The 126,989-nt window shown below is 39.2% G+C and overlaps 6 protein-coding genes across 7 annotated transcripts; 3 read left to right on the top strand and 3 right to left on the bottom strand.

The window, feature by feature from the left end:
- Window positions 1-14,238: 14,238 nt before the first annotated feature.
- Window positions 14,239-26,260, bottom strand: LOC134824893 (collagen alpha-2(IV) chain-like). Of its 2 annotated transcripts, XM_063836895.1 has the most exons (25): window positions 26,112-26,260; window positions 25,790-25,879; window positions 25,225-25,287; window positions 24,493-25,077; window positions 24,255-24,351; window positions 23,962-24,107; window positions 23,617-23,725; window positions 23,278-23,463; window positions 22,928-23,076; window positions 22,591-22,798; window positions 22,191-22,393; window positions 21,941-22,067; window positions 21,644-21,801; window positions 21,058-21,513; window positions 20,643-20,930; window positions 20,244-20,534; window positions 19,588-20,103; window positions 19,311-19,461; window positions 18,977-19,114; window positions 16,801-16,930; window positions 16,448-16,506; window positions 16,071-16,200; window positions 15,643-15,761; window positions 15,143-15,261; window positions 14,239-14,974 (listed from the first exon to the last, which is right to left on the bottom strand). In XM_063836895.1, exons 1-25 carry the CDS (start codon window positions 26,229-26,231, stop codon window positions 14,846-14,848), a joined length of 4,767 nt encoding a protein of 1,588 aa, XP_063692965.1. In that variant the 5' UTR covers window positions 26,232-26,260; the 3' UTR covers window positions 14,239-14,845. The 2 variants fall into 2 exon arrangements, with proteins under 2 accessions (XP_063692965.1, XP_063692966.1); XM_063836896.1 differs by lacking the exons at window positions 14,239-14,974; window positions 15,143-15,261; window positions 15,643-15,761; ... (1 more) ...; window positions 16,448-16,506; window positions 16,801-16,930 and adding exons at window positions 17,425-18,049; window positions 18,333-18,564.
- Window positions 26,261-28,038: 1,778 nt separating this feature from the next.
- On the bottom strand, window positions 28,039-29,385 carry LOC134824895 (uncharacterized). The gene is made up of 4 exons (XM_063836897.1): window positions 29,214-29,385; window positions 28,853-29,000; window positions 28,500-28,636; window positions 28,039-28,208 (listed from the first exon to the last, which is right to left on the bottom strand). The coding sequence occupies exons 1-4, from the start codon at window positions 29,364-29,366 to the stop codon at window positions 28,071-28,073; spliced, it is 576 nt and encodes a 191-aa protein (XP_063692967.1). The 5' UTR covers window positions 29,367-29,385; the 3' UTR covers window positions 28,039-28,070.
- Window positions 29,386-30,826: 1,441 nt separating this feature from the next.
- On the bottom strand, window positions 30,827-38,198 carry LOC134824796 (collagen alpha-1(III) chain-like). The gene is made up of 18 exons (XM_063836771.1): window positions 38,064-38,198; window positions 37,668-37,820; window positions 36,810-37,404; window positions 36,589-36,669; window positions 36,338-36,483; window positions 35,987-36,200; window positions 35,654-35,883; window positions 35,095-35,505; window positions 34,692-34,976; window positions 34,095-34,550; window positions 33,688-33,975; window positions 33,278-33,568; window positions 32,854-33,166; window positions 32,531-32,733; window positions 32,279-32,411; window positions 32,021-32,176; window positions 31,403-31,622; window positions 30,827-31,271 (listed from the first exon to the last, which is right to left on the bottom strand). Exons 1-18 carry the CDS (start codon window positions 38,196-38,198, stop codon window positions 30,827-30,829), a joined length of 4,755 nt encoding a protein of 1,584 aa, XP_063692841.1.
- A 1,378-nt stretch (window positions 38,199-39,576) lies between these two features.
- Window positions 39,577-58,862, top strand: LOC134824797 (collagen alpha-1(IV) chain-like). Its single transcript, XM_063836773.1, has 30 exons — window positions 39,577-39,701; window positions 39,985-40,189; window positions 40,466-40,565; window positions 41,140-41,264; window positions 50,299-50,407; window positions 50,512-50,636; window positions 50,745-50,861; window positions 50,992-51,144; window positions 51,271-51,360; window positions 51,507-51,686; window positions 51,884-51,989; window positions 52,157-52,218; window positions 52,472-52,598; window positions 52,793-52,896; window positions 53,180-53,273; window positions 53,413-53,535; window positions 54,364-54,467; window positions 54,619-54,813; window positions 55,104-55,274; window positions 55,397-55,630; window positions 55,766-56,047; window positions 56,227-56,413; window positions 56,528-56,640; window positions 56,817-56,904; window positions 57,012-57,190; window positions 57,332-57,574; window positions 57,763-57,862; window positions 57,996-58,148; window positions 58,307-58,488; window positions 58,749-58,862. The coding sequence occupies exons 1-30, from the start codon at window positions 39,577-39,579 to the stop codon at window positions 58,860-58,862; spliced, it is 4,290 nt and encodes a 1,429-aa protein (XP_063692843.1).
- An 8,219-nt stretch (window positions 58,863-67,081) lies between these two features.
- LOC134824713 (26S proteasome non-ATPase regulatory subunit 1-like) lies at window positions 67,082-112,163 on the top strand. The gene is made up of 23 exons (XM_063836690.1): window positions 67,082-67,085; window positions 98,970-99,137; window positions 99,364-99,533; window positions 104,162-104,298; window positions 104,581-104,721; window positions 105,064-105,198; window positions 105,354-105,492; window positions 106,509-106,681; window positions 107,277-107,365; window positions 107,472-107,598; window positions 107,850-107,975; window positions 108,265-108,415; window positions 108,641-108,727; window positions 108,852-109,018; window positions 109,240-109,405; window positions 109,625-109,842; window positions 110,005-110,095; window positions 110,305-110,399; window positions 110,526-110,618; window positions 110,892-111,003; window positions 111,299-111,430; window positions 111,605-111,745; window positions 111,912-112,163. The coding sequence occupies exons 2-23, from the start codon at window positions 98,974-98,976 to the stop codon at window positions 111,980-111,982; spliced, it is 2,925 nt and encodes a 974-aa protein (XP_063692760.1). The 5' UTR covers window positions 67,082-67,085; window positions 98,970-98,973; the 3' UTR covers window positions 111,983-112,163.
- LOC134824712 (collagen alpha-2(IV) chain-like) lies at window positions 68,675-83,511 on the top strand. Its single transcript, XM_063836689.1, has 39 exons — window positions 68,675-68,718; window positions 68,997-69,072; window positions 69,227-69,487; window positions 69,688-69,832; window positions 70,035-70,159; window positions 70,312-70,492; window positions 70,689-70,813; window positions 70,917-71,033; window positions 71,190-71,342; window positions 71,525-71,614; window positions 71,776-71,839; window positions 72,007-72,122; window positions 72,303-72,408; window positions 74,356-74,433; window positions 74,627-74,706; window positions 74,821-74,983; window positions 75,216-75,368; window positions 75,485-75,580; window positions 75,907-76,046; window positions 76,201-76,327; window positions 76,518-76,625; window positions 76,829-76,959; window positions 77,110-77,199; window positions 77,346-77,489; window positions 77,629-77,769; window positions 77,886-78,026; window positions 78,150-78,449; window positions 78,637-78,796; window positions 79,045-79,151; window positions 79,329-79,491; window positions 79,623-79,705; window positions 79,877-79,990; window positions 80,291-80,459; window positions 80,603-80,781; window positions 80,957-81,076; window positions 81,290-81,442; window positions 82,483-82,541; window positions 82,882-83,017; window positions 83,216-83,511. Coding segments are annotated over exons 1-39 (4,974 nt in total). The 5' UTR covers window positions 68,675-68,716; the 3' UTR covers window positions 83,294-83,511.
- Window positions 112,164-126,989: the final 14,826 nt, after the last annotated feature.

A 126,989-nucleotide genomic window follows, 5' to 3' on the forward strand; every position in this document is an offset into this window, starting at 1 on the left:
ATGCATTAACGTTAACAGTTAACACGACTAATAAAATCAAACAACAAACTTTAAAACCAACAAAACGCCTCACTAAATGGTTAACAAACAGCACATTAACCTTTTTTTGTTAAAAATTTTGAATCTCGAACATTTTATTGTTATACAGAGGACTGATTTGTCATACGTTGTATACCCCTGTATCGTCCTGTATCGTCCTGAAACGACCGTGGGTGTCACAACGTGATACAAGGACTAATGGTATGGGGTTCCCATTGCTACTAAAATATGTAGCAGCACAAACAATGTTAGCATTTAAAATGTTTCGAGTAAACAATTTACGCGTTTTTTAATTATCTGGGGGAACGGGAGACTATAAGTAATTTTAGGTTTTGAGACACTCCTCACTATTTGAAATGATACTCTACAGTATACTGCAAAGTTAAATCTGGAAACATCTACCCGAAAGTGAGTATGACAGTGGTTCGAGATGACTTTGACGGATGTTACTCGTCTAAATTTCTTCGAAGTAGCGCGCGCCGCTTTCTTCTCGAAATGTTAAATGGCCCGATGGCAAGTGCTACGAAGCAGCGCGCGCCGGGCCAGACCATTAACAATGGTCAAAAGATGATTGTATCTTTTAAGTAGTATAGTGTCATGGTTTGGACCTGCATTCGAGCTCTATCCGAGACACATTTTACTAAAATGTCATTTTAGCACAGTTGACTAATCTACCACAACTTTAGTCGGAGGTTTCAAGTTCGAATCCCAGCCGGAGCCATTCTTTTATTTGACGAAAATGTTGACACAGTTGACTAATCTGCCACATTTTAGCTGAAGGTTACAAGTTTGAATCACAGCCGTAGCCATTCTTTTTATTTGACAAAAATGTCAACACAGTTGACTAATCTGACACATTTTAACCGGCCGGGGCCACAAGTTCGAATCCCAGTCGGAGTCGTTCTCCAATGTGATTACATTATTATGGTACAAATTTTAACCTAGTTTAACCCATCAATCAATTTAACCCTATATCATATATACGTAATATAACGATACAGATGTATCAACTTAACATGACGTTCGTCACACAACAAAGGCCGTTAACAGTATATAGTAATTGTATACATGTTCACGTAATAACAATACTGTTGAAATGATATGGTAGCGTAATGAGAAAGCACTTTTCAGGACGGTTACTCAATAGTACCAAGATTGTACCGTCATTGTATAGTATAGTTACGGTAACAGCTGTGTTTTTACTTGACAGATATTTGCTTAATTTAAGAACCAAATACAACTAAAGTGAATTGATAAAAATATGGCTTTCTTAAAAGAAATACGTGTCAACAGAATGTAGAAGCTGATAAATATATAGTGTACTCGGTCACGTATTATACTGACTGTTTGATATGAAATGTAATTTTTAGAGAGTACTTACAGGACGGTTACTTTACAGCCTCAAGAATAATACGTCATTGTATAATAACCATAGACCTAGTACAGAATAGTCACGGTAGCAGCTGTGCAATGTATTTGACTCAAATTGAATCTCTTTTCAGGACTGGTCTAGCTATTTTATATTTTCTACAATTATATCAGAAGATCTCAACAAATTGAACAGTGTGCGAGGAATTTTTAAATATAATAACCAATGAAAGATAAAGCTAATTCTTACCTCAAAATAATGACCGTCCCTCAACATTACAGCTCAGTGTTTGTCTTTGTTAAATATCTTGATAAGGTATAATTGCGAGCAGGTGCGTGTTTTACTGGACAGTCTCTCTGCGCTCCTGAAACGTTGTTTACACTATCATTCAGCGTTCAGTTGTGTGTTGTGTAAATTTTGACTCTGCTTCAGCTTTAATTGTTTTTATCTTTAACTTTATGCTTAAGTTTTTAATTCCTTTACCGTAGTCGGTCACGTAACATTGACTGTTTGATATGAAATCTAAATTATAAATAGTACTTACAGGCCGATGCTGATGGTTACTCTACAGCAGCTCAAGAATAATACGTCATTGTATAGCCGTAAACCTAGTACAGCATAGATACAGTAACATCTGTGCAATATATTTGACACAAATCTCTTTGCCAAGAACTGGTCTAGATATTTTCTACTTTCTAAAATTTTAATTATATCAGATCTCCATCAGGTAGTATGACGTGATGAATAAATATACAACTGCCAGTGCACCATGTTAATTACTGTTCCCAATTCTTTAATCATACCCGTAAATATTTGCTCGGTATCTGGCAGCAGTTCATCGATTGATGTTCCGTGTTCTGTTTCCTGGTATTTTGTGAGCGGAATATTTTCTTGAGTAGGATAAGGTGAAATCCGTCACATTATCCTACACAATACTGAATCCTAAATGAATACTGAATACTGAATGAATACTGAATGAATACTGAATGAATACTGAATACTGAATGAATACTGAATGAATACTGAATGAATACTGAATGAATACTGAATGAATACTTAATACTGAATACTGAATGAATACTGAATGAATACTGAATGAATACTGAATGAATACTGAATGAATACTGAATACTGAATGAATACTGAATGAATACTGAATACTGAATGAATACTGAATGAATACTGAATGAATACTGAATACTGAATGAATACTGAATACTGAATGAATACTGAATACTGAATACTGAATGAATACTGAATGAATACTGAATGAATACTGAATACTGAATGAATACTGAATGAATACTGAATGAATACTGAATGAATATTGAATGAATACTGGATAAATAATGGATAAATACTGAATGAATACTGAATGAATACTGAATACTGAATGAATACTGAATGAATACTGAATGAATGCTGAATGAATGTTGAATAATGAATACTGAATAATACTGAATAATATACTGAATACTGAATGATAATTATGATGTATTATTTTTAAAAGTTATAATGTAGACAAGGAAACGCATGTTTAGATTTTTGAAGATAACTTTAACTAAACTATATTCAATAACTCTATATATCCAAATACTTATCTCAATAATTATCAACGTTTTGGTTATAAAGTTCAAGAATCTTCCTGACGATATATTTGTGAAAGTTTAAGAAGCTTGATGATAATATTTTTGTTCTCGTTCATTAGTTTGTTGACATCAGATAGACTAGTAGTCGTGATAACTGCAGTCAACAGAGCTTGTTCTTCCATACTTAAAATTTTGGCGATGTCTTGTCCACAGTCAATGAGATGCTGCTCAAATTTCTCAAACATTTCCGTTTTCATTATGTAAGAGAATAAAAAGTCCATACATTTGTTTTCCTCCTTACACAATTTACTTTGTAACAGGACATCTAGAGATTTGAGTAATTTCGACATATCATTTACCTTTTTATTTATTAGCTTGATTGCTACGCCTTTCCGCTTGCCTTTGTGTTGCTGAACTGAGTCAGATTCTAACTCATCACTACTTGACACACTTCTACTATCACTATATTGTGTTTTTGACTCATCATCACCACTTGTTTCCTCAGAGTTAGAACCGTCTTGTTGAGATTCTTCAGATATTATCGTATCAGCATCTGAATATGTGGAAGCAGGATAATCCAGTTTTACATCAGTCGCATCCGAGTTAGCTTTTGATAGTGGATGAATGTTAGAGCTTGTTTCTGACTCTCCGGTCTCTCGATGATACCGACTTTTGTGAGAGGACAGGCTATATTTATTGACAAAAGATTATCTCTGATAATATCTGAAGAATCTCAACAAGACGGTTCTAACTCTGAGGAAACAAGTGGTGATGATGAGTCAAAAACACAATATAGTGATAGTAGAAGTGTGTCAAGTAGTGATGAGTTAGAATCTGACTCAGTTCAGCAACACAAAGGCAAGCGGAAAGGCGTAGCAATCAAGCTAATAAATAAAAAGGTAAATGATATGTCGAAATTACTCAAATCTCTAGATGTCCTGTTACAAAGTAAATTGTGTAAGGAGGAAAACAAATGTATGGACTTTTTATTCTCTTACATAATGAAAACGGAAATGTTTGAGAAATTTGAGCAGCATCTCATTGACTGTGGACAAGACATCGCCAAAATTTTAAGTATGGAAGAACAAGCTCTGTTGACTGCAGTTATCACGACTACTAGTCTATCTGATGTCAACAAACTAATGAACGAGAACAAAAATATTATCATCAAGCTTCTTAAACTTTCACAAATATATCGTCAGGAAGATTCTTGAACTTTATAACCAAAACGTTGATAATTGTTGAGATAAGTATTTGGATATATAGAGTTATTGAATATAGTTTAGTTAAAGTTATCTTCAAAAATCTAAACATGCGTTTCCTTGTCTACATTATAACTTTTAAAAATAATACATCATAATTATCATTCAGTATTCAGTATATTATTCAGTATTATTCAGTATTCATTATTCAACATTCATTCAGCATTCATTCAGTATTCATTCAGTATTCATTCAGTATTCAGTATTCATTCAGTATTCATTCAGTATTTATCCATTATTTATCCAGTATTCATTCAATATTCATTCAGTATTCATTCAGTATTCATTCAGTATTCATTCAGTATTCAGTATTCATTCAGTATTCATTCAGTATTCATTCAGTATTCAGTATTCAGTATTCATTCAGTATTCAGTATTCATTCAGTATTCAGTATTCATTCAGTATTCATTCAGTATTCAGTATTCATTCAGTATTCATTCAGTATTCAGTATTCATTCAGTATTCATTCAGTATTCATTCAGTATTCATTCAGTATTCAGTATTAAGTATTCATTCAGTATTCATTCAGTATTCATTCAGTATTCATTCAGTATTCATTCAGTATTCATTCAGTATTCAGTATTCATTCAGTATTCATTCAGTATTCATTCAGTATTCAGTATTCATTTAGGATTCAGTATTGTGTAGGATAATGTGACGGATTTCACCTTATCCTACTCAAGAAAATATTCCGCTCACAAAATACCAGGAAACAGAACACGGAACATCAATCGATGAACTGCTGCCAGATACCGAGCAAATATTTACGGGTATGATTAAAGAATTGGGAACAGTAATTAACATGGTGCACTGGCAGTTGTATATTTATTCATCACGTCATACTACCTGATGGAGATCTGATATAATTAAAATTTTAGAAAGTAGAAAATATCTAGACCAGTTCTTGGCAAAGAGATTTGTGTCAAATATATTGCACAGATGTTACTGTATCTATGCTGTACTAGGTTTACGGCTATACAATGACGTATTATTCTTGAGCTGCTGTAGAGTAACCATCAGCATCGGCCTGTAAGTACTATTTATAATTTAGATTTCATATCAAACAGTCAATGTTACGTGACCGACTACGGTAAAGGAATTAAAAACTTAAGCATAAAGTTAAAGATAAAAACAATTAAAGCTGAAGCAGAGTCAAAATTTACACAACACACAACTGAACGCTGAATGATAGTGTAAACAACGTTTCAGGAGCGCAGAGAGACTGTCCAGTAAAACACGCACCTGCTCGCAATTATACCTTATCAAGATATTTAACAAAGACAAACACTGAGCTGTAATGTTGAGGGACGGTCATTATTTTGAGGTAAGAATTAGCTTTATCTTTCATTGGTTATTATATTTAAAAATTCCTCGCACACTGTTCAATTTGTTGAGATCTTCTGATATAATTGTAGAAAATATAAAATAGCTAGACCAGTCCTGAAAAGAGATTCAATTTGAGTCAAATACATTGCACAGCTGCTACCGTGACTATTCTGTACTAGGTCTATGGTTATTATACAATGACGTATTATTCTTGAGGCTGTAAAGTAACCGTCCTGTAAGTACTCTCTAAAAATTACATTTCATATCAAACAGTCAGTATAATACGTGACCGAGTACACTATATATTTATCAGCTTCTACATTCTGTTGACACGTATTTCTTTTAAGAAAGCCATATTTTTATCAATTCACTTTAGTTGTATTTGGTTCTTAAATTAAGCAAATATCTGTCAAGTAAAAACACAGCTGTTACCGTAACTATACTATACAATGACGGTACAATCTTGGTACTATTGAGTAACCGTCCTGAAAAGTGCTTTCTCATTACGCTACCATATCATTTCAACAGTATTGTTATTACGTGAACATGTATACAATTACTATATACTGTTAACGGCCTTTGTTGTGTGACGAACGTCATGTTAAGTTGATACATCTGTATCGTTATATTACGTATATAGGGTTAAATTGATTGATGGGTTAAACTAGGTTAAAATTTGTACCATAATAATGTAATCACATTGGAGAACGACTCCGACTGGGATTCGAACTTGTGGCCCCGGCCGGTTAAAATGTGTCAGATTAGTCAACTGTGTTGACATTTTTGTCAAATAAAAAGAATGGCTACGGCTGTGATTCAAACTTGTAACCTTCAGCTAAAATGTGGCAGATTAGTCAACTGTGTCAACATTTTCGTCAAATAAAAGAATGGCTCCGGCTGGGATTCGAACTTGAAACCTCCGACTAAAGTTGTGGTAGATTAGTCAACTGTGCTAAAATGACATTTTAGTAAAATGTGTCTCGGATAGAGCTCGAATGCAGGTCCAAACCATGACACTATACTACTCTTTTATACTTTTGAATATACTGACACTTGAACATTGAATGTAGGCTGCAATTGACTGCCAAAGCGTCTATACATATATACGCTTATATATACATATATAAGTACATCCATAGACACAGTGTTTCGTCCTAGCTATAAGCAATTTGTAGCAGTTAGTAGCAGTTGCGCGCGGCGTGCGTTGCGCAGTATATAAAGACACGCATAAAACTGCTGCAAACTGCTACTAACTGCTACTAACTGCTACTAACTGCTACTAACTGCTTCTAACTGCTACTAACTGCAACTAACTGCTACTAACTGCTTTGTAGGTTTATAACCTACCAGGACGCGCGCCGAGTTGGACTCGTCGACGGTCCTAAATATGGAACAGATATTTCACGAGTATCACCGAAACTGCTACTTTGTACTTAGTAGCAGTAAGTAGCAGTTTCTTTGCACTTTGTTCCTCGGCCTGTGGCCAGTGTCTATCTTTCCCAAGCATGAGCAAATGGAAATGATATTAATTTGAATGACCGTCCGCAAATGCAAATGATACCGAAAATGAAATCGGTCGCTCAAAACATTTAGACCATTGTCAATGATTTGGCCCGGCGCGCGCTACTTCGTAGCACGTGCCATCGGGCCATTTAACATTTCGAGAAGAAAGTGGCGCGCGCTACTTCGAAGAAATTTAGACGAGTAACATCCGCCAAAAAACATTTTAAATGCTAACATTGTTGGGAAAGAGAGACACTGGCCACAAGAGGAGTTAAGTGCAAATTAAAGGTAGTGCGCCATCGACAGTGAGCCACGCGTGCCGACTGTAAGATGGTTTTTAAGCGCTAATTTCGGCGAGCACAAAATTCTTGAAACAAATGCGTATTGATTAACTTTCCCTTGATCCAATTTTAACAAAAATTGGTAAACTTACTCATAAACTTACAAGGAAAGTGTCCAAATAATTTAAAGCATATCCAACCATTAAAAATTATGTTACAGCTAAAAGTAAAAGCAGCGTATTTTGCCCCATTTTCATCATTATGTCAACTTCGATATCCACCAAATTTTTCGGACAGTTGTGAAAGCCCTATTTTCAGAATGATCTCATTCAAGGAACCGAAGATATATCAGAATAATACAACAAAAATCAACGAATTTGGTCAAATTACGCGACTTTAAAATTGACCATTGTTAATGATCGATCTGGCCCGGCACTTGCCATCAGGCCATTTCGAGAAGAAAGCGGCGCGCGCTACTTCGAAGAAATTTAGTCGAGTAACATCCGTCAACTTTAAAAAAGAAAACAATGGTACACAAATTTTTAAGATCCGAGCAAGTTTATTTTTATTGTGCACCCCCTACAGTAACATTGTTCGTGCTGCTAGGCTACATTTAGTAGCAATGGGAACCCCATACCATCAGACCTTTGTATAACAATAAAATGTTCGAGATTCAATATTTTTAACAAAAAAAAGTTGATGTTGAATGTGCTGTTTGTTAACCATTTATTCAGTATCAAAAAAGCTAAAATTTGACGGTGCTTGTGCTATCTGGATATTATAGCATAAATATAATGTAGTATGAGTTTGCTGGATAGGGCTAATAGCAATGGGAACCCCATTATATTAGACCTCTGTTAGTGTATAACAATGAAATGTTCGAGATTCAATATTTTGAACAAAAAAGGTTAATGTGCTGTTTGTTAACCATTTAGTGAGGCGTTTTTTTTTGTTTTAAAGTTTTTTGTTTGATTTTATTAGTCGTGTTAAATTTGTGTTTATACAAAGAGGTTTTTTAAAAGGTTACTCGTATGTCATTCATGCCTCTAGTATCATTTTCACATATGCAGTTATTTGTCTGGGTCAAGAATTCATATTTGCGCTTATATTCAGGATATAACGAGCAACCGATTTCATTCTCGGTATCATCTTGCATTTGCGGACGGTTATTCAAATTAATCTAAAAAAACTTTGCCAACAAAACAAATTTTTCCGTTGAGCTTTTATTTAACTTTAACGTGAATTATAAAATAGTTGTAAGATAAAGGCTTTATTCTCTTACGCAGATCAAAGATCCATTTCAAACCCCAGTATTTTATCGCATTGAAGGATGAATTAAGGAGACATGTTTTCTCTGATGATTTTATTGACCACTGGGATCACATTATAAAGAGTTGCAATTCACGTGACTTATCTTGGTCAAGCGACTGAAGAACTTTTCTGATGAACTTGTCGTGGGTTGTTTTGAGAATATAGGTACAGCAGACAGCTGGAACACGTTTAATTCTAGTTCCACACGTAGCCATTTTCGACACGCAGCCATTTTCGACAGGTTGCGATTTCAACAGGGGTTATTTCCAGCAAACTTTAGCTGTCTAACTAGAGTGCGTCCCAAAGTAGAGCCCAGAACTACAGTTGCAGAATATAAAGCCGTGATTTTTAAGTGGATTTAATAAATTCATCATGCCCGCGAATCACGATGGTCTTTCATTTATTGAATTAGTGATCGAGCGTATCAAAAATTGGAGTCTTTAGAAATTATCAATTATATTGTATTTTTCCTTTATCTTTAGCCACCAAAAAGCACAGTGCTGGCAAGCACGACCACCGCCCTTCTACTCACCATACTATTTACCCCCTATCTGAGGGAACGGGAGACTATAAACACTTTTAGGTTTTGAGACACTCCTCACTATTTGAAATCTACAGCATAGTTAAATCTGGAAACATGTTGCTGCTAATAGTTATACTGATACGATCTTTACATACTCTACCCGAAAGTGAGTATGTACGCTAGTTGTTTAGTGGGTATTCTTTCCAACGATTTCAGAATATGTTGTGGATTGTTGACAAGATTATTCTTAACTGACACAAAACCGTTGCTTTTAGAGTTTAAAACTCTGTCTTGACAGATTTAATTAGTTACATCAACTTCAAGGCATATCAGATATGAAGGTTTACGTGTCTAAGTGGCTGAAATCTCAACCTAATTTACCAGCAAGCAATTAATTTCTCACAAAATAATTTAAACAGGTAACGCAAAGTTTTACCTGCTCAACGGTGAGGGTGCACAAGCAACGAATGGATTTGGTGTCTTGTTCGTCCAGAAGGGCCAACTCTCGGGCCATGTTTTATTTGAAGGAAACAAAGGATTCGATCAAGAGTGTCTGCCGAACCACATATGCCAAATGATGGGGTACCAGTTTACAATAAGTTGGTTCTTAGATATAAAAACCGTTCTTGACACCAAGCGGAAATCTATGCATGCGTTTACATTCGACGATATTTTCTGTCCAGTGGATAACAACGGCACTGTTAATGCGACGTTTAAAATAAAAAAGATAAAAGAAACAAATGTTTTTTCAACTATACCATATTCAGCTGTAGTCCTCTTCTGCGGTCCTTTTAAAAGCACTTGTCCAATCGTGGAGCGATATAATTTCCTTAAGAGAGTTTGTATTGAGGAATTTGGCAGCTTAGTATTTCAATGTCACTACTCTGACAAGCTTTACATGGCCATACCCGGGTACCACCACTCTATATTTAACACCGTCTGCGACAACGACCCTCATTTCTATCAAAGCTGTGGTATCAGAAATTCACTGACCTCATCAAACTCTGCTGCAATTTGTGACGAGTACGTCTGTGAAGTGAAAAAAAATGACGTCCTCCCGACGATAGGTGTTATGTCTACCGTCACAGTTTCTTCAGCGATGTTGTGCCAATTGCAATTAGCTGACCCAGCATTTGAAAATCTGCCCTATTCACAAAGCTGCTCCAATTTACCAGACAACATTTGTTTAGCAGAAAATGAAGAGGAAGATAAAGTTCATACAACTTTAACTTTAAGAAGCGGACTAACAGCGGGGAAGTCCTCAGTTTGCAATGGACGCTGTGATGGACGTCATTGTGAGGACGAGGCTCTCTGTGGTGGCTATCTGTACGGTTTGTACTGCATTGGCTGGCAACAAAGACTCAATTACATCAAACCAAGTGAAGTGTGCGATGGGTCCTCGACGTACCTGTGTCTAAATGGTGAGGACGAAAGGAACTGTTCTGAACACGACTCCTTACCAAGGCACGAAAAATGTAGAAGGTCCACCCTTAATATATTCACAGGAAGACAAACTTCTTCGGTGATCCCAATTATGAATATTACAAGGTGTGGCGCTCCATTCAGCTCTGCAGTATTAGTTGACCCTGTATCAATCTGTGATAACTTTCTAGATCAAACCAACTGTACAGACCAGAGCCGTTCAACACTAACCTGTTATATCAACGGCTATCTTTCAACCATATCCAAATTTGTTGTGTGTCATGGTCAAGAGGAGATTCCAACATTATGTGACAACGGAATAGACCAGGTCTGTGTCAGGGTATCACTCACCTGTGAGGTACATAAACACCAACTGTGTGACGAAATTGAAGATTGTCTGAGCGGGGCTGATGAAAACATAGCAATCTGTCGCTCCATGACAAAGAGGGTTTGTCACAGAGCTTACAAGCCCGACCAGGCATTACAAATTCCCATTGCATGGCTAAGGGATGGGGTTGAGGACTGTTTAGATGCAATCGACGAGGAGGACGTGTGGCAAACTTGTGGCATTGGTTCAACAAAACGATTCGTAGTGTCAATAGATGAAACGTGCGAGGAGGTGTTTCTTTGTAAACATGATCAAGCAGCCTTCGTAGAATTTAAAAATATATGTGATGGGATTGATACGTCATGTGGTATTGAAACAAATATATGTGCGAAGTCGCATAAGACCAATCCTACGTTTGACATTGTACTGACTGTGCAGAAATCAGGTGGAGAATTGAAAACTTTGATGTATTGCTTGCCTGGTCTCGAGAGTCTGCAGCAAATAGCAAATCGTTGCGTTATCAATGAAGTCAATCTTTCGGGACTTGATGTCTTTGGAGTTCAATCCATTTTGACAATTATCCGCCCTAACACAATAATTAACTGCGATCATACCTTTGGAGAAATTTACGTGACACTGAGTTGTGCAGGGTATTGTGAAGACTCGATCTGCCCTTTGCAAAAAAGGGTCCAATACAATTCTTGTCCTCAGCAACACCCAAAAAGGATATACACAGTTGCTGATAATAGATTCCTTTCGTTCGTGACAAAAATAGGTAATAAGTCGTACAGAAATGACTATTTTCGATGCGACAACGGTGTTTGCTTAAACTATGAACAAGTTTGCAACGTGGTCGATGACTGTGGGGATGGTTCTGACGAAATACTCTGTACTAATGTGTTTTTGTGTGATTCCAAAGACCAACTGGTCCCGATCACTGAAAAGTGTAATGGAAATATTGACTGCATGGATTTCTCAGACGAGTGTAACTTACACTGTGGCAAACAGATATTACAAAGCATTTTTCTAAAGATTTTGAGCTGGAATCTAGCTGTGCTAGCCATATTCCTTAACTTGATTTCACTCTATCGAACTCTAACCGATTTCAACAAAGAAATGTCAAAAGTGGCTATGAACAATAAGATGCTGATACTTCTCATAAATCTCGGTGATCTGCTGATCGGAGTGTATTTGATCTATATAGCAATAATGGACACGGTAGTTTATAAGAGTGGATACTGCTCCGAGCATATAAATTGGCTGTCTAGCGCTCATTGTAACATAATAGGCGTCATCAGTACGATTGGTTATGAAATGTCTCTTGTTTCCATGACAATTCTTGCCGTAACTAGGTTGGGGGTGATAAAAGATAAGACTCGGATCAGCGAACGATTTACAAGAAGAGTCCTTTTCAAAATTAGTCTAGGTGCACTAATTATCGTCATGATGTGTATTACTATTGCAGTAATTCCTCTGGTGCCTCAATTTGAAGACTTCTTTGTCAATGGCATGACATACAGACCCTCAGTAAGACTCTTTATCGGAGCTCCCGATAAACAAATCCACCTCAGCATCCTACAGGAGTACTATGGCAAAATTAAGGGCAAAAATCTTAAATGGAGAGTGATAAATGATCTTGTTGATGGTATGTTTTCTAATGATTATGGAGGTGATGTACTTGGTCGAAAGAAGATTGACTTTTACGGGAATGAAGGAGTTTGTCTATTCAAGTTTTTTGTTAAAGCAGACGATCCTCAACGAATTTATGCTTGGGGCATCCTATCATTAAACATGGTTTGCTTTTTAGTAATTTCAGTCTGCTACATTTTCATCAATAATAGAACCAGAACCACGTCAAAAGTGCTTACCAAGGGTAAAACACATACAGGTCATGAAGTAAGGAAAAGGAACAGAAGATTGCAGCGAAAAATATCGCTGATCATAGCAACGGATTTTCTTTGTTGGTTACCAGTTACCATAGCTTCCTGTCTCCACTCGGGAGCAGTCATCGACGCTACACCATACTACTCTCTTATATCCATAGTATTTTTACCTATCAACTCTGTAATCAACCCTATCTTGTACAACGATTTCGTTACAACCTTATTAGAAAAAGTCAAAGAAAAATCGAAACCAGTTTTTGCTAAGAAGTGGAGAAATAAAAAAGTTTCTCCTGAACAATTTAACACTACCTGTATCAATAAAAATGATTGTTGCCATGATCAAGTTCAAATGACTGTGATGAAAGTTTTAAAAGCAAAGGATCGAAAATGATTTAACGAAGATCAGTATCGCGAAGTGAAACAAAACGTTCTATTATATTATTTCTCATTTGGGAAACTGGTACATACATTTTTAAATATTTTACGTTTACACAGTACAAACTATGAACTAATATAATTTAATTTCAACTCAATTGTACAAAGATGATTTAATTAAAATCCTATAATTATATATAAATACCACCAATTAAAATTTAAGAAACACTTGTAATTGTTGTAGGCATAGTTCAACATTCAATGATAAATTTATTTTTATCGAAAATCTTTTCATTGAAATCTAGTTAATGGAATCAGTGTTAATATTATAATGCCATAAGTTGGCACATAATCTTTTGTCTCCAATTTGGGTACATTTAGTTAAAGTTAAGTTGCTTTAAAATGTGATCAATGAACCGTAATTGTAATCAACTTTTTTTTGGTTTTGCAGCCGTACAAAACGGTTTTACATAAACCCTAATCCCAACCCTAACCCTAACTATAACCCCGAAGCTAACCATAACCCTTTCCACAACTATAACCCTAACCCGAGCCCTAAACAATCGAATTCATGTTTTACTAGCCTGTCACGTGACCAAAACGGTTTTTTCCCATAACTCTCCGTGGAAGCATTTTTACCCTACGTCATGTGGGGTGATTCGGAATCAGCGTCTAAAAATACACCGATACAGATCAAAATACACCGATACAGGGCCTTTTCACAAGAATTTTCTTAAAATTTGGGCGAGTGATTTAGTAGGAGCGAGACTGCTAAGTGCTAACGTAACTGCTGCTAGCTGCTGCTAGAACTACTGCTAACTATAGTGTAAAGAAACTGCTGCTAATGGTTTTTTAGCGCTAATTTCGGCCAGCACAAAATTCTTGAAACAAATGCGTATTGAGTAACCTTCTCTTGATCCAATTTTAACAAAAATTGGTTAGCGTTAGCTTACTTGTAGACTTACATTACTAGGAGACTTTTTCGGACAGTTGTGAAAGCCCTATTGAAAGGTCGTCACAAATTTTCAGAATGATCTCATTCAACTTTCAAGGAACCGAAGATATGACAGAATAGTACGACAAAAATCAACGAATTCGTCATATTACGCCAAATTACGCACCATTTACACCTACTTTTGCTCCAAAAGCCTAGCCGCGCACCATTAAATATGGCACCTATGCGAAACTTATTGATCAAATTTGGTACTGTAAAAAAGGTACTGTGAAAATTCTGATCTCACAGTCTCTAGAAAACAATGGTACAAAAATTTTGAAAATCCGAGCAAGTTTATTTTCATCGTGCACCCCCTACTAATAGTAATAAAGTCCCATTTATATTTCTAAACATATTCTTGATCCTTACACATCATACTATTGTGTGTTGTATCAAATTAATGGTTAAGTCTCCAAACTCATACATCATAGCAGAAAACACGTATTTTTGCTCGTAAGGCCTTAAGGCATTCTACTAATAGTAGTAGTACTATACTTATAGTACTAGTAGTACATACTACATTATTATTATGGTGTGATAATGATATGAATACTCCAATTTGGATTTGACGATAAAAAGCGTTTAAAACAAGACAATAAAATCGGAAAATTTCACTATTAAAATGGTGTCCCTTATAAATCACTCATCAAATTGCAAGTCCTTAAAAACGATTTTGGTTGCTTCGGGTCGGTGACAGACCCTGCATCGGGACACGTAACTTCTTGCTTCTGTGAACGGTACCCTGGTTTCCTCCTCCGTGTATGGATCCTGAAGAGAGCAGGGTCAAAATAAAAGAAAAATTGAATCAACTTAACTTTAACGAAATGTGACCATTTTGATTTCATAAATGGGCTTGCAGATTAAACGTTTGAAAAGCTAACACTCGGCTCAAAACATATAAATATGTTATAGTCCATCTATACATCTTATATCTACCTTTTTCGAATCCATCTGCCATGACGTTTTCTGGTCGGAAGATTTAAACTTGCAGCCCTCGACATCACACTCGGCTACAGCAGTGGGACTGTAGTACAATAGACACGAGGCTGGTTCGTCTGAAGTTGTTCAATAGTTACTTACGTATTGTATATATTATATGTAGTGGCCTTTTAATTTCATAGATTTTAAAATCATTTTGGACCAGAAAATATTTATTTTTAACAGCAGCACGTTAAAAGCTTTTCCTAAATAAAACAGCACAGATTTGATTAAAAGACTGAAAATCGGAGAAACGACAATCTGCACAATGTCATATTATAACTATATTATATTATAGACTGTTGTTACTTTAAACTTTTTAAAAACTATTATCCTGAAAATGAGTCATATAATGTATAATAGCACAGCTCTCGGCAAGCTATAAACCCTCTCGGCTCTCATTGGCTGAATAATCATCCAATAAAGCGATAAGAAGGCGGCATGTTATAATCACTGACCTGTTAGCACTCCTATTGCATAGTTATCCAAGGACACTTCCCAGAAGCTGTAACCGATCCAGTCCTGTGATTGTGTTGCGGAGGGGATGAATCTGTTAGGAGAGGCTGCGGACACGTAGCTGAGAGAATATTTATCTTTAGAGAGAGATTTATTTACCATTGATATTGCTAGATTGTGCCGTAACACAAAACACAATTGTTTTGTTAAATAATTGTTTTATTAATAAACAATAAAGAAAATCCGGATAATATCACAGTGTCATCGCAAGGAGCTTAGGATTTCAAAACTTTAAGTTAACGTGCGTGCATACAGTTTTTTAAAGTAATTCTGTGGTACACTGTAAATGGTTATGAGCCGTTCGGCGGGCACGCGCTACTGCAAGCACGAGGGCTCTGGTTAGAGCAAGGTTATGAGCTTTCTCTCTTACCCATCAGGACAGTCAGGTACCGTGTTGGTCATACTGTGCACCACCACCATCTTAAAAATAGTGTCACACACCACACATCTAGATATCAGATTCAGCAGTTCTTCTCGTCTCGATCCCATCTTCAGCTTACCTGGCAAACAATAATGTTAAGTTGTTGAATCATGGTTATTAAAAAGGTTGTGTGTCTGTCATTCATGATACCAATTTACTCCCCATCTACAAACCAGAATTCAACCTCAACTTTGTACGGAAATAAGCAATTACATAATACAATATTATAGTTAATGTTATGATATTAATATTATAATATTAATATTACAATATTAATATTACAATAAATAGTTAATATTATAATTATCTGTATATTTTGAATGAACCTCTGGGTAGTCGGCTGGAGCTGTCATCAGTTAGGAACTCCGGAGCAGTGGCCAGCCAGCTGAAATAAATTGTAAAATTAAGTTTTCAAAATAAAATAAAAACGTGTTTAAGGTTCAACAACATAACAATCTTAATTTCATTTATTTATACGAATTTATTTAGCACTAGTTTGATGAATTTTTATTAGTTGTAGTTGTGGTACGATGGTGATCAGATATGACTTATCTTGTATACCTTTATAACAGTAGCCAGTCAAAAGAAACAACAGTTACAAGGGCCGAGGCATTTGTAAATTTTTAATAATTTATTCTTTTAAAAAAAATTAATAAACGTTTAAAAAAAAGATGCTTACGTAGTCTTGTGACCCTCGTTGGCGGAAGAACAGCTGTCAATGGTGCACTGAGTATAAAAGCCAGGGTAAAACTCAGGTAGGCATGACCCAGGCTTTCCCAAGTCCTGACTCCATTTCGACTTTGAATCAGCTGAATTTCATTTAGAGTCAGTGATATATAATGAATTTTAACAAACAATAATAAATCGTTAGAGAAAATCGAAAACGTTACCAGATCGATAATTTAAGAAAACTTACATTGCGAACCAGGCATACCCCTTTCAGACAGTCCATTGTATTAGAAGCTTGTGGAATGTGAACTGTTTCTTTTAGAAGTAGATATTTCACAATTTACCCTACGTGACCGTGTTTATTTGTAAATTAAAGCAAAGATCCATTATTTGAAGAAATTGTTGCGCGATTAACATACTGAATTGACCCAGTATGCTATTTTAAGGTACACTGTATGTTACCTTTTTCCTAATGCAAAAGATGGAGACAAAACAGAGACAAATGTGCCAGTAAAAGCGGCAGCGTGGTTCGCTTGAAGCCCAGCCATCCGACCAGTAAGCGGCAACGTGTTGTCATGGAAACACGCGGGGTTGTCGTCATGGAAACCCGCGGTAAAAGAATGAGGCCAACTTTCGGAAAAATATCAATCGATCAGCGAGTTTTGTTTCCCCTTCATACACCTCTTAATTCTCTGACGAATCCAAGTTTGTAAACAAAATAGTCAAACAGTTGGCAATAAAATAAATCGGTTTGCAAAATATAAAAATGTTAGAATCTCGGTTAAAAGCCATAAAAAGTGTTCGTCAATCTTTATACGCGGTCGTTAGGAGAGAAGTAAACAATTTCTCGTTTTGTAGAGGTTCTCCTCATTACCACACATCTTCCCAGTTCGTTATCTCTGAATCTAGATCGAGCTACTCCGGACATCACGTCATTTATAATTTCACCATCGTCTAGGTCGTAGTTCCTCAGCTTTTCATAGTCGACGATCCAAAGTGAGGTTGGAGAGTTGGAAATCCATCTCACTTCTCGGCCATTTGTTTGCACAATAGAAACAGGCGAGAAGTATTCCAAACAGGAGCCGTGAGCCCCGAGTTCAGTTCCTGACCCTTCTCTCGCTCCACTTTGGTAAATGTAGCTGTATCCGGAGTATAATTCCGACCATCCGGCTGACACAAGTTTGTTCAGATTAGGCTTCTTGTTTCGGAAGCTGTGCACTGCCATGAGCTTGTAGTCACTTACACAAACAACACATCGGCTGAAAGAAAGTACAGTTCGTTACTAAGCGCTTACAAATCATGGAGATCCAAGAAACTATCGTATTTATTTCTAATTCTCAAATAGATGATGGTTATCATGGAGGTCGGACGGGTGACAGTTTTCATCAAGTATCACTATCAGTTTAGTTGATTGGCTTCTATTATGAAACTACTGTCACCGCATCTTGTCCATCTCGTGTAAAATAACCACACTTTCAGAAAAGAACGCAATGAAAAATCAGTAAAATATTACTACAAATAAATAATCGCACTATATGATACCTGATATATTTCTTGATTTTTTCCGCATTATCCGCATTATAAGTCATGGAATCAGGATACCAATCATCAACGGTCGCATCGTCAGGTATATCTGCAGTGGCCATCCAGAAGATATACTCGTTCTTAGACTCAATACAGGCAGCACTGTCACACAACTGTAGAGGGTTCATGTAGAACTCCCTCCAGCAAGACCCCGGCCGGGACAGACTTTGGGCTGACACTGATTTTGTAACTGGGAGAGGGTGGTGAGTTAGATCGTGGTGTGTATGGGGATAAGTTGACATGTTGGGACATAGCTTTAGTTGGAACGGGGAATCGTCAGATCATTGTCAGAATGGTGTGGGGCATCAACTCCAGGTGTTGTTGATAAAGGAGTAACTTGGTGTTTGAGCTTAGCAGGAAACGCTAACAAAACAATCGAGTAAACAAGCAAAGAAAGAATCAAAACTGCTGATCAATCGAGAGGCAATCAAAATTTGATGGTCTCGCGCACAGAGGACTGTCTCCTTAAAAACACGCTGCCGCTTTTGGACGAACTTTTGGAATCGGAAAATGAGAACGTTTCCTCTTATCAAGTTATCTAATTGATTAAATTAATACATTTTAATAGTATCATCATCAGGATTGGTTGGTTTTATACTTACCATCGACAAACATGAACGAGTACCCCGTCCAAAGCTCAGTCATTCCATCGAAGCACTTTGGAGCGACGTTCTTTTGAGAGTGGAACGCCACGATGTAAGGATTCAGCTGGATGCTCTGGGCTGCTTCACCAGGTGCACCTTAGTTATAAAAGATATTGGATTAAGTTCTAAGTAGATATGCTCCCTTGAACACAAATTCGTCATCCATTTTATTCCAGTTATATAACTTAACTATGACAACGATAGAAACATTCATCAATATCTTAACCCTCAAAAATGCAAACCAGGATTCACGATTATCGGTTATTTCAATTTGAACGTCATTTTTACATACCAGCTCTGCCAGGTGCCCCCTTTTGTCCCCTTGCTCCTTTGACTCCAGCACCAGCGATACCCTTGGGCCCTGCGATACCTTTGATTCCAGGGATACCTTTGCCTCCTGTATCTCCTCTTTGCCCCATGACACCCTTTTCTCCTGTGGTTCCCTTGAACAAAATATATTGATTATTTTCTAGCAGTTACTTTTTTTGTGGTTTAAACGTTTTAAAACAATAAAATCTTAAATTTTAATAGAGAAAGACGTTTAAATACTTTAATAGAACTAAACTAACCTTTGTTCCAGGTGGTCCTGTGATTGTTTGACCATCACTGCCTCTGTCTCCTTGTCTACCTGGCATGCCTGAACTACCGGGATTACCATCCCTCCCTGGAGTTCCTGCTCTTCCTAAATCTCCCTTAGCTCCAGGTAAACCGTTTGTTCCTGGATTACCATTTGTTCCTGGAGGTCCAGGGTTTCCTCTTTGTCCAGTTGGTCCTGGTGGTCCAGCTGCACCGTTTGGACCAGCGGGACCTAAATCTCCAGGGGAACCAGGAGCTCCACTGAGACCCCTGTCTCCCTTCATTCCTTGCTGTCCAGCCCTGCCAGCCATTCCCTGAAGACCATTTTCCCCGGGTGGTCCAGCTATTCCTGGGTTACCGGATCTACCAGGGTCACCTTTTTGTCCTGCTGCTCCGGGCATACCAGGTCTGCCTAGTTCCCCGGGAGTTCCAACACCCGGTGTTCCAGGGACTCCAGAATCACCCTTAACTCCGAGAGCTCCAGCATTTCCGGGATTTCCTGGGTTTCCCTGCAAAACATTTAATTGGAATTGGCTAGTGGACTGAAATAAATATCCTGCGCCATACATAGAATGAGTTAAAACGTAGCAATTAAGTCTTGCACTGATACAGTGTCCTAGAACAGGTGTTAATGTGAAATATAGCTTACGTTTCTTCCAGGAGTTGCGTCTCGTCCCCTATCTCCCTTAGCTCCAGGTAGCCCGTCTCTTCCAGGAGTAGCTCTTCCAGGTGTACCCTTTCCTCCAGCCTTGCCAGGCGTTCCCCCATTTCCGGGTGACCCAGGAGGTCCTCGTGCTCCTGGGGAGCCCATCCTTCCTGCAGTTCCGGGATCACCGTTCTGTCCATTTAGTCCTGACTCACCTTTAGATCCTGGAGTTCCGGAGGTTCCAGGATTTCCTGGAATGCCTGCTTCTCCTTTTATACCAGCGGTTGAACCTCCCTAGAATAGAAAGAGAGTTGTGACAATGATTTTCAGAAATGATTTTGGAATGTGATACAAGCATAGTTAATTTTACAACTCGAAGAAACAATATCATGACCAACTTACCGGTCGTCCGGGTAGACCAGATTCACCCTTGAGTCCGTTATTTCCAGGTGTTCCCGAGAAACCAGTCTCTCCTTTTGCACCGGGCAGTCCGTTAACACCATTGTTACCGATCCCTGCATCTCCCTTTTGTCCTGGGGAACCAGGCATTCCATTAGCTCCACGATCTCCCTTCCCTCCGAGAATACCATCATTTCCTGGTCGTCCTGGCTCTCCTCTTTGACCATAGTTGTTGATTGTCTCTCCCTTGTCTCCCTTCATTCCATTCATACCAGGATTTCCAGCTTCTCCCTGAAATTTGAAATACCTGTTACCGAAGAAACAAATTAAAAAAATTGTTATTTAAACCGTTTGACTTGAACGGTTAACTTCCCCATCATTATCCAGATCTATAAGCAATCTCTAAATATGACCTCACCTTCTTGCCATTTGTTCCAGTGATACTTTCTCCAGGTTCTCCCCTGGGTCCAACAGGTCCGGTTACAACAGGAGAGTCTCCTTTAGTTCCTGGAAGACCGGACGAACCATCCTTACCAGGTGTGCCAGATAACCCTGCATCTCCCTTCATACCGGGGAGTCCAGGATTTCCAGGATTTCCGTCCTTACCAGAGTTGCCTCTTCCACCGGGCCGTCCAGCGGCTCCGAGCAGACCTTGTAATCCCATGTCTCCTTTCTCTCCTCTTTGGCTCATTCCTGGAGCTCCTGGGTTACCCTTGGCGCCGGGGAGGCCGTTGTTACCAGGACGTCCATCTAAACCGGACAGACCGTTATTTCCTCGATCTCCTTTTTCGCCGGGTCTTCCAGGGATCCCAGCTGCACCAGGAGTTGCAGAAGGTCCTCTGTCTCCTTTAGCTCCTGCCAGTCCATTCCTTCCCTAAGTGTTTATAGAATTACAAGAGTGATAGTTTAATTATGTTTATTTATTGTTTAACTATTTTGTAAATAAATTCGTGTAAGATACTGAAAAACCTTTGATATCGATAAAAATTGTATCATAAACTTACATCATTTCCAGGTCGCCCAGGGAGACCGTCTTTACCAGGGTTACCAGGGTTACCGTTAAGCCCACCATCTCCCTTACTACCTGGCATACCAGGTAGACCGTCCTTACCAGCTAATCCTGGTTCTGCATCCCGTCCTGGTATACTTCTCCCAGCTTCACCTAAAATAAGGGTATACTAAGGTCCTTAAACTGAGAGAGCTGATATTACTTATTGGTGACATCAGACATGTCAGACGTGTAGGTTTGCAAAGTAGTTGGTAGGGTTTATTGTTGGTTTAAATAGTAGATTCTGACTGACCCTTAGCACCAGGGCGTCCATTTGTTCCAGGCAGGCCCCTGGAGCCCTTGTCTCCATTAAGACCGGAGGCTCCATCTGAGCCACGGTCTCCGTTTACTCCTGGTCTTCCAGGTAGCCCTCCATTTCCCTAAAAACAGATTTGATTATCATATGCTGACTTCTGTAATACATTTTATAGATCCGGATTCCGGACTCTGAAGTAAAAACAGTGAAACGCTGATCTAGTGTGTTACAGATTTGTTCAACCCACCTTTCCTCCATTGAGTCCCGGTCTGCCTGCGTCACCCTTTGCTCCAGGGATACTTGTAGCATCTCGCCCGTTAGTACCAGCCTCTCCTTTACCTCCGTTCAAACCAGGGTTACCAGGGCTACCATTATCTCCCCTAGCTCCAGGGTTACCAGGCCGACCTGCCAGGCCACCTGCTCCTTTCATTCCAGGAGCTCCAGACATACCTGGATGTTGTTCAGATTGTCAGATATTTGGCTACTGCAAGTAGCCATGTGACCTCAAACTAGTCAACAGGAATCTCTTACGATGTAATGAAATAGCTAATAATAATAATATCAACTATCAAAACTATGCTCCATCTTAAAAATATCCTGAAGTATACGGAAGTGATTATGATTAATTAATTAACTAATTAACTAACCTCTCTCTCCGGGAGTTCCCATAGCTCCAGATAGACCAGGTTCTCCCTTTCCTCCTCTCAGTCCAGGAGTACCAGGGGTTCCAGCAGTACCTGGCTCTCCTCTGTTTCCTGGTAAACCATCACTTCCAGATCGACCAAAGTTACCCTTCGCACCGGGAAGTCCGGGGGATCCTGAGGTACCGCTGTCTCCTTTCGATCCAGGCAGGCCCTGAAATAACGAATTATCAAGTCGTTATTATGAAAAGTTGGAAAACTTGTATATTTATGGTAAGGATTTATAGTAAGAAGGCGAAATTTTTAATTCAAATGACTTAAGAGTTTGTGCTAAATGACTTACAGCAGAACCAGGCCGTCCGACGAGTCCACTTTCTCCCTTTCTTCCGGGAACACCAGGTCGCCCTGGCTCACCGTTAGCTCCTGGGGTTGCTACTCCAGGACTACCTGCTTTTCCTGAGAAACCACGATCTCCCTTCATCCCCATCAGACCTGAAATGTTACAGAGATAAGTGATACACACTAAATATCTTGAAAGAATTGCAGTATTTGACTCAGAATGAGCCATAACGATTTGAATTTTGAAGTGTTCCAAGTAGATCGACAGTGACTATCATTTTGATCTTTAACAAATCTTCACAATTGTTTTATTCCTCTGAAGTCTCATCTAAAAGTAAAAACGCCCAGACCCACCAGGAGTGCCATCTCTGCCACCAGTCCCCGTATCTCCCTTCTCTCCATCTCTTCCAGGGGTTCCAAGCATTCCCGAGGACCCCTTTACACCAGGAGCTCCTACCACTGTGGCTCCTTTAGCTCCAGGCAGACCAGGACTGCCACGTTCTCCAGGGGATCCACCAAATCCTGGTGTTCCTCTGTCACCTGTGATAATAACGTTAGCACCAAAGCTGCTATAATTAACGATAAATTGTAATACAGTGTTCGGGGTTAGTCAAGTTAAAACTCGCTAAACCAGTATCTACAAATCATAATTCAGGACGTAGACTTAGTTAAGTAAATAAATATAATTGGTACCTTTCGTGCCAGGGAAACCGGGTTCTCCTTTACCTCCATCTCGACCATTTCCTCCTGGTAAACCATCGTTACCATTCCGTCCTAACATACCATCTTTTCCTCTATCTCCCTGGATAAGATATTTCCGATCTTCAAATTAAGAAATATTATTCACAAGTTTTATTTACTACTGCAGTTCTACATCATTGTTTACAATTAAATAACACAGTTAACAATTTAGATTTTTAGTAATGATTAAGAAATAAAATGTAAAAAAATTAAAATCATATCAATGCTTAAAATTAAAAAAAGAAAACACATCGACAAACCTTGAAAAAAGAAATAAAAAATGAAAATAAAACAAACCTTGTCTCCAGGTCTACCATCAGTTCCCCGGCCTCCTTTGTCTCCAGATTGACCAGGCAGTCCATTCCTTCCTGGGGTACCACGAGCTCCCTTGGACCCCGGGAGCCCAGCCAGACTGACTGCAACTCCTGGCTCCCCACGATCACCTAGCGGTTATTAATTAATAATTAAGGGGTGTTGACTGTTGATTCAACTAAAGTGGGACTGTTAAAGGTATGGTACTGATATCTTAACAATCTGTAATCTTATTTATACGTCAACTTATTGGAGCCTCTGAGGAGGGTGAAACGTACCTTTTTCTCCGATTCCAGGTGCTCCAGGTCTTCCTTGGTCTCCTGGTAAACCAGGTGCTCCACTCTCTCCTTTAGATCCTGCGAAGCCTGGAGTTCCCTGAAATTATCGAAATATTATTGGATAACATTGACTGTTCCAGTAGTGCTCAATTAATAATACAGCTAGATCAAACGTTTTTTAATTGAAATGTAATGGGCATAAAGTATTAGCATTCTTTCTGTATGGTCATTAACTTACATCTTTTCCAGGTAAACCATTAGCACCAGCTCTTCCACCATCACCCTTCAACCCATTCAACCCATCCTTACCAGGCATACCAGGCAGCCCCCTAGTTCCAGGGGTACCCCTGTCTCCTTTACCTCCTGGTAGACCTGCAGTTCCGTCATTACCAGAACGACCCGGCTCTCCTTGGTTGCCCTTCATTCCTGGGGCTCCGTTTCGGCCGTTAGTTCCTGGACTACCTTTCCCGCCATTAGATCCGTCCCTGCCAGGTTCCCCACGCTCTCCGCCTAAACCTCTCTCTCCAGGGCGTCCCTGCTCTCCCTTAGCTCCATCTATAGCAGCTCTACCAGGGTTACCATCTCTCCCAGAGGAGCCCTTACCTCCGGAAAGCCCCGGCTCTCCCACACCACCAGGAGTTCCAGGCTCTCCTGTGTCTCCTTTTAGTCCTGGAGCTCCAGCTAGTCCATCGTTACCAGGGTAACCTAGCTCTCCCTTTGTTCCGTTACACCCGTCAACACCAGGAGTACCGGGGATACCGTCAACTCCATCCCGGCCAGGGTAACCACCTTGTCCAGCATCTCCAGATTCTCCAGAGGATCCCTGGGTTGGTTAAAAGGGAGGATTTTAATCAGCGCACTTCAAGTATGTAAGTTATCTAAAGGGAAACTTATTGAAACATTGCATTCACACGTACGAAGCAAGAAAGCAGAAATGTTAGAAAGAAAACAGGAATTATTTTGCACTTACTGCGGGCCCTCTGAGTCCTCTATCTCCAGGCAGACCGATTGGTCCTGGCTGACCTGCTTCACCCTGAATCAGTACTTTTTATCAAGCGGGTAAAAAGATGGGTCTGAGGAGAGTGTTGTTTTTGATAGGACTTTTGTTTGATTTTAGCTTTAATTTAAAAATAAAATTTGTATAATTAGTTTGCATTGTACTTAAAGTTGTGATTTCTGTTTATACAATTTATCATGCTCTTTGTTTATTTATATAAAAGTGAGATTTTCTATAAATAGTGTTAACTTTGCAAGTATTTGTGAGATGTAAATATTTAAAATTAGGTATGTTTTCTTTTAATGAAGATGAGATGTTTGTTTTTAATGAACATGAGATTTGAAACGTTGCCAATACTAACAAATAATAATTGTGACTCCACTATTCTATAGTTTTAGAGAGTAGAAAAATTGCCATCCACGACGCTTGTTCATTCATCATGTCTATCGTACTAACTTACTAAAAAACCTGTCTATGCGTCTCATCAATCTTATTTTCAAGAATACAAAAACTTTTCAAAAATGAAATATCAACTAACCCTGTCTCCCTTGATACCAGGAGAACCAGGAACACCGCGCTGACCGATCGTACCCTCAGAACCTGGGGGTCCGGGACTTCCTGGTCGACCCTGCGGGAGGTATTATTATTAACTATCAAGTTAAGGGATATGAAATATATCGATTTTAAGTTGTAAAGTAATCTGTTTCAAATTCCTAAGTGGTGCCCCATCGTGTAAGCAAATACACGATTTATAAATCAGGTTTTTGGTTGAAATTATAAAATTGCTTAAAAAAGGTACTCCTTCCGTAAAAGAAATAAATTTTCCAACGAATACTTATTATTTATTGAAAACTACTTACTCGTGCACCCTTAATGTAAGGGGGTCTCTGCCCACAGTTATTACAAGCGGGATCAGCCTCTGCCTCAGCTTCAGCGCTGACTAATCCAGCAAAACACACCAACAGTAACAGTGACCTCATTTTAAGTGGTGTGGTACAGCATGTACCTCCTTACTATGCCACAGTGGGGTGTTAATTGGACGGACGTTAATTGTACGACCGTTAATTGTACAAACGTTAATTGGACGGACGTTAATTGTACAGATGCAAAGAAATCTGCTGATTCTCCCTTTCAACAGAGACATTATCATTATCTATACGGTAGAAAGTTGCATATGCCAAAGTCATAGCGGAAACGATGTTGATCGACTGCATTACGATCCTTAATAACAAAGGAGTTAAGTGGCAAGGACGTGATGTGGAATGTTTTTTATTCATGACGGTCATGCTGCGACTGGACTTTGGAAGTCTGACATGTACCAGATACTTTTTATAAAGTTATGAGATCTTTTCTCTAAAAATATTTAAAAAAAGTTGTATAAATCAAAGTATCGTGATTACGAATAGAAGCTAAAACATTCTACTACTAAGACCAAGTTACCTCATTACTAGAAAAGTATTCAAACTTGCCAAACATTAATCACACTCCTGCGGAGTCTGTGAGTTAGGTTTACTAACTTGAGGAGGAAACAGAAGCTGACTCAGGGACCAACTACTGGCCTGCAGTCTTAGTAAAGTATTAAGTAAGTTCACTGAAGCCCTATAACTTGTACCCCAGCGAGTAAAAGCTTGGTTAACATGACTTCTTTCCACGGCTATTAAACTCTGCTGTTACAATTACTTATGTGAATGTTATGTTCTCAATTTCCTTGCTAGAATGAGATTAAAAAATAGGTTCCTCTCATGAAAAGCCACTCCTACGTTATTATTCAGTCAGATAGCAGTAGTGGACGAGGTCGAGAGAGAAAAACAAGAAATACCCAAAGCCTCGACGGTCATAAGATGGTGAATGCGTGATGATAAATAAAGCCTGACGAGTAGAGCCAATCAGCGTCCACCAGTCTGGGTTTTTCAGCCAATCAGCAACCAGTAAACATTGCATGTTTGCTGGCACCCTTTTTCCGGCACGAGTCGTATTGTTATTATTGGCTGGCGAGGTGAGAAAATCACAAAGCGAGAGAGACGCACGTCCCGCCCGGGCATTTTCGTCTTTATTATTTTCAAATTTACCGTTTGTTTTACTTTAAACTAATCGGGTTAGGAATGTGCCCCAGGACCGCTGGTCGGTATCCCTGTCATTAGATTAGCTGTAACCTACCGGCGGCTCCTACTTCCGTTCTGTTAACCTATCTCCTCTGGAGACTGCACTCCGGGGAGAGTGCGGTGTTAAACTAGACTGGAGATTAAGTTCCCAGGTGTTCTCCTATTGCTTGCGGAGGTCTCCCGCTGCTTGCTGTGTTCTTACTGGACAGATGTTTTGTCTCAAGGAAACGTGCCTTTCAGCCAGCATATTTGTCTTTTAATTTGTACTCACAAGTTTACATGCTGCCTCTTCGCCTGGTTGCTTTTCTAAGTTTTTATATCACATGGACGGGTCATTTTAAAAGCTTCCCATCTAGCAACTAGATCAGCAGTCAATGTACAAATAGAGTTACTATTTGGTAAATGACGTCACCATTTATGAACATATACTTTCTGGGCTGTTGCTTCTTGGAACCTCAATATTTTTCTCAGAGTTGCTCAATTATTTTTAAATTGCATTTTTCCAGTCTACTGTTTGTTTAGAAATGAATTTCATATATTTATTATGCAGTGTAGTTTATGTGCATATGGTAAGTTGAACAAAATCATCATTCATAGATTAACTTGAATCAGCATAAAAATAAATGAATTTTTACAAATAATCAATCATTCAACAGATTTTTGATAATCGTTTCCAATATTCCAGTCCCAAAAACAACCATTATAGCCGTTTATATCTTAAACTCTTTTCTTCGATTCAAAAGACCAGCTGCTTCCTTGAAGGACCAATTTCTTAGCTTCAGGTCTTCTGCAGACAGCACATCTCTTGAAGAATCTTTCGGAATCGTAAAATTCTATGTTGTTAATCTCTGATTCCTGAGAGATATTTTAAGTGTTAAAATCTGCACGCGACAATAAAATGTTAACGTTAAATCCAGACACCAATAAAATTGTACACGTGATCACTGTTAAATCTGTTTGCCAACCTCTCATTAATGAATTAAAATATTCAGCTGTTTTGTTACCTTATGACTTTATGAGTAGGCCAACAGTTACCACATAACCATCAGAGGTTCAAAAATTAAGAGGTCCCACATTAAGTTGAAACAGTTTCTCTAATCGTTCGTTCAACACAATTTAAACACTACTTTAAAACCAATATCTCACCTCTCCCTCCTTCATCTGCCAGTAAGACTTAACAGTGCTGTCTTTAGAGATAGTGCACATTTCCCGCCCAGGAGCCATCTCTTTGCACTTAACAATGGGCAACATTGAGAACTTGGTGAGACATGCCGCAGCAGACTCTGCAGGAGAAGGGGTTCATGTTAGGATAAAAATAGCTGCTTACTCAGCTATATGATAATATGTAGCTTAGAAAGTCCTGATAATCTATGGCAGGACCGTCCTGACAGGAAGTCAATCATTGGGTGATAACTGGCACTTGCTATTGAGCAATAAATTTGTCCAGAGGAGCTGCTAGACCAATATTATAATCTTAAAATCATAACAAGATAACACACCTGATGTAACGCCCAAACCGAAGTTTCCGTCAGATATCTGCCAGAAGCTGTACCCATACCAAGGTGTATCTGCATCTTGACAGTCTTGACCGTATGGAGCAGCTTTGCTGGGGACTCGTCTGTTTTCATCACCGGGGTGACAAGCAACCTAAAATAATTGGTGAATTTATTTGATTGAGCAGTATTCAAGCCTGATGGGTGCTATAATCTAAAATACTTTGTCTTAAAGTTCAGTTGTAAAATTGAAATGCCTGTCGGATGCAATTCCAACGTCTCAAATCACGAAAGGCATACAGTCTACAGAAGTTAACAGCGAACATAATGCCAAACAAATTGAACAGGATGATAAGACGCTAGAAACCTCATATTCCAAATACTCCTCTTTCCCCTCGGGAGTTACAACAATCTGATCCTCAGGACAGGAAGGCTGATCATCATCACTGTGAACAATCACCAAACTGTAGATGCTCTCACACACTATACACCTGGAGATGTAGTTGTCTACCTCACTCATTTCCACCCAGGTGGAGAGGTTATCCATGTAGTCCCTGTCTCCTGCCACGGCTAACCAGCTGGGGGTGTGGTTTAGTTTAACATTTCATTGGATTTATCTGGGGTACCGTTAAGATTAACATTTTATTAGGGTCCCTGTTTGAATCACAAGTTTTACTTCAGATCATTGCTATTCAACACTTTTTTGGGAAATATTTCATTCATTTTCATTCAGAAATAGTGAAACAACCAAATGCAGAACTGAATTTATCGGATTAAATCAACATAGCATTACACTCAAAACAACACTTCTTAATTTGTAAAACACTTACGCAGACTGATGTCTCTGAGAGTTCTTGCCGCAAGTAGTGGCGGTACACTCGGAGAAGAACGAGACTTTGAACTCTCTCATGCAACTACCAGGGTCTCCAAGGTTCTGCGCCCATTTTCCTGCTCCACTGCCACCTGATCGGAGAATTAGTTCAGTGAATTAACTTAAAATATTGTTGTCTCAATCAATAACTCGTTATGCAAGTTCGTTTATTTTAAATGGTATTAAAGTATAATAAAGTATAGGGTATAGAACTAACAGTCGACTCCCCGAATAAGCATTAAACCACGTACCTTTTGAAAGTTTGATAAATTTTAAGAAATCAGGTCCCTTATTGAGTTACTAAGGGTCGATTTGTTTTTACTCTTCTGAAATCTTGAGTTAGGACTATCGTATATTCAAATTTCAGAATAAGTATTCAAGTCGACCGAAAAAGCGTATAGGTATGACATAAGCAGTATAAGCACCCAAAGGGCCACGACCAGGAGATCAGCTATAAGCCATCAGCTTCAGATTGAGTCAATTATTGACTAACTAATCCAATTATTGAGTATAAAGGTACGCCACGAGCAGGAAGTTGGTTGGCGGCAGCGTGGTTTGCATGACGGGGGCGACGCGTCCTATAACCTGAAGCGGCAGCGGGAGATTTCCGTGAGGTCGCACCACACTCAGTCACATGATCACTAGTCCAACTTGGTCCCTAGTTTACCTAAACATACTTCTCTACTGAGTTAAATACTTTACTTAGTTAAATACTCCTACTTTACTTAGTAATTAGTTTAAGTTCTTAGTTTATATTCTATTTAGTTATTCTGTCTGTTCAGTTTTTTTGGAAAATACCTCTGTCCTAATGAAGTAATGATGAGCGCTGCCTATCATGCTCATTGTATGCTTAACTATTCAAATGTTTCTTTGTTCACTGTGATACCATTATTGAAAGTTAGATTTAAGAAGGGACCAAGTTAGACTGAGTCATGTGACCTGGTGGTGGAAGGGCAGAGCAAACGTTTTTGAAGAAGAACCGCTGGGTCAGAGATGCAGCTTCCAATAAAGAGAGAGAGGGAGCTTGAGAAAGTCAGACACAACACATTGAGAAAAATTTGCAATTTCAAAGGTACATGTTCACATTATAACAAAATAATAAAAGTCCTTTATTCTTCATCGTAGTTGTCAGGTGTATCACTGTAGTAGTACATCCTCCTCTCTACAGACCTTCTCAGGACAACACACTTGCCCAGGTAGTTCTGGATAAAGTTGGCCCTGTCTGCGGCAGAGTCTACCTTGATGTTCTTATCCACTTGAGCACTGTTGTCAATCAGCCACATGCTCTTAAAGTTAGAGCTAATGAACCTCACGTCTTTCTTGTAAGTTTGAGCAATCATTGTGGGAGTAAACTCTCTTCTGCAAGATTCATGGTCGAAGACAGCGTTTCCGAAGGCTCTTCCAGGGCCAACTTGCATGATGTAGCTGTAACCAGAGTAAACCTCTTCCCAGCCTTTTTGTGCGATTCTTGCCATTTCGGGGGCGGTTGGTGGGCTGGCCGTGAAGGAATGGTATGAGACCAATTTGTAATCACTCACGCACACCACACATCGGCTGAAAACAGCAGTGTAAAGTAATTTGGTTAGTAGCAAGACGTTCTTATTACTAATTTTATTCACCATGATTAATGCTCTGCTTATGGACATAATTAAAGTATCAGTACTGTTACAAATTTTTGTTAAAACCTTATGTATTTATCACGTGCTTCTGCCACTCCAATATCGCCATCAGGGTAGAAAGCACTGCAAGACTGCTGTTTAGGCACACGGGTCGTCATCCAATAGGAATAATCCTGGTCACTGTTCAGACAGTTCTCTCTTTGGCACTTCATCACACTCATGGGGTAGAAATCTCTCCAGCAGGACCCCGGTTTGGAGAGATGCTGGCCAATAACCATCTTGTCAACTGAACAAAGATAAATTAGATGGAGCAGTTACTTTATAAGCGGCACACAGAAGATCAGCAAATGAAACCTTCTCAAGCACCCTCTCTCTCTATCAGATGAAGCGTTCTTTCTCTTGGAGACCTGGTGTCGAGGTTACTGAAGGAGCCCCACCCTCGTGAAACTCACGCTGCCGCTTGAAACAGGTTGAACTTGGCAGACTCAGCAGCCCCACTACCCAAGATCATGCATATCGTGCTGTCAATGACATGTCTCATCTCTCTTAATACGAGAGAGGTCAGATCTCTTGCAGAGGATGAGAAATGTTCAGGAAATATGAAAAGTAGCAGATCATATGAGGGTAACAAGTTGGGTAGCCTTATGCCAAGGACAACGCTGGAAATCAGTAAATTTTACTTACCGTCCATGAACATGAACGAATACCCGGTCCAGAGCTCAGTCATACCGTCCAGACACTTTGGCGGGGTGGTGGTTTGAGAGTGGAATGCCATGATGTAGGGGTTCAGTTGGATGTTGCTTCCAGGGGGTCCAGGAAGACCAGTTTGCCCTCGGGGTCCTGGAATAACACATGATGGTAGGTTAAAACTATCTCATTTTCATCTTTTAGCATGCTTAGGATTGAGGAATCCACTTGAAAAAAGACTTCGACAAAAATTACCTGGTGCACCAGATGGACAGTCAGATGTATCGAAGGATTGTCCAGGAGGTCCCTTTATTCCCTTGATTCCGTCAATACCTGAGGGGCCTGGTGGTCCTCGGGGGCCACCAGATCCATCAGCTCCGTCAAATCCCTGTTGTGTAGCAAAGTTACGGCTGGTATAAAGTTTAAAACATTCCGTGATGATTTGAAAGCAAAAAGATCCATGTCAGAGTAGACTCATCGACAAAATTATCATCAAAGATTACTTACAGGAGGTCCAGGGGGTCCTTGGCCAGAAGCACCATCTTCACCAGCAGCACCAGGGGATCCAGGGTTTCCTCTGGGACCCGAAGTTCCGTCTCTTCCGGCGTTACCATCATATCCACGGTCTCCTTTAACTCCTGGGCCTCCATCTTTACCGGGGCTACCGTTACCTCCAGGTGAGCCATTATTTCCTCGAGCTCCAGGTGATCCTGTAGTGAAACAAATTCAGTGAAGTTTTTGCTATCAAAATTCAAATGCTGAATTTTAAGCGAGTTTAATAAATTTTTATATTTGAAGCTCTGACTAGTTTCACAAAACAACTAAATTACCTGCAGTTCCCATAAGACCATCATTTCCAGGCAGGCCTGAACCTCCAGGGCTACCAGGATTACCAGAGTTACCCCTGTCTCCTTTTTGTCCATTTCTTCCAGGTGTTCCAGCACCTCCTTGTAGGCCAGGAGATCCTGCAGATCCGGGGCTTCCAGGGCTACCAGGTGTACCACTGTCTCCTTTCAGTCCCATGGCACCGGGAGAACCAGGTCGTCCATCATTGCCGTTTCTGCCATTGCCGTCTAAACCAGCTCTACCAGGTTCTCCTTTAGCTCCAGCTCCTCCTGGGGTTCCGGCAGATCCTGGGCTTCCCTGTGAGAAAAATGTTTTAAATTTTAAGTTTCTTTGAGGTTTGCTTTGCCGATAAGTATAAAAAATGTAGCTTAAGGACGACATTTACAATTAAAGATAAAGCAGACTTACAGGGTTTCCTGGATTTCCATTGCGGCCAGCGAGTCCCTTCATTCCAGCAGCTCCATCTCTTCCAGGAATTGATCGCCCAGGGTCTCCCTTAGCTCCAGCCCCTCCAGGAGTCCCGGAAGATCCGGGGTTACCAGGACTTCCGCGAGCTCCTGGGTTGCCGCCCCTTCCGGGGCTTCCTTTGCCTCCGTCTCTGCCGGCGGTTCCAGGGTCGCCCCGTCCTCCAGGTGACCCGTTTAAACCATCTTTACCGTTAAGACCGGGTTCACCTTTAGCTCCACCTTGTGAACTTCCCTGAAAACAGATGTGTTATTTCATATTTAAGGTAATGATTCAATTAGGAAACAATAAAGCTTACAAAACGTTATGAACAGATTAAAATGTATTAGTATTTAGAAAAGTCTTCAACTTACGGGGAGTCCTGCTCGTCCAGCGTCTCCCTTGAGTCCAGCACCACCATCTCTTCCATTCATTCCAGGTTCTCCCTTAGCACCTGAAGCACCAGGGGTACCTGGAGTACCAATTCCATCAGCTCCCTTCATTCCAGGGCCTCCCGGGTTACCAGCTCTACCTTGACTTCCCTTTGCACCAGCTGCTCCCATAGCACCAGGGGTTCCAGGGTTACCTGGAGATCCGAAGTTGCTGACAGTTGCTCCTTTAGCTCCATCACGTCCGGGACGTCCAGCGGTACCAGGCTCACCCTGAATGTTTTATCGTAAACTAATAAATACTTTTGCTTTTGAAAAACCAACCAATATTCCCAGTGCACGGTTTTACGATAAAATTGAAAAAGACTTAAAAAAATATAAAATCTATTTACCTTAGCTCCGGGGGTTCCAGGAACGGAAGGTCCAGGTGACCCAGGGGGTCCAGGAGGAGCATTAATAGTTCCAGAATCTCCTTTTATTCCAGCTCTTCCTGGTGCACCATCTCGACCAGGTGTTCCTGCTAATCCAGCATCACCCTTAGATCCAGGGAGACCATTTGACCCTGGGAGGCCGTCCTTTCCTGGGGAACCAAGTCCTCCAGATCGGCCAGGCATACCAGCATTTCCTGGGGTACCCATATCTCCTTTTGTACCGGGGGTTCCAACTCCAGGGGCTCCAGCGTTACCTTTGGAGCCCAATGCCCCGGGGTTTCCTGGTCGACCATCACTACCAGGAAGTCCTGCAAGTCCAGAATCTCCCTTTGTTCCAGCGGTTCCAGGGGTTCCGGGTGATCCGGGGGTTCCAGGGTTTCCTCTATCTCCTTTAGTCCCTAATCCGCCATTTCGTCCCTAAAGACTTATGTATTAAAATATCAAAATAACTCCTGATGAGAAAAGAGATTTGACCAAATGGCTTTGTGAAAAAATGTTTGTTTGGTGAATTCAAACAGCTATCTGATATCTGACTAAAATCTTTCAAAATGTGCTTACATCATTTCCAGGCCGCCCTGGTAGTCCATCTTTACCAGGATTTCCAGAAGAACCACCCAAACCCATATCTCCCTTCATTCCAGGCTGACCAGGAACGCCGTCTTTGCCAGGAGAACCATCATTACCGGAACGACCAGCAATTGCTCTTCCAGGTTCACCTTTAGCTCCATCTTTAGCAGCTCGACCAGGTAAACCAGCGTCTCCCTTAGATCCACCCATACCAGCAGATCCAGGACTTCCTCTTTCTCCAGGGTTTCCATCTCGGCCAGGCAGACCTGGATTACCCTAAAGAAGTATGATATTTTAGTATATTCATATTTCTGTGGTGCTTTCATCAATAGGGCAAGTTATCTAATTGTGATAAATGATATCAAGAAAAGAATTGATGATAAGTTTAACAAACCTTTCCTCCTTCTCTTCCGGGCATTCCTGGTGTACCTTTAGCTCCTGGTAATCCTACAGCATCTTGACCATCTTTACCTCGGTCTCCCTTAGCACCTCCCATTCCGGGTCGTCCAGGAGAACCTGGTTCAGCCCGAGTTCCTGGCTGACCACCTCGACCAGGTAGTCCATTATTACCTTTCTCTCCGGGAGAACCATCAGTTCCTCTAACTCCTGGGGTTCCAGGGGTACCGTTAATTCCACCGTCTCCCTTGTCTCCTCGCTGTCCTGGTGTTCCAGAACTACCAGGGGTTCCTGGTTCTCCTCTCCTGCCAGGTTCTCCCCTTGCACCGAATCGACCAGCATCTCCTTTACCTCCTGGCAAACCAGGTTGTCCCGATGATCCTCTACCTCCCTTTCCACCGTTAATACCCTGCAATGGAAATTATTGAGTTGACCTAGAAATCACTCGAAGTCGTTAAAACAAATATATTGTGAGCGATGTAAGAATACTTAGAATCTTAAATTAATTCTGCCTTTCCCTAATAAATGACTATATGATATCATGTCTATGTACATACTGGAGTTCCAGGTCTCCCGAGAAGTCCGGCCTCTCCCTTTCTACCGGGTACACCAGGTCGTCCTGAATCTCCCTTGGTACCAGGTGTTCCTGTTCCAGGACGTCCGGAGGATCCAGGAGTACCTCTGTCTCCTTTCATTCCTAGACCTCCTGGTGCACCACCATTTCCGGGTTCTCCTCGTTCTCCCTTCATTCCCGGTAATCCGGAGGATCCGGGCCTTCCTGAGCTTCCTGGTGGATTTAAAGTTTTAGTAGTTACCTCAACACTCATTCGGCTATGTTCGGTATCGACTTATTTTAAATGCCATGGTCGTTACGATGAGAAATTAAATACCTTTATCTCCGTCTTTTCCGTTTACAGTGCGACCTTTTTCTCCAGGAGTACCAGGAGTTCCTCTATCTCCAGGCTGTCCAGGAAGTCCTGGTGTTCCTCGGTCTCCTTTACCTCCATCTCTACCTGGACTCCCCTTACCTCCGTCTCGTCCGTTCGTCCCTGGACTACCATCTAAACCAGGCCTTCCTGGTTCACCATTTCGTCCGCCTTCCCCCTGAAAGTACATTTTATTTAAGTATTTAGTATTCTTCATTTCCCATAAACAAATGAAAATGATAGCACTGTTCATGATTTTTCAAAATTTAAGGCAAGCGTTCGACAAGCTGTTTTACATTTTCATCGTAAACCTACCTTTTGACCGTTTCGTCCAGAAGTACCACGATCTCCTTTGGCACCAGAACTTCCGGGTAGACCATTTCGACCTGACTTCCCTGGCTCTCCTTTGTCTCCAGCGAGTCCGGGTAACCTCTCTAGTACACCTGGTCTGCCAGGTTCTCCTGAAAATTTCATTTAGTTTCACCACTATTTTTTTTGTAAAAGTTCATCTGAATATGGAAATAAAACATTGCTGTTGGAAATTCTCCGTTTTAACAGAATCTTACCCCTTTCTCCTTGTCCTGGAAGACCGGGTCGACCTCGTTCTCCGGGTAGACCTGGAGTACCAGCATCTCCTTTAGATCCACCTTGTCCGTCGGTTCCCTGAGGTTGTAAGATTACATTTACAGATTGAGAACGCGAACGTGTCAGCAAAATATAGAAACGCGATCTAATATTAAACAAACGCATAAAATGCTGTAAAGTAGTTAAAATAAAAAATAAAAACAATAACTTACGTCCCTTCCTGGGTTTCCAGAAGTACCAGGAGATCCTTTTTCTCCAGCTCGGCCAGGCAATCCGTCTTTGCCGGGGGTTCCTCCTAGACCTCTAGTACCGGGGGTACCATCACGACCTTTAGCACCTGATAGTCCAGCAGCTCCGTCATTTCCACTCCTTCCAGGGAGTCCTCTGACCCCCTTTAACCCTGGGGCACCAGGACGACCGTCCATACCACCTCTGCCGGGCTCTCCTTTACCTCCATCACGACCAGGTTCTCCACGACCACCAGACTCTCCAGGACCGCCTGCTCTTCCTGGATTTCCTTTACCACCCGAGATTCCAGGTCGACCAGGTTCTCCATTGCGTCCTCCTTCTCCTTTTCCTCCGTCCATACCGGGTCTTCCAGGCTCTCCTGCAGATCCAGGCAGACCACCAGCTCCCTTCTGACCGGGAGTACCTTGTGATCCGTCCTTACCGGGGTGACCCATGTCTCCCTTTGTTCCATTACACCCGTCAACGCCAGGAGTACCGGGAATACCGTCAACTCCATCACGGCCAGGATATCCGGATTGGCCGGCATCACCAGGTTCTCCAACTGGTCCCTGTGGTAGAAAATAATAAATCATTGTTTTTTTGTTTCGATCCCCAATTTAATCATTATGGTGATACTCGGTCTGGCCGTCTGGGAAGCCCATAGAATTCCAGTTCAGAAACCGAGTAAGGAGGTGCGGCTACTGATGAGAAGCCTCCTTAAAGTTTATTTGGGTTAGAAACGACATCTGGGTCCCTACCCTCGCACAAGATTATTCTCAATTTTCTTGTTGTGTTCCACAATCCACAATTACTAACTGTTTTAATTACTTACACCCAGTCCTTGAAGTCCAGAATCACCAGTAGGTCCAGGGGGACCGGTCTCTCCAGACATACCTCGGTCTCCCTTCACTCCAGGGGAACCGACAGATCCTCTCATACCTGGGCTACCAGGAGAGCCTGGAGGTCCAGACGCGCCGGGTCGACCCTGAGGGGTAGTTGTGATCAGAAAGATCATTATTGAATAGTATCATTCATCATGATAAGACATTGATAAATAAAAAAAGGCACAAAACAGTGTCCCTATCAAAAGCAGCCACAATTAACCAATGTCATAATCTTCATAGTAGTACCCTAACATTTCCAAGTTAGAATATCTGCGGTCGTATAGGGTATAATTCTCACGTTAGAACATCTTAGGTCCTTATAATGTTAAAGATATAATTCTCACCCTAGCACCCTTAATGTAAGGGGGTCGTTGCCCGCAGTTATTACAAGCGGGATCAGCCTCTGCGTCGGGGAGAGCCTCCCCAAACGCACCAGCGACAAGCACAATGCTCAGTATACATCCTATTAGCCGAGACATCTTGAGAACGTTGATGAAGCAACCATCAACTAAGACTGGGAAGATGGGTAAGTAATTAATTGGGACTTGGACAAATTTTAAGTTCTAACTGTCTCAGAACTTCAAAAGAAGAGTCAGCTAGGACATGAAATTTAAAGTGTAATAAATAGTTGAGTATGTAGTTATACTATATAATTATTAATCAAAAGAACTCTAAGCTGGTTGTGATGTGACCCCTTACGGTTTTGACACGTAACAATGATTTTAGGTATTGATTAGTCAGTATGCTAATGAGTTAATCACTGTCAGGTTATTCACCTCATCAACAGTATCTATACCTATAACTTATGTCTTATAAGGTCAAGGTTGCTTGTTAGCATTGAAAAAACGAGGTGTGTGTCTAAAACAGATGAGCCTGATTTCAAAAGTCTTACGCTTGGAATATAACAAATTTATTACATAATATAATAAACTTATTTAGTTTTATACAAATAATTTTGCGTTGGTTCATGTCAAATGAAGAACCAATCGCCAAATTTTTGTTAAGTGCTTGCCTGCACCATGATAGTTACTCTCGTGCCTAAATACTGTACCGAGTAGAGCCTTATCACATAGGTGTAAAAATTGTAGACGCAAATAATCACAACAAAACTTGTAACAGTTAGGTGCAAATGGAGATTGCAGTACATAATCGTACGGTAATTCGCCAAATACAATACTGTTTGTAGCGATCAAAGCATCCTAACAATGTTTATATTGCAATTTTATTTACGGTAAGGCGAGCCACTTGAACGCTCATTGGGCCGGACAAATAAGTCACGTGGGCAGGTACTTCTGCACGTGTGATAAATCAATCACGTGATAAATTACAGTTTGTCACGTGGTAAATAGATTCACGTTTTATACGATAACGGTGCGTAATGTTTGTTTTACTTTGTCAAGGAAATTGAGGGATGGTAATATTACGGTGCGGTTCATATGACGGTTACCTAAAACTAACAATAACAATGAATACTTTTGCCGACAGGATTTTGATTTTGTGCCTATTATTACTGCCATGAGATAAAAATACACTAAATTAGTACATTAGGCGGATTTAAAAAATAAAAAATCGGGAGTTTTAAAAGACACGATCCGCTCACGTAAAAATTGAATTATCAAAGATACCAACAAGAAATAGCATGACATGTTCCACAAAGATATTCGGATAAAAAGGATAAATTGAAAATACTCAAGTCAGACCGGGAACCACTGTCATAATATAAAGAATTATAATTCTGACTGCACTCATAGTCATATGTTTGTACTTTTTGACCAAGACACAAAAGTTTCCTTGTGTTTGAATAACAATAAAATGAGATGCTAACACCCTGTCTTTACTAGCTGCACATGGTTTGGGATGCAGTGGTCAGTAGGACTAGTTTTATTGCTCTTAGTGAGTATTAGGGCCCAGAAGGAAAAGATCAAGGGAGAAAAGACAATAATAGCAGACGCTGATCCTTACAACTTCGACCCGTACTACGGGTGAGTTTCACTATCATTTAATCCAGATCTCTTTATATATATATGTTGCTCCTTTATAAAAATGTGTATTGTTTTTTAAATCAGGACAATATTTTTGAAACACCCTGTATTACGTTATATATTCACAAAAATAATTCTTGTGTTTGCACAGGGACCTCACATCTAACTGCTCCCAATATAATCGAACGAGCTTATAATTATTTATATAGAGGAAAACCATAGATTAACTCATTTCCCACAGAAATTAACTCATTTCCCGCATAAATTAACTCATTTCCCACAGAAATGGAGGAGGAGGAGGTGGATACAACCCGTACGACAGAGTGCCAGGTACCCGACCAAAAGACCCAGAATGTAAGAACTGTGAACAGAGGCCCTACATCGTAAAGGGTGACACCGGGACCACTGGTAAACCAGGATTTGAGGGCCCTAGAGGAGGTAGTGGTGAGCCGGGACCTCCTGGTAATCCTGGAGCTATGGGCAGCAGGGTGAGTGTGAAACCTTGTTCTTCTCTTTTTTTATAATTTTCTTTTTTGAAAACCTACTTGGTGAAGTTTTAGTTGAGTGAAGAGGAATATGCATTGGAAAACACAGCTATATGTAATGGTGTTGTAAATAACACTGATATAATTCAGCTTGGATTGGTGAAATACGGGTAGACCACATGACATGACAATTATAGTACTATAGTAGCTTCCCGTTTATTGCAGTTATAGTGGGATCTTTTACTTATTAACTCCACCATAACCCTCTCTACTCTCCAGGGTCCAGCAGGAGCAGCAGGACCAAGAGGGCTAGCCGGAGAAGTGGGTGAGGAAGGACCAGCGGGTAGCAAGGGATTTGAAGGAGCCAGAGGACGACCAGGTGTGTATTCAAGCTTTTCATTTAAAATTAAAACAAGTCCTTTATATTGTGGAGCCAGGGTTTGTACTGGATACACCTAGTTATTGAGTTAAAACGCCTCCATCCCATTACGTAATACTCAATAAATGTAATAGATTTGTATCTGTATGGCGAAGAATTAAAATGATAAATTAAGCAGCACTATATTTCATATAGGTTATCTAACATATTGTAATTACCTTATCGACCTTTATTTGAACGGAGATTAATTTGACGCTTATGTCCGTTCACGCAATGTCCGTTCAAATAACGTCCGATCATGTATCCGTATAACAATTATTTAAACTGTGTAATCATCGTTATATTTGTTATTTTTATAATATCTGAATGGTAAAAATTTAAAACTAGAGATTCAACAGCACTATTTCTCACTACAAACCGTCAAGTAAAAATAAGTTCAACAATAGAGATTGGAGCTGGTATAAAAGTCATAAATTGGCAGTTGAAACAACAACAAAAGACTCTTTTAAAAACCCTAAAAAGTATGATATGCATCCTCCTAACAGTAACAACATTCTAAAAATATCTCCAATAGGCAGACCAGGTAGACACGGCGTAGACGGTAACCCCGGACAAGCTGGTATAGATGGGTGTAACGGTACCAGGGGAGATGATGGTACTCCTGGTACCCCCGGAGTTATAGGTCTCCCTGCATCTGCTGTGAGTTTTTAGAGTTTTAGAATGGAAATATAACAATGATCGGTGACGTAATATCAAATTAAAATAATTTATTATACAACTGGCCAGTCGATGCTATTAAACATAGTATTTATACTTGATGGTATAACGGGAATCGGTCACGAGGGCGAACTCACTGAGTTCGCCCTCGTTGAGTGAATCAGCCTTTTGATCAATGGTTTTCCAAAAAGTAATAAAACAAATTGTGGGAATTTTTGTGATAATTTGAATAAGTTATTACTTGGGATAATCATCACTCATTATAAGTAAGTGTCTGTAAAGATACGTAATCGAATCAAGATCATAATAACATAATATCAGCGTCAAAAATACTTTATGGACACGTTCATTTGAGTTTGAGGATATTGGTAAACAAAAATGATAGCGTTTTCGACGATAGTGGCTTAATTTTGACATCTATTAACCTAGCACGTTCAGAAGTTCTGAACATTAGCCACGTAACCCATACTCCCATATGCACTGCTCAGAAAGAAAATCTATTGTTGTTAGGCACTATAATGGTTCAAATGTCACATTTTGTGTGACTTAGTTAACTGCAGTTGTCTAATTATCATTCCTTGGTCTGAAATATAGTAGATTAGGTCAATCTAACAATTATGATACAACATTGGTTAAAGGGCACGGATCGAACGGTTACAAGGCAATATTTGGGTAACTTTGTCACACTCAGAATACCATACCTCTATTCTACTATGAGATGTCCTCAAAAACCTTTTAACTCATTATTTGATGGTTGATCTACCAATCAAAGCCCTAAAATATGTTGTTTCGAATAGTTAGCTAAAAAGGCACTTGGTTATTGGGAAATGAGGTAAATTCCGTCACAATATTTGGAATTTTAAATTTTGGGCGAATTATTTATATCTGATTTTGGTTTGAAAGGCGGGAAAACTTTGATGACAATGTAGTTGATGCAAGTTAAGATCAGTGTTTACATTGTCACAAAAAATGATACGAAATCGTAAATAGGTTAAAAATAATGATTATAGAATGAAATAGTCTCTTATAATAACTCTTATAATAACTGATGTGACAAAGTAAACATGTCTTGCCCCTATTTGAAGATCTGTATATTCTATGACTCTATTAGCATTCAACATTCTTTGCTATAAATGGCTACAGCTAACACTATTAATGCTAAGTACCAAACAACAAGTGGGAGGTGGATCGTTGGTATACCGTTAAATCGATTTAACACCGCAATTCCAGTCGCAAGCCTGGGACCACTACTAGCATTGTCACAACATCTACAAAGCTGCCATATAGCCTGACTGACAATTTTCTCGACTGACTGACAATGTTTCTTCTTTTCCCCATTTAGAATACAAAGATTAGTACATTTTAGCTTATGATTAATATTATATTTTTACCTATAGTTTACCTAGATTTCAGACAAAAATCGGTAGAATATTGTCCAGAACATCAGAGCTCAAGTTTAACAATTTTAGGTTAAATTTGTCAAAATCACTAAAAATGTGACAAAATTGACTTTTCCTGCCCCAACAATTTCAAGATAGTGTGTAAAAATTAGCATAGGCTGCTTTATTACCTATATAAATCAATCCAAACTACGAAAAAGATCTGTTAATCTGATGACGATTACCTAACTCTAATAGTAACTGATGTGACAAAGTAAACATGTCTTGCCCCTATTTTGAAGATCTATAACTCTATTAGAATTCAGCATTCTTTCAGAAACGATTGGTAGAATATTGTCTAGAACATCAGGGCTCAAGTTTAACAATTTTAGATTAATTTGTCAAAGACGCTGAAAATGTGACAAAATTAACTTTCCCTGCCCCAAAAATATCAAGATAGTGTGTTAAAATTGGCATAGGATGCTTTATTGCCTATACTATATTAATCGATTCAAACTACGAAAAAGATCTGTTAATCTGATGACGATTACCTAACTCTTATAATAACTGATGTGACAAAGTAAACATGTCTTGCCCCTATTTTGAAGAGCTATACTTCTATTAGAATACTATGTAACTTTATCATCAATGAACTAGTTATTTTGCCAGCAAGGAGCTAACAGAGTTATAATAATTTTGTTGTGACGAAATTACCCTATTTTTGACCATGTTGCGGTAGTTTAATTGTGACACTGTTAACATATTGCCACCCGATAATGATTTATGTGACTGATGCGTGGTACTAGCAGTGTTGTTTGATCCATAGTATGTAATATAAGGGGTTTAAGCTGGTATATCATTATTTGTTTAATTTCACACATGTTCAGATATCATCAAGATTATGTGACAAAGTAAACTTGTTTGTGCCTTCTGTGTTTTAATTCCTTACGACTATATGATATAATAACAATTCCTAGCACTTCCAGGCCATCAAATAAACCTACACTACTCAGCATTGCTTATCAGGGTGCCCTAAACATTCTTCACATGTTTTCTTAAATGTGTGACAGAGTAAACCTGAGTGCACCATCTAACGAAAAAAAGTCGTCAAATATGTAGGTAATGGTCATATGTACCCATCCAATCAACTGGACACCCAAAAATTTGGTCAAAAACGGCAGCAAGGGGTCCATATTTACTCCGTCACATGTTTATAGTGTGACAATGTAACCATTTCCGTGCCGGCCGTATTTAAGCGATATCTTATCACCTGATTAAAATATCGTTAAGTGACAAAGTTAGCCTAGAGGATGAAACGGTTATCCTAACCATCAAGGGTTTGTGTAATTTCATAGTGTGACAAAGTCAACTACACTGTGCCTTTTAATAGGGTCACTTATATTTACCAATATCCTCAAACTCAAATGAACGTGTCCTTATACGCATGAAAAGAACCCCAATTCATTCGACCTTTTGTCTATATTATCATGAATTGATTATAAAATACCTTTCTAAGTACTCTATTTTATATTTACAGTGCTGATCGTGGCTTTTTAAGGTATAAGCACGCTCAAATCACATTATAAGTTTGGATGGGCTTTAAAATCAATCCACTCTTCCATTCAATTTACATATGATAATCATCACTTTGAAAACGTAGTCCTGTTTAATTGACTCCCCTTAATAATTTTGTCTGCTTCTTCTTCAACTCCCATCTGCTTATGCAGCATATTAGATTAAAGTCGATGATTTCTGATTTTACGAGATAAATCATCTAACTTAGTCATTGTTATGCAGCTTGGTCTCTCTCGTCATAGCTCCCTTGTTCGTCTCAGAGTTGGGTTATCATTTCTTTGTTGTCTCGTACTCCAGTCATCTCTGCTGTGCCTGGAACTCCTCCGTCTTGCACTGCTACATAATTTAGCTCAATGGTGTTAGCTGTTGATAATCGTTGAAATCTTAGACTTAACTCTCGGTAAATTCTTGAACCATTGATTAGGGTTCCGAGTCTTTGGATAGGTACGCTAATAAGGTTTGTTACAGTGTCATCATAGATTAGTGGGTTTATGACTGAGTTGATGGGTAGAATAATCATGGAAAACAGGCCATACCATGGTGTTGCATCTACCACATCAAGGGAATGTAGGACACAGATCACTATGAAGGGCACCCAGCAAAGGAAATCTGTAGTGATGATGATGGTAATTCTTAAGTTCATTTTTCTATTGCGTTGAGTTATCTGTCGGTTCCCTCCTGACTGAGTCAAACTTTTAGAAGATTTGCGAGATATGATGGCAATGATTAAGTATGAAGCTGTAATGAAAAAGAAGCAAACAAAGTTCAGGGCAAGAATTGCCCATACCAAGTGCCTCTGTGGATCATTTTCTTTGACAAAATATTTGAAGAGGCAGACTCCATCGTTTCCATAGAATTCTACCTTTTGTATGTTTTTTGTGTAATCTTCATACCTATTATCGTGAGAATACATCTCGGACATCATTTTGTTGATCAAATGCCAACTGAGTGTTTTTTCTTTCATTCTACCAAAGTATCCTTGAAAGACGGCAAATAGCGCCTGCTTGTTCATTGTTCCAATAAATATTTTTAGCTCTTCTGCATATTTTACTCCATTGACGAATAAATCCTCAAATTTGGAGATAATTGGGATAACAGCAATGATAATGGACGCCAACGTCATCATAAAAACACCTCCGGCAACTTGGAGTGATTTTATTAAGGTAACTTCTCCCGGAATTCTCATAGAATGTTTTATTCCAAAAATTCGGGTGAGGCTCAGTGCACACATAGCAAAAAGCGAGACTTGAGATCCTATGGTGCTAAGAACACCAATAATTGAACAGTGGATGCTGGTAATCCAACCAATCTGCTGAGTACAATATTGTTCCTTGAAGATTACACCATCATAAACTGATATGACGAATAAGTAGATACGAACTAAAAGGTCTCCAAAAGATATCATCATGATGAGGGACTTATTGAACAGAGCTACTGTGGTTTTACAGTTCTTTAAAGTTCCAGTATTTTTGGACAGGATGATAAGATTTGCCAGGACGGCTAGAAATCCTATAACCCACGATGAACATTTGAGAGCATATCCTTCTAGAATCTGTCTTGAACACTGGTTATTACATTCGTCTGTTAAATCCAGGCAGTCAAATGATCCGTCACATTTCTTTGTCACCGGTATGTAGCTACCGTCACACTTGAAATTATTTCTGCAGCTGTCCTCATCCGAGCCATCCCCGCAATTATCGATGAGATTGCATACTTGGGAATAATCAATGCAAGTGATATTGTTGTCACAGACAAAACACTTGTTCGTATAAATATCTTCATTTGATTTTGTGACAAATGTTAGGTATTCGTCATTGGCTATCGTCCCTATTCTATTTTGATATTGTCCTGGACAAGCCTCATATCTAGGGGTACTTCTCAGTGGACAAGAGGAACTGAAACACTTGTCTGCACAACTAGTGTACAAATATTGTTCTCCAAACATGTGGTCACAATTTTGAAGAATGTTTGGCAGGATAACCGTTGTATTGGTTCCTCCGTAAACGTTTTCATTAGAAAATCTAAACGTGCTGATAGTGAAGCAATGATTTTCGAAGTTTTTAGTGTTTTTTATCCCCTTTATGCAGTATGATAAATGCTTTGTCATGCTTTTGTCCGTTGATAAAACAGTTGCGGACAGTTGCAGTTGTTTGCGGGACTCAGAGCAGATCTTATTTTCATTTCCACATGTTTCAACTCCATCACATAGTTTACTAAATTCCACATATCCAGGTTCTCCCCATGGACAAAGGTACACATTTTTACACGTCTTGTTGTTGGTGGTAACAAATCGTAATGATTTGTTGCTCCCACAAGTGGGCCAAGTGCCATCTTCATCGATTCCATTCAAACAGTCCTTAAACCCATCTCTTAACCAAGCTAGAGGTATTGGGAGTTCCCTTTTCTGGCCGATGCGTCTTTCACACTTTTTCAGTGTCATGGTGTTGCATATAAGACCATTTTCATCACTTTTATCATTGCAGTCTGGTCGAGCATCACACATGAAGTGCCTGTGAACAGTACACTGGCTTGAGGTTTGTAAGCACTGGTTCTCAAAGTTGTCGTCACAAATTGCCTTTTTACCCGAGCAGATCATATGTTTTGATACAGAGGACAAGTATCCGTTAACAAGACACCTTACCCCTACTCTGGCGGGATCTGAACAGTTTGTTTGATATGGAGCATAATCACTGCAGTAGCTGTTGTAATAATATTCTAACACTGTACATCTTGTAAAGTTGTGTACTGGTACTGTAAGTTTACTTCTGGAATGTTCACAAGTGTACTGTGTTTCATTAGTAACGGTACAGTTAGCTTCGTCCACTCCGTTAACACAGCTCTTATATCCATCACATATATAGCGTGGTATTATGTATTTTAATATTCTTGCTATAGATGGAATGTCATTGTCACAATACATACCGTAACTGTATCCGTTACATGTAGCCTCGTCCTCACAGAAGTCATCATCACACTCATCATTACAGATTTTGTTGGACGCTATCTTTTTTCCACTCGGCATAGTTATCATTTCGCTGCATCCCTCTTTATCTAGTTCTGTATTGACACAGTCAGATTGTCCATTGCAAATTAAATAATCATGTACTAATGTGTTCCTGATTTTACCCAATCTAGTCTGACACATAAATCCTCCACAAAGATTGTTGCTATTCGTTATCTCCATATTATCTGCTGTAGTGAGGTGACCAGTGCAGGCCTGATAATAGTGCGGATCATTTGAACATAAAACTGACACTACTTGCCAGTAGTTCTTCCAATAATACTCCTCTGTGTTGTGACACTTATAGAGCCTGTTATACCTCGCCCTCAAACATACCTGTTTCAAAAACCCTGTTTCTTCTTGAAAACTGCACGATTCTGCAAAGTGTTTTCAAGAGTGACACTCAATAAGCTAACGTAATTCCATTAATTATCCATTACAAAATTTAATTTCTTTAAACTGATGTAGTAGTCGATTTTAATTTGTATACGTAATAATATAAGTGATATAATTACCTTGGATAATTGAAGTTGGAACTTCGGACCAAGCTCTTGTGGTGAATAGTGGTGTCGTAGTACTCTGTGGTGATGATGGAAAACCGAGTTTCAACAGAATCAGTAATGTCGTAAGTTTCATAGCTCCATAATCTAAAAAATATTTTAGCTAAGATGATATTGAAAAGTGATTGGAAATCAAAAGACACTCCAAACCCACCTCCGTCTAATATAAAATCAAGCTCACGGGTGAAACGTAGACAAATATTAAAACACATCCCCGCAAATGGCATTTAAATTAAAATTCCTATTACTTGCCGGTTATAGTTTTCGCCAGGTCCTGAACAGCTTAGTCAAAGATGCAAAATATAGAGCAACCTTCTGCAACGATTCTTCTTCATTCAAAGTGAATTTCAACTAACTGTTATAATGTTATAAATCTACATTGAAAACGTCAAAAGACCAACGGTAGCGGTTTACCAGAAAATCTAAACATCTAAAACTAAGGCTTGGAATCTCAGTAAGAGCAGATGCTTGTGAAAAATTTTAGACGATTGAATAGCACATCATCGTTCTGTAAGACTAAATTGAGATCCATGACGTACTTCCCGCCTGTTGAAATGTAATTTTTTTAGGTCCTATAAAAGTATAAAGGAGGAGCTACAACTCAACAAGCGCCCTGTTTAGTCCTGAAGGGACTGTTGTATATTTGTATAATCGATAGTGATAAATAATAATAATAATTAACTTAATAATAATTGATGAATTATTAATTTAATAATAAACACCGTCTAACTGCATGCAAGAAGCATCAGAACCCATGTGCTGAGCTACTTTATAAATTTATCGTCTCTGCCGGCCAACAGAATATGATAGCGAAATAAAAATAATTAACTCATGCTAGGAATCTCAGTAAGAGCCCCTGTGCACGTGACGATTAAATGGCACAGTCCACGTGCCGGGCATTATTTTGTGGTAAAAATAGTCCTTTCCTTGCGTTAATATTATCAGCTGGCGAAGTAATTTGCCCTCGTAGTGGTCGTTAGGATAGATCCAAAGGATGGTTGTGATATTTGTAAACCATTATCTCACTGCTGCACTGTGCAAGAAGAATTTGAATCAGGACAGATGGTGTTGGTCTCCTTCTGAAAATTACAATTTTACAATATTTTCCGCGATCCTTCGTCACCCTCGAGCAACGCTACTGGAGAAATTATCACCCCAGCAGACATGGAATAAAGATCATTGCATTTAATCATAAAAAGATTTGTTCTTTATAGTGGGAGTCTCTTACAGATCTTTATAAAACTTTATGAAAGGTCCAAGATAGTCGTTAGGATAGTTCTAATAACATAAATCGTATCCATATAATATAGTTGTACAGGAGCCTTTATAAGCTTCAGTTTTAAAATTAAAAATTTTAAAACTGAAGTATTTAAGCCTTTTACATAGTGTGAGTTTTAGTATGTGACTGTTATTCTAGAAAAGTGATGTCAGAGACAGAGACAATAAGAATGAGCAATGTGTATTATAACGTTACCACAAGTTGACATGCATCAGATTGTAGCTTTAAAAGAAATAATTATCTTTGCTGAACATGACGTATTCTTGCAATTAATACAACAAACTTGTTGCCACGTTCAACCTTATGACTCAAAATAGTTAAATACAAAATTTATCCACAAATCCTCCACAAAGAGTATTTCCATTTGTTATCACCATATTATCTGCTGTAGTGAGGTGACCAGTGCAGGCCTGATAATAGTGCGGATCATCTGAACATAAAGCTGACATTCCTCGCCATTTGTTCGTCCAATAATAATAATACTCCTCTGTGTTGTGACACTTATAGAGCGTGTAGTAACTCCTTCGTCTCGAACATTACATACCTGTTTCAAAAATCCCATTTCTTCTTGAAAACTGCACGATTCTGCAAAGTGTTTTCAAGAGTGACACTCAATAAGCTAACTTTTCCATTACTTTACCCAAAACAAAAATTACTGTCTTTAAACTAATGTAGGTCGATTTTAATTTGTACACGTAATCATATAAGTAATATAATTACCTTGGGTAATTGAAGTTGGAATTTCGGACCAAGCTTTTGTTTTGCGTGTGATGTAATCTGTCGTAGTTATACTCTGTCTGCGCGAAGGACCCAAGGGCGAAAGTTGATCACATGACACAAGGACAGGACGCCGCAGCAGTCACCTGTCGCAGGATCACTAGTCGAGTGGTACTGATCATTCTAGACGTTTTCGTCCTTTCGTCATGTGATCGACTTCCGCCATACTGTCCTATACCCGTTATTATAAAACTTTCAGGGTGACCCTGGAAAGCCAGGTAACAGAGGAAGACCAGGCGCACCTGGATTGAGGGGAGGACCTGGAGACTCGGTAATATTAACATTGAATAACTACTATAAACTACAACCTGACACTTTCTTGATAAGTCCATCCTCTTTTAAGACTGAAAGTTCGCCTTGATACCCTTATATCCTTATGAATGTTACAACTTTCAATCTAGCCAACGAATAAATATTAGGTAAATGTAACGATTAATGTTAACAGGGTAATGACGGTGCCCCGGGAACTCCAGGCAATAGAGGGCTGCCAGGAGATGTTGGCAAGGTTGGAGAGGCTGGAATCGGGGGATACCCAGGGACTCCTGGTCGACCAGGTATGTTCATAGCTACTCCTTTTCAAAGCTTTAACTTCAAGACTGTATTCATATCAAATTTAATCGTCATTCTTCAAAACAATCTTATTACTTTGTTATTTCAGGAAATCGAGGCGAGCCCGGAGAGAGAGGGTCGAATGGTATAGTCGGAACACCAGGATTTGTTGGAGACCTAGGTCGGGCTGGCAAAGATGGAAGACCTGGTAGACCAGGCTTACCTGGTGCTCTCGTAAGTCACATCTACTGAGTTAAATCACCTACCATATCACCTTGCCGAGCTAGTTTGAATCCTTTGTATCATAATTAAGATAACTTCGTAAAATTCGTCATGTTTTAGGGACAATCAGGATTATCAGGGGAGAGAGGGGAGCCAGGTAGGGATGGAAGGAACGGCTATGCTGGAGCTGGAGGTGAGCCTGGAGTACGAGCTAGGGATGGGAACCCCGGTCGAGACGTTAGTTAATATCCTCACTGGTCTTGTGTTCTTAATTTAAATAAATGTCAAGATGCAAATTTAAATTCATCTCAAACGATTTCATGATTTCATGATGAAACATAACAAGATGCTGACAAAACGTCACCAGGGAAGACCAGGTTTACCGGGAGCTCGAGGAGGCACTGGAAGGAAAGGAATATCCGGTACACCCGGAGAACAGGGTGTGTCAATCACTGGAGGTAGAGGTGATGTAGGGTTACCTGCAGCTGGCCGAGTTAAAATTGGTACTCCTGGATTCAGAGTGAGTGGAAGCTCGTTTTTTCTAAAATCTAGTATTAAGTCGGTTGAAAACCTTTCGGTGAATTTTAATTCTACCATCTGGTATATGTTAATGTTTTTTGTTCTTGACATGATCTATCGCATTTAGGGAGATGCGGGTAAACCAGGAACGAATGGAGCTAAAGGAAACAAAGGCTCTATCGGAGCTGACGGTCGTAATGGCTTTGCTGGAAGGCCGGTAAGAGAGAAAAAGAGAATGTGACTAGAACTCTCTGATTATATGACAAATTCGGAAGCTTCTTCACAAGAATTAATTTGTATGTAAGAAGATAATATCCCTGATAGCAAGTTATATTCATCGAATAAACTACATTAACATTTTAGGGAGAGAATGGTGCGTATGGTAAAGCTGGTGTAGATGGGAAAGCAGGAAAACCAGGGATACCAGGAAAACCAGGAAGTAGAGGTGAAGGAGGAGTGTCAGGAGAAGTAGGAGATCCAGGTATGCCTGGGAGAGCTGGTAACAGAGGGTTACCCGGGACACCTGGATATGAGGGAGAACGGGTAAGTTAGAAGGGTAGATTTATGTAGATTTATGTAGATTTAGAGTTGTATTTTTATTACCAAATAAACTATCACTTATTTATTTCTACTGGGAAGTTGATCAAATCTTGGTGGTTTCCTGTTTATTGAAGATAGGCTAATAATTTATTATTAATACTGTCCCCTTTAGTTACTCGGGTTATCACAATAAACTGCAGGGTGAATTAGTGGGTGGTAGACTCGGAGAACCAGGAGCTGATGGAAAGATAGGACTGCCTGGCAGAAAGGGACTACGTGGGGAAAATGGGCAGCTCGGCAGAAACGGTGAGCAGCATTGGTCCTTATTAAGTTTCCCTATTTATTTTAAAGAACATCCTCTTTCCTTGATCTTATTTGTTTATTCGACTTTCTCATCAAATTATAGTCGCACTTCGATCTAAAAGTTTGTAAATCACAACTTTCTCCCACTATATGACAGCCCCTCTTTATAGGTACACCCGGCCAGAAAGGTCTTGCAGGAGATGTAGGGATAGACGGTACTCCAGGCAGGTCTGTGATGGGTGCCAGGGGGAGACCTGGTGCTGACGGGACGATGGGTTGAATGGAGAGAGGGGAGATCAGGGGAGGGAGGGAGAACCTGGAACCAATGTGAGTAAAGTTTCTCACTAGTTTGAAATAAGTTTTCCTGGTGAAAAAGGAACAGCTTCAACAGTTTAATAATATTATGAGCACTAGCAGAAACCCGTCTAACTTTAAAGTGGTTTACATATAGTAAGATACACTGCCACTAACTCCAACAATTACAGGGACTACTAGGGTCTCGAGGAAACGTGGGGAAGCCTGGAAAGAACGGTTTCGCGGGCAGACCTGGTAACCCGGGTACTCCAGGAAAAAGAGGAGAGAATGGAAACTCAGGATCACCTGGCAGGCCAGGTAGGGATAAAGACTTTCAATAAATAACATTCATTCTCTCCATCTCAATTCTTAAACATACTCAGATATACTGTCCGAAAAGATTCGCGGCTGGTGATCTACCTGCTTTCGGTTTTGATATTGATTTACCGATCATTTTTCATACATTTAAATTTTGTTTTCGTTGACTAACTAAAGTGAAATTTGTATTGCAGGATACGACGGTGTACCAGGAGAGAAGGGCACGTCAGGAGTCAACGGTTTGGCTGGAAGACCTGGGACACCCGGGGAGAGGGGAACTGATGGTATCAACGGAGAGGTTATTTATTGCTGTTATCATATAATAATATCAATTAATCAGTTAAACAAGTTAATTAATATTTGAATAATAAAGCTTTCGGATGATTATCCGTATGTACAAAAGATTTATGTAATGTCCTTTCATTGTCCTTTCTAGTCGTGTCCTGTATCCTTTATGATAAAAACAATAAACATCAGCTCGAACGAAAGCCAGGGAGAGATATTAAATTTGATTTTAAGATGATCAGGTTGTAAAATTTTACATTATAAATTCTTTGTTTAAGATTATTTATTTTTCTCAGCCGGGTTTGGACGGACTACCTGGCCGAGACGGTCGTAAAGGAGCTGGCGCTTACGATGGGAGACCTGGCTTACCTGGTGCACCCGGTCAAAAAGGTGGGTTATAATTTATCTGTGATCAAACACTTAGCACTCATTAATTTATATCTACCAACAAGTAAACCGAAACTCGAAATATTACATGACAACGGATGGAATATTCAAGTTTATTAGTATCTCAATCCTTGGTCCCCAGGTAACTCTGGTATCCCCGGAAAAAGTACCCCGGGTAGAGTAGGAGAACCTGGAAACATTGGCAGGGACGCAGTGAGGGGAGAACCTGGTAACGATGGTTTACCTGGTAGACCAGGACTTAGGGGTGAGTTATAGTTGCTTTTATACTAATAAAATTTATAGTTGATTTTATACTAATAAAATTTATAGTTGCTTTTATATACTAATCTTATACTTTTAAGATTTTATTTTTATAGCTTTCTCTCAATTTTTTAGAGTTCTGATCGTCTTTATGAATTGATGTATTACCAAGACGAGTTCGTTAGTGTTCTCCTTGGTCATTTCATGTTTAATTTCTGTTAATTCCTGTTTAGTTCCTGTTAATTCTTGTTTAATTCCTGTTTACAAATATCAACGAGTCTGTATGTTAGAATGATTTACTGAGGCAAAGCTTTACAAGGATATTTCGTAATACACCAAAAACTCGTTAGTTCGTTAGTGTTCTCCTTGGTCATTTCATGTTTAATTTCTGTTAATTCCTGTTTAGTTCCTGTTAATTCTTGTTTAATTCCTGTTTACAAATATCAACGAGTCTGTATGTTAGATGATTTACTGAGGCAAAGCTTTACAAGGATATTTCGTAATACACCAAAAACTCGTTAGTTCGTTAGTGTTCTCCTTGGTCATTTCATGTTTAATTTCTGTTAATTCCTGTTTAGTTCCTGTTAATTCTTGTTTAATTCCTGTTTACAAATATCAACGAGTCTGTATGTTAGAATGATTTACTGAGGTCTGAGGCAAAGCTTTACAAGGATATTTCGTAATACACCAAAAACTGTTAATTTGAGGCTCTAAAGATGTAGTTTATTTACGAAGGATTGGAGCTTGATATTGTGCGTTTCCCTTCGTGTCCAAATGCAACAAAACCTGTTCATCTCGTAAATTGTGATTTTACATAAATTATTGTCACCAGGACAGCCAGGAGCAGCAGGAAATCCAGGAAGAAGAGGAGGTCCAGGAGATCAAGGAGAGGCTGGTCTTAACGGAGATCCTGGACTTCCGGGAGAAACCACTTTTGTAAGTCTGTTTTCTAATCTTCTAATGGATTACGATGTTGATACTTTGATAGCAATACTCCGATATTTTATAATGGAGATTAAACTACAATTTTTTCTTTTGTAAATAGCAGCCCAATACTTTATTCTTTCTTTATTTTGTATTGCCTCAGGGACTGCCCGGATCACGAGCAGAGCCAGCTGCTGATGGAAAGCCAGGGATGATGGGGAGGCCCGGAGAGCGAGGAGTAGCTGGCACCCCCGGACTTCCTGGTAGAGACGGATATCCGGGAACTGTGGGACCGGACGGGAACCCGGGTACTGACGGGATACCGGGACAACCTGGGGAACCTGGCAGGGACGGAATGGTAGGGTGTTCTTATATTAAGTGTTTTTGAATTTCGATATTTTTGTATTGTACAAGAACAAGTTCTATTTATGAGGTTTTGTACTGTTCGTACAAGTATTAGTTAAGTAAACGTACTAAACTCTTGTTAAGTTTCAGTACCAGCTATCAGATTTTATGACTGCTCCAGTTTAATTTATTGACAGTTACTTTTGAAATGTCGAATGAAAAATCAAACAGATGTTTTTCTATTCAAGAATCATACAGTACTTATATTGAGAAAAAAGAGCTAAACTAATACAATTGTGTTAGAAAGCCAGAGACGGAGTAGCAGGACGAAAGGGGAGACAAGGAGACCCAGGCTTGAGAGGGCGTCCCGGTAACGCTGGTTCTGATGGAACTCCTGGCAGACCTGGCCTTGATGGAGAAATGGGACGAAATGGACTGGGAATTAAGGGTTATCGAGGAGAACCCGGAACAAGGGTGAGGATTACATTCCCTGGGAGCACATTTTAACATGCAGCTTCTGAAAGTTTAATGTTTATTTCATATTGTATGTTTACATTATTGATTATTATTAAGATTTTTAACTAAACATTCTCAAGGGATTGGACGGAGCCCTTGGGCAGCCAGGTGATGCTGGTAATGACGGTAACCCTGGTAACCCCGGACTCCCTGGAAATAAAGGATATCCAGGATACAATGGCTTACCAGGACGGTCAGGTATGAGAGGACGAAATGGGATGCCTGGCGAGCGAGGAACCCCCACCGTGAGAGAAGGGTTGCCCGGAGCTAAGGGTACACCTGGATACGGCAGACCCGGTCTACCTGGACCGAGGGTGAGTAAATTAAGCCAATAATGTTTATCTTTCTAAGGTCGTTCGTGGTAGTTCAGTTAGAGTGCTGAAAAGTTTCGACAATCTATTCTTGTCTATCATCCAACAATTCTTTATCTAAACTTTTATTTTTACAAGGGTGTACCAGGGGTAAATGGAATACGAGGAATGCCAGGAGACCCAGGCGAGAGAAGAACACTACCTCCCGGTGACGCTGGATTACCCGGACGACCTGGTGTTCCCGGTAAAAATGGACTGGCCGGAGACCCGGGTCTGCCAGGTCGATCAGGGTTCCCTGGTACACCAGGAGAGTCTAGGAATGGAAGAGATGGGTTGCCCGGTAGACCGGGTTATAGGGGGGATCCTGGAACGAGAGGAAAAGATGGCCTTAATGGAGAAAGGGGTGTTAATGGAATGCCGGTTAGTTTAAATTTAAGCCAGATTGATACATTTCTTTGCAGACGACATAGGTTGTTTAACTTTAAGAGTTTAAGTTATTGCAATTAAAGTACGTTCTGGGGTTTTATTTAAAACTCACATGCTATTATGATTTTTAATTTTAACCAAAGGTTGATTTAGAATTTTACACCTTATCTCAGGGTCGTCCCGCGTACGGAACCGTCGGAAACCCAGGAGTAGCAGGGAGGGATGGTAGAAACGGGTTACCTGGCAGGAAGGGTTACCCTGGGGACCCTGGACGGAATGGTTTGAGAGGTATTCCTGGTAAAGATGGGGCTCTGGGTACTGCTGGAGAAGCTGGCCTTCCTGGTAGAGATGGATACCCAGGTAACGTTGGGGTTCTTGAAAATCAGTAAAATTAAGCTTTTAAATTGAGATATGAAAAAACAAAATTTTCATTTCATATCTTCCTCGAAAGATAATAACATAAAAACTTGTAAGGACGTGACGGGTACCCTGGTGCCATGGGTGATCCTTCATATGGTCTGCCCGGTACTAATGGAGGTAAAGGTGAACCTGGTGAAGCTGGTACTACAGGGAACGATGGAATTGATGTATGTTTAATTAATTATAACTTTGTAGAGCTTGAGTTTTTATTAGTAATTATTATGGAGTGGTTCTTCGTTAAGATTTGTCTCCTTTTCATATAAGTTAATTTATGTATCAATAAATGAACTTAGTAAACAAAAGCTAAACAACAACAATAAAAAGTGAATTCCTCTATCACTAGGGTATACCGGGAACTCCTGGTGTTGATGGAAGGAAAGGATTCCCCGGCAATAACGGACTATCTGGACGGAATGTGAAAGGCAACCCAGGTTAGAAGATGAAAGAAAATTATTTAAAATAAACGCCGACCATCGCCATAGAAATATAAATACATAAAACTGTTATTATTCTGATTCTCACATGAACTTGTTTGTAGGAACACCTGGAACGAACGGACGTCCCGGAGAAACCGGCTTAATTGGAACTAATGGAGCGGACGGAGCAGCAGGAAGAGCAGGGAGAAAGGGATACCCTGGTAATCCCGGTATTAGTGGGACCCCTGGTGTGAAGGGAGATAGCGGGGATGTCGGACTTTCTGGTCGAAAAGGCTACCCAGTAAGCGTGGGCATATAATTTAGACTTCTTACAATCTACAAACTATTTTACTTGAAACATATGTTAACATGGTTACAGCACGAATTTTACAATGTTTAGTTTAATATTAGTATGAAAAAATCACCATCTCACTTCACCCAGGGAAGACTGGGTTCCCCCGGCAACAGAGGATCCATTGGTCCAGCTGGAGACACCGGAGCTGACGGATCTCCAGGGTATGGTGGACTACCTGGTCGAGATAGCAGCCCCGGCAGGAAAGGGTACCCTGGTGACCCTGGGTTATCTGGTGCAGACGGTAAAGCTGGAGCACGAGGAGCTGATGGTAATAAGGGACAGCCGGGGTTGGAGGGATTCACCCCTAGTAATGCTCCTGCTGGTCCACCTGTAAGATTTTTGTTATTTGTTACTTGCATGCTACTTATTTTCTATTTTGGTCTTTGTTGTTTGTTTCTTTGCTTATAGTTGCTACTTAACATTTTGGTCAAAGAAACACACATCAGGATAACGGAAATGAGTTTACAAATAAATTCGCAAAATGATTAAAATGCCCAGAGGTAACACTATACAACCAGGGGTTTATAGGCTCCCGAGGTGATCAGGGAGACAAGGGTAAGACTGGTTACACTGGCACACCTGGAGACGAGGGAAAGTGTGGTGACAGTGGTCTGCCAGGTCAGTCTGGAACATTCAACATGTACACAAATGTCAGCAGACATCCTGTTTTATTGTAAAGTGGATTTCAAAGTGGATTTCACTATTTCATCAAGATTTCACCAATATTTACCGATATTTCTCACCATGTCAGGTGAAGTGGAGTCTACACCAGAACAGCTTGCAGGAGAACCAGGAGAACCAGGAGAAGCTGGAGGCAAGGGTAGCGTTTTAAACACCCAATACGCTCAAATACAGACATACGCATTCCACTCCCAGACCAACTCGTTTCAGGCGTGTCCAAGTGGTATGTTACCTGTACTTACTTGTACGTAGTAGTTACCTTATGGACCTTTTAATTCTCTGTTGACAATTGACATGAATAGTGAAATCAGCGCTAAGTTTAAAAATAAAATCTTTGAAGCCTAAAGTGACAACCAAAAGCCCTCCTTAACTTTACTTAAGACCACATGCCTGGATTATTGCGTCTCAGGAATGACGGAGAAATTATGCGGGGATTCAGTTTCCACTACTTTGACTCCTCCTCTGGTAGTGGGACATGGAGTACCTCTCAGCAACCGGGCACTTCCTGTATGGCCACCTTCTCTATCCAGCCTGTTATGGAGTGCACGACTAACACGTGTGAGGTAAGAGTAAAAATAGGAAATTACCTGTACTTACCTGTACTAACCTGTAGGCTGTACTTACCTGTACTCACCTGTACTTACCCGTACTTACCTGTACTTACCTGTACTTACTGTGCACCACCAATTATACTTGTAATTCTAACCATCAGGTAAAATTAAATTAAAAACTTCAGACCCCTTCGGACCCCCGCCTTATACAATTATACATGAGGCGGCACTGATTCGTTAACGTGCTTACTTTTAAACTTTAAATCACCAAGGTAAAAGGCGACGACTCTTCCCTGTGGATGCCAGTAGGTGACATCCGTGAAGACATGTCTGCCATCAGAGTACTACCCTCAAGAGGAACATATTGTCGGGGGCAAGGAGAATGATCAGTCCGACAGGTCAGACAATTTATTTCTAGATGTGAGTTCTAAAATTTGCCTTGAGCACAGTTTTGATCCATAATGTTCAAAGATATTCCAAATCCAGAGATAGTGTAAATGATTACCCAAACTCTCTGGCTTATAAAAATAAACTGTCAGTGAGGTAACTGCATTACTTTTCAGGTTCTGTGTGCGAAGTCCCCCTATGCGGTGATGGCTATACACTCCGTCAGTTAGCAGTTGTACCAAGTTGCCCCTGAAAAATGGGAAGAGCTTGGTCGGTTTTAGTCTTATGTTGGTTCGGCAATATTTTTTTTGTAACGTCAAGGGATTATGTAACTTAATGACATGTTTGGTTGGTTAATTTGTACACTATCAGCCTTTTAAACTTTGGATTAGTTCATTTTGCTTTCTTCCTAATTCATATTAGTTGAGACACTCACAATTTAGGTAAACGCTATAATTTGTATCAGCCACTTCAAACAAGCACTGTTTAATCATCAAAAGTTTTGAAAAATATATTAATTTAGATATTAATTCAGATACAGCAACAAGAGAAACCAAATAATCCACAAAACAAATATTAAGATAATACTACTTCCTTAAACCAAGAAGGAAACATGTTTAATCCCTTGTTGCCTTTTTACTCTGATCACATTTATTAACTCCACCAACTGGTGACCAGTCATCATTTCCACACACCTCCCACTGTTGCCACATGCTCTATCTGCGGACTACATATTGTATCTGAATTGCTGTTTGAGTCGGTGAGTTCACCGGTTATTCTCGCAGCCGCCAGTATTTTATAGGTGATCATTGTCTGGTTTCATTCCGTCCTAGAAATTATAAACATAGTATCCGTCCGCAACTGCCTGACCACTTTCAGAGGATCTTTCGAAAATCCATTTAAATGTCTGTCTGACACGTTCTATTTTCATAAGATTTTACTGCCGTTAGATTGACCATGCGGAGTCTGTTTTAACTCGGTCAGGGGTTTGCTCGGGTGAGTCTACAACCCTTTAACAATACACTGATTCAGGATCACTTGTGATTGTAATATTGCCCACATGTTCGAAGTGTTGATCGTCAAAGAATTGATAGTTGTAACCTTTGCGTGAATATTCTTGAGATACCAGCTGCTAGTTGTGAGCGCATTTTGTATTTATGGTTAAAGTTCTGAGCGAATTGGTCGGGTTTTAAGTGTTACATCCGCACGATAGTTACCGAATCAGTCGAGTCTAAGAGCCGGAACACCTGCCCCTCTATCCTTCTGATGTTAGAAATCTCAGCTGCAATAAGCAACGCACGACGGTTCTTGCTACTTGATAGGATCGTAGAGATTATACCTTTTCAAGCTAGGGTCTAACCCGTTGGGATGACCACTTGAGCGCAGACATTTAACCACATCCCCTACTCCACCACGCCCAAGTTCTCAACGAGAGTCTCAACGTTCTCTACTTCCCCAAAACCCAGTGTAATTCTCACGTGGCCAGAGGTGTAAGAGATTGTCTCTGTTCGCTGCCTTGGGCTCCACCTCAAAGCCAGCCTGATGGTGTATTTGAGCTGGGTTGGAGGCGTTCGGTTGGAAAATGGACAATAAAAGTTCCATACCCTCGAATAATTTCCAGGTCTCGGCGTTGGGTTTAACAGAGGTTAGCCTCAATATACTGATCATCAATCGTCATCTGAACGAGGGGGACAGCAATACCACGAGGTTTATCCGCTAAGTGTCTGAGATGGGGTGGTAACACATATCTGATATATCATGTGATATCCCAGCGTAACTACTACACTCCCCGTGGTTAGCTACAGTCGTAGTGTTGGGCGTTTGCCAATACCGATACTGCTTTTAGTCTGAACCTATCGTAGTCTAACCCGAAATATGCAGTATATTCTTCAACTTTATCTGGTTGTCATGGAAACTGCCATATCAATCAGGACAGTCGTGAAGCCAAGTTCTCAGGTGTTCTCATCACAATTGAAGTTATTGTTCTCAACAATATAGAGGCAAGCCTCATCTTTAAAAGTGAATCAACACGACTGACCCTTAGCCCTCCAAACTGGTGTCTAAGCTATAAAGATGGGGAGACATTCACGGTTAGGCGAAGGGTTTACTCGGTGGTAGAAACCCGAACTTGCTGTCCAGTGTAGTTCCAGGCCTTCTGTGGGTCAGGTTAACTTCAGGTACTGATTTCTTGTGGAGGTGTGGTTTGAGCCTGTTCTTGCTACGATCTTCAGTCTTTTTAAGGCTTTTGAACATTTGTGATAGAAAAAGGTTTTCAGTAGCGCTGCGATGGTCTGTTTGTTCGTTCTACTGATGAGAAACTGATCGAGGCCTACTTTTAAATAAAAAATCGTCACAAGGGAACTAACCAAATCCGAGCGATACACAATGGATCGCCAAACTTATCTTCAATCTGATAGTTTGCATTTGAACACGGTGCTGACATAACAAACCAGCAACAAATTATTACTATTCGTATGAACTACAATACGTGAGGTGTAGTTTTACTGATCATATAGCTGCTCCCTTTACCATACACTCACTGGTTGATCTATGCCTACATCGCAATAGTGGTCAGTTTAGATGTATTACTGTAGTTGTACACGGTCTAGGCTTCTAGCAACCCATCCCATGTGAATAACAAATGCGTTTTAATATCAGCCGAATGTAAATGAACTCTCGTTAATGTTTATTTTTGTTTATTTGTTTGTTTATGAACACCGACCCAATCTCCATCGGAAACTGAGGAAACTCATTTTTGCGTCGTGAATACGGGTAGTACCTGCGAGTATAATAACATCGTATATGAGTTACACATAATTGTTACTTATTTATCAAAGTTACGATTACCACCAATAGGGGCGGGACCGTGGTGGCAGTAATAGGTGTACAGTGGAGAAAACACGGCTTCTTGTTCAAGTACTTCACCCCTCAGCTATCAGTAGATGCGTATGTCATGTAAGGTCGTTCATTACTTCATTATTACATGATGACCGAAAAAAATCACCGAAAAAAATCACCGAAAAATGTGTATCATTTATTTTTCTTTGATCTTCTGCAGTAGCATTCGCTTAAAAAGAGTAAATATGTATTTTTCAATGATATAAGCTAAATTTATATACATTGTACATTGTACATTGTACATTGTACATTGCATACATTGTACATTGTACATTGTACATTGCTATCATTGTACATTGATACATTGTAAATTGTACATTGCCACATTGCATACATTGCACATTTGTCATTGTGTACATTGTACATTGTACATTGTGCATTGTGCATTGTACATTGTACATTGTACATTGTACATTGTTTATTGTACATTGTGAATTGTAAATTGTGCATTGTACATCGTACATTGTACATTGTACATTGTTTATTGTACATTGTGAATTGTACATTGTACATTGTACATTATACATTGTACTTATGACACGAGGTAAAGAAGACTTTTCAACGACAGGTTCATGTGGGGAAGCCCAACTGCTCACTGTATGAGTCAACGCATCAGATAACAGCGTACATCAAAGCTTCCGATTTATTCAGAAGATGGTGCGTTTAGGTTAGTGAAATACTTAATTAAGTTTCTAAAAACTATTTTATTTAATGGCCGTAGTCTAGCGAAAATACTTGAAAAAAATTTTTTAATCTATTTTGATTATAAAATATGGCGAAAATAGATTTTGCTTAAATTTGTTAAAAGTGAATAATCGTGATCTGATTTTGGCCCCCATAGGAATTTTCGATGATCGATTGGAAGACGAGTCCATTTCTTCGTTGCGCGGTATGCAGGCGAATGATAGACGTACACATCTAAAGATATTGGAAAGATATTTTGATATGGGTACAATTCATTTCAAATCAGATTCATATCTTTTTTCATCTGAACTCATGCAGTTATTATTATGATAAAAAATATGGGGTTGGATTTGGGGCTTTCGATTTTCTGTCTTCTCCCGTATTTATGAGTTTTTCATTTTCTCCTCTGATGCGATTCCGGATTACTTGTAAAATATTAGTCAATATTCTGAAATTCATGTAGGTTTGTGATTTGTATAATGGACTACACCGCCGATTTAAACGAATTATCAGTGGCGGAAAAATATAGTTTTAGCTTTCTTTTTACATTTGAATTTGTTTTATGATGTTTTTATATCCTTTTGTGATGATTACTGAAAAATAGTTTGATTGATTAATTTATATATCTAAATTTTCAACATCTGGGTGGGTTTTAATAACAAGCCGTTCTTGTTATGGTTAATGGAGACGATTCAGAGTTAAGATTGTGCAAAGGGTACCAGATCTTTTGCTATCAAACCATTAAAAATCAGAAATATTTTTATTGTTTTTTAGCAGATAAATTTTCAATCGATTTTTAATACAGTAAACAAGCAAAACAGTTATTATCAAATCCTCAAATAAAATGAATAAAGCTGCTAAAGTCTCAAAGAATCCATTTTATGTTTAGTGGTTGAAGTTATACAATTATGTTAAATTGCGGATGTCAATTTAAATGGAAAATGGACATTAACATAACCAATATTTATTCTGTGAAATAAAAATATTCAAACCCTCCACCAGGAGGTTCTATATAAAATCCACCTTTGTTCAACGTTTACAACATACGCCAACTATTCAACTCCACCCATAACTTTCCTGATCATCTCCACACATTATTAGTAGGGAGATGTTGCATCTGATGGTTGACTGCTATCAAAAGCCAAACTGTTGTTGGGGGGAGGGGACCCTCTCCTACTGATCCACGTACAGGTCCAGATAGAAGAGATGGGCTTTTGGTCTCCGCTGGAGAGAGTGTTTATTAACATTAAGTTATTAAAAAGAAATTAATTAAGTTGTTAAGGAAAGATGCTATTAAGCTAAGAATAAATTAGACCCGTTGTGTTAATATTTTGGTCTAAGTGGTAACTGATTGGCAGAGCTGCTAAATTATGAAGCATTGAGTCGCATTTTATTGCTTGTTCAGAGACCTAGAGAATCTAAGTACGAACGCAACTAATGTAGTTCACTCAAATCATTGCTATTGAATTTCTGCTTCAGAATTTAATACGTAAGTAACTAAAGATAAGTAATTAGATAATAGGTAACCATTAAATAAGTTAAAAAGTATAAACAACAAACTGTGAGTGAGCACCCAGCAAGTAGGATATAATATACATCAGTTAGAGATCGTAACACCCCGAGGACTCCCAACCCCCACCCCCCCCCGCCCCCCCCCCCCCCCCCGCCCCCCCCCCCACCCCCCCCCCCCCCCCCCACCCCCCCCCCCCCCCCCCCCCCCCCCCCCCCAGCAGAGATACCCATGAGATGTGGCAGTCCGCAATGTCAATATTTACTTAGCCACCACCCAGGGTTTGAAGGTGGCAGTGATCGAGCCGCACTCTGTGTCAGGTCCCAACTTTGTTCTATGAGATAATATTAACAAGGCCACCTGTTGGCGTTCTGGCAGCTGATTGCGAAATCACCCACATGTTCGATTGGGTGATCAAACAGTTTGAAAATGATAAGTACCGTGGCGTTATTCTAAATACCAATCATTAATCCCTCTCACATTTAGTTGTAATTGAAGGACTTTGAAATTAGTCAGCTGTTTTGAATATATCACCTCTAAGCCTCTGAGAAGTAGGTCGACTGTATCAACCCTCTCGCTATCTTTACGGTTTTTCATAACATTTACAATCTCCCCAGCTGTCTCATGAAAGTCTAAACTTTTTTATCTCGCGATTATTAACATTTGTACCTACTCAAGTTAGGTCCAACCCGTTTCGGATGGGTTATTTGCCCAACCAAACAATGACCATTAATCCCCCAGCACACGTCCAGGCCCGCAAAGATAGACGCTAATTCCACACCCCACGAACCTTTTATAGATTTGGCGGAGGCCACAGTTTAAGAATGTTGTGTTCTTGGCAACCATAGCACACCTCCGCCTATCACAGGGGTGGAAAGGGTGTGTTCTCGTAGTTTTCTTGAGATAAAGTCAGTGAAGGCCAATCTTGATATCCTCTGATCATCTTCCAAGAATAAGGCGTTTATCTTACAGAGGTTGGTACTTGTCATATTCATCATCCATAATCACTGAAAAAGAGGCCACCGCTATTCCTTCGGTTTTTGTGAGACAGAGTTGCAAGCAAAACAAGGTTGAGCCCACATTTCTGATACAACCCTGTGGGCTGTCAAGAATGGCCACCACGTCTCCTGCAGCTGCTTGATCCCAAAAGTCTAGCATTAGTAGCGATACCAACACTGCTGTTTCTCTGTACCCCACCATCTTAATCCAGCACAACTGCTGAAAGTGTTTGAAGCCCATCCTGCCACTGGTGGTTCTGGAAGCCTTCCGTCATCACACAGGATGATCTCGATGGAGAGAGATGGACTGGAGTTCGGAACACTAAAGTGGTCAAATGTCCTCTACAGTATAGACAGTAGTTCATCTTTTAAAGGAGGATGACGACACTAAACTTTACTAGAATATTCTCCCTCAAGGGATCTCAAGCCAATGTTCTGTCGAACACTGGTTTACAAGGTGGTATAAAGCCCGTGTTTGTTGCTCCCAGATGAAGGTTATGTTCCGCCCTGATAAAGAGATTCTAGTCTTCTGATTAGTTGTCTGCACTTGTTTTCAGTGTTATTTGTTTCATGCTTCAGCCAAGTTTAAGTGCCTTTGATTGAAAGTTTTAATTGACATGGCTTTTTTGAACGTGTTATCTGAAAACGGCCTGATTTTTTTTCAATCGTTGACGTTGAAGCGTCCAATTTGCTACCGATGCTAGCCCCAAAGCAAAAGGGCCACAAAAATTAAAAGAAAAGAAGAAGCATCTTCTGTATCCACTAAACGCCTCTCCAATGCTTGGACGTATGCAACACATTTGATTCGTCGAGGTGGCGAAACCGACAAAACATTCCCGTTCTTCATTTTAACAACCACGTGTTTTCCTCTTCACTTCTAACAATTAAAATTGACTATCGCGCAACGTGAGAAAATACACGGATTAATAATAAACAAGGGTGATAAGTTGTACTGTTGGTTAGTGTTGAACCTCACTAAACTATTACTTACAGCTTTTTCCGCTACAGCTGTATCCACTAACTCTATATCACTATGTCCTATAATTTAATTATTTGGATATAACCTGCACTTCTTTGGTGCGGTTATAGTGTTCCTTTCTGGTGAATTACACGCTTTTTAGTGATTATAGAGATGGTACTATAGATGGTATTATAGCAGAGAGTTGTCCTTGTCATGGAGGACCAAACTCATACAAACGTTGAAGGACACGACTTGAGTGTTGATATTTCCAAGCGAGAAACGTCGAGGTAAAGTAAATACAGATTGTGGCAACAAGAAAAGTAGATTAATGTGAACTGTGAAGTAGTGAAGTAATGCCGCTACATGAATTACACGAAGAACATTGGGAGAATGACGCATGAGAAAACTGAGGTAGACTGTTTGCGTATTAGAACTTTAGAACATCGCTAATAGTTTTGGGAAAATGTGGACTATAGAACGCGCTAAATTATTAACAAAACGCGCTAATGTTTTGAAAGACAAGTTATTAATTGATAATATAAAATCTCAGATAAAATCACGTGTAAAACTTGTTAGAAAAGTGCACGCGGCTCGTGTATCAGTTTATAATTATATCCACCTTAAACTGACGTTAAACACGCCACAAACTATACGATTACGAACACACGATCACAAATTCCCACACTGCTCAAATTTTTGGGGCGCTAAACTGTTAAACTGTAACTATTACAAGAAACGGTACACCATATTATTATAACTGACACTACATCTCTTAATGGTTCCCACGGCTCAAGGAATGCTACATATCATTTTTCGGCCTACCCCTATACCACGCCCGGCAATACGATTGGCTGACTGAACTGACATTGAACACGTGACGCGCGCTCGCGCCTAGGCTGCGTGGATATATATATTTATACCTTTATCCCACTAGTACTACCAATTACTACTTTACCTACTAATTACCTTTGGATCACGAAAAATGATAATTAAATAATTTAAATAATCATAATTATATTATTTGAACTTTCTAATTTGGTACATAGAAATTTTCAGTTTCTATGTACCAAATTTGAGATATCACCTTAAACACAAAAAAATATCTCCAATTCGGTGGTTTGCGGTAGTGGTACCAAGGCATATATCATTATATCTTTAAGACAAATAATTTGTGCAAGTTTGGGTGAATTTTTATGTGCCAAATTTGAGATATCACCTTAAAGTTAAACACAAAATCATCTCCAATTCGGTAGGTTGTAGTAGTCGGTACCAATGGCCATATTTTTGGAGATCAGAAATTACGATTTCTTGAAACTTTCTAGGTAGTTAGAATTAGATAGCTTTAAGACAATAAATTTGTCAGTTTGGGTGAATTTCTATGTGCCAAATTTTGAGATATCATCTTCAAACCAAGGAAAATAGTGCTGTCGGACAGATGTCTCTGTCGGACAGATGTCGTGTTACCTTTCTGATTATGTCAATATTATTCTAATTCACCGGAAACTTCTACCACGAAAGCTTAGTTTGATATAAAGATCAAACGATGTTATATCGTTCGATCCTTATTTATAAAAACTATGTGTATATATTCAAGTGGGAAAGGCAAGTAATTGGTCAAGGTTAAGCAAACAAATCGATTAATATGTGTTAGACTTAGAAGGGTATTTTGTATCAGTATTACACGGTAAACTGTAAAGTCTCAACTTGACAGTGTCGTTCACGGAGCACGGGTGTACTGTGTGGCCCAGTGTCGGTTGTATTTCCTGCCAGTACCCTATGTCCTCCAAAGGCTGAATATCCGTACCCGACTCTAGTTCTAGATATCATGATACTTTAACTCAACCAAGTGTGATCTGGCAGCGAAACATTCAAGTTGCTGAAGCACTTTATTTCAACTCCCGTTGAGATTTATCTTAACATGGCTGCAAACCTAGTTCTACAGCATTGTCAACTTACAATTTCAACCATCATTGAGTTATTTGTTCTCACAGCAGGATGCGTTTGTTAAATGGTATAAACTGCAAAATAATATTAGATTGTAAAAGTATAAACCATTCCGTTTGTATAAACCATTCCGTTGACCACTATGTCGGCCACTCCGTTCAATAAATCATTTAGCTAACCACTAAGCCACAGGACACGCCGGAATCGAGGTGAACTTTGACCATCCGAGGTTGACACTTGCCGGGATTTCCTCGTCTCAGTTGTGGCTTAGAGTCATGACAACCACGTGACAACCACGTGATAACCACGTGACAACCACGTGGTAACCATGTATGAGCACTTGGACACGTGACAGGTTTGTTTACTTTTTGTAAATACACTTTACTCATATAGCACGTGATTGGGTAAAATAACAAGCACCCGATTGATCGGTGCTACTGAACGTGGCGAAATGGTAAGCCGCGGATATTTTTGTTAAATGGTATAAGTTGACGATTAAAAGACATAGTGATAGACAGTGTATTGCTTTGTCTTTATGTCGAGCTCCTTTTTATTTTAAATTTCGAAAATTTGTTATTCAATTACCGTCTTTCCTAGTTTAATAATTTATTAATTTTAAGTTTAAAGTTTTAACTCACGTTTTTATAACAAACCATTTGTTACTTTTATTAATATTAGGAGCATTTTAAAAGTGTGACTTATTTAATAAGCTCAACATGTTGACTTTCGTCAGTAAGCAACCGAAACTACCGAAAGTTACCTTAAAAACGTGCTTCTATTTATACATTCCAACCAGCACTGATAATTTAATATTAAGTGAATGGTGTTACTCGAACGCTGCCACCTAAGCTCGCAAACATGTAAGTTTTTTGAGGTTATCGTGTTTCCCCCGATTACAATTAACCATTTAAGTATTTAGTGGTTGATTATGTGTAGCGTATTTGTAGAACCGGGAAGTAGTACGTATATAGTAAGTATATAGTAAGTGGTAAATAAGTAAGTGGTAAGTATAGTAAGTGGTAAATTAGTAGTTTATATAAACTCAGATAATGTGAGGACTATAAAAGTACACATAAAAGTGCACATTTATGTTTCTGTGGATTGTAATATTTTTAAAAACAATATGCTTGTTCTTCAGGGAAACACGATTTCTAGCTTTGCTATTATTATGCCTAGCTACTGGAGTCCTGGCTAAAGCTAATCGAAACAGAAAAGTAGGTCATCTTTAACGGAACATATCAAAACAAAATTTGCCGAATGATACTTAATCATAAGCAATATTTAATCATTCGATATTATGAAAATATAAATTATTACAACCTTCTGTAAAAATGACACCACATAATTTAAGCGAATCTATCCAAACAGGCAAAAGCAAAAGAGGCAGAACAAGTGCTGGGAGAAGCGGACCCCTACAACTACGACCCTTACTACGCCTCAGGGGGATATGGAGCTGGTTACGGATCCGACTACTCGTCCTCTCAAGATCAACAGAAGCTTCTAGAAGAGTACTACGCTTCCTTCCCGCAGGATCCTGAGTGTAAGAACTGTGAACAGAGACCGTATATCGTGAAGGGGGATGCGGGGACTCCGGGTAAACCAGGCTTCCCTGGACCTCAGGGAGAGGCGGTTAGTAGCTTACTTTTCATTCACTTTTTCATTTAATTTAATTTAGTGAAACTCAATAATAGTGATATGTTTTTTTTAATCATTACAACTTTGCTTGCTATTGCAAACCACAAAAAACCATGAACAACTCTGTCTCCAATTGAACTACTCCATACCTTATCTGTAACCCTCATTTGCTCATTTGCTCATTTGCTCGTCAGGGAACTCCAGGAACACCAGGTTCACCGGGTCGACCAGGAGACAGAGCAAGTAGTGGTAACCCAGGACCCAGGGGACAGACAGGTTCTGATGGACCTATGGGACCTAGCGGTCAGAAGGGTTTCCCTGGAATGAGAGGCAGACCAGGTTTGTTATAATCTGTAGATAGATTATAGTGCGTTTAAAATTGAAGTAGACAATCAATTGTATCATAATGATGTGGTAAATTATACACGGTGGTTGTATTGATACAACTATTAAAGTTAAGCGAAATTTCACTGAGCCATACAATTTAATGAGTTAATAGTAAGTGGTCCTCCAAATAACTGACTAGAAACTGTCCCTGCAGGAAGACCTGGCAGACACGGAGTTGATGGTAACCCCGGACAAGCTGGTGTTGACGGGTGTAACGGTACTAGAGGAGAGTTCGGAGAACCTGGTACTCCCGGATCCATGGGCACACCGGGTCTAACTGTGAGTTTGAACTAGATAGGATTTTGGTGCCTAAGTTTAAAATCCCAAAAAAATATTTTGAAACTTAAATGATTTGTTTTGGGCCGATTACAATAATTCACCGTAACCTAAATTACACAACTTTATATTTTCTCACAAATCTCTTATGACAGGGAGACCCAGGTCGTCTTGGGAGGGGTGGATCACCAGGCTCCCCCGGAAAGAGAGGAGAGCCTGGAGACCAGGGACGAGCTGGTGAGCCTGGTCAGAACACAGAAAGAGGAGAACCTGGTGAACCTGGTGCTGATGGAGCTCCTGGCAGAGCAGGATTTCCTGGCACTGCTGGACGACCAGGTCAGTTTATCGTAATATAATTTTTATCAAAACAAACCAATACAATATAAAAATAATTTTCTCTGATAATGTTTGTCTCCTGGATACTTTTCTCTGATGTCTTTGTTCATTTCTGTAGTTTTCTTTCCATTCAAATTTTCTCATCGGACCCTTATTAAAGAATAAATAACATTATTGTGACGAAATTTCCATCTAGGAGGTAGAGGAGAAGCGGGACAGTCAGGAACCCCTGGTAGCCCAGGTACAATTGGTCTCCCGGGTGATGGCGGTGAAGGAGGAAGGGACGGAAACAGGGGTAGACCTGGTTCAATGGGAGACATGGTGAGTCTAGTTCTCATCGCCAAAATACTGTAGACAACCACAGCACCAAAATATATGACGAAACTGCTCGTATTTCATCTGACTAACAAATTGCCGTGTTCAGGGTAGACCCGGAAGACCTGGTGACCGAGGAGAGCCTGGGAGGGACAGTATTCCAAGCACACCTGGTGGACTTGGTGAACCTGGAGACCGGGGTAAAGATGGCAGACCTGGCAGAAATGTGAGTGGGTTATTTGAATTCATGTTCTGGCATAATTCCATTGTCATGAAACAGACTACTAAAGGCAATCGACAAAAGTCTAAGTAGTGGTAAAAAGATGTTTCTCACTTATAGATAAAACACTTGATATTATACACAACCAACCAACTATCACAGGGGTCCCCAGGAAGAGGAGGATCCAGAGGCGGAACCGGACAAAGAGGGTTACCTGGTGAGACAGGTGAACCTGGTAAGAGTCTGCGAGGAGCACCTGGAGAACCGGGGACCACTCCTAAACTACCTCCTCTTAGGGGACGAGGTGGACTTCCGGTGAGTTATTTGACATGTTGCTGTGTAATGTTACTATGGGGTTTGGTACAATTTTAAGGTGTGTGAGCTACTAGAAAAGAAGTGTTCCGGTGATAGCTAGCAAAATTTTATTAACAATTTAACAAAAGTCTTGTAAGAAGACGCAAAATGTTTTGTTAATAAATTGTTATCTTATGCAACAGGGAGATGACGGAACCCCCGGATTAAACGGAGAGCCCGGAAGATTAGGAACGCCAGGAGGCCCTGGTATTGATGGTATTGCTGGCTTCCCTGTAAGTATCGTCCTTCCCAAACTCTTTGCTACTAATGTATTAGCCTTGACTATTTTCATCTGGACAAAACAACTCTTGCTAACCTATAACAGATGTCACATGACCCCTTTGTAAAGTTGCTGGTAGTATCTAACTCGTCCCTGATCCCGGATATATTTCAGGGTACCCCAGGACTAAGAGGAGCACCCGGGAAGAGAGGAAGCAATGGAAGACTCGGAATCCCAGGTGGGAATAAATTACGTCTATTTGTTTGGTATCCGTAGGATTTTAGGAGGTTCTGTTTCTGAAACAAATATGAACCCGCACTAGATTGTTAATTTAACACAAACTTTCATGTCCCTATCATACTTTTTAACTGGTGTTCTGGTTTTCACAAAACTAACATCTCACAGGAAACAGAGGATCTCCCGGAGATCTAGGAATTATGGGAGGTCCCGGAGGAGCTGGACTACCTGGCTCACCTGGAAGAGGTGGAGCACCAGGAGAACCTGGCCGCCCTGGAACCACTGTGAGTCTTATCAATATGGAGAAGTCTTATTAATATGCAAACATGCATCTTACTGTAAAGCAATACAAACTGAAACCGGTCTCTGAACGTGCATAATATAAATATGATTTTATACCTGATCAGTTAACTTCCGCGATTAAATAAATTAGTTTAATGAAAGTTTAACTTCTGAACCTGCAGGGATTCGCTTTACCTGGTCGACCGGGAGAACCTGGAAATGATGGGCTATCCGGACAACCAGGACTCCCTGGTGCCCGGGGTAACCCTGGTGAATTAGGAATGAGAGGTGATTATATAGTTGTATGTTGTTCTGCTACAATTCTAACGGGTGATGACTAAAAAATGGGACTTTTTTCAAGGGTCTTTTTAGTGTCGATAAAACTATTTTTGGTTCAAACCAATGAAACAGCGTTGTAAAACGGGCAATTTTGAACGAGTATGGTCAATGACAAGCGCCCATGAGCCCATTTTGATTTGTTCAGGAGGGCTTCTTTCATCAAGCTCAAAAATCCGTCTGTACAGTTGGGCCTAAAATCGTGTTGGCGCAGTCTCTTCTTTTGTGCCCTAAGGCCCATGTATGCTTGTAAGCCATATTCCGGGCATGTACATGTGTTGCCAGGACTCTAAAGAAGTCCTCTATGGGTTGAGATTGTCAAAATTTACTTTGGTCGATAACTTTTGGGACGAAATTGGCCCTTATGGCAAATAAAGATGTGGTTTTCCCTGAAAAATACGATCTAGCCCCATCCTAACGAACCACCTTCCACCCTTTGGGGATATTTTCTTGTAGGAACAACACCTGGCAAGGTTTCAAGCACTTTGATTTTTACGTGGTACCATTATAGACCATGCTAAAGCCGATAGTTGACCTAGCCTCGATCTTTCACACGGTAAAATTTTACCCCTCAGGTGGTTTTGAGCTCAAATATCTTCTTACTGGTTTTAGCTACGCTGATGGGTGTTGAACCCTCGTCTTAAGCATAACATTCGGCATACTCTCTGCTAAATATTTTTTGGTATGGAAGCTTTAACTACCTGTGAGGCGACTTCTGTGAACAGAGCTTTACTGTAAAGTTTTTATAGGACCCCTCCCCTAGTTCGAGACCATTATCGGGGACAAAGATCAACCAATTTTATCAAATGGGGGTGGAAACTGTTCGAGTATCGTTCAGAGTAACTGGTGGTTGTGGTAAATTATCAAAATTTTGTTCAGGTGGAATCTGAGGGCTAAAAAACATGTAGTCCCATTTTTTATTCATCACCCGTTACTGTTACTTTATCAATACGTCAATCCTACAACTGTACTGCTTACCCCATTTTATGAGTTTATTTCAGTTAATATTCGGTTAAAATTAGATTATTTATATTATATATATTTTGAAATAGGAATGAGAGGTGATTATATAGTATTCTGATACAGTACTGATATTATTTCTTCTTCGTTGGAGGCTGTGGTCATTATCACTATTAGATGGATCATGACCACTGTAAGATAGAGCATTGGAGCCCTGTGCTTACCCCGGTAAAATATTAATTAGTGGAGAAAAAAGTTAAACTTTTTTTTCTCCGCATTTGGCGAATCGTTTTGTTGCTTGTATGAAGCCAATGATCCTTGGTAGTGAGAACTTGTCCACTATGTCTGTCACACTAAGATAGAAGGAGTAAAAATATCCTCCTTGTTGGTAAGACCACTTCGGGCACTGACCAATAAAGTGGTGCATTGTCTCCTCTTCCATGAGACAGTGTGGACAAGTTTTAGGGACCGTTGTCGGCTTGAACTTATTAGTATGGTAGTTTAGTTCACAATATCCAGGAAGGAATTGTGTCGCTTTTCTTGTGCTCTCTTTGCCAAGTTTCGGGATTGATCTGGTGAACTTGTGTCTCCATACTCGTTTGAAGTGAGTGTTGGGCAACGTTCTCCATCTTTCCCTCATTTTCTGATGACTTATACTCCGCTGCCGCAGCACTTGAGTGGAGTCCAAGTTATCAGAGCCTTTTTTGGCAAGAGAGTCAAGTACTGATATTACTTCGTTACTAATACATTATACAGTAATACAGTACTATAACAGTACTGCTACAGTACTACTACAGTACTACTACAGTACTACTACAGTACTACTACAACTGTGCTGCTACAGTATCGCTACTTCTGATTACAAGTTTATTTCAGTATATATTCGTTTAAAATTAAATTATTTAAGTTTCAAATTAACCTAACAATATTTTTTATCAGGAACCCCCGGTTTACCCGGTGCTATGGGAGATCCAGGTTTGGACGGTGCACCCGGTCTGGACATGCGAGGATTACCAGGTCTATGTTGTCCTGAACTTATATAATATTTTATTTTTTCTGCTCAGAACATATGAACTGTACTTTCAAATCGAGCACTATAAGATAAAGGGAAACGTTGTCAATCAGTAAATAAAAACTGAATCCGGTCTAACATCAGAAAAAGGAACACTTTTTAAAAAGTGATACGTTTTAAACATATCGAATTTCCCAGGAATGAGAGGAGAAGATGGTGCTGATGGAGAAAACGGAGAGCGAGGAGAGGCAGGTACCTCTGGAGCACCAGGAATTAACGTAAGCTTCTAAAACAAAGCAAGACTTCGTCAATGTGCCTCGGTTTTGGGGTTCAATTCACCATTTTAACAGTCTGATCAATGTTTACCCCTATCTTACCCCTCCCTTTGCCAGGGTATTGACGGTCTCATGGGGGACGGAGGACTGCCCGGTTCCCCGGGACGAGCTGGTGTCCCTGGTACCCCAGGCCAGGGTGGAGAGCCTGGGTTAGGAGGAGAACCTGGTTCACCTGGTAGAGATGGGTTTAACGGAGTGAACGGTCAGAAGGGTACATCAGGTTAGTTATTTAGTTAGTTAATTAGTTAATTAGTTAATTAATATTTTTAATTGTTAGGTTACTCTCTGTAGACAATTGTGAGTAAAAAGTTCACGAAACAATGAGTGTATAAAGACAATGAGTCAATGAGTCATTAAACTATCAAGACAATGAGTCATTATGTTATTAGATTATTATAAGACTATCGACTAGATTATTATTAGACTACCGACCTAATCGAATGTCCGTGTAGGAGTGAACGGTATGCCCGGAAGACCAGGTTTGAGAGGAATGGGAGGAACCCCTGGTTTGAGAGGAGCTCCAGGAGCACCTGGTACTGCTGGAACTGATGGTACTCCTGGTGAGAGAGGACTTGATGGCACTCCTGGCTTAAATGGACGAAAAGGTAGAGAGTTTTAGGTTCAAAATATTGATAAACTCAATTAAATTGGAGTGAAATGTCTCTTTTGTGAATAGTTGTGCAGTCAAAGGCATTATATGTTACCTTTTAACTTCTTTTAGGTAGTCCAGGAGAAGATGGACGGGACGGTAAAGTACGTTACGCTCAAAAGGGAGAAAGGGGAGACCCCGGTGCTGACGGAGCTCGGGGAGCACCAGGTAATTGAAAAAAGAACGAAATAAATAAATAAAAAAGAGGTAATAAATCGTTTAAATCTGTCATCTGAGTGACAGTACGCTTATCACCTCCAAATTGACGCGCTCAGAGCGAGAAAAGATCAAGATGTTGAAATTGTTTATTTATACATGGTTAGTTATACCTGACACTTGTGTCAGTTGCTTACCATATTGGCGGTATACAAGCACATTATTTCATTTCATTTCATATATTTTTAAAGTAGTTATATTTCCATAATATAGTTCAAAGCTTCAACAAGTAATTACGAGTGTAAAATTTTACTGACTGGGTCTTGACCAATGACCAGGTGACGATGGTTTGCTGGGATCTGGAGGAAGGCCTGGTCTGGATGGACTCGCTGGAATGCCTGGACGACGTGGAGGCAGAGGAGAGCCTGGAGTTCCCGGATATGATGGTCAACCTGGCCTGCCTGGAGAATTTTCTTACGTGAGTCAATTTAGATCGCCAAATAAAGCAAATTGGCTGTTGTCACAATGTTATTTACATATTACATAAATCGATTTATATACTATGATATTACTTTTTCAGAAAATTATCCTTTGTATTCAGGGATTCTTGTTCACTCCACATTCCTACTTAGGGCGCACCTGGAGCTAATGGAGCACCCGGAACTGATGGAAAACCGGGACTACCCGGTCGACCAGGACTTGGTGGTGACAGAGCAGCAAATGGTATTCCTGGAACTGATGGAAACCCTGGTAGTCCAGGTATGAGCCGGTTTAAACTGATTCTATTTATAGAAAGTTTATAAACTTTCTAAAAGTTTACTAAATAGCTGAATAGAATATTAATATCAAGCATTTTTTTAAAGTATAGTAGAAAGTCTCGTAGGAGACGCGGCTAATATATATTTACGGTTATCAGCCTAACATTTAAATGACCCTCCTAAATGTACAGGATTGCCTGGTAACGGAGGAACTGACGGTACACCGGGTGAAGTAGGAGATATGGGTAACGCCGGACTTCCGGGAAGAAACGGATATCCTGGCCGACCTGGATACAGAGGTATGTAAGATTTAGTGATTTGGTTTATTGAGAAATAATAGACTTTTGGCACCTTGCTTTAGGCCTCGCCTCTTTAACCAGAGGATTTGCAGCACTTAATGATACCCTAGTATCCTATTCAGCTTCTTGAGAGAATAATGAAGTAAATGTAACTTTCATTTTCATTTCCCATGATTGTTTTGATAATAATTATTATTATGCAGGAGACGCAGGAAGCACAGGAAAATCAGGGTCACCAGGACAACCAGGGTCACCGGGAGGTTCAGGACTTGATGGAGATGCAGGACGTAACATGGCCGGAACCCGTGGAGCAAGGGGAGACCGTGGTGAACCGGTTAGTGCATCAGTTAATTAAGTTCATCTCCTTGTAATGTGCAAATAAAACTGTGCTCCTAGTTTTCTTGTACTCTAATCTAACACTGTGTCATGAAAATCCCCAGCTTAACGGGGAAATGCCTATCCAATTCTCAATCTCCTCTTACAGGGTACACAAGGAACTGAAGGTACTAATGGTGATCCCGGAAGAGACGGAAACCCCGGACGAGATGGACTTGCTGGTCGACCTGGATATGCTGTGAGTACATGAAGCATATTGAGTAACATAACTGTAAAGGACATTATTCAGTACTTTTTGTCGTTCACGATAATACAACCCTTAAATGACTCCAATCACCTTAGTTCCCAAGTGTGAAATAGAAATTAACTGATTAAAACTATCAGGGAAACAGAGGACTTCCAGGGACCCCGGGAACACCGGGAACCTCTGGAGCAAAAGGAGAAAGGGGAAAAAAGACCGTTATTCCTGGAAAGCCTGGAAATCCTGGATATCCTGGACGTGGCTTCCCTGGCAGAGCTGGCCTCCGGGTATGTTCAATTCTATTCTGTATTTCATTAGCTATTCACCCCATCGTACCTTGTAATTACGCTAGTATAAAGCCAATTTAAAAAGTTGGTTGTGTCTAACACTTATTTAAACGAAAAATTAACTCCTTCACCAATACAGGGAGATCCTGGAACCGAAGGAACACCAGGTAACCCAGGACAGCCTGGTGACAAGCTGGAGCTAGGACCTGGACCTGCTGGTAACCCTGGTTTACCAGGTCGACCAGGATCTAGAGCAGCCGGTGGAGACGCTGGTCCTCCCGTGAGTAATTCTATTACATACATAGCTGCTTTTTATTAGATTAAATTTTACTGTAAGTTCTTAATCATTATAATTTACAGTGAGCACATCAAATTAATACTATCATCATAATTCAGGGACCCCCTGGACCCCCAGGTTATGATGGAATCTCTAGAGATGGATACCCAGGAAGGGCCGGTACACCCGGTTACCGAGGAGAATCTGGGCGTCCAGGTACTCCTGGTACCAAGGGAGAAATTGGAGATGCTGGAACTCCAGTAAGTACATTGTAGTCTGGTATTTCATTTTACCAGATTTGAAATTTCACATAATATGGTAAGTTTTAAAAAAACCCATTTTGTTGGGGAATGATTGTTTTAATATCCTAACTTTTCCTCCAGGGAACCCCTGGTTTCGGAACTAACGGTCTGCCTGGTGAAAATGGACGCGACGGAAGAAACGGCAGTCCAGGACGAAGCGGATATCCAGGTAACCCAGGAACTCCCGGTAAGCTGGGAGAACCAGGAGTACCCGGAGCAGATGGCACTTCCGGACTGGCTGGAGCTGATGGGAATCCAGGCTACCCTGGCAGAGCCGGGTACGCAGGAAGACCAGGAGAAACTGTGGTGGGAACACCTGGTAAAGCAGGAGTAAGAGGAGAGGACGGAGTACCAGGCATGGATGGAGCACCTGGAAATCCTGTAAGAATTTTATATGTTTTCGTAATTAATTAGTTAATTAGTGGAAATATGAGTGGAAGAGTAAAGATATTGGGTGACTAACTTAGAGAGACTCTGCATATTGTAATATAAATGACGCGATCAATCTGATCGCGATATTGTTTTTACGAAATAAGTTTTATAAGCTGTTTAACAAATACATTATCAGGGGTTACGAGGAACCAATGGACGCCCTGGTAACAGGGGTGCAGCAGGAGACCCAGGTGCCCCTGGGTTCGGGACACCAGGCAAAGACGGAACTCCTGGATCTCCTGGATCACCTGGAGGAAAGGGACTCAGAGGAGATAACGGTAGAAACGGAAACCCAGGTTAGTTCAGTTGGTTAGAAATGGGGTCCTTACATTAGAATCTTCTAGTATTCAGTACCACGTCCAGCTCGATTACTTTTTTTTCTGAAATTTAACACCAATACAGAGTCTCACAATAATCTTAGGTACATACTTTAGTACGTACTTTAGTACATACTTCAGTATACATGATGGACTGCCTATTTTAAACAAATTGACAAGGAAACTCTTGACCTAGTGTTAACAATTCAGCAATTCTATTGCCACAGGACGAAGTGGACGACCTGGATTTGACGGTGCTCGAGGAACCCCAGGGAGTGACGCTGGTAAAGGAGAAATGGGAGATGCTGGATTTGACGGAAACCCAGGGTTCCGAGTAAGTGAGAGCCGGTCCTGATTTAACGGACTGATGATAATTTATAGATTAACAGATTATGATAGAACTCTGTAATCGATCCTTCGAGTTGGTTAGATTTATCGTTTATCCAATGTGGTGAACTTTATTATTTGGTAGTCCATTCTATTGTCATTCCCTTACCAGCTTACCCATCAGGGAAACCCGGGAAGTCCTGGTAAAAGAGGATCCCCAGGACCTGCAGGTCTTGCTGGGGAGCCTGGCAGTCCGGGTAGAAATGGATTCCCTGGTAGGGATGGTAACCCTGGTAGAGCTGGAGTTCGTGGAGACAGGGGCAACCCTGGAACACCTGGACTTAATAGTGAGTTTATTTAAAATGTTTGATTGGGCGATACTTTTATTTTCCTATCTCAAAACTAAATTAAGGTTAAGTTGATCAACAAATGCAAACGAGTTTAACGTTTTGGAGTAATAACTGATAACGCCCTTCAGTGAACCAGCCCGGAGCCCCAGGAGCTCCCGGAGCAAAAGGACGACCAGGAAACCCCGGCTGGGGCGGATTCCCTGGCGGTCCTGTATGTTAGCTTTTTAAAACTTTTATAGAGTTTTTCTACAAATTATATTAGGTCCTTTAAAATTTAAGATAAGGTCCGACAATGTTTTATTTATGCAATGACTGATTGTATGTAATACGATAAACTAGTTATATACAATAACTGAAATGTGTTTCTAATAATGTATCCCAGGGTTCACCCGGAAGACCCGGAAACCCCGGAAGACAGGCAGGTCTCCCTGGATACCCTGGAACTCCTGGAGCCGAGGGGAAATGTGGGGATCCCGGACCAGACGGGACGCTCCTGGTGAGAACCCTATTTGTCAGTTTGTGTTGTGTTTATATGGATAGGATGTGACGTCTATAATACTCTATAGTCTAAATAATGTAGTTGATCATATTTAAGCATTTAGCTTGAAAAGTCGATTCTGTGCTCCAATGAGATCCGACAGTATTATGATATGCTTATTGAAGCTTTGATTAACACTTTACAGCAGAACATCTTTAAACTGAAACTTTCACCCATTCTCAAATAACAATCATTGACCTCAATGACCTCCATCTTAAAAACCATGCTTTGTTAAGACTGTCAACTTTCATTTGTCAGGGAGGAGGTGGCTTCAGTATCGGGCGAGGCAGACCCGGTCCTCCAGGGAGATCAGGGGTGACCATGAGATCCGAATACGCTCAAATTCAACAGTACACTATCCACTCGCAAACAAATCAGGCTCCTTCCTGCAGCTTCGACTTGAATGAACTTGCTCGCCTTAACGGTGGTTAGTCGACCGAAATTCATTAATTATTAACAATCAATTAATTCATTAATCAAGTAAGTGTAACACACTATTATTTCTGATGCGTGATGATTACTCCAACATTAGTGTTTCATTATTGGAAAATTTACTTGACACTTCCTCAGGACGAATGCCGAGAATAGAAAAAGAATCCTCAATAGCCCTCTGGGAAGGATTCAGTGCCCTGTACATGGACACTTCCTCTGGTAGCGGTTGGGGACAGCCTCTTTCCTCCTCTGGTAGTTGTCTCAAGAACTTCGAGATTCAGCCGGTTGTGGAATGCAGTACCAATCCCGGGTGTGAGGTAAGAAGGGTAGAATGCCCTACATTGATGTTAATATGCTCATCTCTGATGTGTTGAAAAGTATAGAAAAACTGAGTTTATTTCAAAATATTATCAAGGTTAATCTACGGAATATATTAGCTAAACGTTAATTAAATATAAGTTTAACCTTTTTAACAGCCCATAAAAACACCAGGTAAAGTTTGACGAGAGTAGCATGTGGATGAGTACATGTCCTGAAGAAGGGTCTGGAGACACTATTGGAGAGTTCCTTCCCTACGGAGAGACAGAATATGACGTTGCAAACCCTAAACCGGTAAAATAAATACACTTTTAGGGTGAGGGGCAACGGCAATAATTTCGAACGGTTTTATTTAAATGATCATTTATTGCTGTACTGTATTTGAAACGTATTTAAATTTTAAAAAGGAAAGAAAAAATATTAGTCTACTTAAGCTTGATGTCAGTTGGCATCTTACTGAAACTATGAGATTAGAACAATATTCTGATTACCTGTTCATTCCCCCAGGTAACGGATTACATATCTCGGTGCTCAGTATGCCAGAGTACCTACCCTTGGTTGGCAGTCCACAGTTTTAACGATAGAGTTCCTGAATGCCCGCAAGCCAATAACGGAAAGTTTGAAGCTTATACGCTTTGGGTGGGATGGAGTCTTATCATGGTAAGTAATTAATTAGTTACCATTGATTAATTACCATTAATTTTGTTTTCAATTTTTCAAAGTATAAATAAAGATGCTTAATACTTTACTACAACTTAAATTATCAATTACCTTACAAGACTTATATTTTTTATAACGTACGAAATGCGACGGTTTTCCCGAAATTTCGCCATATTTTCGGACCGCCAAAATTTCGGTCGTCGTAATAAAATCCGTCGCATTATTTTTAGCTTATTCCAATAATTGTGGCTTCATCGATTCATTTTGTTCTTGAAAAAGTTGGTGATATGATGGTGGGACAAATAAACACAATATTTCATGATGAATTTAATGTCAAGTTTGTAGCGCGATGCGTTACCGTGTCTTGCCGCGCATTCAATAATGCTTCTCGCAACGACAATTTTCAAATTTCACTAGACGATCTTCAAGTTCATGTCACTAGATCGGTGAGATGCACCACTGAGCTGTGAAGGATTGACATCGTGAATCAAATTATGTCAAGTAATACGTTTTAAATTTACAATAAATTACATTTATGTGCTAACATAAACGTCTTATAAGAGACTAAGTCAAGATAAACAATTTAATACCAAACTCAATAAGTCATGTGATGCAGATTTACTGTCATTGATCAGTAGAGTAAAATTTAGATTGAAATACTAAAATCAGCACTAATCAGTAATCATTTTATTACTCAAGTGAATTTAAAAAGGATCTTGTTCCGGAAAATCTACCAAAGGAAATTTTGAATTTCCTTTGTGTCAGAAAACAAAATGATGAAAAATACCCTTATTTTCTGTGACGTCCAAAATGTGACGGTTTTTGTTCAATTTCGCCATATTTTCGGACCGCCAAAATTTCGGTCGTCGCAAATTGGTCCGCCACAAAAAAGTTTTGTAAGGTAACTTTAATCCTCGGTAACCTTATATAATTTGATATGTTGTCCAAGATACATATAACAAGGGCTGGTAGGTAATTGATCATGTTAATTGGTAGGTAATTGAGTAATTGGTAGGTAATTGATCTTGTTAATTTTCCAGGCTAAAGACAGAGGTGGTGGTGTTGGACAAGATTTGACCACTCCTGGGTCTTGTATGAGGTAGACTGCTATAGTGCTATTAGTTTTACTTGACACTGGATTCTTGAATCTTGCAAGCATCCATCCATTCACACTTCTGGGTCCCCTCCTTACTGCACCACCTTGATCTATGAGTTCATATATTAAGACGCAATGAAACTACCGGACTACGATGTATGGGGACTTGCCACCCCATGGCAAGTCTCTGCTACATCGTTTCCTCACATTATTTGTTAAATAGTAGTGTTGAAAGTATTAAAACTAAATGTCTAACTGTGACGTCCAGTGATGATTCAAATAAACATTGTGATCCTAATATCCTGATCATTTATTATTTTCCAAAATAAAATACCCATTTCAGACGGTTCTCCCCGCTGATGTCAGCCAAGTGTCAGTACGCTGGAACTTCAGTGAGCGGTCCTAATTGTGTGTTCCAGTCTTCTGGTGCCGAGATATTGTTCGTCAGGAACTCTGAGAAAGAGTTTGATGATGATGTGGTAAGAACAGGATTTTTCTCAAACAAGGAGATATTTTATTTGGATATTCAAGAGGGAAATACAACTTCAAATTAACGTGCTGTTGACCCAGAGCTATTTAAAGCACACCTTTTTACCAATTGTTTTTACAGGGTGTTTCAAAAGTCTTGCAAGGATGTTCTTCTTCTTCTTTCTTTTAATCGATCTTTTATATTTCAGGATGTTGGTGTTCTTGATGACGACCTTCATACTTACTTCTCCAGATGCGCTGTATGCTTGCTTAAGATTCTCCGATAAGATGACCGGATTGGGTGTTCTCTGAATTGGATTTTATGGTTGATGAGTTTTGAGAATTGTTACAAATGTGATGATGATATATTTTGCGTGTATTGAATTTGTATGATTTGATTTCTCTTCAATTTTCAACTAATTTTTGTTCATATTTACCACTGTTAATACCAGTATAGACAATAGATTTAGTATTGCTTAGCGCGCATAACAAGGCGCGCATAACAAGGCGCTAGCATTTTACCGCCATTCTAGGTTTCACTGATTTCACAATACACAATACACAATATGTCCAATTTGATTCTAATTGTTGCTCCTAATCTGATAATTTTAATGACAGTGACTGCTCCCTATTAACCAACCGACCAACATTTTCGGTCGAACCCTAAAATTACTAATACCAAATTTAAACCCCACATATGCGTGTATAGTCTCCAAATCTTCTCTCTGCTCTCGGACTTTGTTCTTTTGAATAGAACTGTTTGTATACTTTAACAAATAGTGATTTTAACTTTGAGATAAACTGCTAGATTATTATATTTTTGTACCAATGTTCACCTAACTTAACGTCTCTCACTGACACCATCACCCGGCAACCAATTTTAAAGTATAATTTATTAACGATCTGACTACATAACAGACTGGCGGTCAGCGTTCCCCGTATAGTAGCTCAACGGAGGGGGTAATCAGGGCACGTGTTAATGAAAAATGTACGATTGTACGTGTCCTTCCACAATCCCCTCTGTTGGGTCACACGTTATTGGGAACTGAGATCGCTATCGTGTAACTAGAAGCAGTATATGCAAAGTAACTTAGGTGATAGGTGATAGGCAATATGAAATTACACATCTTACTTTAACTTTATCCCGTCACCCATGGACTTATCAATTAACGGCTGGTGGTGGTGTCATCGTTTGTCGTATTCACATAGCCATGTGCCTACGCGTACTGCGTGACGCGCTTGTTTCACAAGTATGATATTGTTTCACAAGTAGGATCTTTTGCCGCCTTCGGCGGTCGCGCGCTACTGCAAGCGAGAGGGCTCTGGTTAGAGCAATTTGTCGTACTCAAAACGTTTCACGGAATTGCGAATGCCGGCCCATCGAGGAAAATCTTTTTACTTTGTATTTTAACCATTATAAAATGTGATTAGTCGGATTATATAAATATAGTACTGAGTTCAAACAGTCCCCGAAACGAAAAAGCAAACATTTGATTTTTGTTTCGGCGACTGAATCGTTGATGGGCCGGCAAATATTTGTTGTCGAGTAGTGTTGAATACTCATATTAACATGATTATTGATTTAATTTAGGAATTGTATATAAATATCTTTGACCAAGTTTAATTGGTGATAAATAATAAAATTGTCTTTTCTCAAAAAAAATTGTCTTTTCTCAATTGTTAATGAGAATGCACCCCAGCACAGGGCGCGCGCGGCGGCTTTGATGTTAGCGGCTACAAGCTTGAAGCTAGGCAGCTGCAGAAAAATGCCGCGCGCGTTCAGCGTAGGGCTTTTCGTTTTTGATTTTACAAATGACAAAGCAACTTTTAATGATTATTAATGGAATTATCGGATATTTATAATTCAATATGTATTGATTCTTCTGTGGAAAATAAAAATTGTATTTTACTTAAAATTGTATTTTACTTTCTATGCATAAAAAGAAACATTTCGTCTCATCAAAATATCACGCTAAATTAAACTTTAAACAACAAAGAAACAATAAACCATTCCCAAATTTATTTCAATAATAATTGCTAGTCATATTCTGATTTTTGTATCATCGATATAATTCAACTTTTACAATAAAATTCGTTCATTTTAGACCTAATTATAATAGATCCGTTACTGAGCTACCAGATTTCGCTAGCTATACTAATTTTTAAATTTTTAAGCATTTTTCTTAGCTTAATGTTCTTTTTTTCCTTCCTCATAAATTTCCCCGCCCACTACAGGGTCATATGCTCGCACACACGTCCAACTGAGTGTTATACAGGTGGGTGTGGATATGCAATTCTTTTCTGGATCATCTTCAAACACTCTTCCTGTTTATATGTTAGTGCAGCAGCAGTAAGCACGTTTCTCTTTATTTGCAGGTTCACCTGGATACATAGGTGTTTCACGGTCAGGGTGCACGGTTCCTTGAAACCAATTGAAGTATTTTTTAGTGAGACATGTTGGTATGAAGGACTCCATATTGTTCCCGAATGTACCAAGTCCCCTGGTAAAGTTCGCATCAGGAGTACTTTGTAGCTGTGCTAGGGTTTCTTCCGTCATGTTCGCTTTGCTTCTGGCGTGAATCCATTCTCTAACTTTCTGGCACTGCATCTCCATGTTTTTTGGCCACGCATCACATTGTCCAAAAGCAAAACGGTCAAAAACAGCTCTGCCAGTTGCAGTGAATTCGAATCGTGTTGCATTAAAAGTCGAGTGTCTGAAATTTGAAAAAAATGTTTGCTTTATAATGAAATGAATTTGCCAATTTTTTTGCCAATTTATGAATGAAATGGATTAGGCTACATCTATATCTTACTTTGAGTCCACTTTGACTTTAGGACGCAGGATGCCTGTTCTAATTTGTCTTTTTCCTTCAGATATTTTGTTCTGAAAGTTATGTCTGTAAATCATTATTCTTGTTCAACCATATATATAGTCAGTTATTGACCTATTATATATACCTAGTGGTAGTTTTACAGACCACATTTAATTTATTAACTTATTATACTTAGTATTTATTTTTGGTGACTGTATCACCCAGTACAGTTTTAACATTTGATAATTGTGCAGTTTATTGACGACACATTGACCGAATGTTATTTTATATTCTAATTTATATAATAATAATAATAAATTGAAGTTTAAGAACACCACTATTAAGATAAACTTATACTCAGCAGTGTTTAATCTAGTCATCCCAGAAACTATCATGATAAAAGTTAGGACTGCTATCAAATACTTGAAAATATATCGTTCATATGAGTGAAACTTAAAACTAAAGAACTAACACTAAATATAGGCCAAAATCAGTCATTGATATAGTTTTTCAAGTTCATGCTGAGACAGTTTAAATAAGAAAGTTTTTAGAAATGCTTTAAAAGATTCCAGGGATTCAGCTGATGTGATGGTAGTAGGCAGACGGTTGTAGATCTTTGGAGCCACAGTGAAGATTAGTCAGGTCGTCTTCCAGGTGGTCATGCTTATATTTACCAGTAACGGCTTTTGCAGCAGCATTTTGTAGTAACTGAAGCTGATGTAAAAGCTTCTCGCCAATACCAAAATATAAACCGTTACAATAATCTAGACATGATACCACTAGACTGTTGACGATGACTTTAATCTGTTTGAGATTCAAAAGAAAGCGGATTTTCCTGATATTGCGCAAGGTATGAAAGCATTTCTTCTTGAGATTTATAATTTGTTTATCAAAAACTAGTTGATTGTCCATAACCAACCCTAGATTCTTAACGGTGGGGGTCCGTGTAGGCCTTACACTGTGCTTTCAGCAATACTCATAACTAATGTGTTAGGAGCAATTTCAACCCCATGAAGTTCAATCTCATTTAGTACCTTTCTAGGTCCAAAGACTATAAGCTGAGTTTTAGAGTCATTTAATTGCAGATAATATTGAGACATCCAATTCTTTATCCTCAAGAAACAATTTCTCAGTTGGTTTGTTAAGGTTTTCACCTGATCTGAGGGTTTGAAAGATTTCATAATTTGATGATCGTCTGCATAACCAATAATAGAAAACCCAGATTCTTTTACACAGCTGTACAATGATCTAATATAGATGTTGAAAAGTACAGGGCCTAGCACAGAGCCCTGAGGTACTCCAAAACGTAAAATTATGGTTTCAGAGACTGATTTACCAAGTCTGATACGCTGACAACGTCCTGTTAGGAAGCTGGTGAACCAACTCAGAGCTGACCCCCTTATTCCTATTTCTTGTCTCAAGATCTTCAGAAGTAAATTATGATCCACAGTATCAAAGGCTGCACTGAGGTCCAACAGCATAACAACAGTAGCTGTTTTTTCATCTGCAGCAATAAGGACATCATTAACGATTTTTATCAAGAGAGTTTCTGTGCTGTGGTGTTTCTTGTAGGCAAATTGTTCCTGACAATTCAGATTATTCCGACTAAGGTGCTCGTTAAGTCTTCTCAAAACTACTCTCTCAATTAATTTTCCCAGGAATGTAAGGTTGGAGACAGGTCTGTAGTTTTTCAGTATATTCGGATCCTGAGACTCATCTTTCACTAGGGGAATAACGTCAGCCAGTTTAACACCATCCATACTGCCGGTGGACAGCGATTGGTTAACAAGATCAACCCAAACATGCAATAGGGAAGTGATATTATCCTGAACAAGATCTTGTGGTAAACAGTCATTAGGTGAACAATTGATTCCACTTTCCTTGATTATATCTTCAAGTTCTGAGATACAGGTTGGTTCAAATTCGAAGAGGGGTGTTACAGTAGTATCAGTGCAATCTGGTATATAGGTAACAGGTATGTTATCACGAATCTTTTCAACCTTTTCAGAGAAGAACTTGTTGAAGTCAGATGCAAGTAGTTCAATATTATCAGTGTAGTCAGGTAGAATTCTACTTTGTTTACGATCCATTACCTTATTGACAACTTGATATAGAGTTCGAGTTTTATTCTCTGACTTATTGATAACAGTTTCCAAGAAATCTTTCTTTTTAGTCAAAGCTAGTGTAGTAGCCTCATGACAGAGTTCTTTGTAGTGCAGAAAGTGTCCCTCAGATCTATTTTTCTTTTTCTCGGCTCGACGACGAAGTTTTCTCAGATCTCTATATTCCTTATCAAACCATGGAGCTTTATCCACTACTGACACTCTTTTGCTAATTAATGGAGCATAAACATCAAGAAGGTTCACTATAGAGGCATCAAGACTCACTACAGAAGTCTCAAATGATTCTGAAACATCAAACTGATCAAGAACATCATTAAGGTCACGTGAAAAGGTATCCTTGTCTACAGCTTTAATATCTCTGAATTCAATTGATTTGAAATATTTCTTTCCTAAAGTGTTGCTTATGTTACAGATTATAGGAAAGTGATCTGAGCCTAGTGTATCGCTATTGTCAATAAACACATTATTGCAATGAAGATGGTTGTTCAGCGAGAAAGTAAATAACTGATCTAGACATGCACCACCAATGTGTGTTGGACGATCATACAGAGCATGAAGACCATATGATCTGAGTATCTTTAGAGTATCAGATGCAACCCTGTTGTTACCATCAAAGTGTATGTTGAGATCTCCGGCCAGGACAATATTATCACAGCGAGTAGAAATATCAGAGAGAAGAAGGTCAAGTTCCTGTGTAAAAGCAGAGGTTAAAGGGCCAGTCCTGTACATTACAACAAAAAGAATCATATTAGAGCTGGTCTTAACTTTTCCCATTGTGAGTTCGAAATGTTTGAATACTATCCTACTCTTTTCCATAGAGCACGTTAAATTTGACCGAAATATGAGTGCAGTGCCACCACCCCTCTCGTTAAGCCTATAATTATGGTGGAGTGAGTAACCTCGTTCCTTAATAATAGCAGTGGTTACTGATGAGTTGCTAGTCAGCCACGTCTCACAAACAGCAGCAATATCAATATTTTTGTCCTCCAAAAGGCTCACAAAAAGATCAGCTTTGTTGTTGATTGATCTAGGATTAAAGAGAAGGAGGTTGAAATCTGACGATTCATTGGATCTGATCATTTGCTTTGATAAAAAGGAATTGTCTTCTTTATTCTTTTCTGATGTTCCACAAATGCAGAACATCTGGGGTCTCCAGTGTGATGATTAGTATCATTGTTTTTTGCTCTGACACAGTGACAACACTTGAAAACATGATCATCAGTCTTTTTTAAGCAATCTCGTGATTCATGATTTTCAGAGCAAAACCCACAAACTGGATCAGTTTTATTTTTACATTCTTTGCTGTAATGACCATACTCCTGGCAATTGAAACATCTAAGAACAAAGATACTGTCATAGACTTTACACATAGACTGGTATCCAATAAACACCTTGTTCCCTTGCTGAGCAATTATGGATCTAATAACATTGCTGACTTTTACAATAGCCTTAAAGATGTCTTTATTGTTTTTGAGAGGTTTAACAGCCAAGATTTCGATCATTTTATCATCATTAGAAGTAGAAGAACTATCGAGAAGCTTTGATATCCCAGGATTTTGTTTTTCAAGCATAGATTTTAGTTCCTCCACGGTATATTCTCTTGATAATCCTACAATGTGGACAGTTGGTACTCTTGTTGATACTTTTACAACAGAATGCTGCTCATCTTTGAGTTGTTTAGTCAGAACATCAACATCGTGTTGAGAATTGAGAACAATTCCAGTAGTATCAGATTTCTGCAAGTGGAAGGTACTACTTACTGAGAGGCCGTTCTCAATACAAATCTTTTCTAGTTTTTTTGAACTGATGAGTTTACCTTGACTGTCCTTTTGTACTGAAACCACTTTTTTCATGTTTTCTGTTCTCTGCTTATCATTCCAAGGATTATATTCGTTGTTAGACTCAGAGATTGATGAAGTTTGATGTGTAGCTGCACTCTTGTTTTGGGATATCATGGTTTTTAGCTCTTTTAACTCCAACAATAAAGAATTGTTGACTGCATCAATTTTGTGGTCCAAAAGAGTAAATTTATCTGATTTATTAGCAGCTTTTTTCTTTCCTTTGTTAACTTTACAAAAATCACACACAAATGTAAAGTTACCATGCCTTCTAGCAAACACACCATCTTTGTTGGAAGCCTTAATAAAGCTGTTAAAGAATGAAGATGGGCAGATTATGTCTTTACCATCTTTTTCAGTACCATCTTCCTTCACACAAACAGCATGAAATAATCTATCGCATTCCCAGCAAGGTAACGCTTTATCTCCTGCTTTACTATCCGAACACGATGAACACTGACCATTAGAAATGATAGCATAGTTCAACAGATCTGAAGAAACACTTTCCTGAGGTCGGGTAGTAACAATTTCCTGAGAGGTCTGTGAAGTTTCTGATACAGTCTCTAATTGGACGTCTGACGTTGGTCCCAACAAATGATTTTCACCACCTTTCATATCAGCGGGCTTTTCCAGTGTGTATAAATTGTACTTGTATAGTACTTGTATAGTACCGTTAAAGGCACAGCACCAACAATGTGCAGTAGCAGGGGCAACTGGCAGTTAAAAATTGCCGATATAACAGAGATAAGGGAGCTCTGTTTTCAACACGTAACAAAACTGCAAAAATAATAATATCTAATAATTATATACTATCGATATTTTATTTATTTTCCAACAGACGACAACTTCCTGTTTTTTTTTTTTTTTTTCCTTCTATATTAGTTACTCATATCTCTTGTACAGACTGTTCTACAAGGACATTGACAGATGATACTCATATTAGGCATTCATTATTGCATCTAAATTATTTCACTTGCATTAGGTTTAGAAATTTATTCTCTGGTTAACAGATTTCAAATGTTTAATTAATTTGTAGTATGATAGTATATAAGAAGTTATTTAATTTTGCTTGGGATGTTGTGTTGACTGTTATGTTGGGGTTTAGTGGTGGTATGGAATTTGAATTTTATATAAATTTACACTATGAGGTTGGGGCATTTTGCATAGTAAATATGGTTACTACTCCTATATATCATATTATTTGATTGGTATTCGATTTCTGATTATTTCCCTAGGAATATTAGTAAAACAAAGTATTTTAGTAAAACAAAGTATTTTATTTATTAGCAGTGCAATCAATTCATATGATATAATTATAAGAATATAATAGTCTGTCACACCTTAACATTTAAAAGGTGATTCTAAGTGACACAAATGGAAAATTTTAAGAAAAGACGGATCAAAACACAGATCCAAGGACAAGGAGACCCCACTGCAGGACCATACATGCTATTGGCTTGTGCATGGCCCAAAAGGTTCCAGTTGTCCAGGAAACTGTACGTAGCTGGTCAACTAGTTTTAGATTCAGACTAGGCTTGATGAGTTCTGGGGTTTCTAGAGGTAAGATTTGATGGTGCCAGGTTTGTTCAGGCGGACATGGAAATTATGCGAGGAATATATAGGTATATAAAAATCATATCAATATAAAAATAGATCCAAAAATAGATCCAAAGATTCACACGGCAGTCAGGGAACTTCCAGACAGGATGCTTTTGAAACAGGTATAATTAGCGCTTTTGTAATTAGTTGTATGCAAGGGATGGGATGCTGATTGACTAAGCTGGTTCAATGCCCCAGCTATTTAGGGGGAGCCACTCAATTTCACGCCCAGGTGTTGTCAATTGCTGGGTTTCAAGTAAGAGCTTTTTGATACGGCACTTGATAATTGAGATGGGGGAGGAAAGGTCGGAAAATTTACTAGAGCCAGGGACCATGACATTGTTTTCATTAGGAGTGCATTTGTCGAATATTTTATCAACCAAACTGTTCCATATAGTCGTACCTTTGAAGACAAAATTGTGTTTAGAAATTTTAAGTTTGTGTCGGGGGACCCGCATAGTTTGGCTACATGCTCTGGAACTTGTTTGGAATAAACTTGTCAGAGAGATAGGTTGATGCAGTTTCAAGATTTTAAACAGTTCAGTGGATATATGTTGGGTGTACAGGTTGTGGATTGACATGATTTTCTCGGTATTGAATATTGGCTTAGTGTTTTCCAAAGCAAAGCTCCTTTTTGCGATGTGTTCACTGTATGGTCTTGCACGTGCACATGTTTCATACGGAGCGGTTCTTCAAAGATCTAATATGATTATTATATCTCAATTTGGCTTTAGGTAGGGTGCCCTGCTAAAAGAACTGGATTCTTCCAGGAAGCATCCCGTGCACAGAGCTTGGTCTACATATATATTAAATTATTAACCATTCATTCTGTATGTGCACGAAAATTTATTTCAATCAATCAAAACTGGCGTGTCTTCAACAGTGATGTTCACTGTGGCTTCTTTCGTGTATGGCCGTTGAGAGGTTGCTTTTATACCAATGACCATAGCCTCAGTCTTTTTACCATTGAATCTGATACCTCCCTGGGCACCATACATACACAAAAGGTCAGTTGTTTCTTGAAGACCTTCCTCGCTGTTATCCAGTGCAGCCATGTCATCTGCATAGTCTGTATCTAACACAGTGATATCATCAGTTAAACAAAAATTTCAGTTAAACAAAAATTTCAATTTTATGCCATTTATTACAGATTAAACAAGTTTACAATAAATCAATTTGATATTTAACGGAATCCTAATTCAATGTGCAGTATGGTTGTCACTCTTTAAATAGATTAGATATAGGTTGACGGGGCAAAGGAGTGTGCGTGCTGTTCGCTATTGCTCACACCAAACGGCAACCTAGTAAATGTTTTGTATGAACACCGGTCTCCATCACGACACAAAATTAGGATTGTAGAATTTATTGTATAACTATTAGTGCAGTGGAGGTAGCGGTGTGGTGCATTAATAGAGTGACAGCCTACTGATTTAGAGTTGTTTTTAAGTGAGCATAATGGGTGTATTTTTGGATCTAATGGCAACTTTAAAATTTGTTCTTTTAATCATTTATTAAATATCAGTTTAAAAATATATAAATCTGGAATCTGTTCACTCTGTGAACCAGTCCTTTAAAAAAAATTCCAAAAACCCTCCTAAATTAAATATTAAAAACGTCTCAGTAATGGAAATAGTCATACAATTAAGAAATTATTTAAATTCTTAATATCTACCTAAGAGAAAAATACCTACCTAAGTCAATTTCTACCTGTAATACACTAAATATTAGGTTAAATACATAGGTGGTGGAGTCAGCACACATTTACCAAAATCAAAATTGTTTAATAGGAGGAGCCTGTGGGCCGAGATCACTGGATTAAATTTGATGAAGGGGATTGTTTTCAAATGACAGCTGCATTATGTCATAATCGCTTGTGGTCCATGCCGAATCATTATAAGCATGTTGCAGCTTTAGAAGTGCCTTTTTCAGGCGACTTTTAGCAAGGCTAATCTTGTAGGAGTAGTCAAAGAGCTTAAGTTTAGGTGCAATTGTGTTCCAAATTTTGGTGGATCTTGATATAAAGTCATTAGATGGGAGTTGTGAAATGATAGTGGTTTCCTTTCTAGAAGATGACTGATAATGCTGTTGCAGTGATGCTGGGCACCTTAGTTTTAGTATTTTAAAAACTTCCATAAATGTGTGATATGTATATAAATTTTTGAAAGCCAGGATGTTTTGTTGCTTGAAAAGTGGTTTACAGTGCTCTAGTTGGAAGAATGTATGGTCAAGTGCCTGGCTGTCAAACTCTCTTGTTCTTGCACATGTAAGGAACTTGTTTAGGTATGCCTCTTTATCACCAAAGAGGACCCGTACACAGTGCTTCTGAGACAGCCAGATACTTGCTGTCCTAAAGAGTGCTGCATCACCCCAAACTGAGATACAATATGTGAGGTGGGATTCAAATAGTGTGTGGTAGAGGTCTTTATGGAGTTCCTTTGGTACAGAGTCCCTAATTCTATTTAAGGTGGCAGAGGCATAGTTTAACTTTCGTTTAAGTGCTGTTATATGAGGCCCCCAGGAAAGCTGTTCGTCAATAACAACTCCAAGAAACTTAGTTGCTTTGGTTTTTTTAATTGGAAAGCCATCAATATGGAGTTGAAGCGAATCTGGCAATTCTACTGGTTTACTAGCCTTTGGTTTAAAATGCATATAACAGCACTTTGGTTTAAAATGCATATAACAAGCGGACTGATAGATCTTTGAAGAACCGCTCCGTGGGACACCACTTTGTTGCTTTCTGTTCTCTCAGCAGCCACATTGAGGCAGACATTAAAAAGTGGGGGACCCTGAATGTCTCCTTGGCCACTGCCTGAACTTACTTCAAACCATTCTCATAGTTCACCATTGTGTCTAACAGCACTGACAGTTCCATTAAAGAATGCCTGTATTATTCGAATGTATTTACATGGCAGGCCATAATGACTGAAAGCTTTCCAAATATAATTCCTGTCGATAGAATCAAAAGCTGCCTTGAAGTCCACAAAATTTACATACAGGGGGAGATTATATTCAATGCAGTTATGTATAATAGTGCGGAGTGAATAAATCTGATCAATGCATGATCTTTTCTTTCTAAACCCACACTGATTGTCTCGTAGCAAACTTTCTAAACCGTCACTCATGCGTTGTAATATGATGATTTGATACAGTTTAGATGCTGTAGATCTTAGAGTGATCCCCCTATTATAGGAGCAATAAGAGGTATCACCCTTCTTTGGTACAATTATCACGATGCCTTTCAACCAGTCGTCAGGCACTGCTTCTGAATTCCAAACTTTTGAGAACAATTTCTCCATCCTATCCACAAGACCACTTGCCCCATACTTTAACTGCTCATTAGAGATTGCGTCAATCCCAGCACTTTTGTGGTTCTTCAATTTTTTGAGACAGTTTAAAATCTCAAGTCTAGTGAGACAGTTCCTTAATCCCAAATATTCGTTAATGTTAGCAAATATTTGGGAAAAGGGTATTCGTCTTCTGAGCTCGAGATCTTTCCTTCACGAGCCCGATAATAATTAAGCTGAGAACTATATTGGCGAGAGAGACTGGTGCCACTCGATAAGCCGGTTAAAGCGTATAATAGCATCTATGACATTCAAGTACATTTTAACCCATTAGGGACGATAGGGTCGTTTACGACCCACCTTTTCTAGAGGCTATAGAGGACAAACCATAATACTAAACGCCACGAATCTTTCACACATATGCTCAAAATGTATTGGGCTACACTATTGACTTTCCAGTCGAGACCCAATTAATTACTAACAACTAAATAATTAGGTTAATTAGTCGTCATAATTGAAAAATATTTCACTTTACTTCTTGCCTTGATTGGGACATTAAAACTTTATGTAGGCTTATTTTGTTAAGGACAAAATAGTTGCGGGCAACGATTTTCTTGAGACATGTGAAAAGCCCGTGATAATCAGATGTTCACAAACAGAGCTAAACGCTGTTTACTAACTGCGGTCGCATACGACCCACTCGTCCGGGTCGCAAACGACCCATCAAGGTTTTTCGGCTTTAACTTCTGAAACAAAGACGTTAGGATAAAATAGAAACTGTAGCATAAGTTAAAAACATATGGTCAATACTGTGTGACTCTAACTTTTTAAAAATAAAGAATTTGGGTCATTAACGACCCACTCGGCTCACTTGCTTATTACTACATATGTCCATGTAACCTCTTGAATTCAGCCTAAAGCATGACATCATAAGTTCAAAATCGCCTCTCAGCAAGTGATAATCATCATAAACTGCGAAAAATCGGTTAAATGGGTCATTAGCGACCCACTAAGACCACAAAATCGATTAATTAAATATAATGTTGTCAAACTTTTACAAATATTAGTATAAAAACATGTTATATCTTGGTCATTACTCCTGTACGTTGATTTAACTTTTAAAATCGATCAACTGGGTCAATAACGACCCACTCGGAAGTTGAACCACTTCATCAATTATGATCAGTATCATGCTGTTCCACCATCAAGAAAGACACTCGTAGGTCTTAATTCCACGCAAACCACGGGTGGCTGACTACTAGCCCTTCTGAGATCCAGGGCCAACTGAAGGGCCGTCATCACTCATCAAAGAGCTGCGAGAATAACACTACTGCATATGCCTGGAGTTGCGTCCTGACTAATACTATGGTGCGTGGAAATCTGTACCGAAAGGACCGTGGCCGGGCCGGGCCGCAAAAGAAAAGGAATCGGCCCTCGTTCCTAACTTGCTAGGTAATAGCCATACTGTTGTTGTTGCTTATTAGATTCTGTTACCTTTTTCGTCAATTTCGAATCTTGGTAAACGACCTGCTACAACCCACCGCTTGAGACCCAGGGTCCCACGGTGATCTTCTTCTTCTTCGTAGGGGGCAGTGGTCTTTACTACTAAGGAATAGATCAAAACCACTATAAGATAGAGCATTGAAGCCCTGTGCTTACCCCGGTAAAGTTAATCTGTGAAGAAAGCAAGGTTAAGCCTTGTCCTCTCCACATTTGGTAAAAAGTTTTGTTGCTTGTATGAAGCCGATGATCCTTGGTAATGAGAACTTGTCCACTATATCTGTCACACTGAGGTAGAAGGCTTGTACTTATTGATGTGGTAGTTTAGTTCACTATGTCCCGTGAGGAATTGTGTTGCTGTTCTTGTGCTCTCTTTGCCAAGTTTCGGGATTGATCTGGCGAACTTTTGTCTCCATTTGTCTCCCACGGTGATCAGATCATGTCACTCAAGAAAAATCCCCTGAACGAAGTATACGAGATATCAGCTGTAACCTTGGGTAAATACTGAAAGACGAGTGGTCAAATTGCATATTCTAATCCAACATGCCAATCAGTTTTTTTTTTCATTCCTAGAAAGTACGAGAATAACTAAACAACTGCTGCATTCAGATGGCTACAGCTCTGTGAATAAGGACAAGGAAAAAAATTAAAGCCCCCCCCCCTCCCCCCCGCCCCCCCCCCCCCCCCCCCCCCATTTGGCTGGCGGTGCTGCAACCTGCAATCTCTCAGACAACTACCTTGTTGTGGGTAACAAACCCCGCAACAACGAGGCAGCTTTCAAAACGAAAAAAAGTATTACGTAATCGGCCGAGAGGGAGGGGAGTTTCCGAATGATTACGCTTGTGTAATTTTGACATAATAGCTATGTGGTGGGGGGGGGGGGGGGGGGCGTAAAAATTGTCCAATAAGTGATTACGTAATATATGAACGGCCCCTAAGAAGTAAAGAAAGGGAGCTGCGAAGAGAGTAGATGCAGCCATCTGAAATCTGAATCCAGCAGTTGTATAGTTCTTCTTGGACATTCTAGGAATCGGGAAAAGATAGGCATATTGTTTGCTGTCTCACGACATTACGGTCGTGTACTAACAGCTGATAAACTCACCTACCTATCAATCCAATTCTGCCCATTATTCGTCAGTCATTGGGTGACGTGATATGCAGATTACCGTGAGACTCCAGATCTCAGGAGGGCTAGTAGTCAGCCACCCGTGGTTTGCGTGGAATTAAGACCTACGAGTGTCTTTGACTCTTTCTTGATGGTGGAACAGCATGATACTGATAATTAATGTCGTGGTTCAACTTCCGAGTGGGTCGTTAGTGACCCAGTTGATCGATTTTAGAATTTAAATCAACGTACAGGAGTAATGACCAAGATATAACATGTTTTTATACTATTACTAATAATTGTAAAAGTTTGACAACATTATATTTAATTAATCGATTTTGTGGTCTTAGTGGGTCGCTAATGACCCATTTAACCGATTTTTCGCAGTTTATGATGATTATCACTTGCTGAGAGGCGATTTTGAACTGATGATGTCACGCTTTAGGCTGAATTCAAGAAGTTACATGAACATATGTAGTAATAAGCAAGTGAGCCGAGTGGGTCGTTAATGACCCAAATTCTTTATTTTTAAAACGTTAGAGTCACACAGTATTGACCAAATGTTTTTAACTTATGCTACAGTTTTTATTTTATCCTAACGTCTTTGTTTCAGAAGTTAAAGCCGAAAAACCGTGATGGGTCGTTTGCGACCCGGACGAGTGGGTCGTATGCGACCATAGCTGTATCTTTTAAAGTAAACGAGATACAAATTAGCTTTTTTGGATATCTTATTTTTGCTGTAAAGTGACCTAGTGTGTTAAACGGCATCAAAATCGGCAAACTTTAAAACTCGTCGTCCCTAATGGGTTAAAGCAATTTGCCCTTGAGTATGATAATTATAACCAGTTTAATCTTGTTCAGCGTACTCGAAAACATAGCCCTATATTATTAAAACTTTGTAACCCTGGTTACAAGGTTTTCGCTTCGATTTTCATCCATAAAAAATCCTTATATTTTCAATTCTCTGCCGGCCAGCTGTGTTTAATAGTAAATTAGATGTCCCTTACACGCACCTAGCGTACACACCTTACACAAGTTACATAGCACCCTATTGGCTCTGCACAGTCACGTGTGCAGTGACGTGGGCTAATCAGGGAGACGCACTCTAAACGTGATCTCTCCTGCGATAACCATAACAAATTTCCTTCATTACGTCCATTGGACGCGCACAGTCACGTGCGGGCAGTCACGTGCAGCGTGACTGCCAATCAGATTTTGTTATTATTTTGAGTTGTCCGACTATTTTGAATCTATTTTGATTTGAACAGAGGTCCTTATTTTACTTCCTACTTGTGGGGCCAATTAGTCCCTAGTATAGCGGGATGCGTACATGGTGAAATTAACAATGTACTTGAACATTTCAGCACCGCGCGTCAACAATTGTTTAATTCAGATTATCGCGCAAAATAACTTTGCGCAGGCTCGACACGTACGCACGCTGACATCTGAAAATGTCCTACAGATATTTTCAAAATTTTCCTTTCATCAAAGTTTTTCTCCAGATAAACAGCTTCCAGTAGCTTGATTGATGGCAGAAAAGCTTCTCTTCAAAAATGTGTTATTCTATTCTGATGATTTTCTGTTTATCAATGCTTTCTTTGGTAGTAGCACCTTCTCAATAATTCTAAATGCAAATCATGTTTGACTGTATCTTGAACAGAATTAAAAGCTTAATCTATTTGTTACTAACAATAAAGTGAGTAGGATGACTGCAACGATATCGTACAGCAGTGCAGGGATAACCTCTGCAGCTGGAGTGATATCTCTTTTGGATGAACCTCAAATAGAGCTGAAGATATTTGCCCTGAACAAGCTCAACCTCATTGTCCATGAATTCTGGGCCGAGATCTCAGATGTTGTGGATAAAATGTTAGTTCACATTTTCTACTTGTGTTCCATAAATTATACATTTTTATTCTATATTATATAATGGGTATTCCTTTTCTTATTTGAAGTTTAGGGTTTGAATTAAAGTTATTGCGGCTAGCAAAAAGGTACTGAGTTAAAAATTCAAATCAAATGAAACAATGAAGCCGATTAATGTGATTTTTAAAAGAATTCTTTAGAATTGAATATTTCAATGCGAACTCTTCAGTGAAATTCTGTATGAAGATGAGTCATTTGAGGAGCAGGAACTATCAGCGCTGGTCGCATCTAAAGTATACTACCACCTTGGAGCATATGACGAAGCACTGCACTATGCGCTAGGCGCTGCCAGTTTACTGGACGTCAACCAGTCTTCTGAATATGTTGACACTGTTGTAGGTCAGTTCCTTTCACTGCTTATACATATATTTATATATTATATACTAGAAACCCGCTAGTCGAAAGCTTAGTACGAGGAAATTCAAAAAATCAGTTATGTTTTAATTTCTCTTCATCATCTAGCTCTGTTATACTGTAGAAATTTAGTTAGGGCAAGAGTTGATTTTTCTGTGAACAAATTCGTAACAAAGGTTTGTCTACAGGAATGTGTTGTCCATAGTCCCAGGAACCACAAAAAAAACCGTCCAGCTGAAACTTTTGGGCAAAAATTTTTATAGTCATTTTTCTCCAGGAACCCATACGCCCCACCCCTAATATTGGTTATTCGGCTCCCGAAGGTCTTGAGATCTCCATAGGGGGTGCAAAATGACCGCAATGGCCACATTATGGCAGGCGAATGATAGTTTCAGAACGATTGGGGCTTTAGTTTTCGAAATAAATGGAATTTTTCGAAATTTTTCGAAATTTTATTGAAATTTCGAAAAAAAAATATACCAAATTATTTTTAACGCTTATTTCAAATCTATTTAAAAACTCATCTACAAATAGCAAATACAGTTAATCTAAAATGTGTATTCTCAGTAAATACCATGACAATTATTAATACACAGTTAATATTAATCAAAATTCGCTTGTTCTTCAGGTTCATCATGTCTAATGTTTGTGCAGTTCACAAGCTGGCAAACAATTGAAGCCATATTTCCTACATGAACATCTGAAAGTCAAACAGGCCTGTTTCACATCGACAGAACAGTTACAACATATAAGGTTCAAAATAGACTCTGGAGCAATTATAGCTTTTGTTGCAACTGGTTCGTAAGTGCCACCAGGAGCCAATTTCCAGCCGTAGTCAAGGGGATTCAGACTGTCAGCGTTAAGCATGACCCAGTTATGGTACTGTAAGTAAGCTCTAAGGATGTGCTCCGTTGCTGAAGCTATTGTTGGCTTCAGCAACGGAGCACATCCTTAGGAATCTCAAAGCAGAAAGAGTCTTTTTCTTGTCACCATAAATGTACTGCAAGAAACAGAGGCCTGCCTCAATAATCTTTTCTTTTGATTCTCTCACCGAAAGTAATGTTGCCAACTGACCTTGCTCATCAAAGGTGAGAGCTTTCTTTAGCACTTTAACCTTGCTAAAACCAAACAGTCCACTGACGCTATCACAACCTGGATTTCTTTACAGCAATATTAGCACAGAACGCTTTTACTCTCATCTTGTGCTCGTGATCTTTAGTAGAAGGCTCATATCCATCAAAAATCACAGTAACTTCCCGATTTTTAGGGATAAGCTTCAAGTACTCCATTGCTACCTCACCATAATTGTCACACCCTTTAAATGAGCTTAGTTGGTGAATTAGCCAACCTCCATCAATGACTAGTGGGATCGTGAAGCTGCAAGATTTAAATGTAGATTGGTTTATGTTTTTGAGGTAGCTACCAAGAGCAGCCTTATTAGATTTCCTCATCATCTAATATTGATCAAATAAGCTCATCGGCACCACAGTTAACTCGTATGTTAGGCATTCCTCTATTGAAGTCTCTCTATCAGCAACCAAGACTAGACGGTTAAAACACTTCAACGGATCGACTGCAACGCTTTTATTATTCACTTTAACCTGCTTTCTTAGTTGTGTCAAGTTCTTTGCTTTACCTTTGATACTTATCTTATCGATGAATATCAACCCATCTAGCTCACGTTGAAGGACAGCCCCAACGGCCAAACATTCCTCGGGATTCACCTCATCGTTCCCAGACTGTGATATAAGACCAGTCGAAAAAGATATTAGCTTCGGATTCTGTAAAGTCGACAGTAACTTTAAACCAATTTAATAATTTTCCAAATACATCACAGTTTTTCTTGATTGATGACTTGGTAAGATCTGAGTGGATGGCAGCTTTAGTTGGTACTACTCGCTTCGATGAATTAGCTAATGAATCTCCAAAAGACTGATTTATTAAAGCCATCTGATTCAGGGTGGCCACCCATAACTTGTGAGCGGACTCACAATTACACATCCTTCCACTTGTTAATCCACCACTAGATTTAGCTGCCCTCATAAGACTCTGCTCTATATGGAGAGGTCAGTCCACACCCCGGCCCACTCGTGGTCGTTGTAACAAACCGTGTGAAGCCCAGTTACTTTGAAGGTCTTTAAAAGCGCCCCATACTTGACTTCAAAAATAGCATCCTGCTCCAAATACAGTTTTAAAGGTTTTGCATACTGTCCCCTCCCAGCTGCTGCGAAGTAGGGCAGCATCAAAGCTACTGCTGATAAATGCATATTGTAGTCGTGCAACCTCTCTGCTCTTATGAAGTCCTTTACTAGTGTTATCATATTGTGGTAAGTAACCCATAGAGCTGCTGTTCTACTGTTGGAAAACAGGTTCTTTAGAATCAGAGTTATTTTCTCTGATAGATCCTGAATAGATTTAGTCTTAAAGTTAACACCTAGATGTTCGTTCACACATTTGTTGATGTAACCTTCCAAGTCTACTAGTTCATCGTCGTAAACTTCTTCCTCTATAGTGAAACAACAAAGAGCGGCGTCGATCAGAAAGTGGGCTCTCAACGCTTTATATTATTATAGTAAGATCCTCCATCCGATATATGCGTGACGTCTCCAGGATACACGAGTTTGATGAGCTCCTCTAAACCCGAGTCTGCCATTATATAGCCTATGCAGCCAAGAAAACTCTTGACAGTGTGGAAGCCCCTAACCCTGACCACAATAGGCATCCCAGTTTCCAGTACTATTCGGGTGGCCTTAATCCACAATGGCAAATCGAATGTGATTATCATCGGCTGTTGTTTGTTAGTTAACCTTGATATTTGTTAATTGAAGTTATTTCCCGAGTAAGATTTGAAATAAGCGTTAAAAATAATTTGATGTATTTTTTTTCGAAATTTCAATAAAATTGAGAAAAATTCCGAAAAATTCCATTTATTTCGAAAAATAAAGCCCCAATCGTTCTGAAACTACCGTTCGCCTGCCATAATGTGGCCATTGCGGTCATTTTGCACCCCCCATGGAGATCTCAAGACCTTCGGGAGACGAATAGCCAATATTAGGGGTGGGGCGTATGGGTTCCTGGAGAAAAATGACTATACAAATTTTTGCCCAAAAGTTTCAGCTGGACGGTTTTTTTTGGTGGTTCCTGGGACTATGGACAACATATTCCTGTAGACAAACCTTTGTTACGAATTTGTTCACAGATTGACCCATAAACAGCAATTCTTGCCCTAACTAATTATGGATTTTTCGTCAAGTTTAAAATATAAATTATAGATATATTCTTGATAGTATTGCCTGAATAAATAGTATCTGGAGAGAAGATTTGTAGGATACAATACTTGAGTAGGAACAATGTGCCTCGTGACGTGTAAAACTGTAGGTACTTCGCACGACAATAGCTGGATAATGCAACATTGTTCACACACGTTTCGTGTACCTTCTTAGCTTATCAATTACAGTGAATAGGATATTGACTTTGAGTAGGGAATGTTAGGACATGATTGGATCTGGTGATATAAAGTAAGAATAGCTCATTGCATGTAATCCTCAACAAGCTAGTATATTTTTACAGGAAAAATTGTTCATCCTTTTATTTTGTGCTCAATAGGCTTGGCCTGGGCGAAACATACTTATTCATTTCTATAGCTCATTTTATATACCTCATATTCAGATGACGCTGTTATCAATCTACCTTTTCGTTTGTATTGGTTCGTGATCAAAGGGACAGTTTCAATTTTCCGTATCATTACAACCTGTTCCTGACCATACATTTTTCTTGTACGAATTTAAAGCTTTTTTCGATTATGAGTGTTGTGCCTCATAATATGGTAAACACTGAGTAAAAATTTAAAATCAGTTATGTTATAGTTTTTTGTCATCATCTATCTATCTATGATCTAGCTCCGTTATATAAATTGTATGGATTTTTATTTGCTGATAACGATAAAAGTTTTATTTAAGTATTCCCTAATCGATATTTTTACCGCATCAAAAAACATCAATCACAACCAAAGTTATGGATAGTCATAGCGTAAATTGTAATGTGAGCTAGTTATGACGTATCATAGAGCAATGAGCATGGCAACACGCGTTGCTAATCTGTCTTTGCTCGCGCACGTGCAATCTCTTGATGTTGCTAAGCAATATCGCAGGTAACCTTCAATGAAATTACACCATTATTCTAACGTTTATTTTACCTCACTTCCGACGTTAATTATAGAAAATCTAATGCCTTAATCAATGAAATTGGCCACACCAGAGGGTAGGATTTTGGTCAATTTTCAGTGTCCCCGTTGCCGGGGGGATTTCGTCAAATTTCAAATATAATAATAATATAGATATATATTAACTTAGCTATTGTCTATCAATTGGAAGGTGATGGTTGGAGTAGGGATAATTATAATTTGTTTAATTTTAATCGAAATATGCACTAGATATTCAATGAAATGAAATGGCATTATTCCATCATTGAAACCCCCTTTTCTTTCTCAAACCTCAGCAACCCAAATAATGGTAGTCAACCAAACATTTTTCTATGAAAATTATTTGGAATGTTTCGAACATTCCACATAAGCTCTGCTCGGTTTATAACTACAAAATAATCACACCTTTCAGCTCGTGCGATAGATCAGTACATTACACAGAGGATAAAGTTGTGTGATGATGGTAACGATATCACCATCGACTCAAGATTAGAGCTCATTGTTGAGAAAATGTTTCAGAGATGTTTTGATGACGGCAAATACAAACAGGTAACATTTGTAGATTATATATAATTTCAAGACTCTGATATTCCCGAATTTGGAAATGCTATTAATTCTGATTAAATTCTGACCCGCTCATTCAGTTCCTCATTCCAATTATCTTATAAATTAACTTGGTCCTATGGAAATTTACATCACAGTTAATTGTTTCCAATCTAATCCTCTACCATAAACCAACATAAAATTTCAACTGTAAAAACACAACTGTAAACATACAACAAACTGTACAAAAATACAACAAAAACACAACAAGTAAAATGCTAATATCAGGCGGTGGGGATAGCACTTGAAACAAGACGTTACGATATGTTGGAGTCAGCAATAATGAAGAGTGACGATATACCAAGTCTGCTGAGTTACGCACTGGGCATTGCTATGACACTGTTGCAGAAACGAACTGTCAGAAATACGGTCAGTTCCTCGTCTGTGTAGATGAGTTCTGAATATTATAATTAATTAATTATAATTAATTTGTCTTTTAACTGCGTACACACTTTGTCAGGTTCCTTTTATAGTTTTGATCTTTATATGGTCATAATATAACTAAAATAACGGAAATATTATGTACATTAAGCCGTGACTAAATTGAATTCAACTACGATTGTATTATCAGTAAATAAACGGAGAAAGTTATTGCCACTATCAGCACTTCACAAGTATATAAAACTAACACAATAATTAAGCTAATTATCAATAAATAAGCTAATTAAGGAATACAAATTTTAAGGAATACTAAAGATAATACTGAAACAGGTATTACAAGTGTTAGTACGTCTCTACACCAACCTATCTGAACCAGACTACACCAACATGTGCCAGTGTTATATCTACCTCAATGAACCTCAAACTGTAGTCAACATCCTCAACAAGCTCGTCAGTGGCTCTGAGGTTTGTGTTTTAGTTTTTATGTGTTAGTTTTTCTTTGTGCTTGTCTTGGAATCTCGGGTATTTCGCTGTGAAAATAAAATAATTTGAAATTAGTTTATATTTGAATTCGACTAACTTTAAGTAAAACAACATTTTTTTACATGAGAACTCCTCAGGACGAGTTACTGATGGTATTCCAAATATGTTTTGATGTGTACGAGTCAGCGACTCAGCACTTTATTGATGAAGTGATGGAGGGGCTGGGGATCAAACAGAAGAAGGAAGAGGGAACAGCCATGGAAGTAGAGAGCTCCGGTTAGTTTAGTTTTTAAAATATTAGTACATTTACTTATGTCTTTTACTATTTGTATTTCATGATTGCTAATCCAGGGTAGCCCAGGTGGCACTGGGATGACCCTAAAATTCAACCGTTGGTACTAATATTTGAGCTTTCTAATTGCGATTGAGTTATCTCACTTTTAAAAATACAATAAATATCTAGCTCCTCTTAACTCACTACATAATGGACAGGAGAATTGGGAAGAAAAAACAAATTCTCGGTACATGGTTGCCTCTACTTTGAAAGGGACATAATATCATAATTTGTGATAATTACGATTAATGGTGCCAGCTGGCTGTGTTTTACTTGTGGGTTGTCGGAAAAAGCCACTTTACAATATTAATTCCTCAAATTTTTATTGTAGATTTTAATGTGGCCAAGCAAAAACGCAAGAAACAGCTCCAAATGCCAAAGAACTGGCTATATGCTTGCTTCTCTCGCCGTGCTAGCCCTGGGAAGCCGAAAACAGAAAATTTGTATCTAGGAGGAAATTTTAAATGTGGGCCCCGGCCCTACACCGCCGACTGCCGACCATGTCATCTTTCTTCAATTTTGCAATTTGGCAAGTCCCCATAGGGTAGAATGTAAATGCAACTGAAGCTACTTATTCACTGGTATACATGAAAGTAGCTGACTAAAAATGTAAATGCTACGACCCGAGGGCAAAGCTCGCCGAAGGCGGAGCTTTATTTAGGGCTAGATGTCCCTCTGAATGCCCTTTTTTAGGTCAAAATGTATGCCCCTCCAAGATATTTTTCTCTGTTGGCCAATATGGTGTAAATCAGTGGCGTAACGTTGCCTGTTGGCACCCCCGCAATAAATGCGCCCTCCTGTTGGCGCCCCCTCCCCTTTTGGCGCCAACAGGAGGGCGAATTGGACAAATTAGGTGATTTTAGAGGATACACCGGTAAAATCTCTAAAAAAGTGTGTTTCTAGATCAAAACGTGCAGTCAGCCACTGGTGTGAACCTTAATCAAACTTTACTTTTCAGAGCCAGTGAAGCCGTCCGAGGAACCAGTTAAAACTGTAGCACAAGACTCAGCGATAGATAAGAAGCGAGCTCAAGTTGGGTCTATTCTTAGTGGTGAAATACCAATCACATTGAAATCCCAGTTTTTGATCAGGAAGAATTCGAGCGATATGCTGGTGCTGAAGAATTGCAAGGTATGTTGTACTGATTTATTGGTATGTTGTACTGATTTATTGGTATGTTGTACTGGTAGTTTTGAAGTAAAAATATTGACTATATCGCTTATGTGAGCTCATCACGAATTGAAAATTGGAAATTGCACGTATCCAAGACGTCAGAAATCAGACCACCATTAATCAGTCTTATCAATTTCGACCAATTTCGTGTTACTGTAATTTATCTTGTTCATGTTCTGAACGTGTCGCTCCTACGATGGTCATATGACTTCTTAGTTGCTTGCCACAGGGTCGTTTGAAATAACATCATAAAACATGGGACAAACGCGCTAAAATTACTAACTACTAGCAAAAGTTACGTTATTTTCTATGAAAATTTCATGGTAAGCATAGCCAATTGCGCGGCGCGATCGATATATCACGCGCGGATTCTTTTATTTATATTCGAATACGTCGATAAGTTCGCGAGTTTTCTGAGCCCTTATGAGCAAAAGAACAGTCCAATATACTGAATACTCACGGTTGAAAACCATGACAAAGCTCCAACTTTCTTATTACATTGAATAGCTTTATCCTTCCTATAAAATCCACTTGTAAGACGTTTTTCTTTCAGGATGCATCCAGGAACGCGGTATGTCACACTGCTACTGTGATAGCCAACTCACTGATGCACGCTGGGACAACATGTGATGCATTCCTGAGGTGGGTGTGGCAGTTTTGTTACACAATCTTATTATTTGAGATTTTAGGGTAGTGTTAAATTGATTGGTTTATCGTTATAAAAAATAAAGTTTGGTCTTCATTTCAGAGATAACCTCGACTGGCTAGCAAAGGCTACAAACTGGGCCAAGTTCACAGCTACTGCCAGTATTGGAGTTATTCATCACGGTCACGAAACTAATGCCCTCAAACTCATGTCCTCTTATCTACCTAAGGTATGTTTTGTTACTTAGTAACCAAATACTTTGCATTCCTTGTGATCGTTTTGGAAATATCTCGATTTAGTGACCCTAACATTGTGTTAATAATTGAATTTGTAAAAGTATGGTAGAAAATCCTGCTTACAAACTCTAAAATATAAGAAGAGCATCTATCATTAAAAGAAAATTACCCTACTCCTTTACTCGAAAAGAAACATAAATTCACCATAGCATAGTTGATAAATTAAAAGGAAACATTGTCCCAGGAGCCAGCAAGCGGTAGTCCGTACCAGGAGGGGGGTGCCCTGTATGCGCTGGGTATGATCCACGCTAACCACGGTGCTGCTATCATACCTTACCTCTCTGAACAGCTCCAAACTGCTACCAACGAGGTTTGTTTACTTGTTTGATAAGTTATACAATTACACATAAGCGCTGACCTTTAACCGGCGATAATTCCGGCTAGTAACAATATTTTTCCGTGGGACCAAAAGCAGCTGATAGATATCAGTCCCCTCTATAAAACTTCAATTTCGAGAGAATTTTGATGAAGACCCGGCCCCCTTAAAAATTTAATTATCTGTGGTTTATATTACTGCTCAACTTGAATTTCTGATTTACATTTATATGATATTAAAACTTTGGAATTCTTTTAAATACAAAGAAAATGTCCTCTCTCAGACGGTAAAACACGGAGGATGTCTAGGATTGGGGCTAGCAGCGATGACATCAAAGAGTAGTGATATATACGAGCAGCTCAAGAACAATCTGTATCAGGACGATGCTATCATCGGGGAGGCGGCTGGCATCTCTATGGGTCTTGTTATGATGGGTGAGTTGGCTTGTCAGGCTCCCAAAGTGTTCAAAACGTTCTTAAAGTTCCTGACTAGATTCCAAAGTTCCTGAAAAATTCCCAAATTGTCGATAAGTTGCCAAATTAATTGAGTTTAACAAGTTCCCAAAGATTGCGACTAGATCCTAAAGTTCCTGACAAATACCCAAAGTTTTAGAAATGTTCCCAAGATGTTCTGAAAGTTTTTATAAACTGTTTTTTCAGGATCGTTAGATGAGGATGCTCTGTCTGACATGGTCCAATATGCTCACGAGACTCAACACGAGAAAATTCTCCGTGGTTTGTCTCTCGGTAAGTGGTGATTTTAGATTTTTTAGAGCTAATGTTAATTTAATTAGGTGATTAGTGATTAATCATATCTCAATAAGATAATAACTAATTAAACGCATAGTTATCTCATTCTTCACTCCTGTAGGAATTGCAATGATCTGTTACGGGCAGCTGGAAGCAGCAGACCCCACTATTCAGTCCCTTACTGACGACAAGGACCCCGTGCTAAGAATGTGTGGAATGTACAGCGTGGGAATGGCATACGCTGGAACTGGAAATAACAAAGCCATCAGACGTCTTCTTCACGTTGCGGTAATTACACGATTAGTAGATTTATAAAATATGATAGTTTAATCAGTTAGTTGATAAGTTTTTGGGTCGGAAAACAGCTGCACAGGTAAGTCGAATTTATTCAAGCTGAGTTGCGGTTGTGTTCCTGTAAGGTGGTGTAGGACGTAAATAGCATGGAGGACACCCCCATATTCCATAAACATACTAAAATTAACTATAATTAGTAATCCACTTATATCTAGGTATCTGATGTAAATGATGACGTACGAAGAGCAGCTGTTATCTCAATCGGCTTCCTCCTCTTCAATGCTCCTGAACAGTGCCCCAATGTAGTGTCCCTTCTTTCTGAGTCCTACAACTCACATGTGCGGTACGGTGCTGCTCTCGCACTCGGAATTAGTTGTGCAGGTTAGTCAATAGTAATTAGTAGGGCACATTGCATACACATTACACACTGTATATTGTACAGCGTAGTTCCTATAACATGAAGTTTAAATATATAATCTCACTTTCTTTGGCCAACATTTTCACTTAATTTACCCTCAAGGTCCAAATTTCACTCTATCTACCCTCAAGTAATCAAGTTTAATTTTATCTGCAAACAAATTTTACTTTCTCTCTCACCAGGATCTGGAATGAAAGAAGCGCTCAGTATCCTAGAACCCATGATAAACGACCCTGTGAACTATGTACGTCAAGGTGCACTGCTGGCTTCCGCCATGGTCCTGGTCCAACAAAACGACCACATGTGCCCCAAACTGAAGACCTTCAAAGACCTGTTCACTAAGACTATGAGTGATAAGCACGAGGATGTTATGGTCAAGTTTGGAGCTATTCTTGCTCAGGTAAAATTTATTTTTGTTGTACCCTTGAGTCGTTAGTTCTGTTAGTTTGAGGGAATTAAAAAGAGGGATGATTGTTTTTAAGCATAAATAAATTAAGTATAAAATACACCCGAACTAACTCATCTACTTACTACTTAGAACAAACTGACACTTCCCTCCCAGGGTATAATTAACGCAGGAGGAAGGAACTGCACTATATCAATGAGGACCCAATACGGTCACACTAACGTGCCTTCCGTTGTTGGTCTTCTAGGTAAGCAGCTACTTCACTCTCAGCTTTTAGATTATTATTATACAAACATGCTAGTTTGAACTTGTTAGTTTAAACATGCTAGTTTGAACATGCTAGTTTGAACATGCTAGTTTGAAAATGAAAGTTTTAACTTGCTAGTTTAAACTTATCAGGGAGTTCTAATATTTCCCGTTATTTCAACCCAGACATTTCACACTCCTCTGTTTCAGTGTTTACACACACTTGGTTCTGGTTCCCTCTGGCTCACTTCCTCTGTCTGGCATTCCAGCCTACATACCTTATCGGTCTTAATAAGGATCTCAAGGTATATTGGGAATAAACACCAGCAACATTGTCAATTTTTAGACTTCATCTTACTATTTCCGTCATATTACACTCTTTGCGATCATTGAAATTTCTTGAATCCTAACCTCATTGTCACGCAATTCAGATGCCGGTAATGAAATTTAAGTCGTGTGCTAAACCCTCTGCGTACGCCTACCCACCTCTTCTAGAGCCACCAAAGGAGAAGGAGAAGGAGAAGGTTGGACAATTCACATTTCACAGTTGTGTTTTTACTGTACGAACGGGATTATTTGTTATTAGATTGAATATTTATTATGTATTTACATGGAGGCTCTGACTTTAGCTCTAAGAAATTTGATCGTCAGAAAATGTTGTCTAGTCATAGTACATTACATCTTCCGTACATTGAAAGGAGTAGGGATTAAACATTTTTATGTGAATCCAATGCTATGTATGAGATAAATTGAATGCACCTTTAAAAAAATCAAACAACAAAACCCTCTTCGCTCAGGTATCAACCGCTATCCTATCCACCACTGCCAAGAAAGCAGCTAAGAGTAAGACCGCTGCTGCCACTCCAATGGAAGTAGACCCTCCAGCTACCGCTGCTGCTGAGAAGAAGGGTTAGTTACATTGTTATCAGACTTTATTTCTGGGACGTATATGTGTGTCGACTGTGTTCGGTTTTTTAATACTGGATAATTAGTTTTAAATTCATCCAATGATACAAATATATTACATTGTTGAATACACATATAGCTTCATTTTGAGTACAATGTAAGAGGGACGTTTTGATTTAATCTTGATGCATGGTATCAATCCCCAGTTATTATAGTGACAACGATCTGTTTCATTTGCAGAATGTGACTTTTTAATACTGCATTTCTTTTGAAATTCTAACTTTTATCTAACCTTTAGAAGAGAAAAAGGTCGAAGAGAAAAAGGACGAGAAGAAAGAAGAAAAGAAAGAGAAAGGTGATGATGAGAAGAAGGAAAAGAAGGAGGAAGCAAAGTGTGAACTGATTGCTAATCCTGCCAGAGTACTTGTTGGTAAGAAACCTTGTAATTTAACCGCGTGATATTAAACTTTTAAATCTTTATCGATACTATTCAAGTAGCAACAAATAATTTCACCCTGTATTTTACGTCATAAATCTGCGTTTTTAAGAACTCCTGTATTTGTACCTGAATAAGCTTCTTTCATGAAATGTCCTTGTGTTTCAGAACAACGTAACGTGATGGATATAGAAAGCAGTAGTCGGTACAGCAGTGTTTGGAATAGGAACGGTCTGGGCGGGTTTATAGTGTTGAGAGACACTAAAGGTGGGGTCGAGGAGGACATCATTGAAACTCTTCAACCTACCGGTTAGTTCTTAATTTAACCTACCGGTTAGTTCTTAGTTTAACCTACTGGTTAGTTCTAAAAATCTCTCCTGTGTTACCAAATAACACCAGCGGTGGATATTTAATGTCGGATTCGTGAATTACATATTAGAATACCAACATAAACATTAAAGAGTGTTAATTTCAGCAGCTGCAGAGGAAACTACAACGGAGGAGAAGGAGCCCAGCCCTCCAGAACCTTTTGAGTACACCGAGTAAAGGAGAGGGTTTTTGAGGGTGGACTATTATAGACTATAATATATAGACTATATTATAGACTCTATAGACTATATGCACATTTATAGATTTGAGAACTATAATATATTTGTAAATGTATTGGACACTATAAATTTTTACTTTATAGTTCGTCCAAGTGTTTGATATTTCCACGATGATGAAGTATATATATATTTCCTCTTGCAGAAGTAAATGTATTGGACACTATAAATTTTTACTTTATAGTTCGTCCAAGTGTTTGATATTTCCACGATGATGAAGTATATATATATTTCCTCTTGCAGAAGAATGAGGTTTTTGTTAACTCGTATGACATTTCGGGAATACCCCCCAGAGAACTGAGCACAGTTTCCAAAAAGTGGAGTTATAAAGTTTAGCGTTAAATTAAACGCTCGAATGCTGTCACGTGGTGCAGAATTGAGCTCGTCTGATTCGGGACCCTGTCATAACCATATGTTCCTTTGGTACCTCAATTGATATTCAATTAGAAGCAGCTTTTAAATAAGAAACGGTTGTTATTAACAACACGGCATGTCATACCAGGCGGCAGTTTCTATGACAAACGGGAGTAACAATTATTGTAGTGGTTTGAGAGAATACTTGTGATGCGGTTGTGCTGGCACGATGTCTAGAAAGTTAATTGTAATTTGTCATCAATTGAAAATTCTCGAAATTCTTTTCCCTCCCAAACATGCTGTGTTTCTCTTTTTCAAGAACAACTTATTTTTTCTCTCAAGAATGTTCCAGATTAAAGCAGTTACGCACTACTGCTACTGCTACCCGTACTGGTAGTGTACCACATTTCAGCTCGATATTATTTGGTATGCGTTAAGTGCTAGTAACAATTTAGATTAAAATAATGCTTTCTGATTAATTTTTGTTGTGATTTATATCAATTATTGTGATTGTATACAGGTGCAGACTGCAGACAGGGAAAATTAAAACTCACATTGAAAAAAAAGAAATTAAAATATAAATTGAACAATATTCAAACTTTTAAAAAGTAATCAACTAGATAAACGTTCATTAAATATCGAATGAACTCCGTAATAAAAAATCAATATCAAAGTTTGAGTAAAGAACACTATCAACAAACTCACTGTAACACAGATTTAAAATTAATAATACTCGACTACTCTTTTTTTTTTCGATTTTACAAATTATGCTGTTAAAATAATTGAAAATAAAGAATTGTTATGAATATGAAAGTATCGTAATTCTTATTATCGACAATAAAACATTCAAGCAGGTAATCATCATGATCAGAGTCAACGCTTCACTTTGCCATTGAATTCCAACTTATGAATAATGATCGAATAAAGTCCATTATACAAAATCACTATCAAAGTTTGCGTATCAAGAACACTTAACACTATCGATAAATTCGTTGTAACAAATAATTAAACTCAATATTACCAAACAACTCTTTTTTTTCCCGATTTTACAAATTATACTGTTAAAATAATATTGATCCATTAGAAATAATCAGTATAACACAAAATCAAACTTAAATCCTGGAATAATTATACTCGACAACTCTTTTTTTTTCGATTTTACGTATCATTTAAAAAATTTACTTATAAAAAGATAAAATGTACAAGTAGAACACAAAATAAAACTTAAATTGAACAAATACTCAACACTTTTTTTCGATATCATAAAAAATATAAAAACATTTGTGTGTTTTTCAGTAATACTAATCCTAACTGTTAATAATCAAACATTTAAGCAGGTATTAAAATAATCGTGGTTACTGATTACATTCCATCATATCTCAATACCTAGCTGAAGTTGGCATACAGGTCATCCTGCTGCAAGGTTTTTCCTCTTTCTGGGAGAGTAGGTTTGGCAACTTCACTGCAACTTCCACCTTTCTTTTGACTGGTCGAGGGCTCAGCTTGGTACGCCATCTGTATATCTTCCGTCCTGATCCTTGCTCGTCTTTCCTTCCAGATGTAGAGAATGATTCCTACCACCATGGCGAGGATCAGTATGCAAAGCACTAAGCTCACCACTGACAGAGCGTCAACAGCAGACTTTTGGCAGATGGTTCTATCTTTGGACGGCGAAGTTCCTTCTGGACAGATGCTGCAAGTAGCCCCGTTTCCAACGTGACTTTCTGGACACTCAGTACAGGCATGCTTCTCCCAGAAGAATCCTTTAGGACAAGAAGAGCACTCAGAAGATTGGGACTCAGATACTGTGAAGACAGGGCATTTTGAGCAGACGGAGAAGAAATGTCCACTGAAGTGGTTTGCAGGACAGGCTTCACACCGGCTACTGTCCTCCCTCCAGTATGTTCCAGCTAAGCAGTTACACACTCCACTACTGCTACCCGGAGTAGTGCATTTCACACAGCTTTCTCCATCCCAAGATAGTCCACTTGGACAGTTACACTCTTCAGAGAGAGGGAGGGAGGTGGCCTCGTGAGGACATCTTATGCAAGTACCTTGTTGTTTGTCTTTGAAGAAGTTTGCAGGACAGACTTTACAGGATCCATCCCCGTTGGAGTTCCATTCCCATCCATACCCCTTCTCACAGCTGCAAACTTGTCCATTGTTGATTGGCACTGATCCAGCAAGACAACTTACACAGTCACTCGGGGCAGTTCCTCCTTCCTTGCTGACTGTACCACTTGAACATGGCACACAGCTGCTGAGGTCAGAGTAGAGGTATGTGCCAGCGAAACAGGCGCAGTGTGCTGATCCTTTTACAGAAGTAGAATTTCCCGGGCATTCCAGACATTCATCTCCGTCAGGACTCATGTAGGTGTCATCATTGCAGGAGCAGTAGGTGGATCCGGCGAGGGAAGTGAAGTTAGTAGGATAGGATCCTTTTACAGAAGTAGAATTCCCCGGGCATTCCAGACATTCATCTCCGTCAGGACTCAGGTAGGTGTCATCATTGCAGGAGCAGTAGGTAGATCCGGCGAGTGAAGTGGAGTTGGTAGGACATGAGAGACAGGTAGACGCTTCACTAGGTTCGTGGGAGTAGGTATTGGCTGAGCATTCATAGCACGTTCTGGAATCTGGCCGTCTTTGTCCAGGAGGGCAGACCAGTTTGTAGTTGTATTTTGGGAGAGCACACCATAGCCAGACGTCGTTGTCGTGAGTTTCTCCTGTAGTGTCTCTTCCGTAGACACACAGAGGAAACACGTCTTCACTTTCCAAACAGTTCATGTTTTTGAACTTGATTTCTAAGCTTTCTTGAAATTGGTATTTCCGACCAATGCTCCAGCTCATGACTTTGTCGTACCCCATGATACGACAAATCAACTCCGCAGTCGTTTCATCAAACTTGTTGCCACTTACCGTCCCTCCGTTGTACATGAGAAGACCGTGTCCTTTTTGAGTGTCCTGTTTGTCTTTGTCCACGAGGTAGAATGAGGTGGAGTCTCCAAGCTGCGTCCGAGCGTTGCATTTAATCCAGAGAGAGTAGGCATAGTACATATTATTTGCTGCCTGGTAACGACACTGTGGAACTACACTACCTGTACATTCAAGTTGAGAATACCTGAGAGGGTAGTTCTGCTGCCATTCTTTAGCGGCATTAGTATTACTGTAGTAGGACTGGTAGCCTAACATCCGGCACATCCAGGTCAGGGTGGTAGAGCGAGATCCTATGTTCCTGTAGTCAACTGTTCCTCCGTTAAGATCAAGAAGTCCGTAGCCAACATTATTTGGTATCATGTTGTAGGAGTCGGTGTTAACGAGATGGTAGTTGTAGATTGCTGCTGCTCCTGAAATAATCAATTGTTAAGGTACTTTTAATGATAGAATGATGCATCTAAACTGTTTTAATTTCCTTCGTATATAAATTTACAGTAATGACTATCAACAGGTGTTTTCAGTACTAACAGGTCGTTATGCAAACAAGAAGTGTGCTTCCGGCTTCGTAAAAGAGAGGACAAACTTGGTTTCTAAATAATATAATCTCAATTCATGTCTTGCAATCTTTAGATTGTGAATTTAATGTATTTGTACTCTACAAGTACAAGTATAACTAAATATTAATAATTTATAAATGTCCCAATAAAAAAGCAACCACGTGATCAGTGTTAACGACTCAAGAAAACGTAATTTATCGTTTACACTTTACAGGGTATGACCTCACGAGTCCGTGAAAAATGTTTCTAGTTTATTTGAGTACTGTCACCAAGATGCAGTTAGGTATAACCAGTTAGACCTAACCAGTAAGGCCTAACCAGTTTGGCCTAACGCAGAGTTAGGCCTAAATTAGGCGTTAGGCCTAACTGCATCTTGGTGACAGTTACTGTTAGGCCTAACGCCTAATTTAGGCCTAATTTAGGCCTAATTTAGGCCTAACTCTGCGTTAGGTCTAACTGGTTAGACCTAACTGCATCTTGGTGACAGTTAGGATGTGGCAGCCGCATAAAGTTTTTTACAATCTGTCTCATATCTTTCTATTTTGTAAGCTGATGGCTTGTTATTAATAGTAATACCTAAGTGAGGATCACGTAATGCTGAGCTTTGATGTGTTTAAAATGCAGATGAGGTGGGCAATGAGCAATTTATTGCGGGTGTCATGTGATGAATGGGTACCCGACAACCCGATCGGATACTAGCTGAGCTACTGACTAGTAATACTGACTAATAATAATCATGTCCATAAATCTTTATTAACTGAGGAAGAAGTGATGGATACAGACGGCAAGGGGTAGGTTTAGTCCTCTCGAAGAAGACTATAAATTCATTGATTTCATACACTCCAATATCATAACGTATTCTTGCAGCGAGGTTGCACTGTCCACATATCAGCATTTCGATTGTGATAGTTTATGCCCAAACAGAGGATGCAGCAGTCGGGGTAAAGTATGACTTTTATTTATCAGCAGCTATCTGGGGCATTTGATGAACTACCAGCTCATGACGTAAAGTTTTTACTCGGAGTCCGGAGATCTAAATGCTCGCATTGGCCAAGATAACTCAGTTTGGTCCGGTGTGATTGGTAAGTATTTCCTTCAAGTTTCATCAAATGACAACGGCATTCGACTATAATTATTTCTGTACGATACATCAGCTGACAATCGGTGGGACCCTTTTCCAGATTCGTGATATTCATGAAGGTAGTTGGAAGTCTCCAGATGGCCGCACAGTAAATCAGATTGCATGACCATGTCTGTATTTCTACCAAGTGGTGTCACTCTTTACTTGACGTAAGATCATGCAGGGGTGCAGTCGCAGACATTGGCTCCGATCATTACTTGGTCCGGGGTCAATGTAGAGTCAAACTTATGGCAGTTCAAAAAATGAACGCGTCTGGTAAAGTGGTAGGATATCTCCAGCGATTGAGAATCTTAGAGATTAGTCAAAGGTTGAAGAGTACTGCATTGCTCTTCAAAATCGTTTTAGCTGCCTACCCATGGAGGAGAATCTTGATGGAGAATGGACATTAGTTAGGGATACTATTAAAGAAGTGTCTATGGATGTAGTACTGGGTGAGCGCCTTGGCGCAGAAAGCAGCAGCATCTGACTCAGGAAACAATAAGCCTTATTGCACAACGCAGTAATATTAAACAAAAGGCTCCTAGTGACAGCAACAACAGGAGCGAATATTCTTGGGCCAACAACAAACTTGTGCTGGGATTGACGAAATCTCCAATAGACAGTTAAAGTACGGGGCAAGTGGTCTTGTGGATAAGTTGGAGATATTGTTCTCTAAAGTTTGGAATTCATAAACAGTGCCTGGCGACTGGTTAAAAGGCATCGTGATAATTGTCCCGAAGAAGGGTGATACCTCCCACTGCTCCAATAATAGTAGTAATAATAATAGTATAGGGGGATCACTCTTAAATCCACAGCATCTAAACTGTATCAAATCATCATATTACAACGCATGAGTGACGGTTTAGAAGGTTTGCTACGAGGCAATCAGTGTGGGTTCAGAAAGAACAGGTCATACATTGATCAGATTTATTCACTCCGCACCATTATACATATTACTGCCTTGAATATATCTTATCGGACTTTATTTGAACGGAAATTAATTGGACGCTGGAGGCCCTAGTGTTCATTTTAATGTCCGTTCAAATAAAGTCCGACAAGATATTTAAATAAAATATACTAAATATATGTCTTCGAGTGTTCATTTTAATGTCCGTTCAAAATTATGTCCGTTCACAAAATGTCCGGTCAAATAACGTCTGATAAGGTAATCTCCCCCTGTTTATAAATTTTGTAGACTTCAAGGCAGCTTAATTGATTCAATCGACAGGAATTATATTTGGAAAGTTTTCAGTCATCTTACTATATATAAAGCGAGACGATATATATATATTTATTTATCCGCACCATTTTACTGACACCACGGCATCAACTTTAACACGGGTTTCCGCAAAAACCGTACAAGATATAAAACTGAAACTTTTTAAACTGATTCAAATGCTATAATGGCCTTCAAATCAGCATGAAAAAATCGAAAATCGGCCAAGGAATAAGAATTTTAGTACCCAAAATTTGGACCCCCAAGTGGTGTCAAAAACGCGAATTCAATAGGTAATAATTATTTTTACTGGGAGACTTTAGGGTAGGAAACTGATCCGGCCACCAAAGAGCCTTGACACCAGTTTTAAAGGTTTGACGGGTTCCTGCTAGTTAATATAACTAGCAGGAACCCGTCTAACCCTAAAGTGGTGTCAAGACTCGAGAGACTAAAATAATTATTACCTATTTAATTCGCGTTTTTGACACCACTTGAGAGTCCAAATTTTGGGCACTAAAATTATTATTCCTTGGCCTATTTTTTATTTTTTCATGCTGATTTGAAGGCCATTAAAGCATTTGACCCAGTCAAAAAAGTTTCAGTTGTATATGTTTTACGGTTTTTGCGGAAAGTCGCGTTAAAGTTGATGCCGTGGTGTCAGTAAAATGGCACGGATATATACACATATATATATATATCGTCTCGCTTTATATATAGTAAGATATGGCCTGCCATGTAAATAGATCCGAATTATACAGGCATGAGGCATTCTTTAATGGAACTGTCAGTGCTGTCAGACACAACGGTGAATTGTCAGAATGGTTTGAAGTAAGTTCTGGCAATGGCCCCCACTTTTTAATGTCTGCCTCAATGTGGCTGCTGAGAGAACAGAAAGCAGCAAAGTGGTGTCTCACGGAGCGGTTCTTCAAAGATCTATCAGTCCGCTTGTTGATGATATCACTGTGTTAGATACGGATTATGCAGATGACATGGCTGTACTGGATAACAGCGAGGAAGGTTTACAAGAAACAAGTAACCTTTTGTGTATGTATGATGCCCAGGGAGGTCTCAGAATCAATGGTAAAAAGACTGACGCTATGGTAATCGGTAAAGCAACCTCTCAACGGCCATATACGAAAGAAGCCACTGTGAACATTACTGTTGAAGACACACCAGTGCAGCAAGTTAGTGACTTTACGTACTTAGGTACAATTATTTCCAGCGACGGTATTATCGACCGTCAGCTGTCTGTTAGGATTCAGAAAGCTTCCGGAGCCTTCAACCAACTCAGTAATATATGGAAAACCGCAACATCAAGTCTTATACAAATATCATGATTTATAAGGCAGCAGTTTTGACAATATTGTTATATGGTAATGAGGTTCAGAATCGCTTTGAGGTGTTCCATCAGCACTGGAGGGAGCTGATACGACATAAACGGGAGTTCATTGGTGTATGCCACTCGAATGGAGGAGACCTAATCAAGTAAGTAATCTGTGGTACAGCCCATTTATAGGTCAATTATATTTTATCCATGGATCACATCACTAATTAATCGTTATTAATTGGCAACGTGATCTGACCCCCCCCCCTCACCCGGCTTCCCAGAGGGGTCTAATCGTCAATTAGTGCTTCAACTTCAAGCTTCCATGTTAATACGTACATGGGGTAAGATCACTTGGTTCATCAAAGTTGGTAGATTAAATTTACGGCGAGTCATTAACAAAGGTCACTTGGTTGCGTTTTTTGGACACCCTGTACTACCAGTATATATTAATATATTCCTGTACTACCAGTATACATATTCAGTCATCAATGAATCAATTGGGTCGAACAACAAGTTTATATCTATATCTGAACCCGCTTACCTTGGATGGAGCCCATGAAGCATAGAAGAAGGAACATTGTTTGACTTCATATAGTTACCTTGAAAATAAATGTTTGCGTAAATTAAAATTAGCTTAAATCGTGATAGTCGTTAGATGATGTAATGTTAATTTATGACCGTCAAATTTGTAATGCCTAATTAAAAAGATTTCGCGTTTGAAAACGAATCGCAAATCAGTTTATCAAGTTAGTATAAATTCCTTTAAAAAATCATTTTAAAAAAATTATTTAAAAAAAAGTTAGTATAAATTCTAGCTACAAATTATTGAAAAAAAATGTTCGCTGAAGAAATGTGCAGAATTATTATTAAGATACCAGTAACGAATAAAAGCTGTTCGTTTGTAATAATGAAATATTATCATATTAAGATATTAGTGCCGGTATAAATCCCGTGATTGTATGCAGTATGGCTGTGATGCCATTTCTGCCGGGTTCACATCAGGTTGTTTCTACTCAATACCATGTTTTCTACAAACAGTCTACCTGCTGACGCCTATAGAACGAGATCAGTCATTTGGCATCTGGCCAGTAGCCATAAGCCCATCCATTATACAATAAACCTGACCAACAATTAATAGGAAGATATTATAACTGTTTATATTGCGATAGTGAGACTGAGAGCCTGGAAATCTCAAAAACTTAATCGATGCTTTAGGAGTAAGAAGTGTTTGAAGTTTGTATTGATATCCTTAAAGGACCAGTTAACTGAAAAATTTATAGTCTCAAATTTGGCTAAGATTTAAATCAGCTGTGACAAACTGGTAAAGAATCGTATCGCCGAAAGAACCAACTCTCTAGCGTACGTGTAACGCGTGTTATTGCAATAATAAGGCTGTGGCCTCGTGACGTCACGAAGTCCCTCAGTGCGCGCTGGCATAGCGTAATACGTTGCAAATGTTTATCGTTGTCATTAAAACACATGTAACTCACTTAAATTTTAGAATTATGACTATTACCCTAGTTCTCCCAAATCCTTATAGTTTTGGCTATCATCCTAACTAAAGGAATAGCTGATTGGATGTACAGTGTTCACGTCATGATTTTAAACAGTGATATAGGTTCTTGAACAGTGGTGGGTGAATGTACGGTTAGAAAGTTTCTGCTATTACAGTTCTTATGTCATATGTGATAATTTCGGATTGTTTTCATTGCTTAATTACACAAGCAGCCAGCAGGGAGACTGTACCGATTATTTTTCCCCAGTCCATGAAACTCTAACGAATTTAGAAAGGATCTAGATAAGTAGGAGTTTGTTCAATTCCGAGAGCAATTATATTTCAGCATAGCGAAATTTCTAATTTTAATCCGCATGTGTCAGCCAGTACAGGAGACAAGAAGTCTGGCTACTTTACGGCCGTTCCTCTGGGACCATCAGTAGAAGTAGCTTCTATCAGAACAGTGCCGTGGGAACAGAATTCCCGCCAAAATACCCGGTCTACCAAATAGTAATACAGATTGGAGTTCGAGTGTACGGTGTGCGGTGTGTTTTGAATTAGACTTGCGGCTTACCTAGTTGTTATCCTAATTGCATTATCATCGGTACATAACATAAATAAACTACTGGTAAGTTTAAATACCAAGTGCAAACGTGTTCAGTCGATCGACCCACTGAACAACTATAGAACTTCCAAGACCCTATTATTCTTTGGCCATATATTACGGCACGATCGATTGTTATATGGTTAAAGTTAAACGACCAACGCTAATCTATACAATTCTAAAACTATGAGCTAGCACTTTAATCTAAAAATACACTTTTTATATTACTCCTGATTTTTACATTTCACGTAAAACATTGTCGCCACAGGTTGATCATGGACACTAACAGCTTAATTTGAGATAAATGACTTATGAGTTTCTCTAAAGTTAACTCTTAAGTTGTGCAGTCCAGTCATTTTTGGACATTTATGGAAATGAACCTGCAAATGTTCAGATACTAACGAAACTTTGCACAGACCTTCCCGAAGGTATGAATGAACGATTTTCGTTTGGAGACATTTTTTTTGACAGTGGAGAAAACCCAGGAGGGCCACGCCCATATTGACCCAATAACGTAACCGACCCCTTGCTTCTGAAGGTCGTAGAGACTTCAAAATAGGCTTAAACGAAGCCGCATATGCATGTTTATATAGGAGTTATTGAGCAACACATGGCCTAAAATCCATACTTTTCGAGAAATTCGCCAAAAACCATTTTGGGCGTGGTGCTGAGCCCATTTTCGATAGGATCGTGATAGAGTCTTTAGACAGGGTGCAAAAGAACCGCAATTAGCATATTAATTTATGACTTACGAACAAACATATGCCTTAAAGTGCTTACTTTTTCAGTTATTGGCGAAAAACTGATTTTCGGTTCCAGAAATCATGCAAAACTATGGGTATCTGGTAAATTGGGCTATGAAGGCCCTAAAGGTTTTTAAATGTGTGCAAATTGTGCAGAATGGCCATGTTTATATACAACTTATGAAGCAACTTGTACCCTAAATTACTTACTTTTCGAGTTATTCGGGGAAAAACATTGTATTATGCCCATTTTCTACCTGTAAACAGTAAAATACAGTCTCACGGGCTCCTCTGCGCGCGCAAGGGACTTCGTGACGTCATCGCCAAAATAATACAAACGCTATTTACACGCGTTAGAGAGCAGTTAGAGATTTAGGAATTTCGACTCATTGCTTAGTTTGCTATTTGTCACAATCTGTCAAAATATGAGGATAACTTTTTTTTCAGTTAACTGGTCCTTGTGCGATCATCGAGCTTATAAGTGCAACAAACCACACGACCACGCTCCCATCATTCTTCCACTACGTTGCCACCATGTTGTATCACGTTGCCAGTATCAATATTTAAAATGTCAATTAAAAATGTAACGTACGTAACTATAAACTTGTTCAGCATTTTCCTGCCCAATGACCATATACCTGTAACCAGTGCAAGGATAATTTACACGAATAAGAGTGGCTTCAGTAGATCTGGTTACTTGTGTGTTGTAGGGAGGCGACTTTACAACCTTACTTACCAAGACGTGCGCCGAGTTGGACTTGTCTTATCTACGGTCTTATCTACGGTCTATTTAGAACAAATATTTCACCCGTTAAGGAGGTGAGCCATATTTTTTGACACTTAACAGAGATCAACCAATCAGCTTCCAGCATTGGCAATTTTATGAAGTCACTATTACTCTTTGAAAACTATGGTAATGGTACACTTCACCATTGGCAGTATCCTTATCTATCGCACTATAAACACTATACAATGGAGTTACATATATTATCATCATCAGCGGCGTATTTGCTGATGCGACATGATTTATAAGGATGTCCTGCATCCAAATTCCAACCACCAAAACCTACTATTTCAATTATGTAGATTAGATTATATCTCGAGAACATTCGGCGGTTTTATCTAAAACAAAGTATCCGGTGTGTCCACGTGACCCACCATCAGATGACTTGATCTAAATCTGAGAACCTCAGGACTTGTTGTCCTAGAAACGTTTTAACCCAGAACCATGTTGTCTCCGGATCAGCAGATACTGTGTTTGGTCCTAATAATGGAAGATAAGCATGCTATTAAAGCAAGCAACCAGATCTTACCCAGGTTGAACATTATCTTGGATACTCAGGTGACACGCCGGATCCTTGGTTCAGATCACAAAGTTGAATGTTAACTCTCGACATATAATCTAATGTAGACTTACCCATTCGCTCATTGAACCCGTTACGAGATAAGCCTGTCACGAGATAAGATTCCAGTACTGTCGGTGATGATTTGCAACTACTTACGCTATTTTATAGAGTGTGCGGATGAAAAACCAGTGTTGTGTTTGTTTTAAGTCCGTGTTGTTGTTTGTGCCATTTTAATTTTTCACCACGATACTTTGGAAAATCAACAATTTGCAGCTACAGGAAGTATGTATGAACCTCACAATTTAAGATATCCTACTCCATAGATTACTTAATTACAATTTCAATGACGATTATGTTGATAAATAAAAGCTGTTCGGTTGGAATAATAAAATATTATCATATTAGTGTTGGTATACATCTCGTGATTGTATGCAATATGGCTATGATACCTTTCTGCCGGGTTCACATCAGGTTGTTTCTACTCAATACCCTGTTTTCTACAAACAGTCAACTTGCTGACGTGTACAGCTAGAAGAAGAGTTATCTGGCCAGTAGCCATAATCCCAATATCCAATATACAATAAACCTGCACGACGAATAATAGGAAGATATATTATAACTGTTTATATTGAGATGGCGAGAGCCGTGGAATGGAAATCTCAAAAACTTATTCGATGCTTTAGTGTTTAGGAGTAAGAAGAAGTGTTTGAAGTTTGTATTGATATCCTGAAAACTTGTGCGATTATCGAGCTTAAGTGCAGCAAACCACACCACCACGCTCCCATCATTCTTCCACTACGTTGCCACCATGTTGCATAAGGTTACCAGTATCAATATTTATGTCAATTAAAAATGTAACCTACGCGTACGTAACTAAAAAATTGTTCAACCTTTTCCTGTCCGATAACCATATAAATCCTGTAACTGCAGTGCAAGGAAATGTACACGAATAGCTAGGAGTAGCTTCAGTAGATCTGGTTACTTGTGTGTTGTAGGGAGGCGACTTTATAATCTTACTTACCAAAACGTGCGCCGAGTTGGACTTGTCTTATCTACGGTCTTATCTACGGTCTATTTGGAACAAATATTTCACGAATATCACCCGTTAAGGAGGTGAGCCATATTTTTTGACACTTAACAGAGATCAACCAATCAGCTTCCAGCATTGACAATTTTATGAAGTCACTATTACTCTTTGAAAACTATGGTAATGGTACACTTCACCATTGGCAGTATCCTTATCTATCACACTATGTCTATACACACTATACAATGGGGTTACATATCATCATCAACGGCGTATCTGCTGATGCAACTTGATTTATAAAGATGTCCTGCATCCAAATTCCAACCACCAAAACCTACTATTTCAATTATGTAGATTAGATTATATCTCGAGAACATTCGGCGGTTTTATCTAAAACAAAGTATCCGGTGTGTCCACGTGACCCACCATCAGATGACTTGATCTAAATCTGAGAACCTCCGGACTTGTTGTCCTAGAAACGTTTTAACCCAGAACCATGTTGTCTCCGGATCAGCAGATACTGTGTTTGGTCCTAATAATGGAAGATAAGCATGCTATTAAAGCAAGCAACCAGATCTTACCCAGGTTGAACATTATCTTGGATACTCAGGTGACACACCGGATCCTTGGTTCAGATCACAAAGTTGAATGTTAACTCTCGACATATAATCTAATGTAGACTTACCCATTCGCTCATTGAACCCGTTACGACTACGAGATAAGCCTGTCACGAGATAAGATTCCAGTACTGTCGGTGATGATTTGCAACTACTTACGCTATTTTAGAGAGTGTGCGGATGGAAAACCAGTGTTGTGTTTGTTTTAAGTCCGTGTTGTTGTTTGTGCCATTTTTTAATTTTTCACCACGATACTTTGGAAAATCAACAATTTGCAGCTACAGGAAGTATGTATGAACCTCACAATTTAAGATATCCTACTCCATGGGATTACTTAATTACAATTTCGCAATCACGATTATGTTGATAAATAAAAGCTGTTCGGTTGGAATAATAAAATATTATCACATTAGTGCTGGTATACATCTCGTGATTGTATGCAGTATCGCAGCTAGTGATATACCTTTCTGCCGGGTTCACATCATGTTGTTTCTACTCAATACCCTGTTTTCTACAAACAGTCAACTTGCTGACGTGTACAGCTAGAAGAAGAGTTATCTGGCCAGTAGCCATAATCCCAATATCCAATATATGCAATAAACCTGACCAACGATTAATAGGAAGATATGTTATAACTGTTTATATTGGGATAGTGAGACTGAGAGCAGCTGGAAATCTTAAAAACATATTCGATGCTTTAGAAGTAAGAAGTGTTTGAAGTTTGTATTGATATCCTGTAAACTTGTGCGATCATCGAACAACAAACCACACCACCACGCTCCCATCATTATTCATTCTTCCACTACGTTGCCACCGGCACCATGTTGCATCACGTTGACAGTATCAATATTTATGTCAATTAAAAATGTAACCTACGTAACTAAAAACTTGTTCAACCTTTTCCTGTCCGATAACCATATAAATCCTGTAACTGCAGTGCAAGGAAATGTACACGAATAGCTAGGAGTAGCTTCAGTAGATCTGGTTACTTGTGTGTTGTAGGGAGGCGACTTTATAATCTTACTTACCAAAACGTGCACCGAGTTGGACTCGTCTTATTTACGGTCTTATCTACGGTCTATTTGGAACAAATATTTCACGAGTATCAATGATCAGGCGAGCCATATCTGTTGACACTTAACAAAGATCAACCAATCAGCTTCCAGCATTGACAATTAAGAAAGTCACTATATTACTCTTCAAAAACTATGGTAGTGGTACACTTCACCATTAGCAGTATCTTTATCTATCACACTATACACACTTATACAATGGGGTACATTGCATCATAATCAACGGCGTATCTGCTGATGCGACTTGATTTATAAGGAAGTCCTGCATTCAACCACCAAAACCTACTATTATAATGTATATTATAAATTGAGAACATTCAGCGTTTTTATCTGAAACAAAGTATCCAGCGTGTTCACGTGACCCACCATCAGATGACGTGATCGAAATATGAGAACCTCCGGACTTGTTGTCCTAGAAACCTCTTAACCCAGAAATGCATTTTTTCTCCGGATCAGCAGATACTGTGTTTGGTCCTAATAATGGAAGATAAGCATGCTATTAAAGCAAGCAACCAGATCTTACCCAGGTTGAACA

Source organism: Bolinopsis microptera, chromosome 13, assembly GCF_026151205.1.
Source record: "Bolinopsis microptera isolate Bmic1 chromosome 13, MBARI_Bmic_1.0, whole genome shotgun sequence".
Taxonomy (NCBI): Eukaryota; Metazoa; Ctenophora; class Tentaculata; order Lobata; family Bolinopsidae; genus Bolinopsis; species Bolinopsis microptera.

Excerpts from the sequence above, each read along its gene's own strand:
- LOC134824712 (XM_063836689.1), top strand. Across the intron at positions 72,123-72,302 it reads CTGGCCGCCCTGGAACCACT|GGATTCGCTTTACCTGGTCG; the intron begins GTGAGTCTTATC and ends CTGAACCTGCAG. Across the intron at positions 81,443-82,482 it reads TGGGATGGAGTCTTATCATG|GCTAAAGACAGAGGTGGTGG; the intron begins GTAAGTAATTAA and ends TTAATTTTCCAG.
- LOC134824797 (XM_063836773.1), top strand. The coding sequence starts at position 39,577 with ATGCAGTGGTCAGTAGGACTAGTTTTATTGCTCTTAGTGAGTATTAGG. Across the intron at positions 51,687-51,883 it reads CTGGATATGAGGGAGAACGG|GGTGAATTAGTGGGTGGTAG; the intron begins GTAAGTTAGAAG and ends AATAAACTGCAG. Across the intron at positions 53,536-54,363 it reads TGGTAGACCAGGACTTAGGG|GACAGCCAGGAGCAGCAGGA; the intron begins GTGAGTTATAGT and ends TATTGTCACCAG.
- LOC134824796 (XM_063836771.1), bottom strand. The coding sequence starts at position 38,198 with ATGTCTCGGCTAATAGGATGTATACTGAGCATTGTGCTTGTCGCTGGT. Across the intron at positions 35,884-35,986 it reads CGGAAAAGACGGAGATAAAG|GAAGCTCAGGAAGGCCCGGA; the intron begins GTATTTAATTTC and ends TAAATCCACCAG. Across the intron at positions 31,623-32,020 it reads TTCGTTCATGTTCATGGACG|TTGACAAGATGGTTATTGGC; the intron begins GTAAGTAAAATT and ends ATCTTTGTTCAG.
- LOC134824895 (XM_063836897.1), bottom strand. The coding sequence starts at position 29,366 with ATGAGTGAGGTAGACAACTACATCTCCAGGTGTATAGTGTGTGAGAGC. Across the intron at positions 29,001-29,213 it reads AGGAGTATTTGGAATATGAG|GTTGCTTGTCACCCCGGTGA; the intron begins GTTTCTAGCGTC and ends CAATTATTTTAG. Across the intron at positions 28,637-28,852 it reads CGGTTTGGGCGTTACATCAG|AGTCTGCTGCGGCATGTCTC; the intron begins GTGTGTTATCTT and ends CTTCTCCTGCAG.
- LOC134824713 (XM_063836690.1), top strand. The coding sequence starts at position 98,974 with ATGACTGCAACGATATCGTACAGCAGTGCAGGGATAACCTCTGCAGCT. Across the intron at positions 108,416-108,640 it reads TATGGGTCTTGTTATGATGG|GATCGTTAGATGAGGATGCT; the intron begins GTGAGTTGGCTT and ends CTGTTTTTTCAG. Across the intron at positions 108,728-108,851 it reads TCTCCGTGGTTTGTCTCTCG|GAATTGCAATGATCTGTTAC; the intron begins GTAAGTGGTGAT and ends TCACTCCTGTAG.
- LOC134824893 (XM_063836895.1), bottom strand. The coding sequence starts at position 26,231 with ATGAGGTCACTGTTACTGTTGGTGTGTTTTGCTGGATTAGTCAGCGCT. Across the intron at positions 22,394-22,590 it reads GGGAACTCCCGGAGAGAGAG|GTATGTCTGGAGCTCCTGGA; the intron begins GTTAGTTAATTA and ends AACAACATCCAG. Across the intron at positions 20,535-20,642 it reads CTGGTCTACCCGGACGACCG|GGAGGTTCAACCGCTGGTAT; the intron begins GTAAGTTGGTCA and ends TTTCTATTCTAG.